Raw genomic sequence first — 144,179 nt, 5'->3', positions numbered from 1 at the left:
AAATCATCCAAATGCTTTGTCCTGCTCCACAATAGGTCCCTTTTGTTTGCAGATAACAGGTTGATTTCTGTACGCATTTATACGGGCATACACCTCGGATGCATCACCCTGTAATTTGTCTTTTTCTTTCTCAAGCTGATGGAGAATACCATCTTATTTGCAAAAATGTCCTGCAGGGGGGGCTTACCCACGCATACTCACTCTGTGACGGCTTGAAGCCAGGAGGCGTCACTGACATTTTGGGCATGAGGGTCTTAATGAAATCCCGGTGGTGACTTGCAGTGGCGTTGCTAGCAAATGCTGAAGTGTGTCTGTACCTGGAAAAAAAAAAAAAAAAAAAAACACTAGTTTTTTTAATTTCTTACGAGGGGGGGGTGACTGCTGATCAATACATAGGACAGGCTTCTACAAATCCCAAACCTTCCCTTTTTTGTGAGTGTGTCTGCCCTCCCGTAAAGTAAGCCCAACTGTGCTCTCACCGTCTCTTTTTGCTCTGCATTATCGCTGTGTAGTCTTGACTCATCTAGGCCAACTTGCAGAATAATAAGCAGAGAGGGATATTTGGTGGGACTTTAAGAGAGCTGAAACTACAGTGCAGTGTTAGTGCCACTTTCACTCAGGCAGATGAAGAAACACTGCCAGTGATTAAGCTTCTTGTATATGTGTGTGTGTGGTGTGTGTGCGCGCGCATGTGTGTGCGTGAGTGTGTGTGTGTGTGTGTGCCTTTCCTCCTTAGGGAGCCTGTAGCAAAGCCTTAAATTATACATATGTTCTCATTCCATTACCAGTGGCAACTACTAAAGGCTTCCCAGCATTTCCATTACCAAAATGAAGGGATGCACACACTCTCTCTCGCTCTCTCTCTCACACACACACACACACACACATACGCAGGCAAGCGCTTAAGTGGGACAATGTTGAACTTCACTTGTACTTATGCAATTGAACTGGACAGACAATCCGGTTGGAGAAACGGTATTAATTTTAACAGGCACAAGTACTTCTGTGACCAGAAGGTTGCCAGTTCAAATCCCAGGGCTGGCTGGGGAAAAATCTGGACGGGGGAAGTGAATGATTAATGCTCTTTCGTGCCTTTACAACTGCCACTGAGGACGGCGTTTAAACCTCTGCTCCAGTGGATCTGCCCAATGGCCACGAGCAGAAGACTGGGCAGCTCCCACGTGTGAACGGGTGTAAATGTATGCTTATGAGGCAAGGCCGTGCTGAAAGAGAGCGTGCATCCTCAGCAAAATGTTCCAAGTGTCAACACACGGCACAAACATGCATGATGGAAATGCCACGACTGATCCATCAGCTCTGAGTATCTTAGATAAGCAATAGCCTATACCATGTTTTTGTTTTTGTTTTTTTTGTTTTGCCTATTTTCACTTCACTCAATCATCAAGATGGATCCAAAGTCAAGTGCAACATGAATAATGCACTTGCATCCTTTTGATCCCATTCTCCAAAGTCATACATGACGCTAACATGCATCTATAATGGGAGATAAAGCTGTAATCCGAGAGGCTCTGCTTTGATTGTTGCGTGCTGTGGTTTCAGGGTAGCATGCATAAGCCAATAACATTAGCTAACTGCATTAGCAAATTATACAGCAGATGCATAGGTTTGCTAAACGGTGAGAGCTTGATGATACGGATAACCATATGGGCTATGGTATACTCTGCATTTCTATTCTCTTCTGTTCTACATTAGTATTTTATGTTACCTTGTTCACTCAAGTGGAAGTAACAAATTACATCACTGATACTATTAAGCATCTGCTTTTTCTGTTCCTGACCATTTTTATTACTGTATATTTAAAGTAAGTATTGATGAAAAAATCTTGGCTCTCCATAAGCACTAGCATTTTTACTTCTCATTTAATGCACAGTATTTGAAACGCAGTATAAGGCCATAATTTGATGGTTGAATCTGCATGATTGCTATTGTCTGACCTGCCCTTAAGAAGTGAGTCTGTGTGGTCCTCATCCTCAGCCTGACTCACCGATAAATTACATGCTTTGCAGCTTCTTTTTTTGGAGGATTAATGGCTTTCACTTGAGTCTACCCCCTTAAAAACAAGTGACACCCGTCTGGTGATCCACCCATAATTCTGCACAATGCAACGGTAAAATATCAGCAACATAACAATATGCTTGAGAAGGACATTGTTGTACTTTCTACCACTGGAGAAGGTTAACACTTCCACTGACTAATCTCCACCACAAACCACGCTCCACTTCACTCCCATTCTTCCCCACCCAGCAGGATGCCAGATCTCAAACCTTCTCACATAAACGGAGGAACCTTGCTGTGGCTGTTCCTCATCAGCTTTCAGATCAGATCGGAGCGCCGGGCTCTGAGGAGAGGTCTTATCAGACAGCTGAATGGAGAGGACTGGCTGGCGCTGCAGTCATTTGAGCTTGCCTAAGAGCTGAGACAACATCAGACAAGGATTAAATCAACAAACTGGACTGACCCTTGCTGACCAGGCAGGCTACTTACAACTCTTTGAGGCAAGGAGTGTTTAGCCTGTTGATGGGAAGACACAGAGAGGACAGGAAGAAGGAAGGTAAAGTGGGCATGAAAGAATGAATTGAGGAAGATACATCCAAAGAGACAGCTTTGTTGAAAGGGTCACCAAACAGCCATTCCCAATAGATCCTCAACTCTTGTGATGGTAAAGGAGAAAAACAGGAGAAAAAAAGGAGAAAGAAGAAAAAGAAAAAAAAACAATTTCTATGAGCTAATCCTATATCAATGAGCAACGTCCTAACAAACACATCTCAAACACAGGGTATGTTTTCAGTGTTTTCTGGTCAGAAAGTCCTATAGTGTCTGTACCTTAAATCACATAATGCATACTACGTTATAGACTCTTTAATAGTTTAAATTCTTAATACAGGTAAAACATGCAAAATGAACTAATGTTGGTGTAACAGATAAGATTAACGTGTTCATGTATTCTCCCAGCATGCTACAGCACTGAGTGGGTAGCTGGCGACACAGCAGGGGCCTCAGACGCTGTTAGTTTCTATTCATCTCAGGTACATATAAGTCAAGAAGGTCTGATAAGTGGAACAAGCAATAATAAAGCTTGGAAACCGTGTGTCATGGTGGTGTCCATCAAACCTGTGGGGGAGGAGTACCTCCCCGCGACTTACATCCTTGTGGTCTCTAATACCCGGGGAGGGCAACAGGGTGCAGGGCTTATAGCCAATACGGCTTGAATCAGCTGGCTATAAATAGGGTGCACTCACTCTGACACATCATCAGGAGGACAGAAACATGCAGGCTCCCAATGTACTAGCAATGAAGCAGAAGCTGTGCGACATGAGCTATTATAAAAATATGTACGTTTTATATGGATGAAATTGCACGCAGGACCCCTAAAGCTACAATAAGTTTTTATGTGTATTGTGAGTCCTGCTCTCTTCCCCCTACGCTGGGCATGTTCACGTTCCAAAGTTTGTAACTCACCTAAATGAGCTGCCTGATGAACGCTGTGGAATAAACTAGTGCCATTAGCTGCTGTACATAAACCACAGCAAACTGGCTGACATCGCTTCATGACTCTCGATACTTTGGTTTCTTTCCAGTGGCTCTAAAAGCCAATGGTGTTTGCTCCTGTTTTTGAACCAGGGTGACCAGATTTTTGCATTTTCCAGGGACAGTCCCAGGATTTTAGGCCTTGCCCCGCTGGATCGGTCCTCAGAAATGTCCCTGGATCCACTGCCTCTCCAGACTAAACTGGTAATAACAGAAGAAGTTGTGTAATAAGACCACAAGGCTTGTATACTGTTTTTAAATGAGGGTATATTGCTCTGAAAGCTTGTGTTGTGAGAAGTGTAGTTCTCTCTTAGTTCATAACTGGTAACAGCAACTCACTGCAGTCAAGGTGAGCCATGCATGTGTTGCCAGGGTAAAAAAAAAATACAAGCTTCCTTCTTTCACATGTATCTGAAGAGCTTTAGAGGTAGAATATTTTGAATCTGCAGGCTTTGGACAGGTTAAAAAGGCTGACTGGTATTACCCCAAAGTTGGCTATAAATTATCTCCGTTGGCAACTTTGGCCCTGGAAACTGACTGGAAAGGTTAGACCTGTCTGGCTTGCTGGACGGGGTTAGTATTTTAGGACAGCATTGGTTGGTCACCATTGGTGATTTGCAATGCAATCTGGAACGGAGTCAGTCTATTACTTTATTCCTCCCATAAATCATTAAAAGGGCATCCCATGTCTGTCAGGGTCTGGAATGTCAGCGAGCCACAAATCCCAAATATGGCCCGAATATCACTGAAAGATTCATGCACACAGGGATTTAGGCATATCCACACATCAACAGACCAGATAGAGGCTGATAAGATGTTTACATGTTATTTTTAACATGTAAAAAGTCGCATATTGCAGCTTCGATATCCATAGCTGCAACTTATCTCACTGTGGTGAGTGTTTTCTTTGTTTCCAGTCAGAACCAGGTCAGCTGCCATGGTAATGATATTATGCATGGATTGAAGTGAAGGCAAACATCATGGCTGTGATCTGCCTAAGACTAAACTGCGAAATGAGGTGGGTTTGCCCAATCCTAACGGGTAATACTCACTTTTGCAAACCTTAAGGTAGTGGAGCACTTTGCACTTGAGTGATTCATCTTCTAAAACATATAATCTTTGCGAAAACACAGTGATCCTCTGCTCCGCTTGGTCTGTCTTCTTTGCTTCCAAGAAGTAAAACAATGTCACCACAAACTTTCTTTTCCTCAGATCATGTCAAACTATAAAAAATGTAACACTAAGTGACAATGAATTAAACATATTATGGAAATTGAGCTGAAGCCACTCAAGCATTTGTACGTTTGGGTTGTCCTTGTTGGCCTCATGCCTTCAAGTGAAAGTAAGCATTCAAAAGCCAAAGCAGATATCATTTCACAGGCAGAACAAGTTTCCAGTATAGGTTCTGCCCCATTGGGGGAAAAAAATCACTCTAGTCAAGTGAAATTTTAAAAAAATTTAAAAATGACACTGGATTTTGGAGATAAACTGACTTGAACCTGAGTTGTATTCACAGCTGAACACACTGTCCTGATAGCAAGTTAAACCGGTGGTTGTGTTCAAACATGCATTATTTTGATATACTTCATCAGATCCTCCCAGTTCGGGAACACTGGTGGATTTAAAATAGGTGCCTAATACGGCTCACAAACAATCTGATAATTTCCTTGGCACGATAGAAAAAGCGAGACAGACACAGAGAGTAACAGGGAGGGAAACAGAATTTGCAAAACAGAGAGTTTCTGAAAAAAAAAACATAAGGATGACTGCCAATTCAATGATAATTATAGTCTCGAGGAAAAAAAAAAGAAATAAAATCAACAGAAAAAAAAACATATTGAGCTATGGATCCCTGCCTGGGGTGAGGTGCTGACAGTATCTCTCTCTGCTATCTGAATCTGTCACAGAGCTTATTCCTCAATTTTAGTTCTCTGGAGTGTAAGGAAAAAAAGGGGGGGGGCAGAAAAAAAAAAACTGTCCTGCACTCAATCTCATCCACGGGCAAAGCCATCACTCACATGGTCATATTTGAATTAGATGTCTAGACATACAGTTTGCCAAAGGACTGCTCTGCTTTGTCGTCAAGGGTTTCCGTGCAGCCCTTATCCTCTATCAAAATGATAGAGTCCCAGAAAAGATCCAAGGCTAGAAATGAATGCGGGTGTAAATGGATGCTATCTGGAGGGGTTTCCTGGGAATGGGCCGCTGAAGTCCTGTAAAGCTCATTTCTCTGAAAGGGAACGGGAGAGAAACATCCATAACATCCGGCAGAATCAATACGGCGCCATATGATATCACAGGAAATGACACAATGGCACAACAACAACAGCGGCAGCAGCAATGATATACAATCAGGGGGAAGCCTTAACTCATTTTACCAATTTTTTTTAAGGCAATATCAATACTTTGAATGCAAAGTCTCAGCAAAGGTAATAATAATACATAGCTACTGCCCAGTTAAAAGACCATACAGGTCCTATTTTGACTTCTCCTTGTATGGCGTATAACGGGCTGAATAGCGAGCGCTCCTTATGTTTCTAGTTTACTTGTAAGGGATGTTTTTGGTATTCAGCAACTTCCAGACGGTGGCTGTTTTGGCAGAATTTGAATGCAACTGGAAAAAATAGTTCCTCTTCACGTGTGCACATTTTCATGGATTTACATTCATTTTCGCAAGCCAAGTATTCACAAGATGGAATTAGCAATGCCACTTCACCAGAGCAGTTTTTCACATTTTTTAACATTGTGATGACCCCTCCCCCCTGGATTCTGGGTGTTTGTCTTTGTTTCTCTTTTGTAGGAGGCCTGCAGTTGGCAGAGGTGGGCCAGGTGAATGAGCCACACCTGCACCTACTTCCACTAATTGCTGCTCACTGATATAAAAGAGGGCTGACTGGAGCAGCTCTCTCTCTCTCTCTCTCTCTCTCTCCCTCCCTCCCTCCCTCTCTCCCTCTCCCTCTCCCTCTCCCTCTCCCTCTCCCTGCAGACAAGATGGTGGTGGGATATTTTTTTGTTGGTTGATTTGGGATTGACGTCCTCACTACAGCTTTTGTTTACACTATTAAATTAAATGTATTTCCTTTAAACCCGTAAGCATCTGTGTGGTCTCCCCTATTTTTTGTGGGGAGCCGGTTCATGACAACATGAATGAAAGAGAATTGGGCTTATGTTATTAGCCTTGTCTTCTACGCTAACCAAGCATATTCTGCACCCGATATTCGTGACGGACAGATACAGTCATAACTGTTGACTAGATGTCAAAATAGGACCGGTTTGATCCTTCAAATAAGGGTTAAAAATGTCCCTGTGAGCGATTAGGAATGTAAACCCTCTTTATCTGAGGTCTAGTCATGACTAGGACTCTCAACAATGACCTTGAGCATGACAACTTAATTAGAATTTCAGTGTTGTTGGCTGCTCCCTGCTTAGGTCCATTTTCACTTCAAGGTACTCCTCTCAGGGCAAAAATAGAAAGAGGCTTCCCGAGCAAAAATATGTTGGTGCATATATTTAACTTTATGCTTTGCATTAGCAGCTAAAATAAAAGCTTTTTAATAACTTCCTATTAAAATAATGCTTCCTATTGTGCTGCGCTCCTCTTTTGTACTCCAGAACCACCTCTCCATAATGGCTTTCATTCAAGAAATCCTTTCCTCCTTGGCACAAACACTGGTATGCTCCTTGTCTGTAGTGCCTTTAAATGAATGCTGCTGATGTCTAATATGACGTTCAGCGGTTGCAATTGAGCCACGGAGCGGTGGCACTTACTGATGCCAATTTTAACCATCTCTCGTGCTGTTCAACCAGGGTGAGCGCCTATGCAGAGACCTGGCTCTGCATACACAGAAGAAAGAGGGGTGGGTGGGAGCCCGAATGTCATCGGATTTATCAAGTGGGAACCTCCCATCACAGATGCGCCTTTGAATTAGAGCCCACGACATCTCGAGAAAGCTCAGCGGTAAAATCTGGCATCCGAGAACCGCCGCCCCTCCGTACATGGCCTCTGTGCTGATCGCTCACCCACACTAGACTTCCACAATGCTGACAGCTTGTCTACACTTCGGCACACACTTTGCCCACTTCCACTCATCTCACCCAGTGGAAATTCGACCCCGCGTCTGATTAATAATAAGTATTATTTATGCACTAATCATCCAAGGTTTCATTAAACTACTTGGTCTTTCACCTCTCTGCTCCCGAGGAAATAGAGCAGCTCCGCTCTTTCACAGATTAGTGTGTGTGTGTCTGATTATATGTGCATTCACAACTGTGTGTGTGTTTCTGTGTGTGTGTGAGTGTGTGTGTGTGTGTGTTGGGGTTTTGTCAATTAAACAAACAGACACTGTCCTTGGATAAGCTTTCTGGGTTTCTCAAGCACCTAGCTTCGATTCTGGGAACACTACAGTACTGTGTGTTCAATTCCCAGCTGTATAACTGGCTCCATCATACATGCTGTGCACAGAGAAAGAGAGAGAGAGAGAGAGAGGGAGAGAGAGAGAGAGAGAGAGGGGGTTGGAGGGGTAGAAGGATGAAGAGAGAGAATTGGAGTGGGGAAAGGAAGAGACAGAGTGAGATAGAAACAGAGACCTAGAAAAGGGAGGAGAGAAAGAGGAAAGAGAGATATAGACAGGACCGAGAAATTAAATTCACCACACAAGAGTGCCATCTAGTGGCCTCCCTTTTCATCCATCTCTTCATCTTCCTCTTCCTTTTTTTTTTTTTTTGCATCATTTCTTCCGTCTCACTGCCACAGTACCTCCCAAATCTTCTGTTACTCAGCTCACACTTCCACCTTTTCCTTGACAAGTACAAATACACACACACACACACACACACACACACACACTCACACACCTACACACATATTTGCATAACCTTGCTAATATTTAATATGCATGGGTGGTAGCACGTGCGCATTAGGTACACACATGCACCTCCACACACACTCACACACACACACACACACACACACACACACACACACAGGCTTGGGCTCCTGGGTTGGCATGCTATAGCAGCAGTGACTCTCCTTATCCTCTGTGTGTACTGTGCTGTGTCCATGTACTGCAATGGATTCCAAACAAGCAAACCGGAGTCTCACACACACACACACGCACACACACACACACATGCACACACAGTGAAGGAGCCGGGTTGCCTGTTAGACAGCACAAAAACACTTGTTTGTCCCTGAAGCCCACCCCATTCCCCTTCCCACTTTGTGTCTTTTTCTTCCTCTGCCCCCTCAGATCCCTTTTTTTAACCCCTCTACCCTTGTCACATCTCTTTCTTTCCCTTGCCCCTTTTTTCTCCCTCTCCCTCTCCCTCTGCCTCTTCCTTTATCTCTCTCTCCGGAGCGCCCCCAGACTGTAAACAGCGGTGATGGATTACTAATTGTCCTGCTCTAGATGCACTGGGGTGGAGACAGCTGTGGGTGGGTGGATCAGGATGTAGTGCGTGTGCATGTGTGTGTGTGTTTGTGAGAATCACGCTATCGGAATAGATAGTGGGATTCGTCACACCTCCATCCTCCACACACATGTACACACACACACATACCATCACGTAGCATCGTCTATATTTTATGGAAAGCGGGTAATGTGTCAGCAAATCTTGACCTTCACAGCAAACATATGCCCTTCATTAAGCGTTTGAGGTTTGACACCTTGCCCATTATCCTTGCTTTGATAGCCTTGATTAGGCCCTTGAGGGTGTTATTCCAATCTAAGCGCAATAAAATCTGTCCTGCAACATAAAAAATGAAAAAAAAAAATAAATAAATAAAAAATAAAGCATAGAGTTTTACTGGTCCTGCAGCATGAAAAAATAAAGCACAGATCTTAACTGCAAAGACATTTTCTTAAAATGTTGTAAGATACATTGAAACTCTACCCTGTATCACAACTTTAACAGCTCTATCTGTTCATGTAGACGACAGTGGTGCTACTACTGATATTATTCCCATGGTGGCCATTTTGAATGTCAAACTCAGCATGAGAAACTACCGGCAAGATTGGCAAAGCACATGAAAACAGTGGTAGATGGTAGCAGAGGGAACGAGAAAATGGACCGAGGAGAAATCGAAAATTTGTGACCCTGAGTTAGAATCAAGATGCCAGTTATCATACGCCAAATGTTCTCACCTTACAACCTAATTCCCACTGAATATGAGGAATATGTGAAATGGGGTTTCTCATCCAGAATGTGACAAACCTCAAAGTGGAAAAATGGCCATGGGAATAAGGTTTAAGCTGTATTGGTGTTTGATTGTTGCCATTTATCTTATCCAATATGCACCATACTCCCTCCAAGTAGTTCACAACCATAAAAAGATGTGCCTAAATGCTGCAGAGAGAGCCTGGCAAACAAAATGCTAAGAGTCTGGTCATGTTTGCGGGTTGCAGACTTGCCTCTTGTTTTCGGAAAATTGATCCAACTTCTCAAATCAAGACTTAATATATGTAAAATTCAGCTTGGATTTACCTCATCATCAGTAACTGCAGGTATCTGTAATTGCTGCAAGTGAAAACTCTCAGGGCATTGTGCATTTTACTGCACCAGCCAGAGCAACTTTCTGTTGTGTGCAACAAACTCTTACTGTGTTTTTTTATTTATTTATTTATTTTTTATTTGACTACATCTGAAGGCAGGGTTACAGTTTGTCTAGGTAAACAGTTGCACCGTAAAAGTCATAAACAGTCTTGATAGCATACTAAAAGTGCCTTTGATTGAGTCAGCATGCATGCGCACACACACACACCCACGCAGGCATAGCTTTATCTCCACTGCTAAATTCCAATCCATAGGTTCCCCTCTCTTCCCCTCCACTTCCTGCTTCCTTCCTCTCTCAATTCCAGCGGTCACATCACACATCAATCTCACGGACACCAGCCAATGGAGATGTAATCTGTGTGGCTTTGGCTTGAGGTGCAGGGGAGAACGAGTTGATCGCCTTAATGAATTGTTCATCCATTATTTATAAGCGCTACCCAGATACTTTCTGCCCGGCTTCTCTAAATATATATTTATATAACGTGTCACTTTGGCTGATCGTCACGACCTGGCCCTGTCTCTTAAAGCGTCTGGTGGAGGGGGGAGTAGTTTTGGTCTAGGACTGGTGCCAGCTGTGTTTGTATGCAGCTTTGCAGTTTGGATTATGAGGACGAAAGTAGCTAGACTGACTGACTGTTCTTGCATGAGGTCTCAAAATCTGGCCACTTTATTGTTATTTCATAAGAAATTCTCTCGCATAAATATTGCAGCTGGAGTCGCCGAGACAAGAATGGTGTGATGTTCTCATGCATAAAGTAGTTAACCCGATGCAATAAATAAACAAATAAAACAAATATAACTCGATACATTAATAGATGCAGTGTGTGGCTAGAAACAATTCCCCTGTTGAGAAGCAGGGCCTGGCCAATGTTCCCTGAGCTCAATGTTACCTCAGCAACTAAAAAAAAAATAACTCTATTTAAATTAAGCCCCATATTCCCTAAGCCCTATTTAAGGCTAGAAAGATAGAGAGTGGTTGTGATAAGATATTTTGTTGTTAGAGCTCCTTTGTTATAACTAATTTATCAAAAGAACTTGAAAAAATGCCTGTTTTTTTTGCTTTGCTGAAAACAATTTAATCATTTTTTGCCATCTCTGAGTGGAGATGACTAAATACACAGAGCTGAGGGAACATAGAGCTATTAAAATACAGAGTTTATGAAACACAGAACTCAGGGAATATAGAGCTGAGGGAACGTAGGAATGAGGGAACACTGGGCTGAGGGAACGTAGGAATCAAAGTACATGGAGCTGAGGGAACATTTGGAAATTTCCAGAACTCACAGTCACAGAACGTCTTCACTTCTCAGCAACTCATTCATCAATCCAAACTGCAAAAAAAATGTAGCATCGTCTTCAGATGATATGCAGGCAGCAGCCCAGCAGGCCGGCATTTGCAGCAACATCCAAACAAGGATCAATTGGATTCACGTTTTCCCCCTAAAAAAAATAATCTGCTCCAAGCTTGAGCTGTGACCAACTCGTTGGTAAATAATGTAAATGCAAATTGTGTTCGCTGGTGTCCGGTCTACTCAAGTTGGGGGGGGGGTGGCGGCAGCGTAGTGGAACGAGAGCAGCATTTCACTGTTCTGTTGCTGCAATAAGAACAAAGCTTGTCTCCTCATTACTGACTAACCGCAGACACTTCAGAGTAAGTTCTCAGACTCTTTTATCAACAGTTTTTGTTTGCGCAGTCATATAGAAGAGTTTTGAGATAGGCGGCACACATGCTGAAGTTGTACATATGCATGCGCGCAAGGCTGTCTTTCAGATACACACACACACACACACACACACACACAAAAACACAAATTGAAAATGGAGATACAGCTTTTGATCCAGAGCATAAGCAAATACACACTGTACCAGACAAATGAACTAGATTCAAAGTGTTTGTTCTGCTGATCATCCTCTGAGGCTGCAAAGCAAGACAGAGCGTACTGACACATAAGTTATAGAAAACAGCCCACACACACACACACACACACACACACACACAGAGAGAGAGAGAGAGAGAGAGAGAGAGAGAGCTTCAAATATGCATGGTTAGGAAATAAGAACCCATAATGATAAATTCATCCTCCATCCCATCATTGTCCATGCAAATCCATGCTTTGTGCAATTTTACTGTGTGTGTGTATGTGTATTTCTGTGTGTGCATTTCTGTGTGTGTGTGCGTGTCACTGCAGGTTGCCGGTGAGAACACTAATTTGTGTTACTTGTCAAAACAAACTGCATCGAAACAAGTCAACAAGTTATTTAGCTCTGTTAATTTGGATGACAGTCAGCCATGGTAAAATCTCAATCGCTTACTGTTTACTAGCGGTCCAAAACTAAGACAAAATAAAGTGTCACCAATAATGTGATTCTGTGCAATGCGACAGGACCATCACGCTGACAAGTCTGACGCTGAATGTTGCAGTCAATAGAAAACTGTCTTTTTCTCACTCTTCAGATCTTAGCAATGGAATAAGGTTTTTTTTTTCTCTCGACTACCATCAATTGTAATGACTTTTCCCTCTGTACTTTTGACAGACAGCAAAAGAGCTCCACATTAAGCAGCTCCGAAATACAGTAGAGCTCCTTTTGAGGCGGGAAAAGGAAAAAGCGGTAATTGTCGTGATTTCCAGCTCATGCCCCTTTCATCTCTTGCCGTCGCCTGAGAAATTCAACTTGACATTTTGTGAAACGTCGAAGCCCTTTCAGACCGAAGGTTTCTGTCTGCGTTCCTTTTCTTTCTTTCTCTTCACTATCACCATAATGTGGCCCCGCGCTCTGAAAAAAAATAATAAAAAAATAAAAAAATATACAAACCCTCCACATTCTGCCGCCGATGAGACTCTGCAAAAAGCAACCGCAATTACATTTCGAGCCTTGGGGCAAAAGAGAGGAAAGGGGGGATAGTGAGGGATGATAGGGTAAGGAGAGGAGAGGGGAGAGGAGTTGAATGTTTGAGAGGGATGTAGGAGAATATCTGGGTGCGATTGGTCATGCCTTACCCTCCCTGCTGAATCTCAAAGAGACAGAGAGATGAGTGGAATGGGATTGCCCATTTTATTCCTAGATAGAGGAACAGAGTCCACCCCCCCGCCCCGACAGTCCCAACCCCAGCTCAGAGCCCCCACACATATACATACACACATACTGTCTGCACTAGCAAAGTCACAGGCAGACTCTCTCTCTCTCTTCCACACACACACACACACACACACTCACAGCCTCTGCTTTGGTCACTGCACCCCGTGGGCCAAACTATGACTCAGTGCTTTAATCGTATTTGCTGGGGATTGATGCCCAGAGAGGAGTTCCTCGTTGCAGAAACTAACTGAGAGAGAGACAGAGAGAGAGGGAGAGGAAGAGCAAGAAAGGAAGAGAGAGAGAGAGACTCAACCCCCCTCCAAAAAAAAAAAAAAAGCCATCAGAATCAAAGGTGCAGCTATTGAACCAAGACGACTGTTTCACAGCGAACTCATTATTGTTCTCGGCGGCGAGAAAAGACGGCCTTATTATTCTCCTGTGCCTAACAGGAACTCATAACAGGAGATTGCTCGCAGCGTTTATGGAGGAGCGATAATGCTTAGGTGCTACTTGTCCTTACCTTTGGCACACTCTCTTCTCACATAATCCAATCATTTAAGTATTCCCACGCTTATTTTACTTGTTAGAACTTCACATTCTCCACCAAAGTAGTTGGGGTGAGAACAGTGACAGGGAAGGGAGGGAGGGATTAGAAACTAAACCGGGAAGGCAAAAAAAAAAAAACTTGCACTGAGATGCACTCAGGTTAATGCGCGGGTATATTTTCCTTTTTCTTCTCCATTTCTGTTTAAACTCACACAGCTCGGCATAAATTAAGAGCAGTGTGCTGTCACCAAAACGCTGGAACGCAGTAAAGCCGGTGCACTTAACACACCAGCGCGGCTTATTTTCTGACAACGTCCATTTCCAAATGTGACTTTTGTGCATGAGCTCCATAATATAGCTGGTTATAGATTAGCGCTCACCTGCTCAACAATGTAAACAATGAAATAACCGCCTGAATTCCTTCGGATTATTATTGTTACACTGTAATCTAAATAGTTAATTTATTCAACTGTATAAATTGAAATTTGTAAAGCCTTTGCCATCACCTGAAATTGTGGATGAAGCACGCTCTCAATTTGAAATCATTTAACCGATTACAATTACCGGAGTTAGTTTTCAGATTACTGTAATCCCATTAAATGTAATCTTCAGCCATGATGGTGCATTGCACAGAGTGCCTTTGAAGTTGCAGAGGCTGACCAAATACGCTGAATATGCCCCTGGTTCAACCTCCATCACTGTGTCCAGCCCAGTTAATCTGCCCCATAGCAAGGCATCTAAGCCCAAATCCTCATAAAACAACCACTTAGGCTGCCTTATTATTTAAGTGTCTATCCTGTGCATGGGAGGTTTATACTCACCATGTGAAATGAAACCAAGCTGCAGAGTAAAAAAAATCTATTCATATCGTCCCTGACAAAAAGATACTCCCTTTGTGATTACAGTAATAATGTGGGGGCAGCGTCATGACCTTAATTTCATAGCAGAGATGTCTAAAATGTTGCCTTTCGTGTCCCCGCAATAAAGACCACAGGCATGCGACATCTGGTCAAAAATATATGGGAAATGGGATTCCAGTGCTGAAAAAAAGAAACAATTCGGCCAAATTAATGGGTTTTAAGAGGCATAAGGTTAATAACAGAATATAAAACATAGCTCAGCATCCTTGGTGCGACTGCTTGAAAGCCCTGGACGTGTATCATGACCTTAAGAATAGCCATCTATTCCAGTCTTGTGACACTGTGCATCAAAACAGAAGGGGGGTTTATGCTGTGGCCTTGTGAAAAACAGAATAGATATGAAGAGAATGATATTTTTCCCTGTGTATTGTGTGAACTTGTAAATCAAACTGTATATTGTAGACAGGTAAAAGGGCTCTGCTCCATGATCTCCATCAGAAAAGGTTTGTGTATTTTACAGCATGCATTGGGTTTAACCTATTTAGCTTGAAACGGCAGTGTACTGTAATGTACTGGTGCTGTACAGCGAACTTCCTGGCTCAATTTGATTTGATTTCACTCATCCAGAAGAAACTCTCTGATATCTAACAGTTGTAAACACTGGAGAAGTTATCTGTAAGAACACACCGGAAAAACTGACAGCTTTTTATTATGGATCTTCACTGGCTTCCACATTAAATTTAAAGGGGAAAAAAAGGCCAACTTTAGCTCAGTGAGGCATTACTTGTTTGCTGGTTGTTATTAATCATGATACAGCGCAGATTCCATTAGACTTAAAGGTATACATGGCCTGTGCTTAGGCACTAAATATATATGTGAGGCAGTCAGCTGAGAAATTTAGGAGTAACACTTCGCATAATGCTGCGCTGTATATGAACCATTACTTGTAAAGCTGAAACATTTTTCAGTTGACTGCTTCAGCAACCTGCTACAAGTTTAGGAGTGTTGACTCCCAGGAATGACTTTGGACTGCGCCCGCGTCTGCATCTCCACTCGATAGGGCAGTAAACGTGAGGTTGCATTTAATCTCGTATTTTTCAAAGAAGATAATGGGAAACCGATGCATGCGCAGTTCCAGCTATCCCACAAGCTATTGACTAAGTATTTGTCATGCAAGGAAAATGAATAGTTGAGAGTTTATCTCTATTTCTCGCCCCCTACACACACCGTTGCGGTTGAATTGGTCCGGGCCATTGCCATTAATACTGTGAGCGCCACTTGGAGTTTTCACTCGAGTTAGAGAGCAGTCTGAAGTTTCCACTATCAGCACCAGGACTGCTATCGTAAGTGCTTTATGCCAAGCAGCTGTGTGCAAATATGAATGGTGTTTTACAGAACCCCATATATAACGCCCTGATTTTTAAGGACAAGGAGTTTTTTAATCATCCATTTATTTATTGGTTTATTTTGTAGCGGCTTGCTTGCCACAGTGGCAGTTCTGTTTACAGAACAAGGGAGAGCATTAAACCTTCTGAATTCTCTTGAAAAATAATCAACCGGGCTGTGCAATAAAAACAACAAAGGGTAGCGTAATGAGCAAAAGGCTTTCACAGCACCATTATCAGCCAGTGCGGAGAGATGAGGGCCCTCGCACAATTACAAGTCCCACACTTATCTTGTCGGAGCAGATTCTGCAGGGGAAAGAGAGTGTATGGCTGAGTGTGTATGTGTGTGCATGTTTGAGCGTGCACTCAAAAAAGAAAAAAAAAAAAAGTTTCCAATAAGCTAACAATTGCCAAAGGTCCAATATGCCATATAAATCCAGAAACTAAGCAGAACACCTTTAACATTTTTCCTGTGATTTCCCATCGTGTGTATCGGCAAGTTGATATCTCAGATTTGTGAATGATGTATATCAGACCTTGTTAAACAGTATAAAGTACTGACATGTCATGTAGCAGTGATGGATTGGGCTATATGGTATTTATTATAGCAGCAGCATCTCTGTTAAAAAAAAAAAAAAAAAAAAAAAAAAAAAAATGGGCTTTGTGCCCAGGAACATTGGTTCCCAGGGACACTTTTCGGTGGCGGTGCAGTTTTCCAGCATTCCTCTCTATGCCCAGTGTGTCCAGTTTTGTGCTATGGAGCAGTATGCAAGTCCAAATAACAGCATCAGCAGCTGACTTCACTGATTATCAGCTTCAACCATATTTGAAAGAACTAGTCGGTGACATCAGCTGCTGCGTTTCATTAGAAGGTAAATGTGTGTATTTTTCCGTAGCACAGAAGTGGGCATATAAGGGTATCTTTGTTTGTTGCATGGCAAATACGTGTCCTGACTCATGACAACGCTTGTATCTCACCACTGTCCTTGTTTGCCATTTGCCGCTGAGCACTATCTAATAAAGCAGAGATGCTGTAAAAAAAAAATAACACCAGTCACTGCAGATTTGAAAGAAAATCAGAGAAAAACAACAATTTACCAACAAACCATGCCCCTTGTTAAATCAGACTGATTGTCCGACGTAAAATGTGTCCCTATTGCATCTAAGCCTGGCTCATTTCCATACTTTGAGACCCTACTCATTCTTTCTTCTAATGCTTTGCGCATGCTGGATAAATTATTAAACAGACTTGAACGTGGTGACTTACGATACAAATGAGCAATTTATTGTTTGGTGTGTCCCCCGTGTGCTCGTTTGCATGATAATCAAGCTGGCCTGAATTTGAGAGTTCTGCAAGGGTCAATTCATGTTTATTACAAATGGAGTCTGCAAATGCTCCGCTGAAAAACTAAAGACAGATGGCATGAGGTTTCATAGCTTGAGAAAATAACAAAACTGCAAAAAAAAAAAACAAACAAACATAAAAAATCCAGCGCTTAATATGAATAAACAATCTTTCTGCCCCAGTCAATAAGCAATATGTGGTCAGTGAGGTTCACAGGGGTATGTTCGAGAAACTTTTCTTTAGCTATCATATGGCTTAGGGGTAAACACCGCTCCTTTGTGGAAACACTGCGGCACCACTTCCCAGACAGCGAGGAGGTAAACAGTTCATGGTTTGGCTGAGTGCGGTCACTGGAGTTCATGCAGGCATAACTCTCATACTGCTTACTGTAAACACCCTATTTAGCTTAGAATGAGAGGGGATCAGTGATGTATTGAGCTGTTTTCACCATCTTCTGCAAAGCTTTGCACTCAGAGGCTGTGCAGTTCCCCAACCAGACAGTGACACAAGAAGAGCTTGATAGGAATATGTTCTCTATTATGCATCTGTGGATGTTGATGAGGGATTTGAGGATAGGATGATTTTTTTTGTTTCAAACTTCTCAAGCGGTGAAGACAGATTGGTGATGCAAGTTCCAAGAAACTTGAAGTTTCTAACTCTCTCCCCTGTGACAGCATCAACAAGAGCAGGGGTGTGGTCAGTTTGTTCTTTCCTGATGCCAAAACTCACTTTTTTTTCTTTTTGTCTCGTCGACAATAACACACGACACACACCACACCTCTGGGAATTTCACCTATTCCCTGCCGCTTGACTCATTCCAGTCTGTGATCGGACTCATCACTGTTGTGTCATCACGAAACTTTCAACTACACAACAATGCACTAGAAAATACACTCATCCTATCAGCCTGAATCACAAAGTGGGACTGCAGCATAAAAAAGTGTCCTATTCTCTGGTTAGTGAAATGCTGTAGATTTGCCCTTCTTCTTTGTAACAGCAGTGAGTGTGTGCTCTGTTCAGAGAAAGCTGCACTCACCATGACCTTAGACTTTTTTTCTCCCTCATGTCTTTGGTATCTTTTAGTACACAATAGCTGTCTACATGGACCTTAATGCTCCACTAGTAATAGGAATAACAGCCCAATCACAGTAAAAATGCCACATGTAACCACCTCAATCAGAAGAGACTGGCCTGATCTGGCCAATCAGAAGGAATTTTCAATCGAGTTGAGAGCAGCAGCATAAATCTTTGATAATCTGTTTAATAGGAAAATATTAGGGCCTGATAACCATGTAAACAGTTATCAGGCCCTAAACAGCTCTGGCTGGAATAAATATATTCCTTCTGCACATGTTTGCCCAAGTTGAGGGGAACATGAGGTGACGAGATGAGTTTCCAGGAGAGACAGAAATACAGCAGTTTTCATTTTTACAGTCTGATGGTCGACCTGATGGGAGAGCGACCATCAGGTTGGCCAACATGACTGAGCCTTATCATCATATTCATATTTCCGGATGTTTAGATGCTTCCCAGCAGGTGGAACCACTTTGCGCATTTCAAAAATGTTATATTCTGATTAAATGCTGTTGTGTGCATGTAAACACATCGTATAGGACCACTTTATTTAACATCCATGTAAACAGTTAAGATGGACTGTCTAACCAGAATAAGTTCAATCAGGTTGACGAAATATTGTCCACAGCGATGTGATGTGATTTCTGGGTATTAAAATCCTTGAAATTGAAAACAGTCAAGTTTCACTCCAATTTACAGCCACCTGTGTTTTCAAACTGTGAAGTGTAGCTTTAATGATGATGTTGCAGTCAAGTATGGAGAATACAACGGCAGACTGGGAACTCTGGGAAGACTTTGGGAACGCCGGTGTTCATGAGATGTGGTCAACATCCGTAGATTGCGGGGCCTGTTGGTCAGGAGGTTTATGAACAGATTCACATCGGGTATTTATTCAGTCTTTTATTCAAGCTGTGGAGGATCTTTTAGTGTTAAGTTCGCCACGAGAACAATGCCATTTGAAGTCAGGCGGCACCAAATAACCGCACTGAGATGCCGAGACTTGATCCTTTTCCAAGTGAGCTAAGGTGTGGAACGTAACATTTGAGAATGTAATCCAAGCCAACTGAGGTAAACCAGCTCAAAACCCATGGCTTTATGCTGTATGGAGTAATATTCGGCTATTTCTTCATATATATTTTACCTGGTATGATCATTAGGGACAGCCAATAATAGAGTTACAGACACTGAAACTGAATCTGAACTAAATCTAGTTTGATTTGAAATACCCATAAGGAAAATCAGTCAATCAGTCAATCAATAAATGAGTGAGTTATTCACTCATTCAGTCAGTCAATCATTCACTAAGTCACTCAATCAGTCATGCTGAAACGTATACATGCGATCAGTGGTAATAGCAGCAGAGAACAGAGAATAATGATGTGCAGACTGCAGGGAAAGCCAGCTCTTTAATGGAGAGACTGAATCCTCAAGCCAGCAAATCACTTCCCAACAATGACCTCTTACAATCTGTGATTTTGTAATTGACATTTCCCCTCTTGTGTTGATCCTCGCTTCTGGCTAGTGGATTTAATGACAGAGTTGTTCACTCGGCACTGTTCACACCATCCAATTCCTAAAAGATGGCTTTAATCAGAATCATTTTGGCAGCCTCTGAAAGAGTTCAGAGATCAAATGGGTCTGACAGTAAGATTTTCATATCGGTGGAAATAATCATTTGTGGACAATTACTTTTTTTTCCCCTTTTTTGTTACTAGCCATCATTATTCTAAAACAACTATTATCTTTAAGGACTACAGTAGTTATTTTCACACCATGATGATGATTTTAAAAATGATGATTTGCCAGTCCTACTTTATGGATTCTGACTATGGATTTAAATATTTTTATGTATTTATTTATTTACCTTCTTAATAACTTACTTAAATGTTTTGATGCAGGATTGATGAGGAATCAAATAAAAAAAAAAAAAAAGTAAATTTTTGCTCTATTTTCAGCTGCTGGGAGTTACTGTAATTGAGAGCTCCATGGTAAATTAATAAATTGGAAACAATGGAAAAGATGACAACTTGATTCTCTGCACCACACTTATCTTAGATGTTGAAGTTCAGATCAGGATAGCATAATATATACAGTCAGTCATTAAGTGTCATGGAACAGCTCGAGACTGTCATCCCACATTACAGTACATTTCAATCTTGGTGCTCTGAATTTAGCTTGGGGAGAGAGTTGTTCATTTTCACAGAATAAGATTGATTAGATAGTCCCAAGCCATAACAAAAGCATGTGGAGGCATAAATTCAGACATTAAGGCATAAAGTTGGGGCTTACTTCTGTTGCCATGTTGCAGACAGGGCTATAAGAAGATAAATAATGTGTGGTGTTTTGTTGTAAAGATATAATTTATTCTTTGATTGCTGAAGTTCACTGCTTGCAGAATAGAGACGCTCCCTTTTACAGCACGCAGCGTGTTTACTGTCAAACAAATGGTGGGGACGGCATCGACGCTGCTTGCTTGGCACTCACAGGCTGACACTTTTAATACAAGCACCAGAGAGGAAATATGGCAACTGACCCAACATGGCGGCTTACTACTGATGGTCACAATGAGAAGGCTCAGTGTCAAAGCCATTATACAAGCAGCTGAGAAAATACACGCACAAATCAACCTCTGCTGGCATGCCAAGATTCTTTACTCCGCAGAAAGCCTTGGGGGAGATTTCCTTTTTCAGCAGCTTTTCTCTTCCTCCAACCAGAACCAGTTAAAAGATTGGGATTTGATATGCTGTCACTCATCTCCTGCCTGATTTGGATGACAGACGGGGTTCATATAAGCCAGTGTTCAGCAGAGCTGATGTAAATCAAGCGGGGAGGAAATTCTGAGGCTTTGAAAGATTCCCCGCTGAGCAGAAAGGCAATCAGTATAGGAATTAGAAAGGGGCAGGAGGAGGAAGGAGAATAGCTCAGGGAAAAGGGGAATAAATTTAATGGTGAGTCAATAGGTATTGATTTTTATGTAAATTTCTAAAGAGCAGAGGAGAGCCTGCTCGGTCACGGGCTCTCAGGATGCAAAATAAGGGTAAAACAGATGAGGGGATATTATCCACTATCCAATGTGTCTACTACTTTTCACTATTCTGCTCCTCTGTGTCTTTCTCTCCCTCCTCCACTACCTCTCTGGTCGCTCTGACAGTTCCTCATTCACCCGCACTCTCCCTTTCTCTGTCTCATTCTCCCGATTCTCTCATTTTCTCCCTCCCTTCTCCATCCCCTTTGTATTACTGCCAACCAGTCAAATGGATGTTGGCATATTTTAGAGCCCTGTTGTCCAACTCTCTCTCATGCGCAGGCCAAGTCCGCGGCTCAGCAGAGTGCAACTTGGCAGCCGACGAGACAAGCACACTAAAGCAATTAGCGTGGCCACCAACAGTCGCTTGGAGAACCGGCCGTCCGTTCTGTTCACGAGTCAAATAGAGGGTATTATTTATATCCAAAGGTCAGCACCCCTCCCTGTCAGAGGATTTCAGATCTGTTTAATGTGGGGCATTTACACTGCAGACATACACACATGCAAAACAAAAGGAGTCAAAGCAGAGCGGTGTTAAAAAGGGCATTGTGACAACGCCTCCTCTCGTGCACACTGCACACATGTACAATGGAGGTTGAAGCCGGATGATGTTAAAAGATCAGGATTAAAACAACCTCCCACCCGCTCATGGACACATACACTCGCGCGCGCACACACACGTAGACATAGGGTGAATGAGAACCGGAGCGAAGAGGTCGGTCAAAGCGCCATGATGTTAAAGGCGGAGGATTATGACAACCTCAGAGGGGCCGACCGGCCTTGCTGTCAGAAAGTATGACCCTCATCTCACACTCTTTGTTCCGAACAGGAGGGGAAGCCAAGCGGAGACAAATGACAGGGAAGCCTAAGAATAGTGCTGCTGCTGCCTGGCTACCTGAGAGTCGCTGACCTGACGTGACGTGCGGGGTGTGAGTATACTACTGTAGGTGGAGAGGGGAAAGAAAAAAAGCAAAGAAAGAAGGAAAAAAAACACGTAGGGGGTTTCTGCAAGAGTCCATAAGCGCAACTGCGCAATTGTGATGATGACGTATAGTTATTTCTGAGCACGAGAATGTGTCTGTGGGAGTTGTGTGAAAATTTGCAGCTACAGTGTGAAGATTCATAGTGGAAGTTAAATAATTAGGATGGCTCCAGTGGCTTTCGTGACCCAAAACTGTAATTCCTTCCCAGGTTGTTAGTGTTGTTTTATCACTTCACCGATGCCGTTTCCATTCCAGCAGGACCTTTCTGTGGAGAAAAACAGCTTCCGTACACTGTCTATTTCGATTAATGTAGGAAACAGGTTGGAAAATACATGAATCATATTTTCTTTTAGTGTCTCATTTGTGAAATTCTTTAATATTCCTTGACTTGTCCAGATAATTTATCAAGTTCCTTGACTTTTCCTGTCAGAAATACACCATAAAATTCAGTGCTAATATAGAAATTCGAAAAACTTTTACTAATTAATTCTTAAATATGGTTCACCCAAGACTAAACCTGATTTTAGATTATTTCTGTGTCGTAAAATGTGATGAATTTTCATAGCACACAGCTATTAAAGTCTTTTACCTCAATTACTTGAATTTGGCTGCTGATGCCTGTGGTGCCGAATAAAACAAAGGTGTGACCTCAACACCTACTCAGATCCCAGACTCTTACCAACTAAGGCAGTCCATTACTAACATGCACTAAATGCAATTTATGGCCTGTTTGTGTCCCCTGAAGCATGTCTGTGAATGCCAAAGTGAATTTTTACTCCTGGGTTTCAGTGATTATTGTCTCGTTATGATGCTACCTGTACGATTTTCTCTGTAATGCAGTATATTGCTGTGAAAATAGTGAGGACACCTCCAAAAGCCTCCTATAATGTGTTTCCTGCTTTTCATTTGATGTGGCAAGGCAGGACATAGGCTTGACAAACTGTACACAGAATCTCAGGAATCTAATGTTGTAGAGAAAAAAAATGGCAGTCGCAAATACAAAGATTATGTGACAAAGCAACAAGTAGTTATACGTTCAATATGCTTGTACTGTTAGTTAAACTTTTCATGTGACAAAACCAAGAAAAATGTTTTAGGTGGGGGAATAGCTTTCAGATAATTCAACATGGATCCCACGACATAATCTTTGCATTTCAGTTTGTGCTCATATCAGAAAACTTTTTGAGACTCAAAGTGAAATGCCCAGAAATCTTAAACTGCCGGGTCAGTAAACCGCACAAAACATGTTTACCGATCCAGCCGCTCTGTGATGCTTTATGCAAAGGATGCCAAAGGGATGATAAAGGCCAAGGATCTAATGGTGAGTTCAACTTTCATCCTGGACGCAGCGCTCACTTGCTGAAACTGATAGGAGACAGTTTGGACTTCACTCTTGTGGTTTGATTCGCCAATTTGTGCAGGTTAAAGAGATCGCACCTGACGTTAGAATTTCATTTGGGCCAACAGAGTGAATCTCTACAGGGTCTCAATTAGTGGGAATAGGATGCTTTTCTCTACAGAAGCCCACTTTGCAATTTAACCAATTTACATTAAATGCTTGCCTAATGCAGCCTCCTGAGTATATGGTGAATTTATATTAAGATTTAAACATTTCTGGATGTGCAAAGTCTCTGCTTCCACAGCCACTATACCAATTGCTTACACAACTTCAGATTTATGATGACCTCTGTTTTTTTTTTTAGTGCACAGAGGGCTCTGGTCGACGATGTCAGTCAATACCTGCAATACTGCTTCATTTGCAGCAGCTGTCGAAGTGACTTACACTCCCGTGCGCGCGCACACACAAACACACACACACACACCCCCGCACGCACGCACGCACGCACGCACCTCCCCCACCGCCAAAGTAAATTGGGTGCATGTTCTCTAAGCCCTATTTATGGGTCTCTCGTTGTTGTTCTTGATGCAGTGCCTGACACGCGGAAGAAAGGGCAAAATTCATCCACCTATCATCCAGAGAGAAATGTATGTATTTGAAAGAGAGAGGCAGAGACAGAGATGGACAGCGTAGGCGAGAAAAAAAAAAAAGAAAAAAAAGTGGGGAGGAGAAGCAGACTGGCAGGCAGACGTAGAGGATGGGAAAGAGATAGATGGATAGAGGGAGGAAGAAAAAGGAGACAAACTGATAAAGCGAACGAGAGACTGCATGCCATGAACTCCGCTGTCATACCCTCCCTCCGCCCAAAACCTCCCCACCCCCACCTCCAGCTTCCTGTCAATCACCGCCGCTGACAGCCCCCATCCTGTCTGTGCCTCTGTCACCTCAATCACACGAGGACCTGATACTGTCATCACACCCCGAGCGCCATATCAAACTACTACACCGGTACGTGTGTGTATACGTTTGTGTGCGCCTGATTGGGAATGTGACCTCACGCTGGGTGAAGAGCGTGTGCGCACGCGCGTGTGTATGTGTGTGTGTGTGTGTGTGCAAATGCCTGATTTTATGTCTGAAATTTGACAAGCCGCTCCTTCTTGAGAAAAGTCTGGCTTGACTGTCGATCTATCTGACAAGCTCCCCCTTCTGAGGAAAGCCTATGGATTACGGCGGGCCAACAAATACACCCGTCATAAATCTCCGTTGTTTACACCGGGACACCAAATGCTTCGATCTCATGGCTGCATTGAATACAGATCAAAAAGCTGAGGCGTGGGTTTCCGGGACGACCTTTCCATCTCTACAATGTAATCAAAACCCTCTGGTTTGCTATACAACCCTGAGGATACAGTCTATTGATTTGACCTCAATTCATCAATACAATTTCTAAATTGAACTGTGGAGCATTTTGGATATAGAGAAAACTGAGGCTGTCTGTATATCAGAAAGACATGATGCATAAATAATGTGTTTTTGGTTAGATATTTAGGGTTAGACTGATAATAATAATTTGCCGAGATGTCAGCCAATCAGTGCTGCATCCGCCTCGATTAAGATGGTGGTTCTTCTCTGAGTAAGGTATAAACAGACTCTAAAACCTGCAAGGAAATATTATTTTGTATTTTTTTCCATGAATATTTTATAAATAAATTATTTTGTTTTAAGCTGTCAGGTTTCCCTGCCAATCGCCAAATCTAAAAAAAGGCATGGGCCTTTCACTGAAAAAACACACAGGGAGAAATCCAGCACAGGAAAAAGGAGCTCACTTGTTTCCCCCATTAAGCTCCACTGTTCTCTGAGAGCACTGCATTTGAAAAAGAATTACACACTAAAACAGAACAAGAAGCAATGTAATTCATCAATCCCTGTTTTTGACAATTGAATAAAAATGCCTTTTTTTTTCACCCTTTTATATCATATCCCTGGTCATATTGTGCATATATTTAATCATATATGCCAAAAAATATATTTCTTTGTATTCCAAATCAAATACAATCATGTTTTCTCCCTGTAAAACAAAATACAGACACATGCTTCAAACTTTTCAAATTTTATGACATCCACCTCTCAATCTATCTTCTACTTTTAGCAGCACAGAGCGAAGATTCGTGGCCAATTTTAAATATTCAAATCAAATTCCTCCTAACATTATGTCCCGTCTCTCTATCCTGTTTCACTCAGAAACATGTCCCCATATGGATATTCTCAACATGCTGTTTCATCTGGACTTTAAACGCCTATTAATGCATCCCACAGTCTCCCTTCAATTAAAAAAAGTAAGGTGAGTCACCCTGCTTGGGTTGAGTTTTAATGGGTTTAGGGTCCCATGAAGATACACAATTCTGTTTCAGTGGTTTTTGCATTTTAACAAGACTACAATTCTGGGGAAACACTGAATACTTGTCTTTATTTTGGCATTAAATTAAATTGGCACACAATATCAGGTGCTGGCAGCTTCAACAGAAAAATACTGGCATTGGTATAAGCCTGCAAAAAGCCATATTGGTCAGACCCTTAAAGAACCCCCATCCACAACTACAGGGTGATACTTTTGAGTTGTTGTTCGGTGTTGTCTGCACCAGCTCCGGCTTCTCCTTCCTCTCCCCTGCTGTTTTTCCACTGTTGTCATTCTTGTTTTCCAGTTTCCATGGCTGTCCTCTGAACCTTCCTGAGGCAAGTGTTACTGCCCTATTCAAATCGCAGAGCAGCACATATTCAGAGAAATGTCCTTTCCTGCCTGTGCAGGGTGTCCCATTTTAAAGTTATGGATTTATTCATTAACTTTCATTATGTCCACTCAGAGGACAGGAGAGGAGACGAGCGAGGAGAGGAGTGTGGGTGTGTGTGTGAGTGTGTGTGTATGCACGCATATGGACAATGATGTGGAGGATTATGGCTAACCTTTAGTTTTGGCCATTTTAAGATGATTAATTTGCCACTGTGTTTTTAGCTGGAGGGCAGATGCAAGCAGAGAAAAACTTATAATTGCTTCAGTACCACGTACCCTTCTCAATGTCAAGCCTATGATAGAACACCGCTATTCAATAACGCCTAATCTAGCCGGGATTTAATCAGAAAACTGATACTGTTGAAAAAACAATGTGTGGTCATTGTTATTAAGTCATTCTGAAACGCTCGCTGGCTGGTAAAAGCCTGTTGCACTGACACCCAAAATGATTTAGGAGGAATTGAGCGAGAAAAGCTTATTAAAACATTCTGTGTCAAAAACCAAGTGGATATGCTCAGATTGTGGATCCAGTGGTTTGGATCTTACTGGACTGTGCACTGGTGTTGTTTAGGATGCACCAGGTTGTGAACCGCATGAAAAATCTGCAATTTGATTCTACCGTTGCACTGTACAGCTAAGGACAGGACTTTCTGAGGAACAGAAGATGTGATTTGCACATTTCCTCCCTTTTACTTTTCATGGGAGATGCTGGTTTCTAGCTTTTTCTTGAAAGTATTTTGCATCATCTCCAAATAAAGGGAACATATCAGGCCCAATCAACGTTTTAAATTCTCAAGAATACTGAAAAAAAAAAAAATTACCATCACAACAAGTCATATATTAGCATATTCAGCCATAACATCAGATTTTTTTTTTTTAACTTGTGAAATATTTTGTCAAATGAGGCATGAAACTCCTGTGTATTTCAAATGCTGATTAACATGCTTCATCAGTTTTTGAGACAAAAGGGATGTGGAAATGATGCATCGAACAAAGCACGTTTTCAAGCATGAACTTTCACCTCCAGAGTTTCGGAGGGCAAGTTCAAAATGTTACATGCCACAGATTACCGATTAGCTGATTAGAAACGTGATCGATTACAGTAACAGTGTATCAACAAAGACAGAGCACAACATGTTATAAGTGAAAGGCAACCAATGCAACCAGATGGGAGAGAGCTATCAAAATATCTACAGCGAGCTTGTTTCAGTATGTCTGCAGATTATTTTGGCTACCCATATCCACCAGGAAAGGGTGTCTAGAAGAGCTCACACTAATAAGCTAATAAACACTACTAAACTACATTTATGGCCACAATACAGTCTAAGTGATAATGTCCATTAGCTAATGACTTGTGGCAAATTACCTTGCTGTAACAATGTAATATAAAGAAAGCTAACTTGTGCTTACAGACTTACACATATTCCATGACAACACAAGTTTCATTTGCACTTTATTTGCAGTGTAATGTTAATATTCAACTTCAATTTCTCTTCCGAAAGGCTTGTTTTTTTTCTGTATTTTGCTGCATCTCACCACATGAGCTTTTTTTTTTTGCTTCTATGGAAGGTTTCACCTCTGGGATAGATGGGACTTATTTGCACAGTCACTTCTTGCTGGTACTTTCGGACTTCTTTGTCTCAAATGGCAGCTTAAATGGCCAGTTTTTCCAAGTGATAGAAAAATTTTAATGATGTTCCAAGCGTGGTGTTATCTCTGTGCTAATCGGTTCCAACTAGTGTGACATCTCCGCAACAATGCCAATTAAAAACAGCGGTAATGAAAATAATGGAAGTACAGCACAAGTCGCATCCCTGCTCGCCATTCTTACCCATGCCATTTTATCCTCATCTTGTTGCACTCTTCTTGTGCAATCCTGTCCTCATTTGCATTTTAATTCCTGTGCTTGTGCGGCTCGGCGTGGCTAATCCTGTGCTAACCTAAATGAGGCCTGTGTTCTCAGCTAAAGAGTGTGTGTTCCTGCCTCGGCCTCGCCGCTTCACTCTGAAAACCCCTTCGTTCCTGTCAGAGACGCACACACAGACACAGCAGCCCACACACACACACACACACACACACATAAATAAACACACACACACAGACAGGCAAACACTTAGACAGACAGACATACTGTCTTTCTCACACACATACACGCACAGAGGCTCTGTTTACATTGATCAGCATGGCTGGAAATCTTTATTTCTCTCTCTCTCTCTATGTCTGTCTCTCATGCCGTCTAACCTCGTTTCTTCCTCTGCGGCATCATATCTCGCTGAAGACAAGATAGCCCATTAAATCAATCCTCACACCTTGTGTATATACTATGCAAATAGTCCTGCAGCTGAGGGAAGGGAAAGGGAGTGACAAATTCTGCCTCTCAGCTCTCTCTCTCTTACCTACAGTAAAAAGGTGCTTAGATGGAAAGAGGATTACAGCTTTGCTACCCACCTGAGACGCCTGTTGGGGGCTTTATTGTGTTTGTGCGTGAAAAGCCCTTTTACTAAAGTGCTGACGAGCCATGGCGAAATGCCGAGACAGAGTGAGCGAGAGAGAGAGAAAGATGCAAATTGTGCGGGTGGTGAGCGCATCGTGATTGTATTTAGATAATGCCTAACACAGCAGCTGTTCGTTTAGGTGTGAGTGTATATAGGTGTGTGCATGTGTTCGCGTGCATGTGTGTGTGGACTCCTCGCCGTGCATGCAACAGGAATGTGTGTGTGTGTGTGTGTGTGTGTGTGTGTGTGTGTGTGTGTGTGTGTGTGTGTGTGTGAGCATCCAGGTGTAAATGCCTCTCCTTTTGTGTGGTTGTGCGTATTTGTTCATCTTTGGGGCGGTGTGTTTGTCACCAACACCTGTCGCCTTAAAAGCTCCCCACTACCATTTTCCATCCCCAAGTCCCAGGCTATGCATTTTTAGCGACTGCGATCATATTTAGTCATCTTTTAAGAACATCTAACATTTTTTATCTTTCTTTTCTTCTCAGCACCACTGTGTTACCACGGCCGGCCTGTGAAAAATCGCACAGTGAAATCTTTGTCAAGATTTCGCTGTGCAAGTGGCAAATTCAGTGCAACCAATTCAATCAAGCACTCACAACAGGTTTGGTTCCGCACGCACCATTTTGATTCCCACGTTGAATTGTGGGTTGGGGTGTGAAAATACTGAAATGCCACATTGCTGCATTGCCACAGAATTACAGTATAGTGGAGCTCAGACAACAAGGAGACAAAATATTATCTGGAAGCCAGTCAAGCCACTCAGCAGAGTGCAGATCTCCGCCAAGCATATCACCCCTCCTGAGCAAAACATGGTGGAGACTCAGCAGCCAATTGTATTGTCAAAGGCTTTTCAAATTACAAATTAAATCAGTGCACGATTCAAATATAATGCAGTACAGTTTTGAAAATATACCATAAAACATAGCTGTTCCTTTTTCTCTGTGTATGTGTTTCACTTTATTACACACTATATACCAGCGGTCAAGAACCGATGGCTCACATTCATTTCTGACTCCTTTCCAAAGGTCATATGGCTTTCAACAGAGCCTGTGTTTCAATAAGAGCACAAATTAAAATAGTAAAATTCAAAACTACTACCAAGGTCTGTGTGTGTGTGTGTCACTGCACACACACCTGGTTGCCACACCTGTCTCTGTCTCTATGTATGCCTGTTGTTGTTGACTCTCTGCATCAGCAGTGTGTTTAATGAATTCAACCAAAACACACAAAGCACATCCTATATTTTTTCAGCTGCGATTAGAGCAATCATAGTCACAGTAGGATAGTTTATATATATATATATATATATATATACATACACATTAAGCTTATAGCCCCAATATGCAAAGAGAAAGAGGGAGAGAACAGCAGTGATCAAGCAGGGAGAGAAAAAGAGAGAGAGAGAGAGAGAGAGAGAGAGAGAGAGCAACAGTTTTGAATCACCACAACCACCAGGTTCTTCATCATACAATCCTAATTGTCCACAGCTAATCTCTTACATTTTTTGAGCACAGGCATACAGAGACACACACACACACACACACACACACACACACACACACACACACACACACAACCAAATCCATGATTCCCTCCAGGCTACTGCCTAGCGGCGATAATATTTAACATCAAGGGAGTATTCAGCACCATTGTTCCCTGTGTGTATCAGGGCAAGATAGTTGAATGTTGAAATAATATCTATATACATATTGTCATTAGTCATTGTTCCACTTTATCCCCATATTATATTAATGCCAGACCTTAGGACATGGATACACTGTGTCTGGCATTTCCTGGTAAAACCCGGAAGGACCAACTGTCTTCTGGGTCACAGACTCAGATCTTTTCCGACCTCTGTTCTCTTCGACTTGCTGCTTGCATCCTCAAGTGTTTGCCACTGGACACTCATTTGCTCATTTGCTCACTTGCTCATTTGCATTGAGCAAGTGTCAGGACAAGGATGAGAGTTTTCCTTTCAAGTAGATTTTGTCCACTTGGCTGTCACTTCACCGTAATGCATGGTTTTAGCCTACTATTTTATACTGACTTGCATACAATTGTTTGATCAAAAACTATTGTTTCATAAACACCTTTGACTGATGTGTTGACTTGTCCCATTTATATCTTTTAATTAGAAGATCATATCTTTCTAATAACCACTAATCATGCCTATTAACTGTCTCTGACTCAAGCTAAATCTTGTCTTTCCATAGCTTTTCAGTCAATAGCTTGCCATAGCTCTCCCCAGAATTTCCCTGGTTTTCCAGAATGTCCCTGGTTGGGATCAATAAAGTATATCTATCTATCTATCTATCTATCTATCTATCAACGTGCACATCCCAATCCTTTGCAATATATTGGTTTTGTGCTGTGGGTGTTTTAGCTGGCTGATTGACATTATTCGCATGGCGACTGTTCTGAAGAAAGACAGAGGAAAAATCTATAAAGACTAAACTACTTCAACGCAAAGTGAAGAAACTGAAGGTGGAGTGAGCATCAGTGTCTCACGTCTATCTAATGATTATATAATAATAACATTTGTATGATCAGTGATAATGGAGTCAACAGAGGCACAAGAACCCTTTTAGGATCCTTTTTGATTGGGCAGGGGTGGGGTGTCCCATCCTGGCACATGATGGGACACCCCATCAAGAGCATGCAGGTTTTCTTTCCAACAAATCATTATACCAGCTGATTTCACCAATTAGTTGCTCTCTTTTCTGCCTGAATCTGTGCTAATCAGTTAAATAACCTGGTGCTGTGTTTGGCTGGAATGAAAATCTGCACACCTTGGCACATGATTGGACACCACTGCTCTGAAACATTGGCTTAGTGCACTACATGATAACCGATTACGTGTATACATGCATTGTAATGAGCCCCAGGGCCCAGGCTGAAAACAAATTTCCTCAATTTTGGTCCCGGACAAAAAAAAAAAAAAAACAAATAAAAAATAACCTCTGCTTTGTAAATTAAATTTTCATTTCATTAGACCCACCTGCGCTTTGATTTCAAACACCTGTTGTTTGCCTGGTAAGATGATTGCATGGCAATGCTCTAAGAGGGAGAAGAGGATGACAAATTCACTCTTAACTAAAAGCAATGTGTTTTCTGGGAATATTTTGACTGCAGCTGTGCACACACACAGCCACACACACACCTCTGCCAGGACTGCAGAGTCACTCCCCATCACCAATCATAAGCTGCAAACACATCTTGAGTTTATGAATGTGGGTTAATTTTACTTTTAATGCTAGTCGGTCTGGATTTAAGCGTCGGCTAAATGTTTAAATGTTTGATTTAGACATACGGCTGCACCCGAGGACTTACAGTGAGGCAACATGGAGATGAAAATTAAAAAAAAAAAAAAAACTTTTCTTCTCCTTCCTGTCTCTCTCTCTTTTTAGATCCAGCACAGTCGGAGTCCACACACCCCTCACTCATCATCATTAACGTGGCTTACTGGAGAGACCGGGGCGATGCTTCATTTGCCAACCCCTTTGTAACCCTATTTAGCTCACCACCCATCAACACACACCCCCTCATCTACACACACACACACACACATCCTGTCTTTGACACATGCACCCCGCCCTCATCTCCGTTTGTCACATTCACGCGCACACACGCACACGCGCGCGCACGCACACGGAGTTGCACACTTGGCATGGGCATGGGTTGTGTGTTGAACAGGACCTAAGGTGGCAAGCGTCAGTGACTGTGCTGCGGCCCATTTAGCATTCAACTCACCTTCCACTCTCAGGACGGCGAGCTCTGCAGGGACATCACAGTGTTAGAGGCTTTTAACATTCTATAGACGACTCAGCACAGAGAGAGAGGGGGGGAGGGAGGGAAAGAGGGAAAGCGAGTGAAAAAAGTGCAGCAATGGAGAACAACAGTAAAAGCAGATAGGAGGGGATAGAGAGGAAGGGTGGATGATTTTGAGGGCAACGTAAAAAAGGTGGAGAGAGAGAGAGAGAGAGAAAGAGAGATGGCACTTTTTTTGTTTGTGTTAAAACAATGCCAGGGAAAGCGTTTTGTTCCCGCGTCGATCCTCCGGTCGTCTCTCCGAGCAATTATGTTGCAATTTAGCTGTAAGACTGTGAGGAAGTAGTCGGCGGGTGCATTTTGGATGCATGGGTAAACATTAAGAATGTCATTTTGCTTGTGATGTGCATGACTCTGATGCCTTTTGAGCATCGGGAAGGACAAACTGAGTGCATTTCCAGGCAGTGTGGGTAAATGTGAGCATATTCAAATGCATTTTTATCATTGCTGTGGCATGCTCAACACACCATACAGATGCATATAGAGGGGCGGGGCTCCTTCACTTGAATCTACGCCTATGGTGGCAGATTCTCATGTGAAATGTGCTTTTTAGAGATCACTGCTAAGCCCTATAGTAACATTCATTTTATATATTTTTTTGCCCATCTATATGTTAACCACTGCCTTTGAGAATTAGGCTTGCCTTTTTCAGCGGTCCCAAAACTAGTGAGAAATGACAGCTTTATTGCTAATAAGCATAAGGAAAGACCAGTGAGCGGGGAGTCGGCTGTACCCTGCATGTTTTTGAATGTCCCATTTTTACAGTACATTCCATATACTTAAAAAAGGAAGAAAAAAAAGTTTTCCTTTTTTTAGTATTAAATAAATATATAAAATTCACTCAACGTTTATGGCAGTGATGACCTTCTGTATCGAAGCACAAATAGGAAGGACAGCACAAAAAATGCATTAACTCCAAGGCTACCCGAAATATGAAGAGCAGTAGCAAAGAGCAAAATTGCAACTTGTGCGCAGAGGGAAATCACATTCATTGCTTTGATAAAATTGCTCCCAGGAAGTCTTTGTGCATATTTCGCTCTCTATCAGTAATCTACAGAAGCCGGTAACTCTGCGCAATGCAAGCCAGAGCCATAAATTATGCATACAGCCATGACTGAGGTGCTCCGCTCCAGACGGTTTTCATTGTAAAAATCATCCACTATGTGCTGTATATTCTGCATTACGCCTGGAGCGGCAAAGAAAACTTACTCTTTTTCAAGACGTGGCAAAGTAGAACTATGCAGGCATTGTAACTAAAATTGTAACTAAAAGTTTGTGTCTCTAAAATGAATGGTAGTCAGACCATTAATTTTGCTTTCTGAGAAAAAAAAGTGAAAACAATAAAATTCTATAAAAAAAGAAAACTAAATTTTCCAAAGGGGTTTGACACATGATAACTTCATTGCACAATGTACTGCAGCAGTCATGGGTGGGATGGAAAAAAAAAATAGTTCAGCCATAAGTCATCTCTCCATTGCCTCATATCTCATAGTATGCACACATGTAGGAGAAACTGTTTGAAATAGCCAATGTGATGAAAAAACTTTAAAATGAAGGTGATTACTTATATGGCATAATATATTTTAATTCAAAATATAATAAAAAGCATCTCTCCTGCCATTAGATGTTGATGGCAGAAGTGCATCTCATCAACAACGGCCCACAAATGTCAGATCTCCTGACTGCCTGTATTGTCTGTCCCTATATCATTCATGCGTGTAAACTGTAACACTGACATTTCCAACAGAACCTTAAAAGCACCATAATGGTCATTTGGTTGACTTGCCCGAAAATTTATGTGCAACATAACCACTCTGTCACTGTGAGCTCCACGTATGAAAGGTAGAATGCACCGATACCCATCTACAACGTTAAGTACTAAACAACGTAAGACTTTTTTAAAAGATTTTCATATCGTTGTGGCTGCACGTCGCGTTGACGGGCCCACGGGGAAAACTCACACTACTACAGATGGCCACTCCACTTTGTTGTGTCCTCATCAGATTTTATAACCCCTGCTTCCATCTTTTACTGTGATGAATACACTCCTCCATACTCCTCACAGGCTTACAACTCAGTGCAGGTTGCTGCTGATTGGATAAAACACTGCAGTACCATTGTGCACAGTGAAATATTACTTTGCTTAACCGTATGTGACTGGATAAGTGGCCGCTGTAGCCATAATCCACGTGGAGTGGATGGAGTGGGTTTTCTTGCTACGGTGACAAAGTTGAAACAAATGCTCTAAGTGTTTTGGGAATCTCAAACGGCCATGCATAGAGCGGAGGAAATTACCTCTACTGAGAGCCAGTTTCATTATGATTTGATGTACATTCTTCTGGTGGCTAAAGCTACTGGTCCCACATGTGGTTGATAAGGATAATACTGGTAACGATAAAAGTCTTTGCACCCAATGGCTAATTTCATGATTTAAAGCAATGGATAATCTGAAGGCCTCTTTTATGTTTGGCATAGTTTCGATCTTTGATGCTAAATGTTTGCTGCTCTTCCCAGAGATCACCTGTCAATCAAACAGCATGGGCGGGACTCTGGTGTCTTTCTCCTTGCCTCCTCTGTTGATGGACGGTGAGTTTCTGCAGGGGGCGCTCTGTTCTTTGTCCGTTCAGCCATGGTGGCTATCACTGCTCATGTTAACTCTATGTCCTTGAGCGTATATGAGATGTGTTTTCTGCTTGTTATGTGCTACTACTGATGACGTTTCGACCTCTTCATTGACTTCATTAACCACATATTTCATTTAAGACCGAGGAAGCATCATGTCAGTCCGTTTGCCCCTTGCACTGTGAATAACCTGTTTGTGTCTTTTGTATCGACGGGTTCCAAGTTGTCATTATAAAGATGCATGCATCAACTGTCAATGGAAGTAGGCTGTATTATTGTCAAGGCTGGTACAGTGGGCAGGTGGTTATTATGCTCGCATTTTTATTTGAGCAAACCTGACATCAGAAAATGTCAGGCTGTTGTGTGTACGGCTGCCGGAGTAAGTGTTCAACCCACAAACATCTGCAAATTACTGGATTCCATCAGGATCCCGGATTTTCAAAACAAGAGGAGAAAACAGTGGCTGCTGGTGATGAAGTGAGTCGAGTCTGAATCCTGTTGTTTTGCGTAGTCGCTCAGTGTGAGGTCTGCTATTTATGTTTTGCACACACAGCTTTCCTACATAATCACTGAAGGGGTCTATAGCCTATTTGTAATTTTTGCTGGTTAATCTCTTGATGCTGTAAAGTTTGGGGGAGATTACTTCCTGAATCTTTGTTGGTTGACTGGTTCTGCAATCTTAGCAATTGCAGTATACAGAATTAGTACCTCTTGGTTGTTGGCTGACTGTGTCTACCTTTTGAGCTGGGATTTTTGCTTTGTTTTTGAATTGGATTTGGAAGAACTGCAGAGGTGAGCTGCCATTTTTGCTTTTCACCAGTTTTCTCATTTTTGGTTAGTTTGGAAAATTAGAATTACACCCGCTTCTAGTCTCAGGCATGTATGCTGCAGTGCAAATGTTTACTAAGTACCCTGACTCCAACAATGAAAAACTTGTTTATGATGATAGCTTAAATGAACTTGCCTCCCTATAATAGAGGTGTAGGGACAATTCACAGAGGCAACTGCTTATGTAAGCACTAACGTCTTGAATTACTGGTGAAGAGTTGACTTCAACAGTAATTAAGTGGCGCTCTTAAAATGAAGGAAGGCCTGCTACAAGTGCAGGTATTTAACTGTAGATATTAAACAGTTAATTTTCTCTATGGGCCAATTTGCACAAGGTAATAAGCCTTTGTCTTTCTGTAGCCCCCACACAGATACATACACAAGCCACCACAGTGATAAAACACTTTTTAAGGCCAAGTCTGCCATGTAAGTTGTACTTCATTAAAGACAAAAGTTTAGTTTCCATCAGCGGCAATCACATCTCAAGTCAAACTCAAAGTCTGCGGGCGAGATGAGCCCCGTGGCACAATTAAACCCAGCTAGTGATATGGCTTTTGCTTTACTATTTATACTGGCCTGGTTCCATATTGCCCACCACGATATTACAAACCCCAACATGCACTGCAACGTCCTGCGCATCAACACCAAAAAAAACTCCTGTGTGGCCCTTCCTCCTCCTCCTCCTCCTGATGAAACTAATTCTCACTGGAAAGCATTCAGGGTAGGCTTAAAGATACAATATGCCAGATAAAAGTGGACTCTTGTCATGTCATTTCCCACTCTAATCCATTTGGTTTGAGATATCCGTTTCATGGGAAGACTTTTTGGGATAGGAATGTTTCATGTGAAGTTCACACGGCACATATTTTGATTAAAACAATGATTATGGGTCCAAAATGTTCAGTAAACATCTACAGGCTCTGTTAGGCCCTTGAATTGTTTTTTTGTTCTTTTTTTTTTTTTTTTTTTTTTTTTTGAAAGTTAATAATGCACTTTTGTTGATTGAGTTTGATACCCCTGGCCTACAGAGTAGATGAGTACGTTTCCATAAGGAATTCACCCAGGGAGCAGCACGAGAACACAATATCAGTGTTTTGAATCACATTAAACATCTAAAGTACACTTATCTGCTTGCTGTAGGCTGGAGTAGCTCAGGGGAAGCCGCTATATAGAGGGCTCTCACAGGTCCCGACTGGCTGATTAGCATTTCCCCAGGGACACAGGGTTCAGTGCCTGGGACGGTGCCATATACTAAGAGCTGCCTATAGTCCTTTCTCTTTCCACAACTGAATCCGAAGGTCAGAAACACAGTTGGTTTACTGAGCTGGACTGCGCCAAAAGTAAGCACTGCTTGCTCCAGTAAATCAATACAGAAAAATATTCTTTGAACGAGCCGCCATTGCAAGGTGCTGAAAATGTAAAAGAGTAAATTAATCAAGGATATCGCTCGAGTGTCAAGGAGGCTTTCCAGCCAACAGTGTATACATGCTTTCATCTGATACTTCTACAGAAGAAGCCATACCATTTGCAGGTTTTATTCTTGTCTCGAAAGAGAGCGAATAAGATCGTGAACGTTTATGCTATTCTTGCTGCTGTGCTTGCTTGAACTAGTGCTGGAGGCCATTTTCCATCTTGGTCTCATCCCACAGCTTTAGGTAGTGATATACAGTTTATAGTATTATGATATCTAGAATCCCAGACATAGTAATTGCTCATTCCCTTCTCTTCCTCTGTCGATCCTTTCTGGTTCCCCATGGTAAGGTAATTCTCTGGTTTCACACCGCCAATAAGACTTGTCTCTTTTTCCTCTCTCCCTGCCTTTCTCTTTATCTCCCAACCGTCTCCTCTTTCATCGTCTGTCTAGCGATGCTCTGATCTCTTCCTCTCTTTTCACCTTTTCTCCCCGCCTCAACCCTTCTTCTCCTAAACAAAGTCAGCGTGGGCGCGATTGGGCCTGAATTTGCATTAACAAATTGTGCAGACTGCCGCGGCTTTTTTTCCGGGTGATTCAGCCTCTCTCTCTCTCTCTCTCTCTCTCTCTATCGCTCTGTCTGTCTGCATCTCTCTTCTTCCTCTCCCATTCTCTATCTTTCTGTTTGTGTGTGTGTGTGTGTGTGTGTCTGTGTGTGTGTGCGTGTATGTGTGCGCGTCTGTCTCTGTCACATCTACACTGTGAGTTTTGTGTGTCGGCTTCCCTCTGCGGGCGTCCTACTTCCCAGTCACCAGTTAGACCCCCCCTTCCCAACACACACACACACACTCCCTTTACAACACACAAACACCATGCAAACACAAGCAGGGACACACACACACACACACATAGACACACACACTCGGGCTTGACGTATTAATGCTTTTGGAAATATTAGTGCGCTTGCTGCCGCGCCTGCCAAGGATTACTCCATCTGCAACGGCCCCTTCCTCCCCTAATGAGAATTCATGTTACATTTTAAAAAGCCAAGAAGACGACGGCTGCCTCCGCTATCGTCTCCCCGCTCCTTTCAGCTCCCCGTATTCCTATTTGACTCAGAGGTGCCAAATTCAAATTCATTTCAGCGAGAAGAAAGTACATTGTAAAATACCTATGAACCAAGAGAATGTACTTAATCCACCAAATGCGCGCTGTGTTAGTTTTGCAGTTTAATGGAGTGACTGTATTATTCAGATAGGCCGGGCTCGGGGTTTGTACAAATGAGAAATCACTAATGAGCATGAAGCCCGGGCCAAGTTTCAACTCACATGACGACTTATAAGTACACTCGTCTTTCCACAGGTGATCCAAGAGAGGCTCTGTTCCTGAATATTCGCGTGGGAGCAGTGTATGAGTGTATGTGTGTGTGTATACTGCGTACCTCGGTGTGTGCCTGCACGGGTGTTTGCAATGAACAATAGACACCCGTGAGATCCCAGGGAAGTTCTGTTTAGGAACAGAAGTGTGAAAAGAGTGTCAGAATGTGTGTGTGTGTGTGCGTGTGTGTGTGTGTGTGTTTGTAAAAGTAGGTGTGTTTCGGCTGAGTGCCTTCTTGTAAACAATACACACACTGAGGCAAATCTTCTCCATGTGCTCTTCTGCAGTCACTCAGTTTATTTGATTCCCTTTGTTGCCCAGAGTGTGAACATTCAGCATGGCATGATATCAAAATGAGAGGAGAGGAGCAGAAAGTGAAAGTTGATTTGAAAGTAAACATTTAATTCCTTCTCTCCCTCTTTTTTTTTTTTTTTTTTTTGATATAGCCTCTATACTGTATTTGTATTTGATTGTATATTATTTACACCCACCCACAAAAAAATCCTCCTGGTTAATGATACTGATTCCTCTGTCATTTACGCGTCGCGCCTTATGATGCCAAATTCATGTGTTCTTTTCTTCCTCACTCAGTATCAATAGCTCTGTGTGGGTGTTCGTCAAATCCTTTGTGTCTATGCGTCCTCGGGGCTGTGGTGCAATGGGAAATTTTTTGGGCAAAACTGCTCAACAAGATATCTTTTTTATTCTTGCTACTACTACTATTATTATTATTATGTAGCCTACCTTTTTATTTGTTCTGCATTTATTATCTCTTGTATTTTTTTAATTATCATTTTTATCACTGCTCTTTGTTCCTCTACTACAGTATGTGAAGCACAGTGAATTTCACTTTTTGGTTTAAATGCAACATATAAATACAGCTTGATAGCTTTTTTTTATTATCAGGTGAAATTCTATTGAATGTTTTTCTGTGTCTAAATTCAGTTTCTGTTGGCAGATTAGGGCCTGGTGGGTCATTGTTGTAATTATCTCAAATTACTGCAATTCATAATGAAAGGAATAAACCTTAAGTAAGTTCACCCCCCCAAAAAGTTTTGTTATTATGCACTCTAGTGGTTCTCTAAAGGGCTTAATGGTGATTGGTTGAAAACAGATCCACCTGAACACGGCGCGCATGGAAGTGTGTAGTCAAGTGTCCTCCATAGGAGCCCTCTCCAAAAACACTGAAGTCAATGGACCGTGCTGTGCAGCATGAGCGAGTCTTTCAAAGCCAAACAATCACATCCCGAGTGGAAAACACCTATAGCCTACAGTATTTACACAGCCATTTGACACAAATCTTCACTTGTAAAACAATTCATGCAAATGTGCACCAAACCTTACATGCCCATATTGTGCTCAATGAATATTCAGTATTCAGCAAAAGCATAAACTTTAACCATTTTCAAAATATCAGCTCTAGGGAATGAAGCTACGGCAGCTTTATATCAAACTTTAAGCTTGTATGGCATTAACCTCTGCATAGCAGAGCGGTATAAACTGCAGTATAAACTATAAACACAGCTCATTGTCGAGTTTATGTGTCACGAGAGAATTCTTGCACCACAGTTCAGTTTTGCATGCAGGTGATATTCCAATCCTTTCAATAAATTTTTGTGGAGAGTAGATGTGTCCAAAAACCACGCATCACCTCTCATGGTCATGATGTCACCAGTGAGGCATCGCAGTGTCCATGCATGTGCAAAGATGATGTAACTTAACTTAGCTTATTGGTTAATTTAAGCTCATTAGCTATTGTTAGCTACCAAAACTACTTGCTTAAGGTTATGGAGAGATTATGGTTAGAGAATGAGTATCGTTAAGGTTAGGAACCATTGCCAGCAAGCCAAAGGAGCAAGCGATGGCACTGAGTACAGAATCTTTAGCTGTGGAAAAAATATGTTTTATTTCCTCTGAAATGAGACATTTTTTGTAAACTAGTGCAACTGAGGCCACCCAACCCACCACCCCCAAAAAACTGTAGCTACATAAAATTGTTTTCAAGGGCCTAAAGTATTATCCCTGCAGATTTCACTGTCCTGTTGCACAACTCCCTAGACACTTGTTGTAGAGTTGACATTGGAAAAATATGAAATATTGTTCCAAAAAAAAGCAAGGAGAGCATGCTGTCAGTGAAGGCAGTCAACCCTTGAAAAATTAAAAAGCCTTTATTATTCTCAGTTAATTAATTACTTTACCGTCTAGTAAAAAAATGTTACAGTACACACAGCCCCCCCTCCCACCCCATCTACTGCAGTTGCATACAACACTACTGCTCATTAGGAAAGCTGTGCTGCTTGCATCAAATCTGGATATGTTTTCCAGCTGCAAAATTGTTTCTGGCATTACAATGTCGTTCCAGCTGCATGACAACTACAAAAGACATAAATAAATTACTGACAAAATTTTATAAGTAGCATTGTGACAAAGTATTAAGCAAAGCGCAGGGCCTTTGACAGCGAGATGAAATTGCCCTTTATTCATTCACCCCTGCCATTCATTCTCCTTATTGGGCTTTTCTTTGTGATCTGACTCTTTTTGCTGTCTCTTTTCTTCTTCCCCAGCAGAATGACCTAGAGGGCTGGCAGGCTCTGAGCAGAAGCTAGTCAATCAAGATTTGAGAAGAGAGAAGATCCAAGACATCATGCTGGAACTCAGACTGCATGGGGAGACTCTGTGTGTGTGTGTGTGTGTGTGTGTGTGTGTGTGTGTGTGCGAATGTGTGTGCGTGCATGCATGCTTATGTGTGTGGTTTGATTGTGTGTGCATGTGTGTGTGGATGAATGTGTGTGTGTGTGTGTGTGTGCGCACTCCAGTCGGGGGTTGTCAGCACAGGTTGGCCTGACACAGGACTCGGTTTCAGAGGTTGCCTAGGAAATGAGGCGGAAACGATTCCACTAACTCCATTGTTAAGACAGACAGGGAAAGTGACTTTGGGGAGTTAACAACCACTCTCACAAAGGATGGGGCTGAGGCAAAGAATAAAACGAATATATATATATATAGATATATATAAATACATATATCTATATATATATATTTTTTTTTTTTTGCCATGAGAGTTTAGACCTAGCCATAGATAGAGCATTTGTAATTACATCCAGTGCATGACGTTTATCTCGATTAAACACCTTGCCTGCATTATATATACTGGAGACAAAGCAAATTAAAAATGCATGGGGGTTTGGCACCTTCCTAGAGTTAGGGGCTGTATGTTGTTGTTACATAGAGCAGATGGTTGGCAGTACAGTGAGCGAGGAAATGCAGCAAAGCAGAGGGGGTCCAGTTTTGAATTTTGGTTTGAGGCAGGAAAGTTTTCCACCCGATGCGCCGATTTCTCACCTGATGAATCGAGTTCACAGCCAGGTCTGTCAGAGAGTTTTTCAGCCCCGCCAAATCTGAAATCTTTCACTTATTCTGATGAGCAATTTAAATGAAAGCGCTCACAAGAATTACCTGAGGTCCTACGGACGTTATTGGGCGGATGGAGCATTCGTCTCTGAGTTGAGAAACTCTGGGAGAAAACAAATGCTCAGGTTTACATCAAACAAGCGAAATGGGCTGAATCAAAATATGATTAAAAGCTAATTAAACAGACCATTAAATCAGCAATGAATGTGGTTGCCTGTAGTGTAGAATGAGGTTCATACTTCATGTCCAGCTGTCCAGCGTAGTGTAAGCTTCTTTCATTTGTCACCACTGTGTGGCTTCAGTGTAGTGTCAGTATTCATAAAGATGGCATTTATTTATAGTCTGAGAGCAGGACTATGTTCACGGGCACAAATGCGAAGCTACCGCATTTGGTATTTTGCTGCATCACAAACATGTGCCATAATATATTCAGCTATGCTAGGAGTTTTATTTCATGAGGAACAGTCTATAATATTAAAGTATAACTCGATCCCTATCTGAAACGGTTTTTATCAGTTATCAGGTTACATGAACTGATGTGAGCCAATGGGAGATGAGTGCTCCAGATACACAGCTCGGAAGTCTGCAAATTAATGCAGAAGGACATTAATCATCTCTGGAAAAATACATATCTGAACATCTTATTCTTCTTGTGAATTCATACTGAGAAATGTTTTGAGCTATTCAAGTACAAAGTGGCTATTTCAGAACAATCCCTTCGCATTCAGACTTGAAAGAGCTCGTTTCACCCTGATATTTAGCATATCCAGCATACACTGTGGCGCGGGGACAAGAGCTATTTAATAAATAGCTTTCTATCTTACACAGCATGCTGCTCTGAAAACCGATAATGATTCTTTTGGTCTCTATCAGGTAAAAAAAAAAAAGAGAGAGAGAGAGGACTAGGTGTAAAGATTAAAGGGGCAATCAAGCTCTGCTGCTGCTGGCCTGATAAGTTTGCTGAAGAAGTTGATTCATGTTGGCGTTTGGAAAGACTGGCAGCAATCAAGTGACAACTTTGTCTACAGAGCACACTTTGTCACAACTATGCAGATAATTTGCTGTTTTTTTTTTGTTTGTTTTTTTTTTGGGAGGCACTTATTCATCACCCTTCCTCCAAAGACGGTGGTATAGTAACGGTGTTGTAGGTCTACCATCTCAAGCAGAACCCTTTTCATCTTCCGTTATTTCTTCTCTCCTTCAATACTTTCTCTCGTGGAGTGCCTACGCTTTGTGTGGGTGCCATCTATAGTGCTTTCATAATTACGGAGAGGCACAAGCAGAAAAAAAAAATATGTTCACTAATGAGTTGTCACTCAAATCTGTGTGGGTGGTCAGTTCCATCAGTTCGTGTTGACCGTCCTCTGATCTTCACAAAACATTACCAGACGTCTCCATCTATACGAAGACTGAAAAAAAAAATCTGTCATCAATAATAAAAGCACTCACCGTGTTCAAAGCCAATAGATCGGCTCTTATATTACTATAGGCTTTAATGAATAAAAGCAAAGCGGAAAAAGAAAGCGCTCGGTCTATGGACATGTAAGGTAGAAAGAAGAATTCAATAGTCTGGCTGGTCTGTCTCTTTTATTTTGTTTTATCAGCCCGTTTGTCTCTGTCTCTCCTCCCTTTTTCTCACTATTGTTTGTTGCTGCAACACATTGAACTCGTGGATTTAATAAAGACTCCAAAGCCCGTATATAATGTAATTAGATAGATGCACACTGCATTCTCACCAGATGCAATTAGAACCATCTTTAAAGTCTTGCATATGATCTATGTCCTCTTATGTTTGCGCTAGAGGGTTACAATGAATCCTCCACTCATTATTGTTCCAAGAAATCCTTTGGTATACATAATGTGTTTGGTCCACATACTGTGCCCTGCCATTTTGATAGTCACTCTGGGAAAAAAAAAAAAAAAAAAACAACTTCATACGTATCATAATTTCAAAAGAAGAGAGTTCACACGCATGCAAAATGATCCTGCGTCCATTGTTCGGCATTTGGAAGCAGATTCTGAAACACTATCTGTTCTTTTGTTCTATTCTAAAAGATGCATTATGTATAAGGCTAACTAAAGCTAATTAACTTTTATGATGGCCTGTAAAGAATGCATGAATAAAATCAATAATAATGCTAAATCTTTACTTACACATTCTATTAATAAGCACTGTGGATGTTATTAGGGGGTATTTTGTATATGGCTTCGAGGTATAGAGAGATTTTTTTTTTCCTTTTACTCATGACACATTATTGAATAACAACTACACGGACTCCCTAGTTGTATTGTAAGCACTTTTCTTTTGATTTTTACCTTAAGAGAGTTTGAAAGGAGACAGAGATGGAGGAGGAGGAGGAGGTGGTGGAAGAAGGGAATATTGCTATACTATAGAGTGCTATTTAGTTCCTCAAACAAATAACGTTGGTGTCAGCGTAATGCCAGAAACACTTCCTAAACCCATCCCAAAAGATAATAACCTGGACACACCCCTCTGTCAGGCAAAATAAAAGCACTGCTTCATCAGCCTGTTCTTTTTATTATCTGTTTTTGGCATCAAGGCGTGTTTACAAGACAGCTCCTTATTGTATTTCCTGATCTTATCCTTTGCCCCCTTTCATTTCCGCCTGGCGCCTTTCATTTAGATGCCACGACGCAGCTCCTCTCTTTGCCAAGTCTCGTCAAAGCCCTGCGCTAAATATCCAATGGCCTCAAAGGTGCTCTTTCCTTCTTTCTCTAATCTCTCCATCTCTACCTCTTTCTCTCTCTCATACACTCTCTCTCTCTCTTTCTCTGACTCTCTCTTCCCATCTTTCCTTTCCCACTGCCTTTTCACTCAAAGCTCAAGAGCAACCAGTGCTCTCAGAGGAAATACAGGCACTGCCAAAGAATTCATTGAATTTGTTGTACAATTGATCCCTTGGAGGCAAGCTGGGGTTGAGAGTAGGATGAGGGATGGAGGACTGGAGGTATGGAGAGGTTGGGAGAACAGGGAGGGAGGGTTAATATGAAGGGCTGCCAGTGCATCAGGGGAGTTTGATTGAAAATAACACTGCAAAGTCTCAATTGGAACGGATCCGGTTCAACTTTACTCCCCCCTCCACCATCCCTATTTCCTAACACTGAAGTGGGTAAACTAGAGCAGTGTCACAAATAGGCAGCTCACGGACTGTTCCTGTTGGTTTGTATGTCTTTTTTCTATTACCATTCAAAAATGTTTTTTTTTTTTTTCCCTCAGTGATTGAAGATACACTTACAAAGGGGCGATTTGGAAAGAAAGTTCCCTTTGTAACCTGGTCACCGGTGCAGCAAATCTAAACACCTATTTTACAGGGTTTTTGTTTTTTTGTTTTTTTTTTTGGTCACCTTGTAATTTTGTAAATCCAACAACCTTTTACATATATAATTTGTAAAACAATATAAATCAATGGTTCTTAAACATTTATACAATCGGATTTGATCATGAACCTACAAATGTTTCCACTAACATTGGCACAAGAAGCAGCTTAAACTTGGTATTCCTTATTTGTAATGCAAACAATGACAGCACAAGTCCATCCATGACCTGGTATTTTCTAAGGGTGACCTTGGCCTCCTGGATGTGGTTTTCCATTGGCCAGGAGGGACTCACGAGTTGTTTGTGCTGCAGGATGGCTTGCATCTCGACCAGAAAGACTAACTTCACATTGTAAGTGACATTTTCCACTGACTGAGTGGATCTGGGGATTCAAGGTGATAGAAGTTATGCCCTGACAACACAGCTGATGGCATGGCCATGGCCAAAACCCTCACACTTCTCACGAGTCATCATGCAATTTTTGCCATGTGGACACTTGCTCCATCAAAAGCCATGCCTTAGGTGTATTTAAAGTCCACTGGATGTTCTTGGACACCCGTTAAGGTCAAGCCTTGTCATGCTTTGTTCCTATGTGAGATGTGTTTATTTCCACCCACAGGTGTTTATCTATTGTCTGCAGCATCCTGAAAGGTGGTGCACCTCTGCTGCCTCGACTAGATACAACAGCCTCTGGAACCTGCTAATAAGCCTTTTTTTTTTTTTTTTTAAGGTTTAGTAGCAAATAACTAAATATGTGTTTTTCCAGTCGAGTGCACCGCTCAGCATTCAGTAGACATGAGGCAAATCCATACTTATATTTTTAGCAGATGACATTTAGCGCTGATATTTTGGCATGTATCTGAAGGACAATATCTTGATTTTGCAGAGCAACAGCAGTAACCATCTCTGTCGATCCAGCAGTGGTTGAGGGTCTCTGGGCAGCTGGCATGGCAAAGTTCCCTAAGCTTATTGAGGACACTGGTGCAGCCATGACCACCTTGGGCTTCATCCAGGGTGGCTATGGCTGTTGCTAGTGCTTGATGAAAGACAAAACCAATTCCTGCAGAATTATTGCAGACATGCACTGACTTCATTGAATAAAAGTAAAAATTTCAATCAACAACAGTGTTTTAAAACCTGAGGTCGGAGCACAGCAACTGATGGATATTCTCCTTGAAATAAAATAGTGTCAGACACTTCTGATGACTATACACTTGCTGACAGTACAGTGTATTCTATCATTCGCCCAAACCTTTGGTTCAATTCTGGGAGTTTGACAATGCCCTGAATTCCACCTGCAGCTACTGTGTGATGCCTTTTATGAGTTGTAAAACTCCTTTTTTCTCCTTCTTCTTTTTACCTCATCCAAGGTGAGTGTCTCTAATGCAGCAATGAAAGCATTAGAAATTTCTTGCCCTTTCATTGATTACTGTCACTCCACTCACTGCAACAGGGTTTTGAGTCTCTTCACGGTTTCTCTAAACCATTAGTGTTTTGTATGTGCATGACCCTCGAGTCAGCAAGTCATTTATAGGGATGCCACAGCATCCCCCTAGGTTAATTAATATCAACACAATTGGTACTCATCATGTGATGTGCTGGAGGGCATGCACAAAATGGTAGCGTTGGGCATGATTTAATGAATCCCACATTGATTTTTTTTTTTTTTCTCAAGAGCAAAAGTAAGAAAAGTTTGGTCAACTTTCAATGCGAAGTACTAATACTAAGTTAATTACATCAGGCATTATCACAACAGATAGGCCTCAGGTTTGATTACCAGCTATAGCGTTTTCTATCTTTATGTTAACATGGGTTTCCCCCACTTTTCCAAAGACATGCAAGTCAGTTGGAGCTAAGTCTCTAAATTTTCCATAGCTGTGAACATAAGTGTGGAGACCAGGGAGCCATGCAGTTGCTGAGGTGTCTCAGGGATCTCTAATAGGGTTACTAATCAATAAATAAAAAGAGCGATCAAGTTAGCTGCAGCCGAAACTGTGTGAATGTCCTGGGTGTATCGTTTCTGAAAAAACTTGCACCAAACTACGCCTCAAAATATGTGTATCAGTAATAACATGCACTTGCATGACGAGACTGAAGAAATAGGATTTTGCCCCCCTTCCCCTTGACACGCTACCACTACATGCACAAACACACACATTTAATGTTATTACAGTGTTCTCCACATCTAACCACAGTAATTTAAATAATATTTGTGTGCCTCTGACACAGGATTTTTGATGGAGCTTCAGTACGAATAGAAGGCTAATGGCTCCCACATAGATTTCATCATTAGAGAGAAATGAATACTAGCTTTTGTAGGGCACTGGTGATTATCCACCTGCTCTGTTTTGAACTAAGGAATAATTGGACCTCCGATTTGGATCAGGCTAGCATGTATTCATCTTTAGGTCCATGATGACATCAAAGGACGTAGAGTGGTACTTGTACTCTCAGGATGGCACACAGAAAGGCCTATCATACTACCGCACAAAGCAAAACGATGGCAACTGATGAACGGTCGATGCAGTTTTCTGAATATACATCCCATCTCAAGGATAAAATAATTGTTGCTTTTGTGTTCCATGTTTATTTTTCCATTCTTCTCTATGATTAATAATGAATATTATTTCTCTATCCTAATGTTGCAAGTCTGAGAGAAAATGCTGTCAAATTGCATAATAAATCCTTTTCAGCCTGAAACTTGTGCTATTCTTACATCCTCTCTCCATACTTATGCCCACTATTCCTCTGGGAGAATAGAGCTCAGAATTTTTCCCTCTTCAACCTTTCTCCAAGTCTTGTATGAGAAAAAAAGTAAAGGTATCAGGGGGAATAGCAAGAGAAAGCAGGACAGATGATCTATACCAAGCACTCTAACAAGAAATGGATCCCAAAACTTAAGTTCTAAGGCTTCCAAACTCACAGCAGCCTGTTTGGAGAACAACCAAGACCAGCGGCTAGCTGCTTCCCTTCAAAAGCATGGAGGCAGGAGGGGTGGTGCACAAGCCCAAAGTTAGGCCATGATTTTGGCATGGAAGTGATGTTTTCTTCTACTAAATTGTCATTTTTTTGTTCCTCATGCTTCCACAGGCAATCTAAACGAAGCGAACTCTGGCGGTTTTTACAAAGAGCAAGGTGGCCGTGAGGGGCTGAAATACCCTTTTTCTGGCTCTGTGCAGAGGAATATCGCAGGGCTCTTGAGCTGCGCCTTCGCATCCGCTGGGCTGATTGGGGGAGAGGAGCTGATTCCCCTTGTTTCACTCTTTGCCTGACTAGTTCTCATAGTGCTTTGAAGTGCCTCACCCAGACCTCTGGCAATCTGCAGGAGACAGATCTCCAGACTCGTTGAAAGAGGAGAGAGACCAAGAGCACTGAGACACACGAATGGCACACGTACGCACACACACACATGAGGAAGCATGCACATGTAAACATATTTGCACATACATTTACACATGAATTGCTACTTTCTTGCTCACCCACACACACGTTTGAACCTGAATCCAAAGCAGATGAATAACAAGTAACCTGTTTTTGTCATTGCCCATTGCTGTAAGCAGCCACTCCCTACACCACAGTTGGGCTCTGTTCACTCAAACTTCAATTACAAATGTGGGTTGAACTTAACAATCCATACAATAATAAGTATGGGAAAAGCAGCATTTTGCTTTCAACTTCTTCATAGATTGGAAACAAGAGCCTTTGATGGAAAATGACAATTTTGGAGGTTTCAAAGCAATGCTACTGTGTGAATTGCCTGAAATGAATGTTAATTGACTCCAACTTTCCAGTGCTAGACTTCAAAATTCACTTGTTCTCTAGCTTGAAATTCACTTTCAGTGTGCCTGACTACAATGTAACATCGTTCCCCCTATAATAATATTACCATCATTACACAGATGACTATTCCCTCCACTTCTTAGCCTCAAATGCCTCTAAAATGCACACCGAATCTCTACCTTGAAATATATTTTCACGGTGCTGCAAGCTATACACCCCGAGCTTCAATCCATTCGGGCAAAAAGTCCATTACTATACAGAGCATAGCATATAAGGGCATTGCCTTTGCCTCAAAACACACTATCTGGAGTGAAATGTGCTTTCAGTCAGTATTACTACCACGGTGTTCAAGGACAAAGAGACATACAGTACATGCCAGGCAGCCACACTTAGGAGGGACTCAGCACTATTAAGGTTCAGCATCTGTTTTTAGGTTAAAAAATAATAAAGAATGCACAACAAATCAAAGTCCTGGCCACTGAGGAACTTCACTGCAGCAGTTCTGGTGTTCGGCTCAGTGGCTCAGCCAAGATCATTACGGGAAAAGGCAAATGATTGAAACTCACCAGTCAACGGTTTTACTGTCAGCCCAAATTTCCTCACTGCCCTGTGGACTCGAACCAGTTGGCAGGCTTCTAACCTTGATTTAGCCATGGTTCATCTTGCTTTGAGCAGCAATACCTCCCCAAAATTATACTATCACCACAAATATCCATCCGCTGCACTCTTTTGCCTCTAAATAAACTATGACTCATTGAATTGAAACTCTAGTATGTGTTGCTTGCACAGCTTTAGTTCTGCACAGCAACATCCCGGTAGTTTATGGATGGTTTGTCAGCTGACACAGGCGCACAACCACCTGTGCATACATACATGAACACAAACTGTTGGAGGATGCCCTGGGACCGACTATTCAAGGTGTTGCCAGAATATTTATGCCTTTCCTCTGGTGTGCAGTTGACCCATAAAATTACTAAGCCAAATGGATGTTTGACTCAAACAACACCCTCAGGATGTTTGTGCTGAGCTGCAAAATGCAGTCAGCTTTAAATTGCCCTCAAGTAATTGCGGGTGTTCCATCTTCCCAAAATCACGACTGTTCTTACAAGCTGCATCGTTAACATGCGTCTGATTACCAATTTAGATAAAAAAGGTACTTGGATTGTGGGATGACTCCAGTGAAGCTGGATGCAAAAGGATCAGTGTGGCTTCATAAATCCACACCTTGGGCGATGTCTTATGTTGCAGCTAAAAAGGGTGGGCGGAAGAAGCAAAAGCTTTGCAAGCTGTTGCATGCTGGGACAAGGAAAAGATCCCAGGCATCTTGTTTGCATTGTCTTGCGTGGCCATTGTTTGTGAATGTCATGCGGCAGCTTCCAGCTCTGAATGTGCTGGAGAGGCTTGAAGCTTAGCACTGTGACACATACACATATGCATGGCTGCGCGCACACATGCACATGCACACATACACACAGAAACACACAGATCCAGCTCCTCTAAAGTGTTGCAGAGGTTTTAGAGAGTGGCTTATAGCTTTTCCCCAAAGCCGCAGTCTGGAAATGCTTCATTACAGTGTGTGCAGCGCACTCTGCTGGCCAACTGTGTAAACTTCACCCTCACATTTGCACTGGCAAATCCATATTGTCTTGAAAAATCCCTTTATACTAAATAATAACCTTTCTCGTCCTGTAATTCACAGATGAGACCATCTCCAACAAGGTGAACATGTTTTGGATTGGAGTCTCAGATACAGCAAAAAACAACCGTTAATTCTGCTTTCTGAAATGTCAAATATCAAAATCACAATCTCTTTTTGTGAGGTCTCTGCAAGATAGTGATCATATGAGGACAGGAGTACTGACTGTGGTTCAGTCGCTCCTCTCAGGTCAAAACAGTGATCCCGTTTGATCCTGTAATCCTGGATCAGCTGTACTTCTGGACATCGGGAGGCCTGTAAGTGTAAGGCAATGGTTCTCAAAGTGGGGTTCAGGGACCACCAGGGGTCCTTGACAGGGGTCTAGTGGTTCCCTAGCAACCTAAGAAAGATGTTTTCCCATGTTGTAAAATACATTCAAAAATATGCAGATGAGAGAAAGGAAAAGCAAAGAAAGCTGAAGAAAAGGAAAGTTTAAAAGTGGATGTTGCTATTATAGGTTTCGTGTTCACTACTGGTATAGTTCCCCGCTTCAAAATTAATTCAGAAAACAAAAATCTGTCACTATATCATTCTGATATGGGCCCTGGTTTTACATTTTGTTCACTGAAAGTATATTATATATTCCCATATTGTCCCACTTATCTCTAATGCAATCTATCCATCCAGATAGTTTTGACCTCAAACTCGCCTTCACTGGGGGTGGAGAGATTCAATTTACCAGTGTTCTTCAGCAGGAAATAGTGCCCAAAAAACATTTTGCCCCTAATGGCTGTGTTGGGTATCTATGTGATTGTTTTTTGGAAAGAGCTGTTGCTTTTGAGTTTTTCACATGTAAATTGACAGTTTGAGCTCCACAAAACAGAGGGTGCTGCAAAACATGTCACATCACACAGAAACTACCTATCAGGATGGATAAATTACATAGGACAGGGTAGAATAGGAAAATCTGTTTGATATTTTGTATGAATTGCTCCTTGAAATATAAAATCCAAGTTTCTTTAGACCATCTAAATGTTAGTTTTCTATTATATCTGGAAAAAAACTGTAAAACTTTCTTGAAACCAGGGGAAGAGTACTACAAATTGCTAACTGACTTCAAGAAGAAGTACTGTTACTTTGCTGATATTTTACTGCAGTAGAAGTACTGATGTAAAAATCTAATGAAGTAAAAGTCAAAAGCAGCTCAGTTATAATGTCCTGGGAGTAGAGTTCCTTTTTTCAAAACAGCAACTGTGTTAGCTGTGATCTTTTCCATGCAGCTAGAAGAGGAGGAGAGAACACAAGCTTTTAAAGGGGCACTGCGCTAAACTGGCAAGGTTTGACTGAAGTGAGGACCCTGTAGACTCGACTGACAAATGTGGAATAAGCACATAATATGATGACTTGAGTCTGCGTGGCTCTCATCGTCTCTCACGGTCCTCAATTCCATCAACCATCTGCCATTTTTGTGATAGCACATCTTTTATTGGAAACTTGAAAATGACAAAAATTAGAACCAGCAAAGTAGAACCAGATTCCTCTTCTCGTCTTTGCTCACTGAGCTTTTATTGTGAAAGGTTCCACAATCTGTCATTTATCATTTGTTCTCTGTAATGGGTATGATTTAAAATGTAGTGAAGTACAATACTCAATTACATTTACCTAATAACATGGGTAAATGTAATTAGTCACTTCTACCTCTGCCTGAAACCAAAGGTAACAATTGCAATTACAACACCTACAGTCTGTCCTTGGATTAACTGCTCAGACAAAGTATTTCAGGCCTGACTCCATTATATCACTCTGCAAGCAAAGCCAGTTCTGTGGAAAGGGAGCGGTGCATCGACAGGGGACATCACACTGTGATTTTCTATTGGGGAGAAATATAAGGGCTGCTGAGTTTGAGCTTATCCCTGTCAGCTCTCCTCTGCTTTCAGGCCCACCCAGACCATTGTTCAGTACATAGTGTGTCTGGTGAGGTATGGAATTGAAAGTCACCTTACCCTTCACTGCTCACAGGATCCCAATGAGAATCCATCAGATATCCCTGCTCACAAACAGCCTCCTCAATCCAAAGCTATAATCCATCAATATGAAGTGAGCACTGTCCGCTTTATACATATCAGTGATTACCTGCCTCTATCTTTGATAACTGGCATGCATAGGAGGCAGTTAAGTCAGCACTCATACCAGGGAGAATACTGCTTGCATCCAAATTCATGGCTGCAAAAATATGTATTTATTTATTTATTTATACTTCCTTTTTTGTCTTTATCTTACAACAACATGAAAATGAACCTACTTTACTAACAATTTTGCACTGAAAAAAATGCATTCAATTCCATGAGCCTGTTAGTCTCAACTGCAGTTTTAAACTTTGTTTTTCTTAAACCAAGTTGAAAAAAAAATTGCTAGTGGGATGAGATAATTCCACTTGTTTCCCGTGCAATTTTACGTTTTTCTAGGAAAAAGTATAAAGACATATAAACAAAAGTATAAAACAGAACAGCCCACTAGTATTGAGAGCTGATGCTTGAAAATTATGATTTTCAGAGGAAACCTTTGAGATTATGTCATGCCACTTTTAAGACAAACAAGTTTTCAAGACTGAATATAAGAATAAATGAATGGGAAAGATCAACAACATTTTTGCAGTGCGTAGGATCAGGTATTTCTGAAATATGTTGTTTTAAGTGTCATGTGACCTGAATAAATCTTAACGCAATTTGAAATCATCCTTGACTGACAGACCTCTGACCTATTTTCTGATTGGTTTAAGCCTAATAATGTTGTATTCTAGTGCCACTTTGTCACGTAATGCTGCTGAAGGTGTCTGCCAAAACTTGTTTGTTTTTATGTACAAAAGCAGTTTTTTAGAACATTTATCAGCCTCCAGGAGCAGCTGAATTTGTTCTTCCTTTTTAATTTGCAACTGTGAAAATGAGCCAGAACACTGACAGAAAAAAAAATAACAGTATTTTTCTTTGAAAGTATATGAAAGTGAATGAGGGAGGGTGGCTGATATAAAGTCAGAACTCAGGGATGGCTTCACCCAGAATTACACATTGTCATTCACTTCCCTATCTCACCTTGCAGAGGAGGGGCATTATTTTACTCCTGTCAATTATCAGGAAGTGCCTGGCTAGAGGACATATTTCACTATCAAATCAATATAAGTTCCAGGAAAAAGACTCCTACTCTCCACTTTCCTTTCCAAGTTGGATTTTCTTTCTTTATTTCTGAGAAATTTCTTGCGAAATGCTTTATTTGAATCGGCACCATAACCCCTATGCCCTATTGAAAACACTCCTGGCGAGTGATTGTTAGCGGTAACTGACGCCGTTTGAAATCCGTCTGCGTTGTGCTTAAGAAAATCTGCTTATCTGTGACCGAGAAAATTGCAGTAATCTTTCTTTTTTTAATATTTTGCCCATCTCTCACTTCACAGAAAGCGCAAAGGAAAATGAGAGAACAGCCGGAGAATAACAGAAATGATAAGAAAGATGCACAATAAGGTATTAGGTGGATTTGAGCCTCACATCCTGAGTATCCAAAATACACATAGCTTGAATTAAAGACTGAGTCTTTGTACAACCTTTGACAGCTTTCTAGTGGCTTAATGGGTTATTAATAAAGAGAGTGCATTGCGTGCCCAAAGCTCCAGGGTCCTTAAAAAGTTAAACTCTTATCACATGAAATTCCACTGAGTCATAGTTGATGAATTTTGGAGGACCGATCTGTTTAGTGTCAGTGCAACGGCTGCAAAAGTGTGTGCGTGAGCGTGTGTGTTTGTAATAAACAGCCATGACGTCTTTAGAGTTATGTCTCTGTGAGTCAGTAAGATGAAAGAGACAACATATCTGAATCAGCAAACACACACACACATAAGTGCGGATACGTGCACACAATGTGACACACACACACACCAGGCAAAACAAAATCAAACTCTCGCTCAGACCGGATATGAACATGATTCAAGGAGTCACCTGGGAGTGTCATTTCTAAGTATCTCCAGTGGGACTCGCCTCAGGTAATCCATAAGCAATTATTCTGGGGAGACAACAGACAAGGCCTGTCATATCCGCTCTCCTCTGTGCAAACGCACTCGGGCAAGAACAAACGCATGCACGAGCGTGGGCATACGCACACATGCACGCACGCGCACACACATACAAATGCACATTTTCCTCTTTCTCTCGCATCCCCTCGCTCTGCTCCTTTCTCCTTCACTCACAAATATACTTAATCTCACAACATACACTTTCCTCTTCTTCTTCCTCAGACAATTTTTTTTTCTTTCTCGCTCAAACTTGACCATAGTATCTCTCTCTCATGCACACACAATTTTATACTTCTATCCTTATGAGGACCCTTCATTACTAGATTAATTCCCTAGCTTTAACACCATTACATTAGCCTTCACCATAACCTGAGTCAAGCCCTCTTCTTAGCCCCAAACCCAAGTCCTAACCCTAAACTAACCCTAACCATAATCCAAATCTAATCCCGTAAACCTAACCTAATTCACTCTAAAACGCTTTAACTTCACTGTAAAACACCTTAAATAATCAGCTATTGGTGATAGATCTTAAGTTCAGTGGGCCATTTTACTGTTTGTGGTTTACTTTTCTCAGTCCTAACTGGACCATTGTGGACCTCACATCAAAACTGTTGATCGAGTTTGCTAAGAGAAAAAAATATCCACATATCTAGAACATCAGCAGGAAGCATGAGGTTTTAATTCCAGTCCTTCGGAATAACAGCAAAAGGGTTTCTCTCTTGACTCACCATTTAATATTGACGTTAAACAATCAGACAGGGAGAAATCCATCGCAGAGTAGATGCAGAGATAGGAATTTCTCCACTGACAGTGGCCTCACTGGTCCATAATGCAGTGCAGTCGTAAGACATAAACAAAACTCTCAATCTGTTGTTGTAATGCTGTCAAACTCTCCAGCTGCATTTACAGAAAACAAATGGATGCAACAAGTCAAGCTGCCTGGGGTCTGTCAAAAGTTATTCAAGGAAATCTAAGAAATGGCTAACTGAAGCAGAAGTACACAATGTAGATACACCAAAAAGGTAAATGGTAAAATTAACTCCTGGAATGTACAGAACATTACAAATTGATGATAGGAGTATTAAAGGCCAGATTTCTCTGCTGATCCTGATCCTAGGCCCAAATCCTAAGTGAGGACTGGACACAATGGACACTTGGCCAAATGTTCTCAAGTGCGGATGTACCAGAATATAGACACACACAGGCGTTCAGATTTGTTTGCGCTTCCACCTTGCTGGGTCAGAGACCCTCTCTGGTAGTTTCCTTATAAATATGAAAGGCAATGTGTTGCTGATATAAGCAGTGCTCCCCTGAATTTTAAAATCAGAGATGAAACACGCCCCGAGTCCTCAGATGACCTCTGTTGCATGCTGTCCCCCGTGGGACTCTTTCATGTCCAACTCATACTTTGGACCTAGTCAAGGGAGAAATGAGCAGAAATGGCTCAAACATCTACCTGTAGCTAACGCTGTGCCGGTGCTTGCTACCTTTTTAATTTATGCCTTTATCATTACTTGTCGCTTGGTTGCTCCCCTCCCTAGTTTCCCTTATATTTTTTTCCAATTACTTGAGAGGACAAAAGCCCTTGCCCATTTGGAGTGCAATAAATTATCGTCACTTAATTAGGCAGTGAGGCGGGAAAAGTGTGTCTGTCCAAGTTTGTTTCAACCTGACTGAAGATTTTATGATTGAGAGGTGCAAACTAATTGGATTCTTGACTGGCTGTCTGGATGGAATTGCTAGACTATCAAAGAGGGATTGAGTGAGTGATTGAGAAGGTGAGAGAGAAAGGCAGTGAGCGAGTGAGTTTGAAGAAGAGAAACCGAGAGAAGAGAGAAGTGCTGAGGAGGACAGATTGTCAGGAAGAGAGAGGGGAGATAGCAGAGGATGGAAGAAAAAAAGGAACCAAGGGAAACAGACAGATAGTCAGAGAAACAGACAGATAGACAGAGAGGAACAGGCACACAGACAGAGACAAAGACACACATCTCACACACACACACACACACACACACACAAAATATAGTAGACACAGACACACAGACAAGCACACAGACTCAGTTAGTGGCATAAATAAACAAAGACCAGCCAGAAATTCAGTATCCAGAAGGTATGATTTTCTACGAATCATAATAAAATGCAGGGTTCGCAGACTAAGTGTACTTCTGTTTCATAGTTTTTTAATGAGAAATGAACAAAGCTGTGAAACTTTTCAGTTTGCTCTTTTTCTTTAGAATTGAACTTTGCAAATACCCTACCATTAGTAAGGTGATCGTTCCTTCCTTTGGCCGTAATTGTGCCCCAGGCCTCGTCTGATCAATAGAGTAAATTGTTCATCACAGAAGCCTTTGGTGCCTGTCTGGAGCAACAGATTAGAATGCAAGCCTGGAACATAACAACTCTCTGATTAAGGTCAAATGCAATAAAGTATAAATGAGGGGTTTCATTCCAAAATTCTATCAAAATGCTTGAGAAAGCTTTGGCAAGCAAGGGTAAGTTTGAGCATTAGTTGGGAGGTGGAGAGAGGTGAGGGGCGACCTGATAAGACAGTGAGCGGGGCCTGATTCCCATTAATGTCCCTATATCTGTCTGCTCTCCTTTTGGGAGGTGGTGAAGCCCAGGGATGAGACCAGAGCCTGTGCGGGAGAGACTGAGCAGCATGCCAAGGAGTTGCAGCTGAAGACACCGACATTACAATAAAGTCGTATGATATACTACTCGAAAGGGGCAGAAGAACTGTATAAGACTGTGTTAGATGAAGTGCATTTATCACACATGCTGTGGTTGAACACTTCATGTCCTCACAAAATACAGGAAGAAGAATTGCTACAATGGTGTGATTGAAAAGCTGCCATGGAATAGCCACTGCCTACAAATCCACCAACCACTCGGCATTTTGTAGGCATCACAGCACCAGAATCTCCTGGTGCTGTGAGCAGCAGCAAGCAGCAAGCACTTAGTAGCCCAGGCCACCAGCCACTCCTTTTGAATAGAATAATGAAAAACACCAAAAAATAAATAAATAAATAAATAAAGCCAAATGCAAGCAAGAAGCCTGATTATGAAGTATTGTCTATCCCTGTCCATATGATCCCACTTGTGACCAAAATGCACAAGACACAGCCTGGAAGGAAATTTCTACTGAAGCAATATTACCGGGTTTGTCTCGCTAATAGAATTGTTTCGGGAATTATAACTGGCAAGCTAGCCGTGTAGCCCGGCCGAGAACAGATTGACCACTTCTGGCTCGCCCAACTGTCCATTTGCAAGGCAGAGTTTGGAAAAATCCAATGTATCCATCCGTCACTGCTGGCCATTGGATCCCGACGGCCACAGGGGGATGCGAGTCCATTAATGTCCATCAGCTCATCCTCTATTCGCATGAATGACTTCCGATCGACAGCAATCTGTCAGTCCATCAAGTTGTGAATGAAGCATGAAGCTCTCTTGGAGTTTTTTCAAGGGGTTGGTTGTGGGTGTTGATGACTGCACCATGAATGGGTTCCATAGCTGCTCCTCCTCCTCGCAGGGAAGGCCCAGTTGGCAGCCTGTAGCCTTCCAGCATCCCTACAGATGGACTACAGCCAAGTGAAGAAGGCCATGGTAGACCATGTGGCCCTAACGCCGGGAGGACATCTGTGACAGTGCCAGGACCTGGCCTATGACAATATCTGTCAACCATCCACCTTCATGCAAGCGTTCTTGGGCACCTGCCAGTAGAGGCTGCTGTGATCCCCACAGCTAGGGGATCATCAAGGAAACTGTAACGCTTCGTCATCAGTATCTCAAAGGCAATGCATGAGTGCCTTCAGTGCCCTATCTCTGGCTACAGCCATATAACCACAGGACCATATCATCTTCCAGCCTCTGACAGGGAGACGACCACAGTCCACGCAGAGGCCCTCAGGCTGTCCCTTACTTCTCTCCACCTGCCTGCTGGCATTTGATCTATCCACAGTAGCAGATATCTTCAATAATATTCATGTGGTAATTTTTAACTTCATGCTAGTCAGTCACTTTGTCAGGGTATATATGACAATTAAAATCAAATCTTTCAAATCTGAGCGAGTGAAAATGTGATGTATAATGATAATATTATAATAGGGTATGATGTGATATTCAATTATCCCCTTGGGGAAATTTCTCACTTTGGAGCTAGTAGGGACTCTTTCCTCAAGGACACTTCAGCAGGTCAGATACTCGCTGACACAGAGCACTGAAGTCAGGTTTTATAGTTGAAGGAGAGTCTCTTTTTACCAAGAGGCCACCTTGCAGTCTGGTCACCTCAAATCTCTCGGGAAATCAGTCAGTCTGCTCCTAGCCACACTATTTGAAGTACAACAGCCTAGGCACCTACTTTTCTGTAGCCAGCAACACAGAATCAATAGCAAAGAGATTGATATGGTTCTCACTGGAGCGTCCCAACTATCTGAATAGTGCAACTGCACCAGTTTTAATTTTGCATGTGATATATACAGCTGAGCCAAGTGCACAACAACTGCCATTGTTTGAGCTCAAATTATTCACCACATTGAGTCAGATTTACTGTTTGGCTGTTACCGACTGAATGAAATGATGAAGTTCTTTCTTGCTGTGAGGAAGTTCTTCACTTGGTAGAAAACAGCCTATACGTGCAGAAAACCAATGGTCACAGCAGTAAGATTTTTAAAATTCTAAGCAGTATTACATATAAACAGTAGTAAAGCGTGTGAGGTCAAGGCCGCAGTGCCCAGACAACAGATGTACAGCAACAGCGACTACTGCTTCCCTGGAATATTGATGCCATATAAAGATGTAAATCATACGCAAGTGCACACTCCCATAAACACCCAGCACCACACACACCTACGAACATACACACTCCAGTAACCAAATCCCCTTTACAAACAGAAAAATAACATACAGCTCCTGATTGTGTATTGATCTTTTCAAAAACATTCTGGATTGCAGTGGAACATTACGACTGCAATCGAACTTTATGACTTATGTTTTGCGCATTTTCTCTGCTCTGGCTGCAAAGGGAAAAATCTACCCGAACACAGACACACACCTGTGTTGTTTATAGTGTCTTGAACGGTGCAATTCACTTGTGAAGAAGCAAGAAAGCAAATCGAGGATGAAATAGCGAATGACTTTGTGGAATCTCAGAATGGTTGTTGGGGGGTTTCACATCTAAATGAGTTTCATTTCTTTCTAGCTTTCAGTTATGAACCAAACATTATGGCCCCATTTCATAGATTTCCTCATTAAAGAGTAATATACTTTATATTATTAGATGTGAGGAAATGAGAAACTTTAAGTAATAAATGGAAGTGGTCAGTTTTTTATGTCTAAGGTTAGAATAGCAGCCTGGACAATTTCCCGATCATTAATTTTATATGAATTGTTGTAGTGACATGGAGTACTATTAATTGATGATTGGTATGACATAAACAAGATGCCCTCCCCCAGACACACACACACACACACACACACACACACATACACAAACAAAAACATACACACCAGCTTCAACACGGGGAGGAATTCAGGAGTAACGGTGTTATGACACCAATTACTATCCTTAATAATTGACATTATACTTCTTTGGAAACCCATAGCTTATTTTCCTGCATCACTACAGTGACATCTGCTGGACATTTTGAGAATTAACTTTACTATACATGAGAATGGCATTAAAAACAAGGCTGTTGAATTTGAATGTGACTATGAAGTAAGATCATACATAACGTCCTATGCAATCTTTGAAAAAATGTTTAAGCATAATCAAAAAGATTTTTTTTTCTAATTGAACTTTCATGTTTTCCTTTTGTTTTTAACTAACAGATGGTTTAACCGTTAAATGACTCTGACAGGTGCATGAAGACACAAATCTGGTGCTTTCAGGGCATAAAAGCAATGTTTTGAAGCCAAGCACCTGAGCAACAGTTGTCTTTTTTCATTACTTTTGTTGCTAATACCCTGTAAATATTTACAGGCTATTTCCCATTTCTGCCTGATTTGGCATTTCCAGTCCCTCTGAAGGAATTATTATTATTGTGACTGCGCTTCTGCATTTGTATCAAAATGCTGCCAATATGTGCCATTGCTACACAGTTTGTAGTCATGAGGGCTGCTGATATGTTGAGACAGTTCCTATAACACATGCACACACAGACACAGGCACACATACATTACAAGTGCAGTGGTTAACTTTGATCAGTGACTGAGGATGGTGATAAAAGCATGACTTGATAACACAAACGCGGACAAAACCCCCCCACACACATATATACCAGTACAGCAAAACCCTACAATACAGCCCAGAATTTCCCCAGGGGAACAGAGACTGTGCGTTTTGAGCCTTGTCTTTCTTGCTATGCCGTGGCTTGGCTAAAAAAAAAAATAATAAAATCAAAACCTCTGGGGAGTTCTGAGCCGCAAGACTGCCTATAGAAATACTTTCAGTGGTATGGCACAAAGGATGGAGGAAAATTGAAACACTCAACCAACTTTGGTCTGACGCTAAGTATAAAAACGGAACACTGATAGCCTAAAGGACAGAGAGGTGGGTTTGTGAAGAAAGGTCACTGGTTCAAATCCCTAGACCTGCAGCAAAGATCTGGGTGGTGAAACTGAATGTGTAACAGCCTCTCCTCCCTCCCCGTGTACTGTTTAGATGCCCTTGAGGGGAAAAAACGCACTGAATCCCCAGATGTGGTTGTGGAGCTACTCTGCAGCCAGCAGTGAGACCGTGCTGCCCTTCCCACCAGCTCCCAGGTGTGATATGAGGTGTGTTACTGTGCAATATGTACATGAGGCAGAGAAACGCAGGATAAAAACACGCCTGGTCAGCAAACCCCCCCCTTCCCTATAAGGTTCATATAAGAGCGTTTTTCAACCTTTGCGGCTGCATTTCAACCAAACAGCAAAATCCCAGGACACATTAAGTTATTGATTGCTTGAAAATGTCACACAAAGTCTCGTCTGAAAGCACAAGGGGGTCAGTAAGCACATTTAACTGCTGAACTTGGCTCAAATTGCATCAGCTTGGAGGAAAAGGTCAGAATTTGAGGCCATAACATTGGGTTGTTTTTTTTTGTTTGTTTGTTTTTTTTGACAAAGTAAATGTAATTGTCTGAAAGGGCCTGAGCAACCCATACCTGATATACACACAAAAAAAAAAAAAAAATCATGAATTGTCCTTTGAGTATTTAGACTTCTGGTGCCTCAGCTGATTAAAACATGGCTCTTTGTCATGTAGAGCAGACACATCACCACGTTAAGTTATACGCCTAATGTAAACAGAGAACACATCCTCATGAGCAATAGACACTCTGACGCAGATAACTGCTTATTCTCAAAGGTCAAGTCGCATATTAGAACCAATAGGGAGATCGCATGATTTTTCCGTGGTTTGCTTCCTTCTCATAATGTGAACATAATCTTCTCATAACGTGAATAATGTGTCTATATTTCACATGCCAACCATATGGTTTCCCATAGCGATAATATATAATGTAAAACTGTTTGCAATAGGACATTCTAATGCTAATTAGATAATATGACTTATACCGCACATACAGTAACTCATGTGGTCTGGCTTGTGCTTTTATTGTTTTGTGTTTATATTTGTCTCTTCTTGAGCACAGTTTAATAAATGCCTTATTGTTAACCTGCAGCCGAATTCTAACACATATTGTACACGTATCTCCATGTTTGAGGAAACCATCCGGTGAATTGTCCTTGTGTTTTGTTGTTTCCTTGTTGCTTTTACTGTAGCAGTGCTGGGTAAACTAATTTTGTCCACTCACACCACTGAACACTGGGAGCTGCACACACAGGTTGAGCTAATACTATCTGTTCCTTGATGGGACCCCGTTGAACCCTGTCATTGAAAAACAATTGCTACCGGCAAATCAGGAAAAAGTCCACAGGAACTTCTGGTGATAAACTCAACAACTTCCTTTTCCAGGGGAAATTCTTTGGGTGAACTGGAGTGAACTCAGCAACTTCAGATCTATGTTTAGGAGTCGGTATTTGCATCTATCCATCCATCTGTCCATTTTCAAGTCAGTCTAGTTGAAACTAAAATATTCCATAGTGCGTATGTGCTTAGGCAAGATTTCAATACAAGGCAAACCTCACTCAATTCAAGGTGAGAGAGGGTTGACTGTAACTGAAAAGGACAATAACCAAATATTGCCAACACCAAATATTTAACATTTGAACTACAGTTAAAAATAGACCAAAGTAATTTAAAAACCTCACAATCTCAGTAAACACTCATTTCCACAGCACCACTTTGGCAACACAAGCAAAAACCAAATACTCCAGTCCATCAACAACAAGGTCAGCCCTGTCACCCTGAAACCTGGAGGATCAGACCCAAAAATGACTGCAAGAATACTCCAAAATCATTGATGAAATCATGATCAGTCTCTAAGAGCATGTCCACCTGCTATCTGCTAAAAACATCAGTGAACTCTCTTAGAAAACTTTAATCAAATATTCACATTGTACAGCAAACTGCTTTTCACCTCCCAATCTATTTGTCCTCTTCAGCTGAAATTATGAATTTCTATCAGACATTTTGGTCAAAATTAAGTTATTATTCTTTGACAGCTAATTAATATTATGTGCGGTGTATAACGCATTTTTTACTATTTATTTAGAGAGAAATATCATGCATATGGGTTGTTATATGGGACTCAGTATCATATAACTGCTCAGGATGTAGATGGAGCCTTATAATGTCAAGGTGTGTACAGAAATCATTTTGGTGAGTGTGCGCTGGTTCAGGAGCGGCTGTGAGGTGCGGAGCTCACCTGTCAGAGCGGCTCCTTATGACGGAGAAAACCTCCTTTAATATTGGCTGTGTGGCTCTGACACCTGCCTGCTTCTTTATTTCGGCCTCCGGCAGCATTTTAACACGATAACTCCGCCTCCGAGATGCAGGAATCCCCGAGCCGGATGAGAGTCAGGTGTACCGGGCGTGGTCGGCTCCTCCTCCCGCCACTGCGGCTCGTAAGTCGTGGAGCTGCCGGGCCCGGAGCCGCCGGGCTGCCGGGGCTAACGTCGCTAAACGGGCGGCGACTGCGCTAGCCTCGCTCGTTGTGGCCGGTAGCCGCTGGTTCTGGCGGATATCCTCAGCCTTAAAATATCGGCTGAGCTTTAGAAATATTTTTTCAACATCATTCCGGTAACAACCCTCCCTCTGTTGATCAACTTTTCTTCCTTTGTATGTTGCTAACGTTTATCTTCAACTTCAGCCCCGTTATTGACAAAGTAGGCCTATAAGCCCCGCCCCCTCCGAAAGTAGAAAACCAATTAAAACAACCACAACAAGTCAATAGCAAGATTGACATGTTTTTGAGCAAATCCACACATTGAAGTTGTTTTCCTTTTTCTACAAATAGAACACGTACCTAGGGAGGCGCCCCAAAATGTAAACACGATTTCTAATGTTTGTTTTAAATGGCATAAACATTTTTGTGAGAGAAATAAACACACTATAAAATGTGTCAGAGGCTGATAAACTTTGTGAAGGAGTGATGGTTAAATGGTTAAAGAAGTTAAATGACCTGATACTTCACCACTTTTTTGATGTGAGTGATTGCTTCTTATTAACCTTTTCCCATATTCAGCGGGCCCTCAACTATAAAAGACTATAAAAAGATTAATATTAAGACAAATGAAGTCCAAAAGGAGAAAGAAGAAGAAGGACATCTCAATTAAAAGTGGAAGTCAGGTCACCAGTTGCTATAGGATATGGGCCAACTAAAAATAAAATAAAATAAAATAAAAAATACATGAAACCTTTTGCAGTGGCTGTCAGATTTATGGCACTGACAAGGCAAAAGACACACACACACACACACACACACAGACACACACACACACACACACACACACACACACACACACACACACGCAGTTTACTATGGTTGAAGAGATAGGCCTATAATGGCTTCTTTTTCAAATAAAATGTTATTCCAAAACAAATGCATGTCATTAAGGCCTGCCTCTTATTACTTTTTGTCGGGCGGGGGATTTTTTGGCTTGTGAAAATGCTGAGTGGCTGGTGACTTTGGAAAACCACCAGCCATGGTGGCCGGTGAGACGAAAAGTTATCGTCAAGCCCTGCTTCCTCACCAGTCAATACGAGGTGAGAGAGCTCCGCTTGGTGTGAGCAGTTAAGTGGTGACTGACTGACCCAATTTCTGCTCCTGTTACCCACATTATGTGCCGGTACCATTTGGCTTAAACTTTGCAGGCAAGATAGGAACGTGTTGTGTTTACAGCGATTGGTGCGTTTGGAGGTTATGTGCCGTCCTTAAGGGCACTTTGCGCTTTGTAGTCCCACTTTGCCAAATGGGAGTCAAAGGGCTTCACAGCTGCCTTTGTCTAAACTTATGGATGTTCTGACAGCTTGAATTTCCCCCCAAAAAGTGATCTTTGTTTCTCCCTGTCCCAGTGAGAAATTGCACTTGACATTTTAATCTGTCCACCTGCTTCACCAGAATGGCTCTTGACATTCTCACACCGCTAAACAGCTTCAATAGATGAAACAAAAGCACGCCTTTACACGGAAAGGAAGACAATTCAAGAAAAACGGGTGAACAAAAACAGTAGATCACCTCTTTATTTTTTGACCATCTTGTATGCTTGTCTCAGACAAACTGCTACAGAAAAAAATGCACGGGGATGCAAACTCTCATAGCCTTTTCTTTTTTTTTTTTTCCTGAAACATGTCCACAGAGACAGAACATATAACACAATGGCCATAAAGTTCAAATGGAAACATTAAATTATGCAGTATATATTCGCATTAGATACAATGAAACATCTAGTTCCATTTATTGCCAATGAAACATAGAATTTAAGAATAAATTTTTATGTTTATTCCAAGCAACTCATGGAAGACAAATATATTTAAGTGTACCTGGTAATGAAATGAAAAACAATAAGAAATACAACAAAATCATTCTATTTACACTGTCGAGTGCCTTTCCCGTTAAATGTTATTACATGTTGAAATGCCCATGGATGGCGATGGGATGTTTCATTTTCAGGGTCTTGACCTTTTAGTGACTGAGATGAAGAGTGAGGTGCACCGTTATGACATCATCATTGTGCGACAAGTCCCAGGACAACCCCTGTGTTGTGATAATCAAGTGAAGAAGGGTCTATTTTCCATTGAGGTCTGCAGATAGTACACTGAGTTTTTGAGCTTGCATGTGAAAACTGAATCAGAGAAAGATGCCCGAGTGGGACATAGGAATAAAAATGTAAGTCTGATGAAACAGAACAGAATAAATCATCTTGAAAAGATAATATTCAAAGACACTCTTTGTTAAAATAAAATTAAAAAAAAAAACACTGTTTGGGGGTATTGACATTCCAACTTAAGCGTGTCACGAAACATTTTGCATTATAGAAAAGTAAGAAAAATGATTAAAAACTGCTTAAATGTGCACTTCATCCCTTAGTTTCAACAGTAACCTTGGGCTACAACTGTAACAACTCACATATTATGTATTTTCGTAAAATCATAATGGGAGAACACGGCTGACTGCTAAAATGGGAAATTAATACAATAATTCAAACAAAAAAACCACAATGCTTTCCCAATATTATTCATGTTAATTGCACCAAAATGAGTTACATTTCCCCCAGTGTTCCCCACAAAACCATAAATAAAGTATGAACAATGTGCAAAAACAAGGAAGTCATTTACATTTATAGGATTTTTTTTTTTTTTTTTTTTTTTGTATTTAGTGCTATTTTTAATGCTAAGACATCTGAACAGACAGAAATGGCTACTTTGGTTCATTTTTGAATGAGGGGGTTTAAGGGGAAATACTGTGAATTTACAAAACATACATGTATTATTCTGGTCTTTACAGCAAATTTGACTGATTGGAGTAGGTGTGCCTGATTGATTGTGTACGCTGCTATGTGTCTCCTTCCAGAGTTTTTCAAAGTGCTAGATCTGATAAGGTGGCAGGAAAAAGAAAATAATAAAAATGGACTTGTGGCTTGTTTCCTAGTGGCCTCGGTGCAAATACATCTATCATGGACCAAACTGCGTGGCAATGGGACGTTTTGGCCCCAGTTTGGTCCAGTTTGTCCTGGTAAAGTCCGGATCAACTTGGGATTTCAGTCGTCCGCCTGAACTGTGTATTTACCAAGCCTCTCAGAGTAGAAGAAGGTGTAAATCAGTACTTTTTGCAGTCATAATAAAAATACTTTCAATGGGGCCTAACCACTAAACTCAAAGATCTCCTACTTTGAGAAGCTTAATGAAATAACGCTCCAGGGATTGATTCTTCGTCTTTGGGTTTAAAGCTGCACTAGTCAACTTTGCAATTTGTCTGGTGGGTCCAAATGGCAGAAAGATGGACTTGTATGAATTTTGTACACTCATAAATCCAGAAATCATCTGCACACAGCCCGCTCATATTTACCGACCCGGTTGATCTGTGATGCTTTACTCCAAAGGACATCAGAAGAAAGGCAGAGTCCACTTTCTCTTGATGGATTGTTCCCTCATTGCTGTTAGAAGACAGTTTGTATTTCTCTCTTAGGGTTTAAGTCATCACGTCCAGCCGGTGAAGAATTATCCATACTTCATACCAGAATTTCTTTTGGGTAAAGAGGGCAAATCGACATTTAGAGAGGATGAGGCCCTTTCTCTTTTGCAGCCCCACTTTGCGATTTAGGCTGATGAGATGGGTGTGTTTTTATGTAAAAATCTTGCCTAGTGCAGCTTTAACACTGTAATTTGGACCTGTTTAGGCTAATTTATCCCAAATTTAGCTTTTAGTTGTGGGGCTCCAGTCCCTCCAGGTGATCAGGGATGGGGAGACCGGTGAGAACCGTCAGACACTTGTTCCACACGTTGAACACGGGACACACAGGCTGGACAAAGGAGACGTGAAAGGTGTGGAGGTGCTGGGAGCCCACGGCGTCGTAGAAGGTCAGATATCCTGCGTCGTAATCTAACAGGACCCCGACGCGCCGCAGGTGGGGGGAGGGCTCGATGGCCAGCTCCTTGCTGTTGTGGCGAACCACCCAGGAGTTGTTGCAGCGGCAAAGCACCCAGGAGGCTGAGTTCTTGCCAATCCACTCATGCTTGGGGGCTGATTTGTAGGCGATGCCCACAGCATACCTGAGCAGCAGGGGAAGACTCCGTTATCACATTTGAACAGCTTGCACAAGTAAAATCCCCAAACCTTTAGACTTATGCTTTTTTCATGACTAATCTCTTTATGTAAGCTCAGTCCTTAAATTATGACTGCACAGAAATTCATACTTGCAGCATTCAGAAACTGCTAGTAATGTCTTGCTTTATTGCTGTAGATACTATTAACTGTACTCTTACCAAATTATCAATCTTAACAAGTCTTTACTTTCCTGTCTTAAAGCAATTAACAAATCCACCAGTTAAAATTTCACTTTTTTTCAACAAGTTAACTGTGTACACCTTTGGCAGAGACTTGCACATTTAAGGACAGATTTTAAGAATCAAGACTACACTAAATAACTTGAGGTGGTCATTTTTTTGTTGTTGTATTCTCTGATTCACTCAACTGCTCCCTGCGCTGATCAATGAAACTCACCATGTGCTGCCTCCAATCAAAGCCTCCCAGTAGTGACGCCCGCTGTCGATGAAGACATTTCCTACCACGCCGTAGCTGCTCTGGCTGGAGAATCGCTCCTGGCTGTGGCCTTTCTTGGATGTGGTTTCGTCCCGCTCCACCGTCAGGTTATCATGGGAGATCTTCAGCTTCCTGTGGGCTGACTTGGGGTCCAGCTTGAAAGGCTGGCCTGGTGAGAGAGAAGGAGAGAGTGAAAAAAAAAACAGTCTAAGCCGCACAACAGGGAGAAATGATAATGAAATATGTGATGAGATGCATAGCGCACAACAGTCATTGAAAATACGTAATTCAGTTTAAAGTAATTAACTTGGATATTTGCACACTTATTTAACTGCCTTGCCATGTGTAACAAGACATAAAACACGTCTTCTTAGACAAGACACAGGCTTGGTTAAGATAAGCAGACATTATTGATCCATTCATTCATTCTTGAGTGTAAAATATTTAGTATTTGTACTAATTTTATTAAAATAATGTCTAAGGCATTGCTCATTACAGGAGAACAACCATTCTAATTATATAAAACATAAAAAGCTACTTCTGATTCATTAAATTCAAAACAGTCAAGGTCCAAGACAGTTATTTTTGGCCTGCTGCTGGTGTTAAAATATGTTTTTACACTTTGTGCATGAATGTGTAAATGTTCCCTAATGCAGAAAGCATGAGGTGTTTATTATCAGTGGTTTTGCTCTTACTGTTGGTCTTCAGAGTTCCTGGCTCACTGCTTCTGCTTCCTGCCTGGTTAATGGCCTTGACAACAAAGATATACTTGGTGCCACTCTGCAGACCATGCACCGTGTAGTGGTTCTGCTTGATGTTGGGCACGATCATCCAACTATCCAACGAGTTGCACAGACCTGGGCGGAGATGATTGGTAAGGGAGAGAGGGAGAGGGAGAGACATATGAGAAGGTTACGGCAGAAAACATTTCACAAGTAGTCAATTTCATGTGGGATGCCACTCAGCGATGTCTGTTTGTGTTAAGTGGGGGATAATCCCTGACAAGGTGTGCATTAAATGGGTTTTCATGCACAGCGAGGAGGAAAAGAACCACCCAATGTGAAGTAGAGGGTGATTGCCTCAGGAATACATAAAACCCCTCTAAGGGTCAAAGCACCCTGAAGCAAACTGAGAAGAAACATGCCTTAGAGTGTGGGGTTTTCTCACATCTTCACTTACCGACATAAAAAAAAAAAAAAAAAAAAAAAAACATAGGGAGATATAATTAAATCTACAGTGACTCGGCTAGCAGTGTTGGTATTAATGTTACTGCATGAAAATAAACCTGTTTTGGAAAAGCAATGCTCTCTTAGATTTGCAGAGACATTTACAACTGCCAGACTGACGGCTGTTGTCGAGCTGGAGCCCGCAGGACATCGATATCAAGGTGAATACTGAAGCGAGAGTTGAAATGATGGTCTCTACATCTGAGGATGATGCCAAATAATCTGCAAATAGGGCGTAGGTTTCAAAATAGTGAACTTGGCCTTTAATGCCTAAGTTTAAATTTGTTGTTGCTGGCCAGCATAAATTTAGGACAGTGATTCAACTTGAACTCGGTTACATGTGCATTACACACACGAAAAGAGTATTCACTCAGACCACTCAGTTGAAGTTTCCTTCAACTATACTGTTCCCAAAAGAAGCGTTTAAAAAAAAAAATCAGCCATGGGGTGGTCCAAAATTCAATTAAAAATATATTTTGTTTAAGCTGGCTGGCCAATCTCAATACATGAACCATATTTTGTGGTGAGGAAAAGGCGATATTTTTGAGTTTCCTCGACTGAACAGAGGTAGAGTCATTTGAGAGCACAGTACACTAAGTGACTGGTTGTGTTTAAGCCTGTGGCAACGGGAACAGGAGGCAGCGTCGCGGGGTTGGTGAGTGGGCGTGAAAAAGCACAAGAGGAAATCATTCACACCTCGTTGGCTATATAGCTGCACTAGGCTCTCTGCTATGTAAGTATATGTCCCCGTGTGTGTGTGTGTGTGTGTGTGTGTGTGTGCGTGTGTGTGTATTCTATTCTCTGGCACTCTAGTGCTGCTGTGCCACATGGCCTCTACAAGCTGAATGCCTTCCACTCCCTCATCTCCTGTGGAGGCCATTATGCTGAATGCACTTTGTGTGTGGTGTGTGTGTGTGTGTATGTGTGTGTATGTGTGCATGTTTTCCTTCCTTCCACACTACAACGGCTTCCTTTGCCACGACACTCAGGAATTTACTGGTTTACCGCTGCTCTTTGTTGGCCAACCAGTGGTGTAAATACACACCTCCACCAGGGAACAATCTCACAGGTGTGTATCCATGATGCACCTTTTTCTTGCTCTCTTACAGTGTCACATAATGACATGTCACTCATGAGGCCAAGCATCCCACAGCTCTTTATAGTCAAGCCTGGCAAACTCTGACTAACTCAAACCCCACTTTGACTTTAATGTAAAAGCCACAAAATTTCAAAACTCTACATTATGCATTTATTTTTATTTTTGCAACCAACGAGGAGCATCAAAATGTATGGACAATTTTACTTTATCATTATAGGCTGACTAAACCAAGTGATTTTTGCACTGCCTTCCTCCTGTCACATATAGTAAGATGTTAAAATTTGACTTTTCAGATGCTTTACAAATTTAATCAGTAATGCTTTCGTGTTATTTAGGTTAGTCAGTCACTTTGATGGTAGGAAATCATGTTCAGCATACACTAAACTGTCTCAATATATGCGTTTTGTATTACATTATGTAACATGGTAGATGTTTCAACAAGATGGAAATGTGATGTGCAGTGAGTCCCTGTGGGAAAATGTATAACACAAACGACTAATCCCTTTCTGCATAGTTATTCATAAGAAATGCTCCAGGGGGATTTCAGGCATGTGACACATATGCCGACAGCAACACCTCCGACGTGGTTATTGGATGTGAAAACGGGAGGAGAAGGAAATCACAGCGTCGTCAAGAAGAGGAGGAGACAAGGACGTACGGGGAGGGAGGAATAAAAAATTAAGTGTCACATTAGTTTAACAGCCACCTGCGCTAAACAGCACGGCAAACTGTAAAATAACGAGAAGAAAATCGAAAATGAAAAGAGGGAAAGAGGATTTTGCTGTGAGGTAAATCTGACTGAATAAAAGGGGGTGGGGGGTGGGGGGTGGTGGGGGTGAAGGCTTCAAAAAAGAGAAGATGAAAGACGGGGGAGAAGGCAGTTTGATTGAAAGGGAGCAGGAGAGCTCGTCTTCAGATGCCCTGACCCCATTTTCTTCCCTGTAGTTGCTGCTCTCTCAGGTTCACTTGTGGTTTTCAAGGGGACGTGTTGTGTGTACGGCCGAGTGTGTACGTGGGCGCGTGTGTGTGCGAGCCAACAGGACTGTAACAAGATGTGTCTATGTGGGTTTGTCACAAGGTGTGTTTCTGGGCCGCTGATTCATATTATAGAGCTGTCATCTGGCCTGAGCCACTTCTTCACTGCCTCAAATCCGCTTAGGCCTCAGTGTCCTGCACATAGGAAGCATGTATAGCCATTTTTGGAAGTCTTGTCACTGGCTGAATGCACATCAAGGAATTTCTTTTGCAACCTTTTCAGTGTATTTTCCTTAAGAATACATACAAATGCATTTATTTGGCTGAATTGTTTTAACCTTTTCAATTGTGCAACTCCCACAGGTGGTTTCATCATTGCCGCATAGCCGAGCTTTGTTTAAATCCAAAAGAGCTTTATTTTAAATTACAGTGGAGATGCCAAGGTTTCCAAAGACACCAAACATGTCCTGCTGAATTACAGAGAAATGCGTATAAAATGATGCACAAGACACGTAGATATTTTCAATTTGATGTGATGCTGCAGCCATTAACAGTGGCATCTTGGCTTTGAATATACACAATACACTGATACACAATGTGGATATGACATTGTCATACAATATGGATTTTTCTTCTAACTTTGAAGCTACTAAGGAGAAAATGGAGTTTAAGGAGTCAGTTGCTTTCATTTTTTATTTGCGTTGTTCTTATCTGGATAAATGTTTTTATGTGTGATGTTTTCTCTAATATCCTAGTTTTATCTGTTTCTGTGTGCTTGTTTATGATGTTTGAGATGGTCTGCTTTCTTTTGTTTTATTACTTGCTATTTTGGTGGACAGCACTTTGATACAAAATCGCTTTGTTTTTAAAGCCCCACACAAATGAACTTGAACTTAACAGCGAGAGGCTTGTGATAAGAAGGTTGCCGGTTCTGCATTGAAAATCAGGGAAATGAATGAGGACCGCTATCTACTGTCTCTCTGAAAAGAATTACCGTCAAAGTGCCCTTGAGCAAACCATTTCAGGCACAACTGCTCTGCTGTCAGTGGCCGACAGCATTTGTCACTGGATGAATATGAATATGAGCATTCCCTGGGTTAATATGAGTAAATAAAAAAAATTAAAAAAAAAATTGAGTAAATTCATGGCAAATACAGGACAGATGCAGATGCAGGACACAGGACTGCCGCTGTTAAGAAATTTTTACATAGAAATTACATTTTACTCCATCACATCAACGACTGAGGCTTTGACCTTCAGCTGTCTTGACAGTGCACTCGCCTGTTATGATTTGTTTTGAACATAATTCCTTAAAAACCCTAGTTGCTCGTTTATGAACACAAAGCAATTTAGCTTCTAGCTCAAAAACAACACCTCTTCATTAGCACTCTCCACTGTGCTTTGGGGCTTTTTGATTTTTTTATTGAGCTGTTATAATGCAACTGTATGACATAACTCAAAGGAACAACACAAAGGACTTAGTGTAACTGTGTATGTGTGCACCAAAATGTGTGTGTGTGTGTGTGTTCAGTGTTTGTACGACTACATGTGTGTAAACCCATGCATTTCTAAATTGAATTTCAGTGTTCACCATCACGCACAGATACTTACTGGCAATGTTGGCCTGTCCGGTGAAGATGGCGTACTGCAGCTCGTAGGACACCACCGTGAATTCATCGTCAGACGTCCAGTGGACAGTGATGGTGTCGTAGGAAGCCGTGCACAACTCCTCCCTTATGCCCGGAGCGCTTGGAGCTAAGACCGAAAGAAAACAGAAACGATGAGTCATTAAAGTGCAAGAAATATACTGTGACATTTCTCAGCTGTGATAAACTTGACCCTGGCGTGCGTTACAGTAGCTGCATTTCAACTCATTGTGCCGGGATTCTCTGTCAGAGGCTTTTCTTTGTAGTATTGCAAAAAATTACACCACAATTCCTTTTGACATTCACAGAAATGAAATTCTTCTGGTTGGGCGGGTAGCCTTGGTGTGGTGACCTATTTCCTCTTGTCAGTGATGAGGGGAAACCCTTCAGCTTGTTATTTCTGATTTAGTTTTCCACTGTGCATGTGCAGTTGCTGGTAGAAACTCATGTGAAATATACAAAATGTTCACAAAGAAGAAGTCTGTGTACTATATGTGTAAACAATTCTGAAAAAGCTGTTTGAAAGATGTTTTTATGCTATATAGTCTATTTTCTTTTTCTTTAATATCATTTATCTTTGTTCTCAGGGAGGATGATTTAATAAAATTAATATACCAATACAGTTTATGCATTTTATCCCTGTAAATGCGTCTTTGTGAGCCGATAGTAGGCAAAATGAATTTTTTATAACTTCAGTACTTGGGCTGGTATTCATTTTGGCTGATCAATGTGATTTAATACCTGTATCAGTTCTGAAAACTACTCCAATTTGACAGCTACAAAAGAGAACATTTTCCAAAAACAAACTGTATTTCTCTCATACTCTGCATAATGTGGTGGTTTGTTTGCCTGTGATTTACCAATGAAACACTCAGGCTGCCGGTGTGCTGGATTTTCAAATGAATCCAGTTGCAAGTTATACTAGTAATAATCCGAAATGATGACACACTTTAACGCTGGCGAGTAAAGCAGCCGTCATTACAAGCGGCACTCCCGAAGATCTTCTTCACGCGCTCATGTGTGAGTTTAAAGGCTTCATTACACACCAGATCTTTTACAGTAGAGCGGTACATTAAGCATCAAAAGCAGTGAGAGGGGAAATAAGATTCAGAGGGAAAAAAGCAGCTTACAGGAACATAAATCTTTTTCTGATGCAAAATCCATATGTGTATCAATAAGTTATATATCTTTATGTATTCAAGCCATGAAATCTCTCAGGTAAGATATCAAAGAATGGAGAATAAGACTAAGGTAAGATGCACAGCTACAGTTTAAATCGATTGTAAAATCACTTCCTGTCTCTTCATCTGTCTATCTCTCTCTTTCTCTCTTTTTCTGTTTCCCTCTCTGACCCTCTCTCATGAGTGGTCACACACAGTGGAGTGATTCAGAGTGAGTCGCTCGGTGAAAAGGCCCTCCAGCGAAGCCCTCTCGCATCGCAGAGAGTAAACAAGAGCCAGCCATTTTCACAGACCTTCAGATTCACTCCACATGATGCCTTGCTTTTGTCCCCGGTGCATTAGGAATTCATATGGTGACATTTCGGCGGCTCACTCCGAACTGGACGCCGGAAATTAAGGTCACAGTTTAATTTACTAGTTAATGAGTGAACGTGCTCCTTCAACCACATTGCTCGAAGACAGAGCAACAGAGATTTGCAAAGGGTTCATGAGGAAAATGAGAATTCGAAACTGGAAGAGAATCACATTCAACAGGAAAGTCAGGGTCTCCAGTCAGCTTGATTTAAACTCATCATTTAGATCAATGGTTCTCAACCTGGAGTCTAGGGCTCCACAGGGGTCACTGAGGGCAATCCACGGGGTGCCAAAAATGCGGAATATTTTAATTGCACTATTATTTCATTGACTAGCACTCAGCCCAATGAAATAATGTGTGTAAGGATGACTATTCCATTCATAGGTTTTACACTCCTCACTGTTAATCTGCCTATCTACAGCACAGACAGTTATGAAATAATTAAATCTTATCAGATGGAAATCTCTAAGACTGCATCTCTAATACAGGTCCATGACCCAATGTGTATCATTTTAAGGATCCATGACACTAATAAAGTTGAGAACCACTGACTTAGAGCAATAATTGCATTTAGCAGGTTCACCCATTTGAACAAGATCCTTCCTCAAAATTCCTTGAACGAAGCAAAATGTACCAAAAACCTGAAAAGCAAGAGCATAATTAGAAAATGAGGACTCACCAGTGAGGTAATCCAGGTTCTCCAGCAACTTCTTCTCCCGGGTGAAGTCCAGAGCGAAGGTGTCGAAGGTGTCCGTCAGGTTTATCTCAGGGATCAGCACTTGGGTTGATGCAGTCGCCATGGAAACCCTACAGCGATTGCCAGGCAACAATCAAAGCTGACATTTTCACTGTCATACTTTATCTGCGGTGGTAACTGTTGTTATTGAGAGATCAGCCGGTGGCTTTATGCATAATTTTGTTTCAGTTTAAAGGGATTCTACAATTGTTTTATATTCTCAGGGAATGATAGACACTAGAAAAAAGGCAAAGCAAGTCAAAAACAGGCGTAATCATATGTCTGCACTTCAAATGTATGCCAAATAAATTGGTAATGCACATATCAATATAATATAAGAACATTGTCCTGTCTGGGCTTGAATAAATCACAGCTGACTCTGAATTTGCTTCAATATCTGATGCATAAACCTAACAAGGCAGCACTCCTGCACTATAGGTGTAGGAAAAAGACATTTCTTCATTTTACCGGATCCAGTTAGTGGATGGTGTGCCACAGACATCCAACATCAACACACTGCCTAACGATTTCTTAATTAAAAAAAGGGAAAAATCAGCCTCCTTATTAGTGAATCTGGGCAGCCAGCTACATCGATGCTGCTTCCTGGTCTCATTCACTTGAAAGACTCTGATTAGACTCTGATTGGAGCAACTGCTGTTTGAATCAAGGAATGGATTTTTTCTATGTCGTTTGGTCTCTCCACTGATTCACCAATTGGACACCAGCTCTGCACTCTAGTAATTTCCAAATCAATTAGTCATAAAGCTAACGTATGGAGTGGAATAAGATTAGACTTAATAATAGCTGAAATCCCTCCTTACCTGTCCTCACTCTTAGAAAAGTCAAGTATACAAAGTTATCAAATTTCAGCAATTTCTGAGCATGCACTCTCTGACCTCTCCTTAATGCTAGACCATGAAGTGATTCTGCAGTAGTTTGCAAGGTTGAATAGTTTTGCCTGTCCAGCCGACATCAGTATGTGTGGCCCCCTGACCTCTCTGTGATGCTCTTGGCGGTCTGCAGAAAGCGAGCGTGATCCGTCTCTTTCAGTGTCTGGTCGGCCTGCGTGATGAGGGCGGAGGACCTCTCGATGCACTGCTTACAGTTGGAGATCTGCTGGGCGAGCTTCCTGAGCCGCTGTGCCTGGGACGAGCGGAGAAAATGAACGGACCGTTTTCAAACTTATCGCAATCATTTGGCCAACTGCAGAGGCTTATCTAATAAAAATTAATTCGAGCACTTCATTCTGTCTGTTTTGCAAAGGAGAGGTTTTCACAGTAAGAATGCATGCAGTGGTTTCCTTCATCTCTGAAGCAAGAATTCCCCTTGTTATTTCCCTTATTTCCCAAGTATCCCCTTAGTTATTTTGACAGGCGAGAACAATGGCATTCACACTCGGGTGCTGATCAGATGATGAGTCCTCCTCCAGGGGAACTGTGGTGAAGTTTGCTAGAAGTGAGAGTGAAATCCGAACCAACTACAGGAGATGACCGCACAACACAAGGTTATATGGGTTTAAAGAGATGGATGTTACACCTGATATCAAACAGTTTCTCATGCTTGGAAAGCTTAGCATGCCAGAGCCAACCAAGGTCAAACCGCAGTCTGGACTGACGCTCATATTCAGATCGGTGGTTTGACCAAGACATTTGCATTAAATGAGATTAAATGCCACAAGAGACCATTGCTGTTGCTGAATTGTCTCCTCTTATCTATGATCCTAGGGCAAGTAAATCCAGGCTTTTCACTTTTTTTTGCCCCTCTCCCTATGTAGAGAGATTTAAAGAGACAGATTGAGGTCGGTGGCTGGATTGAGGTCAAAAGGGACATTTCACGGGCGCTTTTGGCCATAGAGAACCCAAAAAAGCCTAATTTCATTGGAATCTGTGAGATGTGTAATATCACTATTGTGTGCACCATGAATAAATCCAGCCTATTAATATGAAATCAGATTCATTATCTGATCATTATATACTTGAGCATGGACTTCAACCTCCAGATTTCAGAGGTTTAAGCCCAGGAAGTCAGAAAGAAAGGCAGAGGTATCACTTGAACGACCGAGAGCAGCAAAATTGGTTTCTGAGAAAAATCAAGATACCCCCTGATTATACTGACTAGGAATTTGTCACTCTGCAAAAATGCAATTTGCAGATTTTTTTTTTTTTCATTTAGTTTGCCTAAAAAAAAAAAACTATCTCAGTAAGCATCGACGTATTTTCAGTCTCTCTTTCCTCTCTGTTGGTTCTCTCAAAAGCTAATAAATTACAGAGTGGAAAAAAAAGATTATTCTGAAAAAAAATCCTCAGATAGTTCCAAGTCTCATTAGAGTCAGTTTTCAAAAAAATATGACATTAGGGTTTAGAGTCCAAATGAATTCGCCCTCCCATATGCTCTGGGATCTTCTTTGGGCAGTCAGGCTGTTTCCCCCGTCTGTTCGTAATGTGTGGAAGGGTTTGCTTTTTAGGCAGTTTAACAGTCTGTGCGCAATATGTTAAATAAGGATCAGGGCAGCTGGCTTCTGTGAGGTTTTGCACTCGACTTGAAATACAGTATGATGGTAGCTTTGAGGGCTGTTATGATTAACTTCAATATACAGTTTATTAACCATGCATTATATTGAGTTTTACCTCATTTGCATAATACATTGAGTCTACTGAATATAGCTGAAATGATTTTTTTTTTCTTTTAAAATTTTGTTTAATGCATATTACACCGTGAGAGGGGCATATTTTACATTTTCAAACAGTATGAGCCATATTGTGACTAAAGTATCAGTTCTAGTTTTTAACAGATGGAAGGAAGTAAAGCATTTCCCAGAATGAAGGGATGTTGCAAATTAGTAGCTGCAGAAATATGGTTAAATTATGTAACGATAAACCAAATTTATAATGTTGGTCATGGTAAACTTTCATTGTTGTGTGAATGTATGGAATGACAAGTGAGAAAGTGATAGTTTTTAAACGAAATGACCCAGAATTTATCATTATTCATTGTATTTATTCAAAATGCATACACTGATTTTTGCAGTGTTCAGAGGGAAGATAAAAAGGAGGGTTTGAAGTGCATGGAGGGGAAATATCAGAACAACACTCGAGACTAAATGGACATCTTTATCACACCTCGCCTGCTTGTGTTCATCCTACCTTTCCCTCCTTGATCTTGGTGCCAATGATCTGCCTCCTCTGCTGAATAATGTCAATCAGAATGTCACATTCCTCCAAAAGCTTCCCCTCCTGGCGGGATGCGTTCACCTGAGAACCAAACCGAGTGTTAGATGAACAAAGGGACTGACGAATAGATGAAAACGGGGAGTGATGTTTATTGGATCCAGATCATGTCAACCAGAAATGCCTGATTTTCCTCAGATAAATGCCTCCAGACCTCCAGAGAGGAGGCGCGTACCTGAGGAAGATCAGACATTTGTGGATGTTTTGCCTCTTGCCAGCTTGATCTTAACATAAAGAGAAGGTGAAAACACACACAAGTCAGGAGCCCATTGGGTCTAAGTGGGCAGGAGAAATAGTATTCCCAAGGCGGTCATTTTGCCCAGCTGCAGTATGTCCTTGTGTTGTGCACCAGGATAGATCCAAATGCTGAAAATCAGACATACATTCATAATTTTACTGCTTATTTGAGTCCCAATCCTGAATCTATGAAATGTACCAATGCTGCAGGGCTCTTTGTGAAAAAAAAAAGGGCAAATGGCATTCAACTCCATTCTGCCTGTCTGTTTAACTCACTACGCAGTTGGAGGCTTTACAGCTCGAACAAGCTATAAAAGTATGTTCAAGTCCAATTTTACGACCACAGGTCCTACCATAATGTGTAATTTCTCATTGTGTTCATTTCCTAGTGGTCCTTTCAGCACCTTATGAAGTGTTTTCTTGCTGAGGCAGAGCGATAGCAGAGGGAGCCATGAAACAGAGGAGTGTTGCCAGGCTAATGAGAGATTGCACGGCCTCTCTCTAACACACACACACACACACACACACACACGCACACACATGTTGAAGGGTGTTTTAATAATAATAATATGTTGGGGAGTCATTTGCCTTTCCACGACCGAGCCAAGCAAGGCTGGAAAGGGCTTCCGCTGTATCCATATTGCCCAATCTGTCCCCATACAACAGTTACGCGATTTCTCTAGCATCTTGTCGCCAAAAGAAACAATTTGCCACCTGGGTTACTTCACAGCGCTGATATGAAACACGTCGAGATGGCCCTGGAAATAACTTCCAAGCTCCGCTGTAGAGACGGGCTGTTGCATCGCGAGTGCATCTGTCTTTTCAGCACGGTTAATTGGTGTCTGCAACCCCAGCGTTAAAGCTCTCAGGTGGCTTGGAATATAAAATTAAATCAAGTGTCTGCTGTTTACTCTGCAAAAAATCTTTTATTTATCTTACCTCTGTGTTAATGATATTTTACGGCCTAATGAATGCACTTGGTTGTTTACACTGAACGCATGCCATAATGGTCATTTAGCTCTGGGCCTGGATTTAATAACACAGCCTCACCATTTTTTGGTGACATTAACTCTGGAATGTAAAATACATGTTATGAACTCAAATTATGTGACTATTATGGTCCTCCACCGCAAATTGGATTATGTGACAATACCGCAAATTGGATTATGTGACAATAGCGCTAATTGGATTATGTGAGAATAGTTGGAATTGGGCACCCGCTCCTCATGTGGGAAAGGTTCAGCGGCAGTCTAGGCAATTAAAACAGCTTTGGTTAAGGCTAGGGTTAAGGTTAAGAAATTAAGACTTTAGCCAAGATTAAGATTAAGGTTAGGGTTAGAATTTGGTCTTGGATAAATAAGAAAACTTCAGGTAAAATAATAAAACTTCACTCGCATTAGAAAACTTCTCGGTATGGGTTGGGAGGTGATCCAAGGTTAGAGGAGCTGAAGCAAAGGTCAGGACTCTTCCGCCATGCTGACCTTAATGCCAGTACTTTCTACCACACTATTCCTTGTGCTTGTCTCTAGTTTTGGCAACAAATCAATTTGTGGTAGCAGAACTGATATTTCTCACTTTATTGTGCATGTGCTTTTGTATACATGTATACCTGCTCATTCACAAACTAACATTGAGATTCGTCTGAAAAACTGCTGACAAATCTGTCCTCCCAGTTCAGTGCATCTGTGCCTATCGTGGCCGGGCATTTTTATAGTGTAAAGCAACGCTTAAAGCCCCTCAGCCTTTAGTTTTCAAAGCCAGATGGAACGGCAACCTCTTTGAAACCCAGATCTAAGATACAAGGAGTCTTAGTCTGAGTCCACACCAAAAAGCCACTGTTGAAGTCAGGGCTTTCAGTCTCCATCAGTAAATTTTGTTTGTTTTGCTGCACGGCTTCGTGTGCCAGTGGCTCGAGGCTGATTTCCAGCGACTTATAAACAAGAATTGAAATTCATCATGGATCTTGTTCCCTGAAATGAACTCCACACTGGCCAGCTCCAGGTTATGGCTGAGCGGGAGCTGGCACCTCGCAGGCCTCTGCAGACATTGATCAGATTTCTGGTTCCTGTTCACTGGTCACTAGGTTGAGTCTAACGCTTCTAATCACTGAAAAGATCAATCCAAAATGTATGTCGTATTCACCGAACCTGTCCATTTCATCTGATTGTACCAGGAATGTGGGTTTATCTTGGCAGAGGCTGTCGCTCATTTTCCCTCCAGATATCTGAATCGTTTTCTGTGTCATTTCATGGTCATCCAAGAACTCAATGCGAATGAAGATTGTCAGATATCGCTCATCTCTGTGAATCAACCTCCCCCACATACGCACACGCACACACATACACACACACAGGCCTCACACACACAACAACGGTGGTCAGCTCGTTTTCAAATCCAAGCGCTGAGTACATTTTCCTCAGAATTCAACAAAGTCTTGCCTGTTTACTTGCTTCTGAAAAATGTACACACACGTTTCAACCGCGATTTGTCATGTTTTTTTTTTTTTACAAAGACGTGGTGCATCTAATGGCTGTAGGCAGAGCCCTTTGGAGCAAGTGATTAACATGACAGATCACACTCTGGCAGGGACATTAAGTGATTCATTTAACCCTCTCCGACACACACGTACACACAACGCTCAAGCCTCCAGGATTTGAAAACTTCCAGAAGGGCACAGCAACAAAACTTTCTCAGGAACTTAGACTTAACAGGCTTAAAATATTCAGTGGCATTTGCAAATGCACAGCACTCGCGCCTGTTTCTGCAGCCTGATGTCACAGATGTAGAAGTGACTGCCCTTGCTCTAGTTTCTGCTAATAAGACTAGTGAACCCTCTCCGACTCCCTTAGTGAGTGCCAACAGGAAAAACAGCATTTTTTTTTCCTTTGAGTGGCTTGGATTTATGTTTTTTTATGTTTTTGCTGCTGCTAATAAACAGCCCAACTTCCTCGGATCACCTCTCCTTGACTTACTGGTGCACCACAGTTTATTAATTTGCAAATACTGCTGTGTTTTTTCATTTGCACAGTTTTATGATGAACACGGGGTGCTGTATCTTTCAACATGTGAAAGTCGTGCGTTCGTGAGTAGGGACACCTTGACAAAAGTTGTTTTCAGTTCGTTTTCCTGTTTAAATTTTTACAAAGCGACAAAAAACACGCAGACACATGTATGTGCACGCATGTATGTGCACATTATCCAGCCTGCAGAGCATCTTGAGTCTGGAGGATGTCACACAATCTCGGCAAATCTCAGCACATACCTCCTGAAGAGCTCAGGAATGGATTAATCTGGTGTAAAATATTCAGCAAGCTCTGCCAAAAGCACGCCAAGCTGAGTGAGCGCTGCGACCTTGCACTTCTCAGCGCCGTCACGTTGGCCTCTCTCCTCGGCGGCTGCATGTGCACAGCAAAGTTTGCACGTCAAGAAGGCATCTTCACTTACCCGAAGGTTAATTTTCACCTCATTATTATCAGTTTGTCATCGCCGAGTTAAATCACTGTTTGTGTGTGTTTTGCACCGATGCATCATGAATGCTGATACGCATGCACGCACACACACACACTGTTGTCACTACTGTACATTCCTCAAGTTATTTTAGGGGTTTAGAGTGTGTTGTAAAAACCGTGCAGTACACACGGTCACTGACCATAACGCACCATGAAAAAATAGGTCAAGTATTTTTTGCCGTGTCCTTGTGCATCTTTTATTTATTTCTCATTTCTCAAGAGAATTGTTGACTTTTTTGCAGTTCTGTACAGTAGGAAGACCAAAACAAAAGCACTAAGGCAAGATTTTTTCTTTATTTCTTTTTTTAAAATTCTTATTATTATTTTTTTGTGTGTGTGTGCATAAAATATGTACTAGGAAAACCCACAGAATGGATAAATAAATAAATAAATAAATAAATAAATATATATATAAAAACTTAATTTATACTACTACTACTACTACTACTATGGCTAATAATAATAATAATAATAATAATAATAATAATATTTTTAAACTTGTGTGATGTCTTGCTCTCATGGCCACACGAGTGCATGTACAGAAAAATGCACAGACATACAATAATGCAGACATCATTTTTACTCTGCAGCGATATCCTAAATCTCCTCAATAAATCTCAATCCTCTTTCCTTTCAGTTTGCGACGGCCCTGCCAGGCACAGAGATTGTTCTCCATCATTTCTAAACTAAGATGTCACTGCCTTTTAACCCTGTGGCGTTGCTGTATTTAAAGCTTCTTAGTGGGCCAGCGTAACGTGAACAGACAGGCTTAGTGCAGAATTGCCTTCACTGGAACATCCAAATACCCACAGACACACAGAGATGCAGATACACACACAGGGTCTTATTATCCCAGCAACAGCATGCTAAAGCAGCGTAAACTGATTAGGCAAAACCAGACATTTAGCAATTGAAAAAGCCATCTAATGCTTGCTGTGTTATACATAATGTACACAAATCTGTAAGCGATTTCAAATTAATTTCCGTTGCATCCGCTGCAAATGAGGCTTTTGTGCAGCTGACTCAATTATTCATACGTTGAAACACACAAGTTAAACTTTCTGCTGGATTTGCTTTATAAAATATAAAACTTAAATGTTCAGATTGTTGAACTGCAACTGTTGCTGCAGTTCATTTGTTCACATCTCAAATGTACTATAAATGTAATGTAACACAAAAAGTAGTTGTTATTACCAATCAAATAAGTCCTATTAATCTGAACGAACAGCGGTTAAATTAACTGCAGCTTTGCAGATTAATTTGTTCATCTTCATCTTCTGGAATTTTACACAAAAGGGGAAAAAAAAAATCAGTTTGTTTTTTTTTAGTCAGTTTTTTTTTTTTTTTAATATTTAAAGATTTTGGTCTCTATCATAGGAGATGATTCACATCACAAAGATAAAACACAATAAAACATAATAGATAATAGAATAATGCCCTTTTTTAAGTAAATGTGTGCTGAGCAGAAAACAAAATTCAAAATTAAGCAGCAGAAAGTAGTAGAAGTGACACAATTAAAATCTCTGAAAGTGTGTTAATATGTATTTGAGATATTACAAATAGTATTTTGATAAAAATCAGGTCGCATCTGATGATTATTCAAAGCAAATAACAATGTGGGTCAGTGGTTCCCTCGGGGGCTGCTGGGACTCACCTCTACATGCTGACAGGTCTGGATCAGTTTCCCCATAAGCGACTCCAGCTCGTTGTTCCTTTTGATCAAACTGCTCAGGTTGGAGTCCAGGGCTTGCTGCAGCGAAACACAGAGAAAAAACAGAAAAACAAACCAAAGTGTGAATGCAAAGGAGCAGAGGCTGAAGGCAGAGCCGTAAATCAAAAAGAGGATGAGACGCAAAAAAAGTGCAACAGATCCCCCCCTCCACCCAACACCACCACCGCCACCACCAGCACTTCCACAAGCACGAACGAAGAAGTTGTATGACCGCCTCGGGCAGGCACCGCATCAAAAAACAAACTTACAAAACAAGTGGAAAACGAGCATATTCTGCAATACAATGCAAAGCACTGACAAAACGAGCAGGAAATGTTTGATGCTGCATCTCCACTGCAGATTCAGTAAAGCATACGGAGGGGTTAAAATGTTTTCCTTTCTCTTTCTCTTCCCAAGAATCTTCCACTGCTGCTTTTCCAGGTAAGTTTAGTGTCCACGTACCTCCGGACGCTGGGGATGCCCCTCATCCCTGTACTGCCTCCTCATCCTGCCCGTACGAGCCTGGCGACCAAGGATCCTACACTAGGAGAGGATGTGACTGGGAGAGCCACTCCACTGAGCACCAAGCCATGCGCAAACCCGGCCAAGCGGCAAATTAGGCATCAAAAGCTTTCCCTATGAGAGCACGCACCGTTCTCGACTAACGAACCGGCAAACAGGTGACAGTACGTCAGCGCGGGCTGTCCCCTGCTTTTTCCCCCAGTTTTCCCTTCCCCCTTTTTCCTTTCCCCTCTTTTGCTCCCTTTTATCCGCTGGGTCTCTTTTACTTCCAAGACTGTCATATAATTGCCAAACGGAGCGTGCTAAGCCGCACTGAGCCTGCGTCCGCACTGTCCCGCTCACAACTGTTTTCCAGATGATTTTTAAGCTCCCATCTGACAAAACGGAGAATTTTCCCGGCACATCTGGAAACCGGTGGAGCGCAGCAAATGTCAAAGACACCTACATGCTGTCTTCACGTCAAAATCACAGTTTTATTAACTAAATTTATAGGCTTGGGACGGTTTCTTTTTTGTTTATACTGCAAATCATGAGCACTGAGCCCCATACGAACAAAATCAGCTAGTTGGATATGCTAAATTGGTCAAATAATTGTTCAGCCACTTTTGAGTGGCAGTGTGAACAAAGCCCTGTTTTGATGCTGTGTTGGGGATTAAAAGGAGCTGCCCAGAGGGAATACTGAATAAACAAAAGACAAGGGAGAACAGAGATAGAGATGGTGGGATTTGGGACAGATATAGGACTGTATGTGTGTGTGTGCATGCATATATGCATCTGTGCAGTAGCGGCAGCGGGGGCTTAATGGATGGCCTTAATACGGCGATGATGCACCACAGAAAAAGCAGCATAAAGGTCTGCAGGGAGAGGAAGATGACGCTATTATCATCAACAGAGATAAAAATAACAGAAAACATCTCAAGGATGATGAGGCGGAAAAAACGCTGTGATCGTGATGATAAGTCAGCTGCCGCGTCATGTTTGGATCACTTAGCCTTTAAACACACACAAACGGGTGCACTCATATCTGCACACACACACATGGACGGAGAACAAGGCTGGGCGATAAGAACAAAACTAAATAGCAGGATTATTGGTGGAAATAGCAAGAAATAGAACAGCTAGATAAGTTCAGACCTCTCTATTTAAAATCAGAAAAAGGCAACCCTTATGCCATATCACCATATTACAATATCCAAAATCCCACACCAGGTCTAGCGTCATATCATAGTATTGATATAATATCCATATGAGGGGTTTATAAGGGAAAAAACAGTATCTCCAGTTCTAGGCCTATTCATTTTGATAAGCCATTTTTTTCCTCCCAGAGAATATCATATATCATTTTAATAAAAATCATACCAGGATAGCTGATCCCGGCTTTTGCAGAAAATGTTTGGATATTGGGTGTGCAAAGAATCTCATTTGTAGCATTACATGCATACGTCAAGTCGGTGCATTTTCTTTTTCTTTCTTTCTTTCTTTCTTGCAAACAAACATGTACAACAAAGAGAAGTAACCACAACAACTAGTATCGACATCAGACTGATTTAAAAACCTGAAAACACGCCATCACACTCACGTTTGAGCATTGTGCTAGCGGTGTGCATGCATATTGTATGTGGGTGAGATTTTCTTTAGGGTGTATTTCCATTTATTTGGCATTTCCGCCGGACTCGCAGGATTTGGAGGGGGTTGAGTCACATGTACACAGTCGGTGTTGCCCACTGGTATTAAGGTCACTGGAATTAAACTGGAAAAGTCCCCCGGTCTTTCTGCCTGCCTGTCTGTCAGGTTGATCATCTGTCTATCATCCTGCCTGTCTGTCAGTCTGTGTGTTTATCTGTCTTCCTGCCGCCTGCCAGTCTGGTGTTTTCCCCGTAAGCGTCTTTGTAGTCAATTAATCTATTCTGAGCAGAGTTTGTTAAGCTGCACTGGTTTGGATATACAGTGTGTAAGTGGACCTTTATCCAACTTTTTAATTTGAATTTTTGGACTTTTCCATATAAATTAATATACAAAATACTGTACTTATTCAAATCAGGGACACTTACACATCATAAAGAAAACTGATGAGGTGAATACAAGCACACAAACATTTACCCTTATTGATTTCTCATGTCAAACCTATATCAGTTACAAACAAGGTGATGTAAATAAAGAGAAATCAACAAGTAAGGATTTTTTAGATTTGAGACAATGTGAGTTGTGCAAAAGGAGCTGTTACTCAATATCAGGTAGACTCCCGAAAATTTTTCTGCTGCTCACATCAGTCTTGGGTGATCTGATCACAAGTGGACAGCTGAGGCAGACTGCAGCTCCCACCTGGCGTTATCATGCATCTCAGCCACGTCTCCAGTGACTCGTGATCGGATTAAACCTCAGACACATCAGTATTATTATTCTTTCCTTTCTGTTTCTTCATTTGAGTTTTTGGCACCTCACTCCAACTCCCTCCTATCCCCTCTTCCTGCTCCCTTCCCTGCGATCTTTATCTCCCTCATGTTCCCCATCCGTCTTACTCCTTATCTCTGAGCCATCGACAAAGCAGTTGTGCCGAACCCCTTTAATGTTAGGATTACCCGACAAAGACGTCGCCATCTCGTCACGAAAACTTTCATATTCAGTCCACTCTATCAAACACTCCTTCCTGGCCTGATGCATCTCTGGCCAAATCAGAAGGCGGTTGACAGATTGGATGTCAGTGCATACCTTTACATTCTGTGTAAATTCATGATATCCTTTCTCTTTAAAATGATGGATGATGGATATTACATGAAAACACATCTTTAACTTGCAGATCTGGCTCTGGTGCTGACTTTGACTTATAGGTGGTGAACAAAATGCATGGTAAACTCTGACCTACACTTCATCAGTATACTGAATATTTTGGTCTTTACCAAAAGCACCATGAATATAATCCTACAGAATGTCTATATTTTCCATAGATTTCTCTCTGGGCAAAAATAATTGAAAATGTGCCTCGAACCACGTGGCACAAAACCCCCCCTTTGAAACCAGTGCAAATGGCACACCCGCCAAATTAGTAGACAAGTAATGCCTGTCAGTGCTATTGTATCACCAAATGACAGTGTGGTCAGACTGTAAACTGTAGGGGGACATTTAGCAGTGCAGCAAATTCCTCTGAGTTTCAATTGTGGGAGAAAGGCGGCTTAGCAAGATCGCTTGAAATGTAAATACACTTCTAAAAATAAGTTGACTTTTCCTGAAGTGTGGTCAGCTGACTGTTGGAGGCAGTTTCTTCAAAAGGAAGCTGTTTCCGTCCACAGCATCTGCTCCTAATCAGTAGAAAGCTGCGGCACACTAAGATCTTAAGTCTCTCAGAGCTTCTTCCTATGTCGTTCAGTGCAAATCCATTCACTGAAACCAAGGCGAATTTTGCATTTTTTTGCACCTTTTCTCCTCTAATGTCTCCATAACTTTAGCCTATACATTGCATGACTACGCTTTGTCATTTTCTGTGATTTCTGCAAAAATGAGCAGATCACCTTGTTACCCTTAAGCAGACATGCACACATCACATACAATATGGCACACTGCAACTCTGGCACACATGTAGGCAACTCACTTCAAAAGTTCAACCCATTCCTTTTCCCCCAATGCTTATGTATGTGTGTGTGAGATGAAGGGGGATAAAAAAACTCAGATGAGGATGAAGACAGGTGCAAAAAGAGAGCAAAGGCGCACAGTTGCAAGAGAGAGAGAGAGGGAGAGAGAGAGGCCGAGATTAAGATGAAAAGCAGAGCCACACAGATGAGAAAGGCGATGACACAGAGACAGGTACAAAGATAGTGAGAAAGAAAGATACGTCTACTCCCGAAGCGTTAGCCTTGACTGGAAAGCACAACAGAAAAAATAAAAAGAAATACTGCAAAGGGAGGAGAAATTGCGGAAAATTGGGATGGAGTGTTTGTGTGTGTGTGTGTGTGTGTGTGTGTGTGTGTGTAGCTGAAACACTCTGACTCAGAGCGCCTTCAGCGAGAGGAACGTACAGAAAGAAAATGAGATAAACTGTGAGAAATTGAAGTGAAGATAGGGAGTGCAACATAATCCTATAGGTTTTGGTGCAAACTGTTACTATATTTTAAAGCTGCATCTCCCCTCCAGCCAGTATATACTTCATACCACACAACAACCTACACTTCTGAATCAAATGAACCCTTCTCCGGACCGCTGAAGCTTTAGTATACATGCTTTCATACTGTCGTTATGGTCAAGCCTCATGGCAAGAGCAGCGGCTGAAAGAGAAAAAGGAGGCGAAAGCAGCAAAAACGCCCGGAGAGACTCACATCCATGTCAACCATCACCAAACTGCACACGCCTCACTGGCAGTAAAAAAAAAGAGCATTGTAACATGGCTGCTGAAGATACTTTTAGCATTGGTTGGTTTGTTAAAACTGTGTATCATGTATGTCATCGCGTCAGTGTACTGCTCTAAATGCTAATCAACCTCATGTAAATCTTAATGTAGATGACCATAACAACTATAATCTAATGGCTGCACTGCATAATGCATCATGTTAAAACCATTACTGAGGCTGAATAATGTTAACAAAAACAGCATCTCCTGGAAATAGTGCAAAAATAGTGCAGGCGGAAAATGTGTATTTTCAGACCACACTGCCCCCTAAATTAATTAACTCTCTGTATTAAAAAAAAAAAAAAAAAAAAAAAAAAAAAATATATATATATATATATATATATATACACACACACACACACACACACACACACACACACACACATATATATATATATATATAATAATAATAATAATAATAATAATAATAATTATTATTATTATTATTATTATTATTATTATTTTATTACTGTTTGACAAGTGCCATGATATAAGGGCTGTAATGTGGGCTGGATCTATGCACAGGCAGTCTAGGCACATGCAAAGAGCCTCATGGCCACTAGGGGGATCAGACAGTGTGGTGATAAAAAACATAAAATCCAATCTAAAACTTGATTTCATCATTTATACATCAATTTATCAATTTAGAGAAAGCATCTGTCAGTGTAAGTTTTCCATTTAAACAGCTAAATATCAATCAATTAAATGTGATGTAATGTATTTTAATGAAATGTGCAACACAGAGCTATACTTTCCACTATAAATAAACAACTAACAAATTGCACATTGCTATGGTGCTCCAGGTGGCTGCTAGGGTGTTGTTAGGCGGTTGCTATGGTGTTGTGGATGGTTGTGAGGCGGTTGCTGTGTGGATGGCTGTTAGGTTGTTGCTAGGTGGTTGCTGTGGGTTATGAATATCGATATGTGCATAATGAGCTTAAAAAATACAGTTAGCCTTATTAATCAAATGTGATGTATTGAATTGGACGATTTTATGTGACTGTGGGTGCTTCATAATCCAAAGTATAGTGTTTTGGCAGTTAAAGTGGATGGGACTGACTATGCAAACAGTAGGACTGGATGTGAAACTTAGGTTGTCACACACACAATGGCAGTCAACTTTATCCTCAAGTTTTTTGGGCTTTTTTTTTTCTCTCCTCAGACCCAGACCCCGAAGACCTTAAAAGCTATTTCCAACTGCCTTCTCCCATCAATTTCCTGTGACGGGGGTAATTTTATCTCTGAAAAAGGATGGGTGTTCCCACAATAACCTCCTCGGCTCTTATCAGACACGCCACCACTGCCACTGAAAAAAAGGGGAACTATTCCAATCATCTGATATTCTCTTTCCTGTGCCGAATGGGGGTATCTCAAATTCCAGCAGATCAGGGCCAAAAGTGATATGCATGAAATAGTCTGGAAAATCTGACCAAAAAGTTGCAACTTGTCAGACTCCAGAACAGACTCAAAAATGGAAAAAAAAAAAAAAAGAGTAATATCCTAGGGGAGGAAAAAAAAAAACGAGTGCCGCAAGTGTTTTTCTTGAAGTACTTCAAACAAGATTCAAAAGTTTTACCCCAATCTGGATTATCTTACTCTGACCCTGGCTTGTGTGCATGTACCTCGATCCCCATTCCCTGGTAAAAAAAAAAAAAAAAAAAAAGTTTCCCAAAAGTTCTATGAATTCCAAATAAAACATGTCTGGTATAAACATTAAACAGCGGGTGAGTTGCTTTGCACAGTAAATATCTTAAACGAAGGCCTCATTTTAATCTCCTGCCTTGTTTCTGTCACTTGTTAAGATGTTAAAAGACTAACCATTAACCACAAAGTCTAAACCTTTCCTAATGTTCGACTCAATTCAGTGGAGCAGCCATGAATGCTCTTGCTTAGTTAGTTAGTTACACTGTGTAAGACAAGTTCAAAGTAATGTAGGACTTTCTCTAAGTTAATCATTTATCTTAGAGATAAGCGAAGCCCTTCGTTCTCTTTACCTTAAAACTGGATAACAGCGCTGTGAACACCCAAAGCTTAACACCAGGAACTAATTACCATTGGTCAAAATCACACAAGTGTAACATATTGGGTGTTAAAATATATTTTAAACAGGGTTCATTTTGTACCATTAACATTTTAACACAGTTATCGTAGTGTTTCCTTACCATGCTGTGATAAACTGTGATGAAAAAAGAGTAAACTTTATTGAACTGATGTGAACAGAAGAGGACTGAAGCAAAAGGCGACCCAAGCCTTGAGGCAGTCCGAGGTCCGCCCTCCTCTTCCTCAGTAGGTCAAGTTCCCACCCCGACACTTGTCACTTTGAAACAGCATCTAGTCTGAGATCAAGGCAACCCATCCGCAAAAACAAACCAAGCCAAAAAAAAAAAACAAAAATAAAATAAAATGAAATGAAATAAAATGGTTAAGTTTACCTGTGTTCTCGGAAGGGTCTTGTCTGCAACACATTTAACCTTGATGCTCGTTTTTCTCACACTTTTTTCCGCCATTATTGCTGCTGCTGTCGCTTCCCTGCACTGCGGCCGCTCGCCTCACCTTGGCAGCCACACTCACCGCGAGCTCACCGCCGGCCACGCCCACGACAAATTGTATACACCCCAAAAAAAGCCCTGATCATCATTAAAAAAACACATATTTAGTGTGACCACAGGATGCCCCTGTGCTGTAAAACCCCCGCCCTGGCCAAATGCTCTTAGTGTTGGGAGGTCAGCCCGGGGCTAACGGGGTTTTAACCTGTGGCCTGTATCAAAGGCACGGCATGTGCCAGCTGGCTGACGTGAGGCTTTGCGGGGCTTGACAGAAGGTCAAATCCACTCTAACATGCCCTCGTTCACCAGAAAAGCCAAAGGTTAGGGTTAGGGGTAGGTGTGTGTACCTCTGAGTGTTGCTAAAACATTAATCAGACATGCACATTTGTCTCTCCATCTGCTCTCAACTTCCCCACCAACCACAGTCGCTTATATCAATTGTCTTCATGTTTGGTGTGTGATATGTACATTATTGTCCCAAAACATTAATGTCATTGATCTCAAACAGCAAGTAGGGAACTTAAATCCACCATTTTCAGTCTCGGTCCTGATGTGAAATAATAAACTTCCACCAATCAGTTTTCTCTGAAATGCATTTATACCATTTTGGACTATTTCCTGTGGAAATAGTATAATGATGTATGGGTTATGATGGGACTTTTTGAAGTATTTTTGAAGTGAGGATATATTTCTGCACTTCTCTACCATGGTTTCAGTTGCCAAATAACAATTTCATTGGTTGCATCACTATCGGGAAACTTAATGTAACATTAAAAAACGGGCTTTAATTCAATGCAGGACAACTGAGCCATCTAAAATAATAGCAATAATGATAGCAAAATAATAGCAATATTGTGCCTTTCTTTTCATGAATGACACCGATCAGTCAGAAAATGGCAATGATGATGCTTTAGAAAATGTAGGCAGGGCCACATGACATTTTTCTCTCCAAAAGACAACATTTGAGTGCATTAAGCAGTTAACCCGCAATTGATGTTCGCCTGCCAGCCGTACAAGCTGTGCTAAGCAGCTCCCAGGTAAATATCAGCACATTAATGCGACTCCTTTCACTTCACGAGGCAATAAATCCACACTAAAGTCATCTTAACGGGTTAGACGAGGGTTAAATCACATGCCTCATGCTCCTGTGCTTCACATTTATACCGTCTCATGCAACCTTTGATGTTAAAAGGAATTCTATGTATTTCTCCAGGGATGGAAATACACATGTACCGCACATGTGTACTGTCATCTAGGTACAAACAACCTTGTGTCCCTGATGTGAATGCCCAGCGGATGGGTAAACAAACATGAAATTTCATATGACACATCATGCTCATTATAATGCATGTCAGCCTCAGTCATACGTTTATGGTCTCCTTTGTCCTTGCTATGTCAATATGTTGTGCACTGTTGGCACGAGAGAGAGAGAAGGAAAAAACTGCTCTTGCTTCGGCTTTGCTGTTACAATAGATGATTAGCTTGTATGATAATTGCTGGATGCACTGACCTGTTTGTAGAACTGTGATAATTAGAGGATGCACTGACCTGTACTTCTCCTCCTAATTATTCTTTTCTGCTGCAATTGCCGAAACACGCAAGACGAAATTGCACAGAGACCCCCACGTAACCGCTACAGGCAAATTGCACAAGGCCTGTGTCATGTTGTGTTGCTGGAGCGGCAACAGTCCAAAACAATAGCGGGCTTCGTGTCAAGGTGACCCCGGGAAAACAAACAAGAAGACATGGATAAAATACTGGCGGCATCTCTCTGACACTGAGCGGCTCTCTGAGACCCTTTTGCAAAATCCACATATCAGCTATCTGAAATCTCAAAGTCCCTCTCCAACATCCACCTCCAACAAGTCATGTTAATTCATCAGGACACCTCGTTACGGATTACTGCACTTTTATCACAGCCACTTTCCAAAAATAAAAAATAGCCAGTTTGTTTGTTTAAGGAGTGACATGCTCTGAAAATACAAATGTCTTGTCCACACTGATGTTATTCAGGTATGAGTCTGACCTTTTCATAAAGTCTGACCTTTTAATCTGGAACAACCCAACACTTGGAGACGCTACCGGCTGATTTGACTCGTCCATCTTGAGCCACAGCACGGTACACGCTGTGGATTTGCAAACCTACAACGCAGATCTACACAAAAATGCCTCAGATATCTCAGTGTTGGTATTGCTGCTGCGCAAAAACAGGGCAGGGTGTGGTGGCTAATGGCCGGATTCAGCTCTTTAGTGAGAAAAGAATAAACGACATCTCAACAAGCACTGCAGCATATGCCAAATGTACAAAATAGGAACAATGTAATGTGGATGAAGGAGAGAGCTCCTCTTTAAAACCTTGACAGACACTGAAAGTAGATCTGATGCTTGATTTTCCTTGAGCGTTTGCTTCATCAAAGCCTACTCTAAGGAACAAAGAGTATTTTTTATCGTGTCATTACCTTGTTCCCATGTACAGAACTACTTTTTGAAACTCCTGAAGTTATAAAAACAACTGTTTTCATTAGAGAGCTGCCATTTCCCTACCGGTTACCCACCGCAGCATTTCGGTTAAAATAGTCCCAAGTGAGGGACATGCATCAGCTTGCTGTGCCTTTTCTTCTTGGAATAATTTCAACTTCTGGCAGTTTCAGTTCCTTAAGTCTTCCATTAGATCACTTCAGGCAAGCCTCCTCTCAGTGGATGTATTAGGAACGACTTCAGACTGGAGAATGTGTTTCAAAACTCTGGCAAAAGGAAAGAGCCGTTTCCTCACAGGAGCTGGGCCCTGCCATTTCACTTGAGGACATTTAGTAAGTAAGGCTGAATAAACACTATCCAAAACGAGTGTGCAGTGGGGTATTGAGTTTGGAAACACTAATTTTCCCATGGTAAATGAAGCTTTCGAAAAGTTGGAAGTATATATATGTATTTTTTTTTATTGTTATTGTAAGAAAACCTCTGATGTATAACTAACGTGTGGGATAATGACTGTGGCCTTATAAAAGTTAACTGAATCCCAACCTGAGCAAACTTTCCGACTTTGTTTCCACCCGAATGTTCTCTCGCAAGTGGGACCCTAACAATCTCCGAGCAAGGGCTTTGGTGTGACATGGAGACACACACACACACACCTACCACTCCTATGGGCATTACTAGCACTTTCTAACAGCCGTGCTCAATTAACCACAACTCCACCCAGCAGGCAACCGGCGCTCGTTAACCTGCAACTTCATTGAAGACGCCTTGCCCCGTCACTAATGACACTTTCCATATTCACACTGTGTGCGTGCTTCTGAATACCCTCCTGGCGTAATATGATGGTGTAGTGATTATGTTAATTGCTTAATTATTCGGCAGAGATAATGAATCAGCATGAGATGATAAAATCGCACTTGATAATCGAGTTAGATAGCTCAGTATGGATAATGGGACATTTCATGCAGCATATTAGAGTAAAAATTCCACTAATTTTGCCGTAATATGTGCAGGATAAAGACTTGAGCCAAACTTTAACCTTGATATAACATCCGTGGAATTAAACAAGACCCTTCTCTCCAAATGTCAGCGAGATGTTTTTAACTCATTTGTGTGATGTGCACAATAAGTTACAGAGGTCAGATGTAAAAATCAGAAAGTCAACACAATTCGTTTCATAATATCAACATTATGCACATAAAAGCACCTCTCAACAATGGCACATTAAAGGGGCACTATGTAAAACTGAAAAAAAAAATGCATTGAAGTGAAAACCTTTTAGAGTCAACAAATAAAATGTGGAATAAGCACAAAATCTGAAGATTGATTGTACATGGGTCGCATAGCCGGCCTGACTCATTGATAAATTACACCCTTATTTTTTGTTTTTTTAATCTTCATGGTCCTCATCATATCCAGTGATGTGAACTTTTTTGATTCAGCCACCAAATGTTGTGCTTATTTGTGTTTTTTGCGCATTGAGTAATTTCAGTGAACCCTCAGTTTTGCATAGTCCATCTTAACAACATCATTTCTCTCCAAAAAATGCAGCTTCTGCACTTACCCTGAGTTTTTCATAGCGGTCGCTAAGTGCTGCCACCTGGTGGTCTCTGTGCCTTCCGACCAGTTTGCACAGCGAGCAGATCAGCTGATCGTCGGTGACGCAGTACATGTTCACCTTCTCCTCCTCATGTTCCAGGCACTGCAGCCCTCGGAGGTGCGAGTCGGGCATGGGTTCGATAAGCCGGTGGCCCGTGAACGGCTTCTTGTTGGGATGCGTGGCGCGGAGGCACTCCTCGCAGTACGACACCTCGCACGTCACGCATGTCTTGATGGCGTCCTGCGGCGGGTCCTGCTCGCAGAACTGGCACTGGACCGGCTCCGGAGGCGTTCCCGGGCTGGACATGGCGGCGCTGACGGGGACCAGCGCCAACCGGTTGCTCCCTTCCTCGCCGGGAGAGTTGGGCCCGCTGTGGGGCAGCCCGGCCGAAGACGAGGCGCGCTGGACTCGGTCGATAATGTTCTGGAGGGTCACGTTTCTCTTAAGTCCTTCTAATCCACGCTGAGGGCTCAGAGAAATGACATATCTACAGGTGGGGCACTGGAAGGCACCGATGCTCTGGACAGACTCGTTGGTGGCGCAGTGGGAGACAAGGATGCGGTGGGCGCAGCCGAAACAGAGGCTGTGGGCGCAAGGGAGCAGCAGCGGGTCGTCGAACAGCTCCAGGCAGATTGGGCAGGTCAGCTCCGACTCCAGAGTGTCCATTCTGCTCAGAGGAGGCCAGGCGGGACCAGGCGCAGCGTCAGCGAAAACCAGGAGAGCAGCTCAGCCGTCTACAGGCCAGAGACAGACAGACAGAGAGAGAGAGGAATGGATAGAAAGAATATGAGAGAGAGAGAGAGAACGGGAGAAAGAAACCACAGGGATTTGTGATTAAATGGAGTGAAACAGCTTACTTTTCGCTGCTTACTTGGGGGGGCTTATATCTCGATCGAGCAGACCATGGAGAAATGCATAGTGGACTTAAAGAATGACAGATTGTGAAGTGCTGGATTTCGTGTGTCTGTGTGAAAACTGAAAATGAGCGAAAATTGATAACTCCAAAGGCCAGACAAGCAGAACACTTCAAAAGTTCAAACCCAGTGCTTGCATGCTTTAGGATCAGAAATGTCGATCTTTAAAACTGACAGAAAAAAAAAAACAAAAAAAACATTCTGGCTGTGAAACTTCTGCTTTAATTAACTGGGTTGAGTTTCTGGTGAAAATTGACATCTCAGTAGCAAAGCAGTTTATAGAAAATCTAAAATATGATCTAAAAATCTTTGTCACAGTATACATGGCCACTAGTTGTACATTTCTGACAGGGTAAGGAGGCTTTTAAGAGAGGTGTCAGCTCTTAAAAGATTAATCACACCAACTTTGATTCAAGGATGGACAGAAACACCTCCTGTCTCGCAGGATAACACACACACACACACACACACACACATGCACACACACACAGATGACGTCTGTCTACCTAAAGCTTGCACCCAATAGTCAATACTTTGTGACAAAACTCAGCGAAAAAGTATCCTGGCGATCACACCCACGGTCCAAGTGACTCACTCAAGGTCAGACACACAGACAGTGTTAAAACTGACGCTGCAGGGAGGCTGTCGGCTCCGGTCGCGACTTTACACTCAATACTCAGCCAGACAGAGGAGTTGAAGTTCAGACACTCTTACCCCTTTGAACAGTGTGTCCCAAACACATTAGTAACACAGTGGTGTGCACAGCTGTAGGAATAACACTGGATAACCCTGCTTGGGACCATTATTGCATCGATTCCAGTCAAATTACTGCCAAACAGAGTTTTCTTTCTAACTCAACTCAGATCAGATTGACTAAAGATCAGCTCCGCAAAACAACAAATAAATAAAAGAGAAGCCTCTGAGTAAAAGTTTTTAAAAAATGATATGCTGCGTGGAAGGGTTTCTTTTCTCGTCATTTATGAATTTAGCCGAAGGGCTGTTGAAAAAAAAAAAAAAAAAAAACAGCTGTCAGTTTGTGTTTAAAACTCTCTCCACAAAAATCTCTTGAAATGAACCTCAAATGATCCCCACGGGGAAATTGGATCATTGCAGGCCGGAGAAAGCGGATCATCAATGCAGCACAAAAAAAAAAAAAAAAAAGAAAAAAGAAAAAGAAAAGAAAAGTAAAGATAAGAACAGAACAATGCAAAATGTATTGAAGATAAAACAACCGATGCTTAAAACAATGTTTTGAGGATAAAACAACAAATAATTACAAAAAAAAAAAAAAAAATGCTTTGAAGATATTACAGCACATAATTGGGATCAAAACTAATATATTATATTGAAGATATTTTTATCTACTTCAGTGATGTGTTAAATAATAGATTAAAACAGACCAAAGGCAAGAAAAGTATCGATCTTTCAAACTTTAATGCACAAAAATAGCATCTTCACTTTTGTGGAAATGCAAATGAAAGCTAAATTAATGCTGACACTAATGCTAAATCTAATACTAATTGCAATTTTACACCACTGTAACTTCTACTATACCAATCATACTTATAATAATTACACTAAATTGCCTCCTGGCCCAAAGGAAGGCTTTTCCGAGGCAGGAATCCAATGTAATTCCCACAGTGTGGTATTTTCAGCAGATGTCACTGTTGACTGAGCTGTGGGCTTGTGTGTGTGTGTGTGTCTGTCCTGCTGCTACAACTCTCCCATTTACACCAGCATGGACCGCACCTCTCCAGAATACCCCCCCATTCTCTTTCTCTTCCCCGCTCTCTTTCTCTTCTTCTGTTTTCTCTCCATTTCATCATCTCTCTCCATCCACTCGTGTGTAATTTTTTTTGCCCCCACCCCCCACCCCCTCCGCCCTGTGGAAAATTGCCGCAGACAACTGCTCCCCTCGCAAAAAGCTCTTTGCACTCCGAGCACTTTTGTCATCCGTGACATTTGAGTCCAGATAACTTTCATTTGCAGTGCAGATGGGCTGGAAGAGCTGGAAATGGAAGTTGACACAGCGAGACACGCCATATTACTGTAATGAAAAGAATCTCATTTTTAGCATGAGGGCCGCGGAGCGTCTCTGCCGTGCATTTCGTATCATTTCATCTGTATGCGCCCGTGCATCTAACAGCTTAATAGTTGGAGGCAGTAGTTCACAAGCGGCGCATTTAGGTCTCTGTGTAGGATGCGAGCGATGCGTCAGAAGCTGCATCATTACAACGAGCGCGATTAGAGGACAACTGATGTGAGTCAAGCGTCCTTGATCTCCTCATTTCTGAGTGGGGGAGGATGGAAGTGTGCAAGAGAGTAAACAAAAATCAAATGAGACGGAGAGATCATGTGTGTACTATGTGTGTGTGTGTGTGTGTTGGGAGGTATTAATGCACATGCACCCAGGAATGCAAAACACCATCTATGCCAGACTTTATATCAAGTTTCAATATGTTGCTGTATATCAAGCTCAAAAATCTAATATAACCCAGATTCCTATAGCAGCTGTAAGACTGACTACATCAAAGCAACAGATGACAAGCAGATACACACACAGGAGCCCCGTCTACCTTCTCTTCACTGCCATGGGCCTCCCTGATCAGGTGCCTTGTTCTTCACACACTTTGCGTTCAGGGAAGACTAACAAAACGTCTGCTGATGTCAACAGCGAAACCTCTGATTCGAGAGCCTGATGGGGAGCCGCTCGAGGCTTAAAGGGCTGGCCTTTGACCCCCCGAGTCAAGCTGACTGGCACCAAAATGATCCCCGTCTCCAGCTGATAACTCTGTCTGCTGCACATGAGAACACAGGGTCTACACATGCGGGTCAGAAAATGATCTCTTGTAGCAGCTCTATGGCTTGATGGATGGTTAATATTTCATCTGAGGATGCTCGGTTTGTATAGGAGAATGGCAAAGTGTACATAACAGGAGACAAAAAGAGCGCACTTTCAAGTAGCTTTCTTCCCGCAAGACTTTGAACATAACATGCTTCCTTCCCTCCTTCCTTCCTGTCTGGTGTGTGTGTGTGTGTGTGTGTGTGTGTCTGTGGCAATTTGATGAGATAGCAGGGTAAACACAGGTGTTACTAATGACATTAATTAAGGTTGCGTTCCATTTAAGTGTTGAAGAGCCTGTCCAGTGAGCCAGCGTGAACAACACCGGCAGCCGAACTCCGTTTGATCTAAATGGAACAAAACCTTCATTAGTAAAAGCTGCGTCACCCTGCAAAATGGCTTCTATGAAAAAAAAAAAAAGTACTTTAATAGACTTGGGATTGAGATTGTGAAAAAAAAAATTAGGTCTACCTTCACACTCTAGATAATGCTACTCTCTAAAGTGTTGGCGTGCATGTTCAACAGATCTTCGTCAGACACAGAGATTATTCAGTGCAACCCATGTGTCCCTGGTAAATTATTCCCTACTGTGCTCCATGATAACGCTATGCATACATGTTGAGTTATGTGTGATTAAAAATGTATGCTGCTATCTGTACAATTTACATAAAGTTTAAATGGCATATACGTAGCGCATTTTTTCCCTTTTTCCTGCCCCATCTTTCCCCCATAACCCGAACCTAGTCTCTCTCCATCCAACCATATGTAGCCTATATTTTCCCTACACCATATATTAGTAAGCACTACTTTCCCCTATTCCCATGGGGAATTAAGGGATGAAATGTGTAGGTCGAAATCACTGCATAACGGATGAATAAGTGCTCCCTTACCTAAAACCACTCCAAAATTAACCCCAGCTTCATCGGCCACATTCAGTTAATTTCATTTTAAAGGTCGCAGATGCACAGGGCATTTAATACAAGCCAGTAAACATGTTTAATACTGGAAGGTCAGTCTTCTTACTGAGGATAATGCTAATCTCCGACTATAATTCAGTGCAGTGTGTGCTAACACTGAGTACCAAATCATGTCGAAGGATGAAATGAATGATTATGGTACCTTCGCTCTCATTACTGAGGGGATAAGATGACCCAAAAACTTCCTTTAAATCCACCGAGGGCTCCCAGTGGAAGAGCAGCCATATGGGATGAAAATGGATCATCTCTGGTCCTGCTCAGCTTTTTGGTCACAGAGGACATCACACACACAAACAGCAAGCTTATTTGACAGCGTGCGCATTAGGCATGAGAAGTGAGGCACACTCGGGACCACCTGCTGAGGACTTTGCACACATCCACAAACACACACACGCACACACATACTCACGCACACACATTCGGCTGTCGATCATGCTGCAAAAATAGTAAACAGCATTTCACTGAAGCCTCAGACATACATCAGAGAAAAAGTTCCTGACACCGCTAAGAAAAGTTAGACGTTGATGGAGCGCTGACGGGGTGTTAGTGCCTGAAAGAGGGAAACCCTGTAGGCGATGAGAGGGGTGGAGGGAGGTGAGAATAAATCCACAGCTTTCTGACAAAGAGGAACATGATGACGCATGCACACACACACACACACATTTATACCCTACGCATAAGCATACACACAATGACACAAAGCTGGAGGCGAGGTGGAGTGAAATGCCTCTCCACACACCGTAGGTGACACTGTTGAACCGTGCAGCGAGGTGAGGGAGCATGAAACACAGGAGAGGAGAGGAAATGGAGAGGAAGGCTTAGCAAGTGGAGGTAAAGGGAGGATAGCAGAGCGGAGAGTGAGAGAGGAGGATAAAAATGGGGAAAATGGGAGGAACTGGGAGACGAAAGGGGGAAATCAGGAGTATGATCGGGAGAAAAGGGAGCTAGAGGAGGCAGGCAAAAATTTTTGTTTTACACTGTCACTTTGTGGAGCATGTCAGGAGCTGCCACTGAATGCAGGAACTTCATCTCCTGCACTGTTGGTACTGTTAAGATGTCATATCTCCGCAGTGGTGGGTGATGCATTGTGAAAGTCAAAGTAAAATCAGACACTTTCCCTGTAACTTCCTGTAGTTTCTGTGAAAATACATGCTTCTAAAGGAAAATATGCACGAGAAGAGTCTCTAAAGTCAAGTGTATTAGATGTACAGCGCCTGCTTTGTAACCCCTTGTGTGTTTGCGTTTCCACCGCACCCCGAGAACATCTAATTTCATGCAAATCAGGAGGAGGTGTGCGTCCTTCTGTGTGCAACCGACGGCAACGAAACAGCGCACACAGAAAACACCAAAGCTGTTATTACGTCCATGATTATGTACTAGTGTGACACTGCGATGTTGCATTCGGTCTTGGAGAAAAGATGCACAGAGGTGGAAAATGAGATTGAGGAGGTTAGAAAAGGAGAGTAAAGGAAATCAGCTGTGACATGGTGTGCAAGTCGCAAAAGCAGAGGAACGCAATGTTTTTCATCTCAATTACGAGCTGAATGATCTCAGGGTAGGATGAGCGTTTAATAATTTGTGTGTGTGGTTGCGTGCGCTGCAGTGGTGGAAACAGCACTACAAACTGCTGCTGTTACTTTACTGTACAAGTTAGTGAGTTCCTTTTTCCCAAACAGTAATGGTGATCTTTTCCATGCAGTTACAAAAGGAGGAGAGAACACACTTCGAACTACATTTGATAAAGGGGCATTACGCAGAATTGTTGAGGGTTGACTGTAGTGAGGACCCTGTAGACTCAAATGACAACGGGGAATAGGCACATAAAATGTTGGTGGCTCTCATCACCAGGCCAACTCACTGATATTGTTCCTTTTTTATCCACAGTCATTCCACTTGAACGCCAGCTGAGTTGTTTTTCATAGTGCAATTTTTATTGTGAAATTTGGAAAGTAGAAAGTAGAACCAACAAAATAGAGGCAGGTTCTTCTTCTAACCTATGTGGACTGGGCTTTATTGTGAAAGGTTCCACAGTCTGTCACTGATCATTTGTTCTCTGTAATGGATCTGATTTAAAATGTAGTGAAGGACAAAACTCAAGAAAAAATGTACTTCAGTAAAAGTAGAGTTACTGGTTTTAAAAAGCACAACAAAGCTACTCGGCTCTGTTGCACTGTTTTGAAAAACAGCAGAGAATGATACTTTGCATTGCTGCATACATTCAGCCAATCAGGGATGATCAGAGCTACAAATGCACCTCAGTGGCCTCCAGGACCTTGGTGCATTATTTTGGTTGCAGGGACCATTTTGGGGCCCAGGAACTCAAAAAGATGGACTGCTTCCTCCAGCACAAACAGGAGTAAAGGTTCCTGGTTCCTAAAAAGGGTTCTTGTGTTATGTGGACACTTCCTGCAGTGGAAAAGGAGGAACTGCCAATGTGCACTTTCTGAAATTTGCTTGAGAAATATATTTATGGTATGTTTAGGAAAGAGAATACAGAAAATGCTCATATTTTTTTCTTACTAATAAACAACAAAAAGACATATAAAAGGCTGTGATTGCACAAATTAGCTGTTGTAGAGCTGCAGTGTTATGATGCACATGACCCTTTCCAAACTAAAAAAAAACAGCTTCGAGCCACTCAGCATGATATGCTTAGGTGTGTGTGTGTACGTATGTCAGTACATTTATGTATCCATCTCCGTCTTCGTGTTTGTTTGTGGTGGGAAATGACAGGTTGAGCCGATCGATGGTGACAGGTCTAACTTGGCGGTCGTGTTGTGCCAGGAGATGCTTGTCCCGTTGGAAGGAACAGATTTAGGTCAGATTTCCGGCGGTGTCCGGAGTGAGACCTGTAGCGCTGTTTTGACACGCGAGTGTTGTCGTCTGTCTCTCTTTCTATTCCTGACTGCCTTCATCTCTCTGTCTGTCTCTGGCCTTGGATCTCTCATAGAGGAATAGGAGATCAGAGAATTTCAAAATGCTGCCCATTTAAGAGGAAAAACCTTCATTTTTAGCTTTTATCAAGCACAAAAACAAACCTCGCTTTTAATGTTTCGAATGATGTCCTGCAAAACAAATACAGCACCAAAAACGCTAATTAAGCTATTTAAAAACTAACTCTCTTTAAACTTTTTTTTTTCCCTCTCTCTCTTCATGTTTCTATTTGGGCTGACTCGCCCATTAGTCTGTGTTCTACTTCTAAATCATTTATTAACTTTGGCCCAAGGAGGTTGTGGCTTGCCTTTCCACTCGTAGTTTAATCTGTTACATTTTTCATGGGAACTCTTTCTATCCATTTTCTAAAAACTGATTCAACATGAGGAGAATGTTGGCAAAAAAAAAAAAAAAAAAAAAAAAAAAAAAACGGAGGGAGAGAGGAAGTCTGTGTGGGGGATTTTCTGAAATGGGAAAAGAATGTAAGTGGTTCCTGCGATTATACATAATATATAACTCATAATGCTGATGCAGGGTCTACTGCTAATAAAATAATTGCTGGTCTCCCTTTAAACCGCAACGAAGGAGACTCTGACATTTTAACTAAAAAAAAAAAAAAAAAGAGGACGTTTCTGAGGGTGACGGATTATTTCGTAGTCAAGCTGCAGGGACATTTTCTTTTATATCTGTTTAAGTTTTCATTTAAATGAATATTTTAACCTTGCAATAGCTCGACATTTTAAAAAGTTACCCTCCTCCAGATAAGACGGTACCTCATAATGACCCTGTTGGTATGCCAGAGGAGAGTATAATCAAAATCACCCAAAATAAATAAATATAGTAACCAGCAGAAAGCTGCTTTAGTAAAATAGAAGGGGGGTCGGGGCGGGGGGGCGGGGGCATCATCCGGTGGGTTGATGTGAGCGGCTGTGGCAGTCCACGGAGCACAACCAAGAAGTAGGTCATAGCCATTGACCTAGCTAACATAATCAGCATACACTGTGTGTGTCACTGTGTGATTGCAGCGTTCCAATTCACTCTTAACTCTTAACGTGAGGCAATAAATAGCAGATACACGGAGAAGATATTAGCAACATTGGATGGATCATGATGTTTGCCGTACCGTTCCATATGTTGTCACATTTTGCACCAAGGACCCTGCCTGATTAAAAATTCACATGCAATTTTCAGTTCAGAAATTCAGAAAAAATTCCAGCGGCCACAAATTGTCATCAAGCTGACTTTTATGATGCCTATAATGCTCATGTTTTATATGAGCAGTGTTCATTCAGTTCTCTGTTTGCCATTGAGCTCATAGTTAGTGCTGCTGTTGCACTGGACTACATTTTATTGAGCGGTGTTTCCAATATTCTGTCCCCCCTCATGTACAGAAATTGGTGAGGACAAAAAATTGGAAACAGCTCTGAACTCTCTGAATTGGAGCTGTTATTGTAATTTCACTTTTACTGTTGTTACTGTTATCTCAGCACTGAGCAATGAAACAGTATACTGTACATTGCAAAGGTTAATGGATATGTAACACAATAAGTTCTGGGGAAAAGGATTGAAAAAAGAGACAGAGAGAGAGAGAGCACTTTTGTATAGCAAATATGAATATATGTGTACACTTGAGATATGTGCCCAAAAAATGTTTTGTTCTCACCAGCTTACCCTCCACAGAGAGGGAGCACACAAAGAAAGAGGTAACGCTCAATAATTCATATTTTTTGAGAAAAACAAAATTAATAATCTACATTTTTTGTGTGTGAATTATGGAGTAAAACCTCTGCTTCTTTTCTGTAAGTTTTTTATTTTTAATGTTTTCATTCTGGGTGTCTGTATCAGATCGCTTTTAAGATTTGTGACACTTTTGTTTACTTCTATCTGTCTAAGAATTTTGGAAATCCCACATTCACTTACAGCCCAGTGAAAACCATGTATCTCCAGTTTGGGTGATTTTCATGTTTTTACTTAATTTGAGGATTTACCCGCTCCTCCATGGGTTCAGAAAGTTCTTCAAGCCTTAGGTTTATTAATGTTTTTCAAAACTAATTAGACAAACTGAAAAGTGCACTGTCGTCAAGCTAAAAAACTTTTTCTAATTATTTTTTCCGAGTTGCTGAAAAGTTGGCATTTTGGGATACGTGGTTTTCACTGGACAGCAGCGTTATAATATTTGGGATTCAGAAAAAGCATAATCTGCTTTCTAACAGCAGACGACGGCAAAGCTGTGGGAGATTAACCCTTGACCTCCTGGGGTCGGAGAGACCAAGTCGTCTTTTCAGGGCCAAGCTTCTCATGTCAAGGTCAAGGCAAATTTCTGCCAAAAAAGGGATTTTAGGAAAAGGTTTTGTTATCTTCCTGCTGCAAGACTGGTGGCAGTGGTGAAGCCTGTGGAGGTCGGAGCAGTAACCACTGAAAGGACCCACAAGGAAAATCAATCTTTTACAGTGTTTCCACTGTAAAGAAGAAAAGCATCTCTCGACTCTGCAAAATCATAGCTGAATGCCGGTAGCTCCACTCTAGAAAAAGCAGAAATTTAACAATTCATTCATTGTATTGATGCAGTGCTTGTGAATTCTTACGTGCATCAACCTGGCAAAAGAAATAAATATAATTACTCACTTTGGCCCAAACTGATATGAAATGCTTTATTAATTAATTGATAATTCTTAAAAAGAGACTTAACATTATTGTGACCTAAAAACATGTTTTTTAAGAACAAATAATAAAGAAAAATGTATGTTTTCTGTCTTTTTCAATGTAAAAAAAATATATCAAAGGACAGTCTTACATTATTGTCAGTGTTTAATGGATATGCTGTAAAATTTTGGCTAAAGGTAATGAATGGAATGATGGGCTCGAATTGTGTTTTACAAATTTGAATCAAATTGTTCCAAATGTTTCTATTGTTCTTCAATAGGATTTTGAATCATGAATTGAATCGATGCTGAGCAAATATTCACACCACTGCTAAAAGATTTAAATTTCAGATTTTTTTATTCTAGACCATCCATCGTGGTGTGGAGTACAAACTTAAAACAAAACAAAACGACATGCTGCTCCTCTCTCGCCTGCCACCATTTCCCTACATCCCGGCTTCCCCCCTTGTCCACTCTCCTCCTTTCATCTCCTCTCCTCTCTCTCCCTTCCAACTCCCCCTCCTCCCTCCCTCTCTTTCTCCTGTGCACATTTCCCATAATCAGTCCCCACATCCCAACCGCAGGCCACATTCCCTGGATCATTAACAACTTAACAACAGCAACCGTTGTGACACTTCGTCTCCGGCACACTCACACACACAAAGACACACACACACGTACACGCAGAGCATCTTTGTGTGACTCCAGACTCCCCTGCCATGTTTATCCCTAATCCGCTTCCTGCCACATTGGCCGTGACCAATCACAGCCTGTCATGTTCGGAAGCGGTCAGTCACACCTAACAGGATTGGCTGGTTATAGTCTGGGATGCCAGGGCTATTAGTGATTATGAAAACGGTGGGATTCAGCGGCTGATAGTGGGTAGTGACTGTGATGGTGTGTGTGTGCGTGTGAGTGTGTGTGTGCGGTGGTCAGTGTCTGCCTGGCATCGCTGTCCTGCCCGCGTGACCCAGATTGCGTCGTGCTGCATGTTAAATTAGATGCCGTGTTTTGGGTTGGAGATTATAAGGGGACAAAAACAAGGCAAAGCCGGTGATGTCAAAGACATTTTTAATCGTGGTTTGCGGTTTTCCCAACCAAACCACAAACACACAAACCCCCACACACACACATACACACACACGACCAGACCTGGGTTCATCATGAGGTGAAAATATATCTCTCAAACAGGCAACGAGCACCTGGAGATACAAACTCTTTTACATCACATAGGGGAAAAGATTGAAGGTTTTCACCAAATCAAGGTATCTTCATCAAAACTCCTGTCTGGTTCTAATATCTAGGTCAAATGCTTTGGTTCAGGTTATCTGGCATCGTTTAGTCAGCCTGATCAAAAATCATCATCAACGCCAGTGGTATAGAACATACTGACCATGTGATCAGTAATTATATATTAATCATAGCTTTTTTTCAATGAAACAGCGATATAAATTCATAAAACTAATCATAACTATTGTCTTAATATGTCGATGAAGAAGAAAGTGGTTTAATGGTGCACATGTTGCATACGTTGGCAGATTAGGGGTAGAAAGTTGGCCCATGTCTAGTACTGAAAATGTAGTTTCAGACTGGAAGACATGTTAATATTCACTGCAAAACAGATTAAAAAAAAAGTCAGACATTATCATGCACAGTGCACAAGCAATTTTAAGTTGATTAAAGTTTCATAAAGGCTGTCTAAATGGCTAAAAACCACTGGGATAAAACTTATGACCACATCCTCTGAACTATGTCAAAAAGCATAAAGCATTGCCTTGCACATGTGGAATTCTCTGGTATATAAGCTCGAAATTAACAGCTGTTTATGCATTACTTCAGTATGTAATAGTGTGTTTATTGCTTGGTCTAAAACCGGGATGTATATAACCGAAAAGAACCTGAGGTATGTGAGAGCTAAAGAATAAACGCCCTAACTTTGAAATGACTTCTGGTGCTGAGTAGGTCGGTGAGTTTTACTGCATTGCAACAGTTCAGAGTGACATTTATAGCGTTAGTCACTGAAAACTATGATTTATTTGAAAGTTGCTGCTTCACCCCAGAGCTCCTTTTCTGGCGTTTTATTGTCTCATGCGGCAAAGCCCACTCACTTCTCCCAAATAGCAAGGTCTACTAGTCGCTCACGGGCTGACTCAGGCCTCCACCTGATGTTAGATTGACGGGGCAGAAAGAGGAAGACAGAGGGGAGATGCAATGCTTCTGAGCTCAGCCTTGAAGTATGACTCTCTGGTCTGCATGCAGCCAGCAGAGACACGGGGGAGTGAAGAAAAAACATGGGGAGCCACAGCGTTACCTGGGGTCACAGGAATGTTATTTGGGATGAGGGAGTGTTTAGCCTGGAGTTAACCGAGTGCTTAGCATCTGATGTGACTCAGATAGCGTGCATGTGTGTGTGTGCAAAGTTCCCATCCTATCAATTTTTCACAATGCAAAGTCACCCCAGCCTCCCGCTGTGATCACAATTACTCTGTAACGCAATAACGGCGCTGCAAAAATATGTGCTTGGAATACCGTGTCTGAAGCACCGTGAGATGAAAGCGATCGAGCGTGATTGTTCGCTATCGTACCGCGCCATAAATTATCATTGCAGCTTTGATTGGCAAAAATGAAATGTTTCCAGCGCTAAAGCATCCCCAGAGAGCACGGCGAAGAGCGAGATAAGACAGAGCCCGGCTTGGTTTCTGCGTGCGGCTCATAAGTAAAATAATTCCGTCGCTTACATCATCTGCATTGCAATGCAAAACACATGCAAAGGAGTCATGCAGGGGTGGGAGATGCCCTCGTTTGAACTTGTATAACACGATCATGTGGTTAGCTCGGAGTCAATTGACAGCCCCGGCCCCCTAGCATGCGAGTGTAACCTCTGCTTCATTGCATGCGACCTCAGCTTAACCTTAACATGCCTAAAATGACACTTCCTAAACGTCGATGCATGTCCTAATAGCGAACACATGGACTTCCTAGGAATATGCTTACAATCACAATTTATGAAGATGGACATTGAGGTGAGAACCAAAAGACCTGAGGTGATCTTTGCTCGAATTGCATCAGAAGGGAAAAAAATGTCAGAATACTTGACGGTATTGAACTTTCGAGAACTCTTTCGATTGGGGATCTGCCAGAAACGATGTGATCTGACTTTCAACATCTGCCTCTCTGGGATGGATTACCCCAATCCCCTTGAAGCATATCAAATGACCATGGCATATCTTCAGACTGTTCTCGAGGTGGCTCGTGAATTAAAAGAAAAAGAAAAAAAAATCCTATCAGGAAGAAACCGAGCCTTGTCTGACACCTGGGACGAGATGTTCATCGGGCAATATTTCCTACAAAGCACTGATCATAATCTTCCTATAGGCAAAACTGGAAAGAGACGCAGTTTATCAAGGATTTGAGAGAGGGAGTGAGCGTTGCTTCCCAGATTATAATAAATAACATATGCCATGTCATTTGGTGCTTATCCACAGTGCTATACGGAACCACAAGTGCTTGTATTTCTTGCTTGGTTGATCCTTGTGGGAATCGAACCCCCTAACTGAAGCAACAATAGTTCCATGATTTCTCCTTTAACCCCTTAAACTCTGATTTCCTTCAAGTTTCTCTTAAGTAGCATGAAAGTTAGAAAAAAAAAAAAAAAAAAACACTGTGCAGCAATATCATACATATTGTGTATCTGCTGGTTGCAAGCCTTCATTCAAGCCACATCTCACTTATTCTGAGCTGCTGATTTATTGCTGCAGCATTGTGTCAAATAGAAAATATCTATATGTCTTGTGCATCATTTCACTGCAAATCAGCACATCAGACATATTTGGTATCTTGTTTTTTGGCTCTTCTCTAGAATTTAAAACACAGTTCTGTGGGTTTGCACAAAGCATTGCCATGCAGCATGCTTAGGGATTTCGGTCAAAGATATGCAGTCAAATCAAACGTACAATAGAGAACTACTGATTTTGGTGCAGAGTGACATGCTGTAGATCTTGAAAGACAAGTTTCTGTGTTATAACTTGAAGCACGTTGAAGCATGGTGCAACAAAATGCCAGTGCAATCGTCATTATGCAATTATGTACTCCAAAGTGCACTAACAGGTACCAGCACCAGTTACTTGTAATCAAAGTCATACAATAGGAGCCACTGTTGCAGCTCTCTAGCATTCATTTATCATGTTTTCATGACAGTAGAACAAAGTCTGTGTATTTTAATGCCTTTGGTTCTCAAGTGGATTGTGCCGTGGCAGAAGAGCGTGAAGAAAATGGGGTTTCTATGATACTGTATTCATCGTCCAAATGTGAAAATTCTTGAATAATATCTCACTTTTCTCATTTGGGATTTGTACAGAAATCTACTGCGGAGCCTCGTCTGACAACTGTGAAAAAAGTTTGAACGACCACTTATCCTCTCTACAGGACTGCGCGAGCTGCCAAAATCTCACTGAACAGATTGTGCTTCATTGTCACAATTTCTGAAGTTTCCATGGCAACGTTGCACTCTCGTCTTTTTTCGGTTGGTGATTAAAGAACGCAGTGGGGTGAAAAAAATTAACTGAACTGGGGTGGAAAACGGGAGGGTGAAAAAAAAAAAAGTCTTCCAATCCTTACTTCATCCTTTTGAAGGATGTTTAGATAGCAATTAGCGGATTGCCCCTCAAGCCTCTGAAGTGAGCGACTGTTGACGCTTTGAAGATCAAATTAACCAATTAGGCAGAGATAAGAGCCTCATAAGTTACCTCCCATTTGGTTATGTAATCTGCACGCCGGTGAGATACCAGGCTATTTTTTGGGCGATGTAGCTGGGCAATGCTACCAGCAACAGGCGACAAAATGAGAAGTGGATCTGAAAAAGTTTTCAAAGGTTTCCTGACACCAAATTCCTCGGTGATTAAAGCAGCAACACCGAGGCAAAGCACACTCGCACATAATTTCAGGGTTGGGCCCCTTAAATGCATTGCGGCACTGCATATATGGCAAACATGCACCATTTGAGCTTGTGCAGATGAATAATATTTCCACTGATCCACAGTTTTAGTCTGATCTGATTCAAATAGCCAGCGGTGCAACAATGGATTGTGAAGGTGCTTTTGAGAAACTCATGGAATAACATCAATTATTTAGTTCTGCGTTCAACCATGTGAGAGCCACATCCTTTTAAACAGAAAACAAACTGTCAGAAAAACACAATGTGACTCAATCGTGTGTCCAGGGCAGGAAAAGAAATGACAATACTCCTGCTGCTATATTTGTCTATATGGTTCCCACAGTCAGTCTTCAGGTTGAAGGAAAAAAAGGAAGATCTCAGGGCTAAGATGCTTTTCTCAAACCCACCCATGCTGACAATGCGACTGAAATGTGTCAGGGGGGAACAGGAAAACAGGAAAAGAAACAGCAACAATACTATTGTTGCTATATTCGTCGGCAACGGCAGACCGAACCGCAGACAATTCCAGTCCTTTGGAGTTCCCACACTCCCTCTTGGTCAGATCACTTTTGTGGAGAAGCAGCAAAATATGATCACTAACTTCTCCACACTGAAAGGAATCGTGTTTTCATGATGAATCCTTGCCTTTATTTTGCTTTTATGTTTCCTATATTCACTGTTTGTTAAATGAGGCCCCTTCCCTGCAGTAAAATCAACTAACTTTTCATAGTAAAGTGCAAATATGTCTCTTTTTAGGGCTTAACCCAGTGTGTTATGGTCACTGTTATGCGTTTTAGGTGTCAGGGAGTGGTGTTTGTAAACCCACTTTACACACTTAACCCTATTACATGCTTTCCCTGTGTTTTGGAAAAAAAAAAAAAAAACCTTGCCCAATATTCCTGAAACTATTACTGATAACCTCCAGTCCACAACAACTGCAGTATAGGCTCCTTTCCTTCCGTGCTCCAAGGCCTTGCACATCAAACAATGGTTGTGGGTTTACTTTATCCTCTTGACCCTTAGCAGGTGAGAAGTATCAGTAGTGGCACTGAGCCTGTGGCAGCCAGCTGTCACACACATGCTTCAGCACGCATAAGACACACACACACACACATATATATATACACACACACACGTATGCACACATGCTCACCTACACAGACACATAAGCATGCCTCAGTGCACAGGAGATGCAGTGAAATGGAATAACTTGTGCCATGGTAGGCAAATGTATATAAAGGCATACACTCACACCAATGGAAAAAAAAATACACTTGTGTATATGCACTCTAGCTCAGATACATAACACATAATGTATGCTCCTATATATAAATATGTAACATTCCCATGCACACACACACACACACACACACTTTATAGACACAATTAAAGACGCCGTACTATAAATAAAATCCTCGACTTCCCAGACTTGAGTAGGTGACGTCCAGCCAAATGCACCATTTCCCCTCAAGCTGTGAAATTAACAGGGTCAAACTTCCTGTTCACTTCAGTGAAAAAGACCAAACAATCAGGACCTCTGGAGTCACACACACACACACACGCACATAGGCAGCCACAGTTGCATACACACTTTGAGCACTCAAGTACACACATATTTTAAGCATCCCTCAAGGCGCTGTCTCCCATCTTTATGTCTCCAGCATTACCAAAAACACATTGGCTCCTTGAAATTGGGTCACTTGAAACAGACTCTTTGACATGACACACAACCCCCCCCCCACTCACCCACACACACAGACACACACGCACAGGCACACATATGCACACACATTTTAATCTGTTGTTTTTCCTCGATATTCAAAGTGTCAAGCGTCACAGCCAATATGAGAATAAAGCCTTGCTTTCCAATGCCGCCCACAAATTTCATAAAAACACATCCGGCTCACGCTAAATCATTTAAATTCAACAACATCACAATAACACAATGTGCTCTTTGAAATTCTGCATTTCATGTAGAATTTCCAGAGGTTAAGAAAGTCCAGATGTTAAAAATCAAGCATTTAACACCCAACTTTTTTTTTTTTTATTTTACAGCTGAAGTTCTACTGAAAGAGTGACACATTTGAAACGAGAATTTTCTCAATTCAAGGAAGGCAGCCAGGCACTAATGAGTCACTTGTATACAATACGTAGAAAAAAAACTGAATCTCCATTGTACTTTAAACTGCTGGTGCAGAAGTTGAGCTTTCTTTCAGTGGCTCCTCTAGACCTTGATACAGATGGCTCCGCAAGAGTCACTGGCTCGGTCCCTAAGCCACTGCTCTATCATTATCATTCCAGTAATGCTGGCACTCAGCGCTTCCACTCTTCATTCCCACTGAGAATAATGTCTGAGTGAAGAGGCAGGGTGAAAGCATGTGAGACTTCCCCCCCGGTGACTTCCAGACTAAGTAAACTAAGAGAAAACACAAGCTCCAGCTGAGACAGAGCCTAATACAGTATGCATAAGACTGCTGAGAAAACAAAACTGCTGCCCCTCGCCTCCTTTAATCTTACCTTCCACATGATTAAAATCCCATCATCCACAAACAGAGTGAAAAAAGAGAGAGGGAGAGAGAGAGGTGGGGAGAGAGAGGGAATGAAAGCCTGAGCTATCTTTGGCTCTCTCTCCTCTGTGGGACGGTGCGGCAGCGGCAGCGGCAGCAGCGGCGGCACAAGAAGAAGAAGAAGAAGAAGAAGAAGAGGGAGCAGTGGTGAGCGGCGAACTTGGGAGTCAGCGTCAGTGTGAATAGGTCTCTCCGGCTGTGTCATCACCTCTCATGACATGTTTCCTCCCCTGCCTGTAAGCCTTTCCCATCCTGACCCGGCAAGAGAGAGAGAGAGGGAGAGAGAGAGAGAGAAAGAGAGAGAGAGAGAGAAACTAGTGCACCGCCCCCCTCGCTGGTCTCTCCTCCCCTCCTCTTTTTCGGTCCATCCCTCCCTCTTTGCCTGTATTCAAATCTGCCAGTGGGCTGCTCTGCCTGTAAGTAGGCCAATCACAGAGCGACTGTGGGTGGAGACTGTCAGGCTGTGTTTATGTGTGTGTGTGTGTGTGTGTGTGTGTGCACTCAGATGTGTCAGCATCCATACATGGATTCTGTTTGTGTGCTTGTCCTTGCTTATGCATGTGCATACAGGCACGCCAGGGTACATTTTGGTCTTTGATGGCACACATGCCACCTTGTTTTTGTGTGTGTGTGTGTCTGTGTGTGTGTGTGCATGTGCATGAAATGAGGCAGGCTAACAGTAGCAGGTATTTACCGTGATCTTCATCCATGCTGTTCACCTTCATCTGGCTCAACCCTGCCCCGTGTGACACTCCCTCGCTCCTCTCTTTGCTTTTAAATGAGCTTCTATAGTCTCTCTCTCTCTCCCTCTCTCTCTTTTCTCTCTCCATTCCCTTTAAAATTTTAACTGTTTTGGCCGCTATTCATAATAACAACCTCTTTTTTTTTGCTGTCCAGAAGGAAAGCAGCTTAAGCTAATCTCCAAGATGCAGTCAGTCATTTTCTCTCCCGCACAAGACAGCCTGCTCTGCCCCAGCTATAATCTTTGATCAAAAATCTTCAACATTCATCAAATGTCTCGTTTGAAAATTATACCTCTGTCATGTTCGATTGAGGCCATCTTAGGCCTGGCAATTACGCGTAACGGACAGCAGCATCACCCACCCAAAAAAAAGGGAACATCACCAAGCCAAAATTATTATTCAAACGACTCCAGTCCTTGTGATCTGAGAGCTTTTGGAAGCGGGCTGCTCATTGCTTTGCTAGATCCCGAATAATCCCTAACATTTTGCCCTGGGGGGGAATTAGTCCTGTGTAGTTGGAAGGAGAGGAACATACTGTTAACATTGCAAGGGTTAGTGGTTCAGTTCCACCACATATCCACTATAAGATCTGAGAGCCACAAGAGAGATTTTGGCTGCAAATTACGATCTACGCATCAGATGAAACTTCTTGTTTGGATTTGGTGCCTTTCAAGATATCCAATTAACATCCGCTACCCAAGCGCTGTAGGATTTCTGTGAGATCAATTAAAACCAGACGATTTCAAAGTGCGGTCCGGTGAACCCCCCGGGGTCTCTTGAGGGTCTTCCACAGGGCCCTCAGCAAAATGAGAAATAGTTTAATTTCGCTGTAATTCACTGCAAAATGTTTTAATCTTAACACTTTGCATCTGTTTGTCTGTGTTCAAGTATGACAACTCAATAGTTTTCATGTAAAATATGTAAATATGTAAACTTAAGCTTAAAATTTTGTGACTATTACACAATTTTTTGGCTGTTGAGTCTACAGCATCACTTCATTTTACTTAAATACAATTTAAAATCAGTCTATTTCCATGTTTCTGAAGCAAAATCACCTCAAATGGGGGTCTGCATCCTCATGAGGGCCAATTTCGGGGACTGGAACAAATAAAAAATTTGACAGCTCCTGAATTAAAACGTACTTTTAGCGTTTTGTGAGCTCAACAGGGTTTGTTTACCTCGGTTTCAACTGTGGTGAAGACTGAAGCCTTCCCTGGAGTTTAACAAGCGAATCAATCCCTTTGAGACAGTCATTATCGGATTAATTTATATTATCAATATCATTTAACTATATCACATAAAGCACGATAAACAAATCCATTAGTGAAGGTGTCATGTTGCGAGGCCTGACAGTTCCATTAATATTTTTTTTTTCATTAGATTTCTCTGGGTACGCGACTGCTGTTATCTAACATTCACATTGATTTTGGCTCAGCTGTCAGCTCGCATCCCTATCGACTCAAGTATCTCCTCTCTCTACAAACGTCTATTAATTGCAGTGTCACCTTAAAAGCCAACTAATGTTTCTGCCTTTATGATCAAAGAAGAAAAAAATATCTCTGTGGCAATCACACAGTCTGCATTTATCAGGCCCCAAAGAGGTCACGACAAATCCTTGACTGAATCTGAGTGCTTGGATGGTTAGGCTAAGTGCCCTGTGTTTGTGTGTGTGTGTGTGTGTGCAAATCTGTGATGGCTGTCTATGTGTGCGTGTGCTTGCATGTCAGTGCTGAAGTGTCTATGCCTGTACATCTTTGTATTTGAGCGCGTGCATGCCCCTGTGGATGTGTGTACGTGTGCACGTCTGCATGAGTGTGTGTGTGTGTGTGCATGTGCATGTGTGTGTGTGTGTGTGTGTGTGTGCCCTTTTCTGTGGTGGGGATTCTGGCTCTGTGTTGCCGGCGGTTGGAGCAGGATCAGTCAGGGTGAGGCTGCTGCTGAAGAATGTTCTTTTGGAAAGGGACAAGGAAAGACTTTCCATCTCGGGTCAGCTCTCCGCAAGAGCAGCACCGCTAACTTTCCACACACTCTTTACCACTCCACCAGGACAAAAAAAGGCATGTTCCCTCATCTCTGGAATTACGAGAGGAGAGAGAAAAATCTTGGCAGCACAATTAGTAGTATGAATTAAAAAAAAAAAAAAAAAAACGTACTTTCACTGCCAGACATAGATATATGAGCACTAAATATGAATGGATTAATGTAAAATCTGAAACTGTGTAACTCAGCGGTGGGTATGATCTCAAGAAATCCAAACTCTGTCATTTTTAAGACTCACATATTAACAAAACTACGTGGAGAGAAAGATTAAGAATATCTAATGGCAAGGCAGACTCAGAATCCCATTTTAAACAAGTGGAGTGATGTCCCACAGGACCGGGTTGGTACTTGTGTGTTACACAGCGGTGAATACCTGATAAAACAAACTAAACTGCGTTTGTATGCAGACGTCCAGCCGACTTACTCTTGAATCGAAGCTTTGTCTGAGAAAAAGGCGGTCGAGGAGCGGTCCGTTTCACGAACACAGACTCAAACTCTGTTCGGTAATTGCTTCGCTCTTTACCGGGCACAGTCAAAAAGTAAAGTCAGCGGTGACTGCATTAGCACCTCGTTGCTCCCCTCTTCACAATGATTTCAAACAAGCATTTTTTTTTTTAATCAAATTAAAATACATAGCCACAGCGGCGCGTCATTCATCAGTCTAAGTGTTTTCAGCGGAAAGCTCAGCCATTGTCAAGTGTCCTCTACCTCAATACCGCAAAGTCAAGTGGCTGCTTTTCTCCTTGAACTTCAGGGAACCATTATGTTCCCGTCTTGCCCCCGGTGATATTTTGATTGTGCTTCAAAATGACATTGTGCAAATACATGAGGGTATTATGGTTTCCGAATTACATTATGCGCCAGGCACAGTGAATATGCAGAAATGTGTCTTGGTGACATTGGCGCGCAGATATTTTGACAACAGTGAAGTAACAGACTGTGGGGAACTATGATGCAGAATGACACGCAAAGCGCAAGGGGGACAAATCTGTCCTCATGCAACCAGAATAAACAGCTTACAACATACATTTAATCCAAAATAGTAGAGACACTGATGGGGTGAATCCAGGTAAAACCCATTACCCCTTATTGATTTTTTCTTATTAAATCCATACCAACCACAAAGGAGGAGAGGCAGATAAAGAGAAGCAGATGAATTAGAGAGTAATTTTGGCTGAGATAACGGCGATGCGTGCCGTGCAAAAGGGGCAACAATTCAATATCAGGAAGCTTTCCCTGCTGAATTTTGTGCTTTCAGTGTTTGAATATCAAGCAGGTAACAACGAGCAGGCCCACCTTTTGCTCTCAGTGCTCCTTGGATGGCTTCCGTCTTGCACTGTGTGATTTTTGTTTCAGACTGTCTCACAGAGGGTCAATTCGACGGCAACTTTTTGAGGCGCTGGCTTTGTCCCGATCAATGTTTGCCTCTGCATGTGGGCTAGCTTTGACTTCTGACCATTGTTCCGCTTTACCAGTGGAGTTTGTCCGTGTTTGGCACGCATTGTTAGGGGTTTCTGGACTCCCCCTCACCACATTAAATACTTTGTGCAGTTCAGGCACCAACTCTTCGGTCTCTTTGGACTCTGTTGGTTGCCTCACGCTGCTTTGAAAACACTTCAAAGCTGACACATGCTGCTAACTGGCATTCAACTTAATGCAACTCGCCTCTTTAGCTGTCATTGTAACTGTGATTTAGATACTTCAGGGTTGAAGTGCTCACTGTGACTCTGTGGTTGTCATAATTTCAACTTGTGACCATTGTTTTTATCCATGGTCCACGTTTGGTATTTCCAAGATTGCTCTCCAAGCCACATTAAATACTTTTCCAGTTTTGTGCAACTGGAGCATCAAATGTTTGCTCTCTTTGGAGCTGTGTTGGTTGCTTCACGCTGCTTTGAAAACACCTCGAAGCTCAAACAGACTGCAAACTGGCATTCAGTCTAACACGACTCGCCTGTTTAGCTGTCTTTGTACTTGTGATTTAGGTACTTCAAGCGCTCACAACTCACCTTGCAGTGGCCGTGCCAAAAATTAAGCAAAGGAAAGAGGATCTGACAGTACAAAAAATATGTATTCTTTTATGGGAAGCAAAAACTATGGCTTCTCACTTTTCCTGGGCTTTTGGCTCTACCTTAGTTGCAACGTTTTAGAAAATTTAGCAAAATCTGGGGGAAAGTGCCAGTCTTTTAAGTCTGTGCTTTTAACTTTCCCGTGGCAAACTTCTTTGATGAATTCAGGAAAAGCTGGTCTGCATTGCCACAGCGAATTTAGAGGAGCTTTATTTTTAACTACCTGGAATGAGTGGAATGTGGAAGAGATGTGTCTCCTCTCTCTAGGCCAGACCATTAAGGGGATAAACATGACAGGGTTATGACCAAGGCCCTTCACAGGGCACCGACACAGTGTGTATGCTGGGATTTGCAGGGTTTATGCCACACACATGTGCAGATGGGCACACATGGCCACAGCAGATCACCGCCTTGTTCTTAGTGAACTTCTGGCCCAGATATATAAATAAACAAGGCACAAATATGCACATATGTACACACGCAGTTCAGCATCTGTGTACATGAGCATTAACATTTGCATTTTTAAACATATAACACAAGCTCATGCACACACATATGCAAGAATGCATCCATACAAAAAAGCACAAAGACACACAGGAGAGCAGTCAGCATATTATTTTTCCATCGGCATCTTTATGACTCAGATATACAGCGTCTTAAAAGCTCCACCAGTCACTGATCACTATCTGAGGCAGAAAACTGGATATGCATACATTTTTCACGACTCATGGGACGCTGAAAGATATTAAGATGCGCTGTATAGCTCAGGGTGTGTGCTCTTTCTCTCTCTCTCTCGTATGAGTGCGCACAAAAATGTGTTTGTGACCTTTTAACACGTCTTAGTAGCAGCTAAGGTCCGCTCGGAAAATGCCAAACACATTTCCCCTCACGCTGACCTTTGGCCTTCTAACAGAGTTCACATGTGGGCAGTAAAGTACCGGTTTTAATCACCAAGGCAAGATATACAACTGGTACCAGCTGAGCAGAGACACAAGGCACTGAGCCAGCGGCTTTAGAGCACATTTTTGGGATTAGGTTTATAGGAAGGAAGAAAGGGAGGAAGGAAGGAAGGAAGGCAAACACTTCAGTTTAACTTGCACTTTCAGAATCTTGTTTCTTTTGTTGAGGAAAGTCAGGTATTGTTGTAGAGTATGTTTGCCGACTGGTGAACTTTGCCGCAGCCGTTTCTGCAATTTGACCTCACTGAAAATGACTACGCACCGTATTTGATCTGATCAGAGAGACACAAATACAAAGAAAAGCCCTGGAAACAGGGATTTGCACACAGAGAGAGAGACAGAGAGAGAATCAGAGAGAGCAAAACACACAGATCAAGCAAGAGAGAGTTAGGGAGGGAGAGGGATGGAGAGACTGGGAGAGATGTCTTGGTGATAAACATTATATATAGCTGTAGTGATTAATCTGAAATGAGCATTTCTTGCATGCCCTGCTGTCCAGTAAAGCGTTAAACTGAGAAAGAGAAAGGGGAGGAGACAGATGAAATGACATGATGGCCACATTTTCACTGCCAGTTAAAACAATAATCTTTTTTTTTTCCCCTATCGCCAACTGATACCTAAGCAATAATGCACTACAAGGCGTCCCGGTGAAGGGAATTAATGAACGGGGGGAGAGACGGAGAACACACCGCAAAGTGGAATGGGGTTCGCCTCTGCCAAGTGCACCTCAGAGTAAGTTATAGCACTCATACCACGGCCACTTGCCAGCAGTTAAAAAATAGGAACTTAATTAAGTTAGAGGGTTATATGCTCGAGAAAACGAGGAAGAAAAAAACTATATTTATTTATATATATATTTCGGCCATAATAAACCCTGAGGTCCACTTGGCAGAGGCGAACACCATTCCACTTTGCGCTGTGTTATTCATCTATATAAATATATGTGTGTATACAAATGGACAAAGTGACAAGTGTTGGTGTTAATGTTAATTGCTAGGGGGACTAAAAATATATATATATATACATATATATATATATATATATATATATATATATATATATATATATTACATGATGCCAGATGTAACTGTGTTGGTGCTTCACCCAAGTGGACACATGTTCAATACTGTGAAACTGTTGAATATAATTCTAGTGCATGAGTCTAACCCTGAAATCACTTTGCATTGCAGTGACACTGTTAAGGTCAAGGGTTTGATTCCCTCTGGGGCCGCCCCGTATGTTATGTTAAGAATAGTTGCAAACACCAAAGTGAATACATACTGTCACTGTGACAATCGGGCTGTCTCAGTGGATGAATCGGCAGAGTTGAATGGTCAGTCAATTTCAACTTGTGTGCATGCATGCATGAACATGTGCATCTGTCCTTGTGCATGTGTGTGTGTGTGTGTGTGTTCCACTAACACTTACTAAAACCTGACAGACAAAAACAGAAAACGTTCCCTCGGGCGCTTTGTCAGAGTTACCGTACACATCATTAGGTTCTCTAAATAAAGAAACGTCCCGCGCCATACTGCAGACATCGCTGTACGTCAAACAAACAAAAAGAGGTCACTAGCACAACTGAAATATTTTGATTCGTCGCTGTTTGTGAGGATCTAATGGGGCAAGTGAGGCGACTGGGGCCACGGCGACAGAAACAACGAGCGATGATAAAATCCTCTGAATCAACAGAACAACAACAGTAGTCTGGATCGTTTTAACCCAAACGATTCAAGCAGAAGATCAAAAAAGATACGGCATACACAACATCATCTGGCCTCATTGCCTCAGCTTTGCATTGATTTTCATGCGCAGGGTTCAAATGAAGTTGAGAGCAACGAGAAGCGGTTTGAGAAGGCATGATGAAACCAAATAGTGCTCATGCTGGGAGTGTTTGCACATATATATACACATGTTTGCACACACAAACACACACACACAAATCTACATCCATTCCTTGCATGTGACGTATTTACCAGCAGTAACAGCTCACGGTCATTCTTTGTCGCATCAGAGAAATTCACCACAACATCATCCAGGCTAATGCAAACATGACCACACACACAAACACACACCCATGCACTAATATTATATGTGGCCAAAGGCACATGCATATTCGCCCAGTGGTGCACAGAAGCATGCACAAAGATGCAGATAATCTTACACACACAAACGCAGCGATACAGTCACACACGCATAAGCACACACATATATATACGGGTGTCAGGTAGCATCATCATTAGCTGTCAGCGGGCCGCATGTGTCCTCAAACTGTCACAAAAGGAGTCACGTCCTCGCTGCTCGCCCTCAACCCAGCGCAACACCAGCTGGCACGCCACGGCAACCCCTCATAATCACAAACAAATAGAGAGCCGGGGCTCTTACTGTCATAAAATAAACATCTGCATTAGCATAAATGTCATATAGGCAAAGTGCACCGCAAAGACCGCCAACCTCATTAAGTCATTTAGTCCAGTTTGGACTCTTAAAAGCAGATTCTTCGTTTAAAAAAAAAGTGAGGAGAAAACTCTAATTCCATGTGTTGCCAATGTAAATACACTTGTTTTAAGAGATTCGTTCAAAAAAGCGACATCTTCTTGATCCTAGAGGGGCAATCAGCCATATTTTGCATTGTTTCAAGACACTTATTTCTGTGGGGTTGAAATGGAAAGTCTCTAAACAGGCTTGTGTACGTCCCTGATCAGTCATCAGGTCATAAAGGGGACAAACACGATCAAGAGGTCCACAAATATGTCACTAGACTGCGATATGTATTGCAGCGTTGCACATAGCACTGTACCACAGTAACTGCATATATGATGGCACTGGATATCATGCAATGCTTGGTGAGCATCACCAGGCTCCGAGGCTGCAAATGTCACATGTAATTTGTCTGTAGGCAAATCTGCTATTTCCTGCAACACTGCATTAGCTATGAGGCATACACAGAGCGAACCATGGTGCATTTGACAGATAGTGAGGATGATGGTGTGACAGAGCAAAATAAGGAGGATGTAATCTTTTTGGAGCCCAAAGAAAACACAGATTCGTGTCGGAATCCACGTTGCCCTGCACTGATGGTGTGTGTTTTATTCACTTTCACTCCACTCTGATGTGAATATGCTGAATCTGAACCAAGCGAGAAGCCATTTGCCTGACGCAATGGGTGCCTTGACCTCAACAAGCATGAGATTTAACTCAGGCAGCATTATTGCCATTATCTGCCCATTGAACCACAAGATGCAGGGCCATGAAATAATGCATGATGGGCTTGCTGAGGGGACACGCTGAGAGCTATACGCCACATGCCGCGCCACTGTGACACCGGAGGTTTGACTCTGCCTCTCTCATTTGGCTCAGCTCAATTAGTAGACCCCGAATTGGGCTATATTGATTCCCACTGGGGCCACAAACGTGTTTATGATACAGGGCCACGTTTTTGGAAAATGATACAAAATACGGTGCACTCACATGTCATTTGAAGCCTAAGAGGAGGTAATAGGAGATTCTGTGTGTTGAGGGACCAGCTGTTATTTTAAAGCCTTGCAGCGCTGCTTTAGTTGAGCCCTCCCAGTGTGAAAAAAATGACTTTTCCCCAGGTGTGCTGACTGACTGTGTGAAGCATGAATAAGTCATAAGCAAAAGTCAAGCTCTCAAACCTCCCCGGTGCCCGTCCCTATGTCAGCACTTGCGTGTGTGTGTGTATGTGTGTTAATGCAATGGTTAATGTACTACACTTCACCTGGCAGCGAAAGAAAAAAAAGAATATTCTGATTTATGGGCTTGCCATCACCAGCGACAGAGAGAGTGCGGCAGCGGCTACACACACACACACATAAAATCACCTCCGAGAGAGGGAACATCTCGCTGTGCTCATAGTGAATATAAAAGCTATGTATCTTCTATGGCCATAAAAAGAGTCAGAGATGCTAGATGGGGATGCAGACGACTATGAAATGGAGTACAAAGACACTGAAAGGAATTGAAAGATGGATGTGCCGGGACATTAATCAGAAAACATGCATTTTACATGAGGCTGGGTGCAGAGTTTCATATGAGGGGGGAATAACTACAGCCATAAGAGACCAATGAATTATGAATTGAATAAATGATGATCTCCATTGGATCATTTATAGATTAAATTATTGATAAGGCCTATTGGGCTCAGGTTTGGTTGTAATAATCGTCTTATCACAATCCTAAATCATTTATTCCTTCATCCGGCTGGAGAGCTGACCCACCAATCAGTCGGTTTACGCCTTCTTAAATTACAGAGTCAAAAGTTCTTTCAAAGAGAAGTGGTTTTAATGAACTAAGTTATTGCCCATTTTGCCCCCATCCATTCATCACAGAGTATTAGCATGGCAGGGACAGGGCATAAAGCAGTCACTGTGTCTCTGATGAAGGAGGATGATGGAGTGAATAGCAATTCGACACAAATCATACCGATTCTCTCTTCTCTTAGTCCTTACCATGGTACCATGCTGTCATTCACGAATTGCATTAGCGATACTACACAACGAGGTGTCCCAGTGCAGGTAATTAATGAACAAGGCAGAACAAACGAGGGTGAATTAATGAATTTAGGGAGTGATATGGGGTAGAAACAAACATTTCCTGCCTGAACTATTTTTGTAAAGGTCAAACTAATTCCTGCAACAAGCCAGCAACAGAGATGCCGACTGATTAACATATTCAGCCTGAGTCATAAACATTGTGAACTTGGTTAGTTAGTTAAATATAGCCTTTAGTTGTTGTTTCAGTTATTGCGATTCAAAATACAATACAAAAAGCTACAATCAATTTTATATGGAGCTGAATGCATTAGTGCACAATGATAAAGAATGAAGGATTAAATTGTTGACAAGAACTAGGCTTAGATTTGGTCAATCTTCCAGTATTCCAATGTTCTTGTTGTAATCAGTTTACCCTCTATTCTTTTTTATTTTTTATTTATTTTTAATCTCTTATTTTTGCAAAAACCCTTCTTAGGACGGGTGCTGCAAATGAGCATCCACTACAAACACTATGATGCTTGTATTGGACAGCTGTTTTCAGTTTGTCTATATACATTATATTGATCCCTAACAAGTAAACCATAAATAATGAACAAATAAATACAAAAATTACATCATCAGCTTCGTAACAATACTAATTATGTCTGGATATGACCAATAGGACAGTGTGTACCTGATCCTCACTTTAAGTGGTTAACTAATGGTCAAGTTTAGGCAATTAAAACAGCTTTGGTTGAGGTTTGGATGCAGTTTTGGCCATTGCAAAATGAGAAAAAAGTTCTTTTCTGGAAACAGAAACTTGACTCAGATAGAGAGATAGTGGTACATCCAAGGGACAAGTCATCGTACGGTGCATGCCATTGTTCCCTTGCCCTCAGTACGTGTCTTGTTTCTCGATCCAGAGCTCTACCCATGCCATCAGGCCAAGCCAATACCTCCTCTCTATTCCTCTAACATCAGCACTGACAACACACACACACACACACACACACACACACACACACTGACCCCGGTACCACAAGTTCAATCAATAAACCACCCAAAGCACTTTTCCAAATCTTCGAAAGAGACTTGGTGTGAATCTGTTTGCCTGTGTGTGCGCGCGCATATTGTGCTCCCTCTTTCCAAAACAAACAGAGAAATCCATAAGCCCATTAGTGATATTGCATTACTCTCTCTTGGAATACCCAGCTTTGTACATCTCAGCATGTGTTATCTGTTTGCACAAAGGAATCCATTCTGGCTGGGAAAAAAAAAAAAAAAAAAAAAAAAAAAAAAAAACCTCCAGTGTCTCGCTCCAGAGTTTGCCCCTCTCTTGGAAAGCATCTAGTCTCCCATTTAACTCATATCAAATTCTAGATGCAATAGATTGTGAAGAGAGCGTCGCTGAATGGCTTAATCGAGCTGAGAAATAATGGAGAGCGGGCCGGAGCCAATGGTGTGAAATACTCAGTGCTTGAACCGGCAGCTGACTGGCTCATTAGGCTATTTGCGATGTTGTGGAGAGGACTTTGATGTGCTCATGGTATTTTATGGCAGTAAAACACCACAGTGTCCCTCAAAAATGTAAATAACTTGTTCTGCAACCCGCGACCTGCTCTTGCATCACCTATTCTGCATAGAATTAGTGCATTTTCCAATGTAGCAGCTCTGGTTTTCGCTCAAATTTACCCTTAAGTAACTTCAGAGTTAGAAAATACATTTGTAATGATGCTGAGCCCACCAGTGGGACTGGCAGGAGTTGAAGAGTTTAATAAGAAAAACAAATGCCATTTTCCAAATTACAGAGACGGAAAATTTGCATTGATTCCTGCATATTCTGTTCTGATTTGGCAGGTGCAACTGCAGGTGTGCTCAAGGATTACTTTGCTTTTCTACCTTTTGTCTTACCCCACTTTGCAGTGAATTGGTTACAATACTCCATGACGGCTTGATTTCTTGGTAATTCTGATACTGTGAATTGGAGATTTTTCTGACTGCTAAGAGAGAGACGCTCCCTCTGTGATTTTTCAGACTAATGTGGCATTTGACAGGAAATCCAAGAAAGTAGCGAGTTATATTTTGTTTAGGCAGCATGCAAATCCAATTTGTTTCCCAAATCGGATCTTTAAGGCTGACTGTCCACACTGGAAGCAACAATTTCACCACATCGGATTTGTGTATTTAAGCTTTATTATTGTATCCTATCATTTTGACTTTGCTTGTCACAGAAGTGACATGCACGTGTGAAGTGACGTGCAAGTGTGAGCATGTTGGGTATAAGATCGTGTTTTCTGCAAGTGAAGCACCAACCTACTGATGTGGGGTTATCAGCGTTGCTTACTCCAGCTGTTATCATGATGGCGTTTCCTTGTCATGGTGCAGTGAAGAGGCACGAAACCTGTTCATTTGTCCAGGCGCTGCTCTTGCCATGTTTGTACTCTGCTGTTCGTGTCACGACATGTGATATTTTATACATTATTCTCCATGCTGCATGGGGAATGATGAAAGAGACTGTACACTTGAGTTTGAGTGGTCCGACTGGATTTTCAGAGTGATTTAAATCTGATCTGAAAAGATCTGTTGGCATGCTATTTTTGCTATTCAGACTGTTTGGATTTGAGGTGCCTGTCTGAAAATAGCTGAAGTTTGTGCTCTCACCAGTCCACATAGTATTGTTGCAATGAATGACAGCACATTAAAAGGCTTTTGAGGTTTTGTTTTTATATTGTAAGGCTGCACTGGGAAAACTTGCACCCCTATAATTAGACAGCATATTTTCCTGGCTCTACATGGAGGGGAATGATGTAACACTGTGATACTGTGATGAAACTGCTTGTGTGTAGGCACATTTGTAATGTGGAACCAGCCTCACACGGCTGCAGGCGATGCTCTCCCAATTTATGAATTCTCCTCGAGGACCCATCGAGCCACTTCTACTTGTGGGCCAGTTATTGATTATGAGTCGCAGCCAATCAAAGAGCCAATTAATGTGGACAGCGGTATGCGCGGTGCTCTGCAGCCATTATCAGCTGCATACTAAGCTGCACTTGCACAAAGACTTTGCAAACTCGGTAAGACAAACAGTGCCAGCAGTGTCAGGTTTAATGTCAGATCAATACTTTTATCTGCAGTGTTGCAAATAGGTGATCTCTTGTTTGTGTTGGTTTCTGTTGGCATTTAGAAGGTTTTTTGGCCATTTTTTTTCCATGATGGACGGTGTGAATCCTTGTATGAATTGTTTTCCTTCCACTTGTTTGTTCATCCATCCCAATCGCTATCTCAGACACCACTGATCATTGCCTTTACCAGATCCCTGCTCCTCACCATCACAAGGGCCTGAAAGCCTGTCCCAGCATCCATTGTGCAGAAAGCTGGCAGACACCCTGGGCAACTCACCAGAAAGGATTTTGACAAAACTGGGGAAATGTATGCATCTCACCACTCAGTCTTTTCAGAATTACACTAACTGACCTAAACGAGGGGCACTATAATTACAAGTCAGATCAAGGTGACATTCTTGTAACCGGGAGACTGCATCATGGTGGAAGACGGGCTTTGATAAAGCTAATGAGAAACTCAGTCATGTGTCATCCTGTGATAAGATTTGGTAAACAAGATGAAACAACTGTGTTTCCAAATGCTCCATAAATACAGGCAAAAAATTGATGAAGAGTATCTCTGTATGTCTGATTTATTCTATGTTATTCTATTCGAGATTCTGGGTTTGTATAGCAAAACATCTGCGATCGTTTTCTGTCACTTTGACAAGCATTACCTTCACTCTGGCCCATCATTTCTCACAGTGGCGTTTGGCAGTTCCCAGCAAAATGAAGAAGGGTTCAATTCTATTGTTATTCCTAATGGCTGGCACAAATACCCGTCGCTTTGAGAGAAGAGGGATCCTGACCATGCTGGCCAAAGCTGTGGTGGAGCCAGAGCTCTGCATTCAGAGGACAGACAGAACAGAACAGAGCACTTGACTAGTTCATAATCCATCCCCATCACAGAGTGTCTCTGGCTCTCTCAAGCTTTGTCTTTGTGCAGATGAACATTCAAGTGCCATGTTTGGTCACCCGTAGAACAAACCAACCCATTCACACAGTCCAGTACCCCCAGGGTGGATGAAAAGGGACCATTGCAAATAAGATGCCTCTACTTCCATTCAAAGTCCCGGTACCTCTATTCAAACTCACCCCCCCACTTCTTTTGAAATCCCATCTCTCTCTATTCATACTCATTTTCTTATTATTCTTACTTGAGCATTCTTGTAGGACAAGGAGGTGGCGAGGAGCCAGTGTTAGGCTGTTGAGGAGCGACAACTTGAATGCCAAGCTCTTGAGTCCTCAGCAGTGAGATGGGATTTTATAGTTGGAATGTGGGGGGGTTTGGCTAGGCATGAAAAACATTGGACCCACTGGCAGTGGCTGATGCCAGGGCCTCCTTCCTCGAGCCTGAGACCATGCTGAGACCCAAATATGGTGACGAGGGCGTTAAAAAAAACCAACAACAAAAAAAAAAGAAAATAATTCGAACATACAAGGAAACAGGAGAGACTTCAAAGGGGAAAAAACTGGACTGTGTCTCTGAAATTTGTGAAATTGCATTGAAGTAATGAGGAGTGTATCTGTTTCCCCAAGTTCCTCTGTTCCCAGGGACGTATTCTTAGATGTTATTTACTGGAAATGTACTATCAGATTCTACTTTTTTTTTTTTAATTAATTTAACAGAGGCATGGACATTGTTATTCTTTATGTTAAGGGAACATGGGATTGAGAGAACATGGGGCTGTTTTTAATTTGATAAAATCACATTGAGGGAAATAGGAGCCCTGTGAGCACAGGATAGTAAACAATCTGCTTCTCTTGTACATGAATGTCTTTATTTGTGGTCTAATTGCTTGCTGAGTAAAAGAAAGCTTTTACGTTTACTATTTTAAACATTCGGTGTCAGGCCGGTCTTTCTGGGGAACAAAGCAATCCAAGGAAAAAGACGTCACAGCAGTGAGCACAAATCACCCCAGCAGCGATTGTTGGCGTTAGTATTCGATGTCAAACTAAACTGAAATGAAAAAGTAAGGCTTATTCAGCTGTGAATCAATACATTTCATGTTCTAATAACGATCACAACATGCACAAGCACCACGCTGAACTCTCAAAGTGCGCTTGCTGCCCAGCTGCGTCACTATCTACCCATCTCTGTTTCTCTGTCAACAGTCTCAGTCCTCACGGTGACTAGCCAAGAAGTCTTGTGTATGCTCCAGGTTAGGGTTATGTGGCCAGACCTTTCTCCACACGCTGTTTCACTTCATTTCGCCTCTGTGCCAGTTGCTCCAGGTACTTTACGCAACTGTCACATCCTGCTGCATTCAGCAACACTTCCCTCCCCACATGTCAGCACTGATAAGGGAATTGAGTGTTTGGAATCCATAATGGAGGGAGGGCTGAAAATCTTACTCCCTATAAATAAATATTTCTAGGACTAAACTCATGATTGTTTGTGGCTTCTCCCAGCGGTCTGCACTGGCATGGCTGGAGGTGAATTACGCAACATTTTATCTATCTTGAAGGTGAACATGCATGACTAGGACTCCGGGTATACATCATCCACCAAAAGGTAAGCACCATTTGATGTGCTTCAGGCCTCATGAATAAAATAAGAAAATTCTTCAACAAACCGAGTATGTTTCATTTATCTTCTACTTAAGCTAGTTGTAGATTCATGCTGCTCTATGAACCGTGGAGAAATCTCACTGACTGCAGCGGCAGCTAAATGCATTTTAAATCATTATTCAATATTTAGGATAATTTGTGCTTGTGAGCTGCGGCTGTCTTGCTTTGACAAACCACAGCACTTAAAGGGTGCAAACATCGCTATTGTGCTATGCATTTGAACAGAAGTGATTGTATTGTGTCATTGCATTAAGTCACACTTGTTTGTTTATTCATAGTTAGCAGGTGTAGAGGGTAGAAGTTGCTTAAAATAGACGTTTGAGTGACACACCTCTAGTTCCCTATATGTTCAACATTCAGAACAGCAAACTTGTCCATTATTGATAACAGTATATAGACCATGTGTATTATTCATTCACCATGTCAGTTGCAATTGGCTTCAAACACATTGCATTGCAGTGAACCATGGGAGGATGTTTAATATTGAAACTTTGCAGAAATTTACACAAGACCTGAAGGAGTTTAAAGTACTTATCATTTGTCGCTGCATTTTTCATCTTTATGGCATGAGGATACATATTTGCATGTGGAAAAAGCCCGCAGTCCAAAGCAGAGGCAGAGTGGCTTTGTTAGGACAAATACATCTGAAAATCCCCAACAAGTATTCAAAGTGGATCATTCCATAATCAAAAAGCGGTTAAATGATTAAGCCATAAAGATTTGGCAGCTCATGGAGCAACCTTGTAGCATTTTCCATCCACGTAAATAAACATTTTCTCAAATCCAGCCACAGGTAAAGACCTGTTTGTGGAGTTAAATCATTTGCACGACTTGTTTCTGACCCAAATGTCAAATGCAAGCTTATAATTAAAAGGTCACAAGGTCTCTCCGGTGCTCAGTGGGACTAAAACAGCCAACAGACCGGGACAAAATCGCATTTGAGCTCAAGTCAAACAAAACAAGGCCTATTATACTCAGTAACAGTAAATTGAGAGTTATATCCAGGCCAAAGCTGGAAGACTGGAACATTGGCTTCCAAATCAGCAATTTGTCCATGGACCCAATTTGGTAGAGAACAAACAGTTAATTGGATATTTTCTTGGCGCACATAAACAAACGCTCTCTTCCTATTTATGGGATATAATGGTAACTGCATACAATGTAAACACATTACACTCTTCCAGTTCTTCATTCTGATTGGCTGAGTCATCTACAAAACACCCAACAAACAAATACCTTGACTATGTAACAGTTTTAATTAAAATATTAATGCAGCACACAAAAATCAGCACTAACTGTTGTATTGTCTAGCAACCACATTGTAAATTGCTCAAGGACTGTATTGTTTAGTGGAATAATAGCATCTGCATATTATATTATTGCTTGGAAATTTAAAAAAAAAAAAAAAAAAAAAAAAAAGTATTCATAACTATCAATTGTGTTATTTTTTATTAACCAGGTGTATGAGGGGCATTTAATAATAATAATAATAATAAAATATTAAGCCTTGATTTACAGTGTTTTTATTATTTCAAATAATCAGACTTGAATATGCAAGTGTTATATTTTGGTCATGCTCATGCCATTCATTTCAGACATTCCACCACCATGTCTAGTAATAAGGATTTTTCAGGACAGAATATCTCAAATCCTTATAAACCACACAATACAAAGCCATATTTAAGTCAATTAATAACACATCTAAGCAATACCGAGGAGAAACTAAAGAAAAGGGCGTGCAGAAGCTACATGGAGACAATGACAACAGCAAACACGTGCATTCAGCTCCCATGCTTTCACCACATGGAGCAATCAAACCCCCCCAAAACACCCCTCCTCCCCTGCCGATATATGACATCGCTTTGTACATGTGCTGCGAGAAAGAAAGAAAGAAAGAAAGAGAGGAGGAAAAAAAAGGGACCCTAAACCAATTGCCTCTAAAGAAATAGTCCCAATGCAAGTGAATTAAGTAACAAAGGAGGCACTTACATTTAAGAGCCTCACATGGTCCTCCGACAGAAGTAGAGAGGCGTGCAATGGTTCCAGTCTGAGAAAACAATAGTGAGTAACCTTGACAAGAGAGAGAGGGAGAAAGTGAGGGAGAGAGAGAGAGACAGAGATGAGAGAGAGATTCACACACCCACACACCCAGCGTACACTCAAAACAAAACACTTAGAATCTTTTCTTGCATCTCTCCTACCCCCTCCTCCTCCTTCTCCCCCTCCTCTTCCTCTTCTTCGTCTTCACCCCCTCCACCACCACCACCCCCCTCTCCTCCTCCTCCTCCTCCTCCTCCTCCTCCCCCTCCCCACCTCCACCCCGTGCCTTCGGGTTTTACTTGTCATGTGTTCAGGCTCAGGCAAGCGTGAAGCGGGCTGGAGAAACCAGTGCTCCAAGTGCTTTGTCCAGCGGTTGGGAAACTCATGCTTCCATTACATGGAACGTTGAGCTTTCTTGGCCCTTTCCATGTGTGTGATCTAGTGGAGACACAGGACGGAGACACATCAGGGGGACGGCATCCAGCATCCTGGCATGTCCCTCCACACCTCCACGGGATTTGATCCTAAAAATAGACATTTTTTTTTTTTTTTTACCATTGTCCTCTGTCACACACAAAAAAAAATCTCATTTGGATGTTTGTATCCAGTTACTAAAATCAATGTCGCTGCTGTTGTGCAAATGACTTCTACTGTAAATCAGTGGAAGCATACATAATGAAGTCCCATGGTGTGTTTTTGAGAACAAAGTCTAAAATCTTTCACCCGAATTCGGTGATTTAGAAGAAGTATTCTTGCTGTGCAACCGCTTGGTGATTACATAAAATTTTATATTTTGCTTTGCTTTTCTTTCACTTGAAAAAAAAAAAAGCTGATGCAAACTGTCTCGGTTTTTTGTAACGTTTGCATTTTTTTTTTTTTTTTAAACCAGCATCACATTTCGCAGAGCTGCTTTTAACTTCTCGTGGTTGTGACCCAAAGGGAAAACAGCACAGAGCTGTGGGATCAGCATGTGTTTTCACACTCAAACTCAAAGTCCAACTCAAACTCAGGACTCCACAGTTTGAGTTGGACTCGCACTCACACTTGGAGTCTTTCATTTGGGTTGAAGCCCCCTGATTCTGCATATTTAGATTTTAACTTCACTTAGCCTAACTTAATTCTGAAAAATGGGCAGTAGACAGTGTTTCCACAAGATTTTTCCTCTTGGAAAGATGGAAAAGTCCTTGGAAGCATTTAGTGGAGCATTTGGACCAGGAGGACAGCAAAACTCTACTGAAAGCTGGTGAAAATTTTGCTGGACGTGACTCCTTGAAGCAGGGCGATGCACCACACCTATTCTGTGGTATGGGAAAATGCTGGGACCTAAAAATGAAAAATTAATTTCTAGAAAACATCATAAAATATTCAAGCGAATGAACAGTATGCAAGGAAAATAAAGCTTCATTTCAGGTTTTACAGACTGTGTTTACATAGCTGTGGTCAGAGAATAACCTCCATCATACTGGAGGTGGGTGATATCTGATCAAAAGCCAGAATTGGCCCACATCAATAAAAAAAAAAAAAAAAAAAAAAAAAAAAAAGATGTATTTGTCTATCCCCGGCTGAAATCTTTGCTTTGGCAGATAACAGCCTCCCTTTGATGATGAATGACGTGGAGCTGAAACCCACGCTGCAGGTCAGTATACATATTTATCTCATCTATTCCATGTAGACCAGAGGAGATCAAACTAGATCAGACCAGAACACATGATGAAACTTAGGTGACCAGCCCAAACTGGACAAAACTGGCTTGAAATAGAGCAGATCGCGGCCCAAAAAGCTGCAACGAAGATGCTTCGGATGGGCATCGCCTTCGTCTTTTCGCCTTCATCAGAGCGGCAGAACTAATATGTGCTGCGGCGGGATTCATATGAGGCGAGGCCGCACAGCTCGTGAAAAGCAATAACATTTTGCAGTCCTCCCCTGCTGATAGGAGTGAGGATTTGAATGACCTAAGCTCTTCCAAAAGCCCTAACAACATGATCAGCAGCTCAGCGGAGCTACTGTACACCAGGGAGCAGGAATATCTGTAAAGACCTGCTGATGTGGGCAGACATGCCTAACCATCTGTGCCTCACTGCTAGTTCTTGGCGCAAAAAAAACAAAAAACAAACAGCTTGAAGTGATTATTGAATATGCCATGCTTCGGACTGAGAAATACATTTCTGTGTCTTGTCTTCCTTCCGCCCACGGACACACAGGGAGATAATCTAGAAATGTGCTGGATTGCCAGAGAAGTAGTAGGATAATCTTCCAAGCCAGTGAGAAGTGGGCCTTCATTTTTCATGTGTTTCATCGTTTCTGAATCACATAATTCATGCGCCCCCATTGTTGGATTTTTGCTTATAGGGTAGCTTCTTGCAATGGCTCTCTCGCTGCACATCATGATAACGTGCCTTCTTGCACACCGTCGACAATAACACAAAAAACAGAGTGGCTGCAGATCGGGGGAAGGAATAATAGCTGCACAACTGCATTTATGCTGTACACTGCTGATCAAAAGAGATGCAATGTGTGGGTTACAGCTGTCTCCATCCATATAGCACCAGAGCTCAAAGATCGATTTTTTACATTTCCCATATCAGCACTTTGCAATGTCTCCATCTTCTCCTTGTTGGGTACAGTGCACCGAACAATGAAACACCGGTAGTGCCTTTATACATCACATTAAATGTGCAAAATGTTGAATGATGAATGACAGTATTGAAGTCATGTTTTGCCCAGGGATGTAATTTGTAGCTTTTAACACACACACTCATCACTGATATTGTAATCCCAGTTGTGTTTATTCTTATTAACCACAAAGCTTGAGCATCTGCATTAGCTTCTGTTTTCCTGCCAGTAAATAAAAAGCGGAAAGTGCCGAGGTGTGTTAGTTCAGACTTTGAGGATGTGATATTACCTGTCTGATTATGAATAAAGTTAGAAATTGAGCAAAAACATGCACTTCAAGCAGCACAAGGAAAGATGTTTGTGTAAGAATAAAACTCATCTTATCAATTGATCATGTTACGCACTGTGGCTGCAACTTAGAAGAACTTGCAGTAGATTCGGGTGAAAAGCTGCACATTGAAGTAGCAAATTCAAGCATAAAAGCTCAACGCATAGAGAAAGCTGCACCTTAAACTCTGAACCAACTCCACCCTCCTCACACAGAGAGAAGTTTGGGTACGAGGCGTGTGCTGTGCAGTTTAATTACTTCATGTTACATGCCCGGAGGCTATTGAAGTTTGACAATTCACTTATTTCCCCCTGCCACTTGTGTGACCAACAGGCTAATGATAAAGTTAGATTAATGTGTGGTGTAATTCTGCAAGTTGTACGTTAGCAACACAGAGTATTGTTCAGAATCAACATGGTAAATATGAGTTTGTAAGGAACACCAAAAATAAAGTATTTGCTCTATGAAATAAAATAAATCAACTCACATTACTTTCGTGAATTTATATCCTACAAGGAGAGGGACAAGTATGAGTCTGTATTTCTTCGTCACAAATGTTGGTTTTGAAGTGAGTACAGACAATCTTGTAGGTAGCTTACATGCTCAACCACATGTGACTAGTAGGGCCGGGCACTGATGATTAAATTCTAAAAATAAACATGACATTTGTTGGGTGTAGATCAGATGCGTCAAATTAGAGTGCAACAAAAGAGCAGATCATGTGACCTGATCCTCATCCCAACTGGTCCCACCTGCAAGTCGAAGTCCTATACACAGAAAGGCACTTCATCCCTGGAATAATCTAGGTAGGTGCTGGAGGTCAGGCTTTATACACTGATATTACTACTGACAGAGCTCCACTTCAGAGTAAAGAAATAAATAAATAAGTAAACAAAGACATTCATATGCTGCCCGGAGGATGAGATACTTAAATGACAGTCTGGAGATGTGTACTCTGTGGCAGACAGCCACAAACAGATACTTTTAAGGTACCGACCGAATTGCTTCAATACTATCGAGTATCAAAAGATGTAAATTTCAGTTTCACCTAGAGACGTTATATGTCATTGATTTTATAACAAGATTTTATAAAAATTTTTTAAAAAAAAGCATCATTCAGGACCTGGAATTGAAGTCAAGGTATTGGTGTTGAATATTTCTAAATGATACCCAGCTCTAATTATAATTTGCAAACAGACAGGAGCACAGGATACATCCTTCCTCAGAGGGCTCCATACCGAAACGTCAGTCATGACACAGTTTGTGGAGGAAAATTATTAGGCCAGGCCATCCCAAATTAAGTGTGGAATAAGGTTATGGCAGGTCAGCCCTTATGTCTCCCTCCTGCTTACTCCACAGCACCTGACTCCCTTATCTAGCGTTCTGGTACATAGGCTACAGCAGATGCGTCCGCTTGGCCTGTCTTCCAAGGTTAGGATAGCTATTTCAGCTATTACAAAGATTCACTGTCTCCAGACTGTCTCCATGATAAGTCCCAATCTATGTTCAGTGTCCTTCAGAGACCTATAAAGTTCTTAGTATTTGGAAGAGCCGTCAAGTGCCGCCCGTCCCAGACTGCGTTCATTTCTCCTGAGGCGTGCGACTCAGTAAAGCTGAATATTCAGTATAAGTCATCCTGGCTCCATGTCTCTCTCCCTCGTGTCTGAATCAAGGCGGTTAGTTCCTTGTCCCAGTCCCGGGCGTTAAAGGTTCTGCCACTTGGTTCTTAGTCTCCTGGTTTCATACTAACTCTCCTTATCTATACAATCTATACAATCATGCATATACTTCAGCGCCATCTGTATATTGTCATACTCACTCCATATGTATATTTTCACATCTCGTATCTCCTTCCCTTAGGTTAGCCCTTATTGTATTTTTTGAGTCTTTAGTCTTTATAGTCTCTATTGTATATTTTTAGCCTTTATTCTTTTTTAGTTAACTTTATTGTATGTTTCTACTGTTGCTGCTGGAACACCAGAATTTCCCTGGTTGGGATCAATAAAGTATATCTATCTATCTATCTATCTATTTTCTTCAGTGAACCTCATTCCACTTCCTTAACACAGTTAATAAAATGTGCAGAATATGTTTATACTTGAAGGCTAACTTACCCTAAATCACTCTCATTCATGTTGAAAAATGTGAAACACTTGAAAATTGCAATGCATAGGTAATAGCTACTTGTGAGAAAATGAGGTGAAAAGCAGTAAGCCTAAACTATTTGTTTGTACAATAACTGCTATAATGGTTATTCGGTGCAACACGATGAAAATCTCAAATATGAATGTGCAGCACAGTCTGGAGATTGAACAGGAGATTGAAATAAAAACATGCACATAAACAAGAGGTAAGGAAGCTGCTCAGTGGAGTCATTTACCAATTAATCATGGGTTTTGTCAGAAATGGTTGGATATGTTTTAACCCCTGGAATAAAACATAGTACATCTCATGGTTATTCATTCAACACAGCCTTTATTTCTGTCAGTTTTCAAAAAGCCACACATTTTCCAAAAGGATTTTGGACCATAAACCAAATGGTTGAAATGCTAATCCGTGGTATTCAGAAAACAATACAAAACGATGGCTTCCACTTATGGAAGAGTATCAAAGTGAAAATAATCACTTTCATGCAGTTCCAGTAAATTGAGCATAAAGCACGGCACAGTTAAACAAACAGTTCATGGCCACATTTTTTTTTTTTTAAGCGCACATCAGCAAAAAAGCTTTTTCCTCTGATAAGTCTCCACACGCTGGAGGTCAACTCTGCATCAGAAGGGAATCACTGACACATATCTACCGTCTGTTGACCCATTTAGCCCATCTGTGCAGCAAAAAGAGCTAAAAAAAAAAATCATCAAAATCATCAATCCAAAGAAAAATCATACACAAACTATTTTAAGGTAACATTTTTGACGCTTTCACTCCCTATAGGCCACAGTGTCATCCACATCATGTCCCAGTTACTATTTCCTGGGCCTGCTAAAGGTGAAATTGCCCATTTCCACAACATCAAAAGGTTGTCCACACATTTTCACCTCAACAGGAGAGGGGACATTTAAGGTCAAAGTCAGTCAAAATGGCATGAGACGACATTCGCAGTCAGGCAGTAACCTTGTAACTCCAGGTTTGGACTTGGGTGGCAACTTTTCTGCAGCCTAAGAAGGCATTTTGACTCTTAGCTGCTGTGCAATTTCAAAAGTGCATGGTTGGAAATTAAAAAATGAAGCGCATTTCCAATAATCTGTATATAAAAGCTATAGCATTCCCTATATCTTAATGATAAAACACACATCTACAGCTGTCAGGTCTCTCACACTCGCCTTTCAGCCCAATTATCACTGTCATCTTAAATAAAAAATGAGTTAAAACCTGCACACCTGAACCAAAAAAATATATATCTATATACCTTACATGAACACCCTCCTTTACTGCTGTGCAGACATTACATGGACGTTTCATGCATCAGTTGTACCAATAACAAGACACATTTTCTTTTCTAAGCAGCCAATACACACATGGCTCACTAGAAAGCTACTGGAGCATCATGACCAGGGGCTGACTTGTTCATGAACAATGGAGTGGATGGAAGTGGGAATTAATTTTTTTTCCCCTTCTCATTGTAACACACATTAACAAGCACAGGAGCACTTCACATAGACTGTCCTAGCGAGGAAGATGACCCCCCTGATCAAATGTAAAAAAAAAAAAACCCCGTCCCCATTTCCTCACATGCTCCCTGAAGGGTTTTGCTTACGTAACTCAGAGGTCAACACTGGGTCAAAGGGCATGGTGGCTCGAGGATGATGCAGACGCAGAGGTTCACGGTGGCCTCGGGAGATAATCATAGCAAAGGAAATAATCATGGCAGAGTAAATTATCATAGTTAAGGACAAACGAGTCAAGTAGAAATTACATTTTTTTTCACAGTTTTGCCTGTAGCCCATGAAACAGTGCATGATTGACCTATTTACTCTTAGAAGTATTTCACGTCTCTTTGTAAGGTCTATTATATTATGCTGAAAAACCTTAACATGGGAGGATTTTACACTGTTTTGTTAATCTTTACATCACTAAAATGTATGGCAATGTCTGGGAAATATGTTGCAGTCTATAAACGGGGGAATCTCTGTCTGTGTGTCTCTATTTATGTTTGTCCTTCAATTTTCTTGCAGCCGTTCATCCGATCGACTTCACACTTGGCAGGTTTGTTCCAAGGAAGTGCAGTGTCGAGTGTGAAGTGGTTTGGATGAGCGGTTCTCCAGAGGGCTGCAGGCAGCAATTACCCAAAGCATATTAGCACTATAGCAAGGCTCTATATGAACGATGTAATTTTTTTTTTTACATCATAATTTTAATGAAATGCTGATTAATTTCTCTTATTTTTAATGAGTTAATAAAACTTCTCTCACATTTACTCAGTGTGAATCAAGACATCACAGCTGAATAACCAGACAACACAATGTTTTCCAATATATGAAAAGCAGCAATCACAATAATCACAATTTGGACTGTATATTTTTTTTTTCACAGAGCATTTTCAGTTCAAACTCATCGGTAACACTTTACAATAAGAGTACAACAATTAACGTTAGTTAACGTTAGTTAATGCCATATGGTTAATTAACTGTTAGTTAATGATTATTATGGCATTTACTAATGTTAATAATATCTACAATAACCCTTAAATAACATATAAATTAACACCTTAACATGAACAACATTAGTACATGATTCTTAGACACATTAGTTAACGGTTAGTTAACTGTTACTGTTGTTAACTGTTACTTAATGTTTATTACGGCATTAACTAATGTTAATTGTTGTACTCTTATTGTAAAGTGTTACCAACTCATCTTTGACTAGAGCATTTTTTTCCAGCATTTTATGTTTTGCTGCCTGGGAGAAACTGTCACCGGGAAAATATGATACAGTGCACCATGAGAGAAGCTGAAGCTGCATGTGTTCAATATAGATTTTAATTTTGGGGCTTCATCCCGTCCCTGCCATCATGAAGGAGGCTGCAGTCGTGGGTTTGCATAACCGGTCTTTCTTCTTGACCTCTTTCTGTCTGTGATGTCTTGGCGTTGCCACTCTTTCTGTCAGCGCTCCAGCCAATTCTGCCCCCGTCCTCTTTGAGAACGAGCGAGCGACGTAACCCAACACCACAACAGCAACTGCCATTTACGTTTTTTACGTCGCTGCCCACTCTGCTGTGGCTTTCCCGCTCGCCTCTGCCATTACTCTGTATGCATCTGCCTCTCCTCGAAGCTTTCACAACCTCAGGCGATGCCTCGGGGCTTTGGAACATGTGCAGGGGGGGAAGGGGCGAGTGTGCCATGACCGCTTAGTCTTTCATGCCAACTTGTCCTGCCCAACTCCCTTGACCCTAGGTCCGCCTTTAATTATACTATATGAACCATGCTAACAGTAGGGACCGAGACTCAGCTGTGAGAAGCAGGCATGCGAGCTGACCTGGAAAATGAATGCCTTCTCTCTGAAGGGCCCTGAGGGCTTAAAGGGCACTATATAGGAGAGTAGGGCTGGCAGAGCTGAAAGCATTGGCAATATCGCTTCCATCAGCCCGGCCACTGTCTGATCGTCGTGAACTGCTGCTCTGAAACCCGTGTGCAGCGAAGAGCAGATTCACCACATGAGCACGCTCGCCTTCGCATGCAAGGCAGTAGCTATAGCTTTCCTCTATGCCAAGGACCTTGTTTTTGCTCTATGCTAAAGCCATGATATTATAGTAGTTTATTGAAGGACTCGGAGGACACTTAAAGACCTTTGAGCATCCCCATGACTCCAATTCTCATTAGATAAGGGACTGAATGCTTGCGAGGCTCTGTTTTACAAGGCTATTTCCTAGTGCTTCCTCCTCTGAGCGTGCACGGTAATTTAATTAAGCCCACTGACTTTTCCAAAGGGCAACTGCTAAAACCAACACAATTAATAAAATGGGTGGCTCTCCTGCTCTTTGTTGCTCTTTGTTCCCCTTTTCTCATTTGAGTGGCTCAGCACAATCCCCTCACGGCCCTGACTCGATTTGCATTTAGAAAAGTCAAACCTGGCCTCAACTCCTGTAATTATTCATAAACTTGAAGCAGAGAGTAAATAGCACATGAAGAATTTACCAAGTGTGGCTCTGACTAAACTTTTTTTTCTTTTAGCATGCGTACAAAAGTCATCTGTATTCAAGAGGTTTGAATCCACAGCACACTTTGTCTTCCCTATGATCATTTAAGTGGATGTACATCTCGAGAGCCCGACCTACAATTTGACTTTTAGCTCAGTAACATACGATAACATGAATGTTGGTGTCTCGACGCCACCAGATTGTGGCTCCAACACAGCCGAGGCCTTTGGGGAGTCTGCTTAGCCTTCTAAAATGTCACAGCGTTTAACTGATGATATCTCTTCCAAAACGGTTTGTTCTCTTTGGGATTTCTCTCTAAATTTCAGGGTTATTACCAGGCTGAATGAGTCTCGCAGATGGCTTAGGTTTCCCATAGGACAGTTCAAAGTGTAACGAGGTTAATTAGCAAGAATCACGACCTAGAGTAAAGAACACCGCTCACAGTATACAGTATAACATTGTGGGCAATTTGATTCATTAATTGGAGTTGTCAGACGACGAACTCTATAAGTAGAACCATATGCAGCTAGTCTACTTTTTTCACCCCAAGAAGGGTTCAACCTAAATGGGTCTTTCAAGGCCAAGACAGATATTTTTGGATTTTAGCTCAGTTTCTCTCTCTCTCAGTTTCTCTTTCTGTGCATCTCAACCGTGCACACCTGTTCCTCCTCATCCCCATTGGTCCATCACTTGCTCATCCTCCTCCAATCAGCTTCCTACCTGCTTCCCACCCATCCAGTACTGATCTACTTATGAGCTTTTTTTGTATTCATGCCACCGCAGCCATTTTCAACACTCACAACTGGAAACCCAACCTGGAAAATTGACGTTTATATATCTAAAACTAGTATTTATTCAACACATTAAGCATTAAGCAGGGACCTGACCCTAACACCTTAACCCTGCTAGTTGGTAAACTAGCTCGCCTCCAAGGCTTTGGTAGGTTAAAATGTTACCAGATGTCAATATACGGCTGGATTCTTCAAATCGATTTGTGTCTAATGTTTTTCAGTGGGAATCAGTGAAATGATATTTTTTTTGATGCCTCACAAATGCACTTGCTCCTCAGGTAGAGTTTCCCACCACGAGAATGAGGTTTAAGATGTTGCTCCATTCGTTTTCTCTTTATCTGTTTTTTTTTTTTTCTGACCGGGGAGCCCAGTTTACTTTTCTCTTGCGGTTTGGTATTTTTGCTTGTGAGACTGGCATTATGCATGACCATATGCCCACCTGGACTCTGTATTCTGCTTGCTGTCCTTAGTCAACTTCAACCTCACCTCAGTATCTGTGTCTCAACTTGAGTGCAGCTGCTCCGTGCCTACCTCAGACGCTTTCCTGTCCTGCGGAAAAGTGTCTGAAACAGACCTCAGACCAGTGCTGTGTGTCATTCAAGGTTTCCTTCGCCCTTGTTGACTTACCCTCAGCACTCGCCCATGGGGGAATTAATCCTCGCCGCCATCATAAGTGTTGTTCCATTTTTGTCCGGAAAAACTCAGTGAACTTGATCGACCCTTGGGTGGCTGAGGGAGTGAGTCAGCAACGACGGTCATGCCAGAGGTGTATATTAACCACAATGCACTGCAGTTATTCATTACCTCTGCAGTGTCAACTTGTAAGAGGATCAAATGATACAAGTATTCAAACCAGCATCCATATTATTACAGTAATCCTATTGAAATTCAACTCATCTGTCATAGTACTTATGGTTCTACACGTTCCCTGAAATAATAAAAACCTCATGATCCAAATTAACAAATGCATATATCACAATTATTCATTCAGCAGGATGGCTTCTTTAAGTTAGCAGGTATTTCTCCCTATAAAAAGAAAAAAATACGTGGGCTGACGGCCTAGAAGGGCAAAGTAACTCCGCCGCTCCCACACCTGTTCCCCTAACCCAAGGTCCAGTAGGCTTGAGCTTCCCAAACTTCTCCAGACTTGAGCTACTATTTGTGTGGAGACTCAGCAAATAATTTTTTTTGTGGTGAAATACAGCTGTCAAAGCTCATCATTACAGTGAATTCTAAATCTGCCCTACATAATAGCTGTTAAATTGCGAGTGAATCCAGTGTTAGCGCACCACACCTTTTCTCACACCATCAGGTCCTTGACAGGCTACAAAACCTTAATAATGGATTTATGATTGTTGTTTTTAGACAGTGATTGATTGATGCGGCTGTCCCATGACCCACCTGTCTCCACACTGGGACCTACATCTTGAAAGTCACTGCACCGGCCCACCGAATTTCATGGAAGTCTGTTTGAAATGTTGAGATATCAGGAAAAAACACTAGAAGCAGCGGAGATTTAACCTCGCTGGTGGGAGTAAATACAAACCAGAATAGTAAGTAAGAAACCTATGGACATAATCATTCACACACACACACACACACACACACACACACACACACACACACACACACACACACACACACACACACACACACACAGTAGCCTGAGGACGTGCTGGTCAGCTTCCACCAGAAGGTCAGCGTCTAGTTGAGTGGTCCCCATGGCAGTAAAGACAAGGGGTTTTAAGGTCAACCACAGAAAATTTGCACTGACAGAGAAAAACAAAGTGCTGTTTTTTGTGTGTGTGTGTGTGTGTGTGTGTGAGTATGTGAATGGGTCAGTGCAAGCATGTGTGTGTGTCTAATATCATCAATTACACGTATTCTATGACATGACTTTGGGGTTTGTGTTATTTGCCATGTAGCATCTCATCTGATCTGACCAAGTTATACTCATGTGTGTATGTGTGTGTTTGTGTGTGTGCATGTGTGTGTGTGCCTTTTGCTTTCCTGCATGCCTGCGCATGTGTGTGAGTTCATGCACGACACATGTGTGGCGCTGCTACACTGAAGCATGTGAGGCATGTTGAGAGGATTATTGGTCT

At 41.7% G+C, this 144,179-nt stretch overlaps 1 protein-coding gene across 2 annotated transcripts; it reads right to left on the bottom strand.

Moving 5' to 3' along the window:
• Positions 1–65,910: 65,910 nt before the first annotated feature.
• LOC115374279 (E3 ubiquitin-protein ligase Midline-1-like) lies at positions 65,911–132,223 on the bottom strand. Of its 2 annotated transcripts, none has more exons than XM_030073143.1 (10): positions 132,156–132,223; positions 96,343–97,112; positions 84,801–84,896; positions 79,317–79,424; positions 77,168–77,316; positions 76,117–76,244; positions 73,867–74,010; positions 69,651–69,812; positions 68,917–69,124; positions 65,911–68,465 (listed from the first exon to the last, which is right to left on the bottom strand). In XM_030073143.1, the coding sequence occupies exons 2-10, from the start codon at positions 97,042–97,044 to the stop codon at positions 68,117–68,119; spliced, it is 2,046 nt and encodes a 681-aa protein (XP_029929003.1). In that variant the 5' UTR covers positions 97,045–97,112; positions 132,156–132,223; the 3' UTR covers positions 65,911–68,116. The 2 variants fall into 2 exon arrangements, with proteins under 2 accessions (XP_029929003.1, XP_029928997.1); XM_030073137.1 differs by lacking the exon at positions 132,156–132,223 and adding an exon at positions 114,138–114,424.
• Positions 132,224–144,179: the final 11,956 nt, after the last annotated feature.

The sequence above is a fragment of the Myripristis murdjan genome, chromosome 2 (genome assembly GCF_902150065.1).
Source record: "Myripristis murdjan chromosome 2, fMyrMur1.1, whole genome shotgun sequence".
NCBI lineage: Eukaryota > Metazoa > Chordata > Actinopteri > Holocentriformes > Holocentridae > Myripristis > Myripristis murdjan.
Note: the sequence above shows the minus strand (reverse complement) of the source record. Positions and strands in the feature narration are given on the sequence as shown.

Coding starts and splice junctions, on each gene's coding strand:
- LOC115374279 (XM_030073143.1), bottom strand. CDS start 97,044: ATGGACACTCTGGAGTCGGAGCTGACCTGCCCAATCTGCCTGGAGCTG. Junction 84,897..96,342: donor ACCGCTATGAAAAACTCAGG/GTAAGTGCAGAA, acceptor GTTTCGCTGCAG/CAAGCCCTGGACTCCAACCT. Junction 69,813..73,866: donor CGGACAGGCCAACATTGCCA/GTAAGTATCTGT, acceptor ATCTCCGCCCAG/GTCTGTGCAACTCGTTGGAT.